Raw genomic sequence first — 121,896 nt, forward strand, 5'->3', positions numbered from 1 at the left:
ATCTTTTTGTGTCTTGTGAATACTAAAAAAAAAAATCAGGTTTCATACCTATAAGGGGAATTCAACCCAATTTAAAATACGTGGTCAAGTTTAATAGTGTATTTAGAAACACAGACTTCTATACTGTCTCAAGATATTGGAAAATTAGTGCTGTTTCATATGGTGTTGTATAAAATATGCTTTCCCAAAATCAATGAATCCTGTATTTTGTTCAGGACAGGAGCCTCAGAATCATATGGCTCAATTATAGAATCGCTGCATAGCCTGTTTTCTTTGTGTTTGGTAAAACGTGGCAGACATCCCTTGCCGTGATTACCTAAGAGTCATCCCTTCATTCCTCGAGCACAGCCTACTCCTAATGTCGAATCATTCACTTGGAACATAAGGTTTCCACAGGCAGCAGTTTTCTCTTCCTCGTTCCCTTCTTCCCGCAGTGCCTACTGATTAACTGCTTAGCAATTTTTCTCTCCCCCCAAGTGTTTTGAAACCAAGCCTGATGGGCTGTAATGCGTCCCAGATGGATTCGCATTTTCTGGCATTAAAAAGTTTTTTTTAATCGAGGCAGGTTTTTTTTTAATTACTGGCATTAAGAAAGGAAAAATAACTTACCACAATCCTTGTGGAAACCTGCAGTTATTTTACAAGTACACTATAATAAGCAAAGTGTAAAGGATTACGTTGGTGAATCGACTGCTCACATTCCCCAATTTTAAATGGGGTTGAAGTTCCCTTTACTTCCAAATAAAATGGACTTTTTTCTGCATGTAACAAAAACTGTTAAAAGATTAAGTTATTGCATTTGTAATGCTGCTTTCATTTTTTAAATTTCCTGCAGTCCCAAGTGAGTTGCAGGTTGTTGTTACAAATATGAAACAGTTGGGATGCAACATCACCAGTGCAATATTCTTTTTATTTTAACACTCTCTTTTTGTAGCGCATGGTTCTTTCTACCTGATTTAAACTCAGCCCCAAAGTTGACACATGATGTGGATCACTAACTGATAATCAATTGGAGCAAGATGTCAGCATTTTAAAAAAAATTGGCTGCTTTAAGTTACCATATTGTCAGAGTAGACTTTCACAAATGGTCATACAGTAAAAATGATGATAAACTAGGACAGCGTACAGGTGGGTGGTTACTGGACAGCACAGAATTTAAAACAGACTGTTCTTTTACTCTGGGCTATAGGATTAAATCCAACTCCGAGAGGGAGGTATCTCCTGTGTGGTAGTTGCTAAGTAATTAGGTGTTTACTGATGGTACCAGTACAGTCAATAGTAGCTAAGGTGTGGTTGGTGACCTTACGCATATCTCTCAAAGATGATAATAGTGAGTGCATATTATTAATAATGGTATATATTTGGGTTTCTCCCCTCCTATGTAGGTCATCTTTGGAAAACAATCCTGTATTTCTCAAGTAACTATGAGGAGCCAGAGGAAATCATTTTTTTTCAGTTGAGCAATGAAGGACCCCACAATAAATATTACAAGCAGCTAAAAGGGATTAGATTGAATGATAAGAACAGGAGACCATACCATCTGAAGCTCTCCAACAGGTCCACAGTTTGGCTATTTAGTTGATTAACTATTGTAGCCATGCATCTGTGACTGCAAATCAGGATGTGAAGCTGAATAAAGGGAAATGAGATCATGTTCAGCGGTAACTCTCAAAACCGTTACTATAATCTTCAGCCAACTGTATATCGTTTATTTTTTGTTTTTGTAGGGTGGGTTGAATTTATGTCTAATTTCATTTTCACGTCTCTTCCTGCCTCACTCCAGGAGAAGTACAGGCATTCTATGAAGACCTCAATGGCCGACAATACATTAATGAGGTTTTTCATGTCAATGTGGACAAGCTGTATGATCTACTCTTCACTGACTCCCAGTTTCTACGAGATTTCTTTGAGCAACGGAGGTTCACTGGTAAACTAGTTTTCATTTTACCTTCTGTAGACTGAAGCTGTGCAGTTATACCTGGAGAGCTCAGTGTTTCCAGGACAATGGTACTCTTTTGTATGATTGAGAACTGGAATATTCAGCATAAAGATGAAATGTATACGTTCAAGCTATTTAAATTCTGAAGAAAATTAAAGGAGAAAAGCATTCAAATTACTGTCCCAAAGTCTAATTAATAATGTTAACAGATATGCTTTATGGCCTCAAAAGGTTAAATACAGCTGCAGCTTAGCAGCAGAATAATGCATCGTCTACTAATTGGTATGATGCTGCTATCTCATAAGTGTCTTCCATACCCGCCAAGATACCATGAGCAATAATGTTAACAGATCTCCCATGGTATTGCTCATGGTAACTTGGAGGGTATGGAAGACACTTATGAGATAGCAGCATCATACCAATTAGTAGACGATGCATTATTCTGCTGCTAAGCTGCAGCTGTATTTAACCTTTTGAGGCCACAGAGCGTTGCTGTTGTAATAGCAACATCCTGAAGTCGATTTGAGGTTTAAGTGCTGTTGGTAAAGGAAGCTGGCAGATTGGCAGGTACTTGTAAATTCCCAACTCCAGAACAGAAGATACCAACATGAAACAACTGCCTTTATTTTTCTCTCTCATATTTTTGACACTTTTAAAAGTGCTGCATCTGAAGTATGACAGATGCAAAAAAAATGTGTATATTTAAAAAAAAATAATAATAATTCCTTGGTGTTTTAAGGAAAAAGAATCCAATGTTGTACTCCAGCAGGGGCCCACCATTTTAGGTCCTTTTGCCTCCAGGCTGCTGTGGTGACATCACTGATGTGGAGGAGCTGTACACTTCCTGGATCATCTGTATTCATTTTTTTTAAAAGGAATATTTAATCCCAAAACAATCAACAGAAATACAGTCAAACATTACTGGAACATATTTATGCACAGAGTTCTTAGAGTAGTAACGCCATGAAAACATATTTGTCAACCTGTCTATAGTTTGCAAACAGATGAGGCAGTGACAGATTGTATCAAAACGTGTTGTCATATCACTTTCTTATGATGTCAGCATGACAAAAATAACACGTAGCTCTTTTCCCAGACATTAAAATGTTTACTTTTGGTAACTTGAATTCTGACATTTGAAGTGTGACAGAGACAATTTTTTTTTGCACATTCTACTCAGTTGCCCGTGGTGTTGTACAAGACCAAGTGTCGCCTTCAGGTGAAGCAGGATTAGAGAACAGGGAATAATTTGACCACAGCTTGTAAGCGTAATTCAGAACCTATTCTAAAAAAGAAAGAAAAGACTTGCATTTCTATAGCACCTTTCACGACCACCGGACGTCTCAAAGCGCTTTACAGCCAATGAAGTACTTTTGAAGTGGAGTCACTGCTGTAATGTGGGAAATGCAGCAGCCAATTTGTGCTCAGCAAGGTCCCACAAACAGCAATGTGATGATGACCAGATCATCTGTTTTTGTTATGTTGATTTGAAGGATAAATAATTGGCCAGGACACTGGGGATAACTCCCCCGCTCTTCTTCGAAACAGTGTCATGGGATCTTCTACGTCCACCTGAGAGGGCAGACGGGGCCTCGGTTTAACATCTCATCCGAAAGACGGCACCTCTGACAGTGCAGCACTCCCTCAGCACTGCACTGGAGTGTCAGCCTAGCTTTATGTGCTCAAGTCCCTGGAGTGGAACTTGAACCCACAGCCTTCTGACTCAGAGGCGAGTGTGCTACCCACTGAGCCACAGCTGACACAAAAGTCATCCATTCCATCCTTATTTATATATGGTTTTAGATTATTCATAATTAAATCACAACACTTATGGCAATTTGGGAAGCAGAGAAGTAGAGCTGGTTGGAAGATGGGATCCTTTCTGCAGTACAGGCTGAGGAGCTGGAGATGCAAAACTGAAGCACTACAATGCCACTACTGGTGGGAGGGTGTAATTACAGTGTGGTAAATTTACGTAGGCAGTTTCCAATGTAAGTGTCAAGGTAGGAATTAAAAATTGGCACAAAAGTGTGACAAAAACGTGACGGGAAGTGAGGCTTTGTGGACAGGAATTGCAAACAGCTATAAGATTTTTAACATATGATAGATGATACATTCACAAATGTTTCAAGAGGAACAAAAAAACAGATTCCTTGCTTTATCAAACACCTACTATTTCAGATTAGTTCACCTCCAGGCTGCTTTCGTGACATCACTGATGGAAAATACACAAATTCTATCTGTGCATGATGAAATTGAATACTCATGTTAGTCACAATGAAACCTGCTGCTGCATACCTTGCATTCCAGATTAAGGCTTTAGAAAGATGAAGGATGGCCTGTAATGCTGATCTTTTTTTCTTTCCAGACATGGTTAGTCATCCTTGGAAGAAGGAGGTTAACGGCAATCAGACCCGAGTGATGCTGTACACTATTGCTCTCTCAAACCCACTTGCGCCAAAAACTGCCACAGTCACCGAGACCCAGGTGAGACTCGCCCATTAATGTTAGCATTAGCTGTGGTCTTGCTCACGTCCTTAACACTCTCCAGACTTGGCCTTTGATTCCTGAACCAGTGTCGCTGGAGCAAATACATCCTGTCATCTCGGTACAATTTCTCCAGGCATATTTATGCTCCTAACAGCTGCCAGGACTAATTTCATGAGACTGCAGATGACTTTATCTCAACCAAGATATTAAAAAGATATTTGCTGTTGACAACAAGTTGTTACAGTGAGTATTTTAGAGCACTGTAAGATAATACCCTCCTAACTGCTGTCAGCTAGCTTGGAGCCAGTAATTTCCACCTTAGCCAAGCTAAGTAGCTCACTATTTTGGAACAATATTGTTTAATATTAATTGCAGAGGACTGTTCTTGGGGTAAGCAGTTACCGTTTGCAGTGCGTATCACCAGAGTACCCTACCGTTGGAATGAATGCGATTTGTGCCCATTGAAGTTTTTTTTCATCGCAGACTTTGTACAAAGCCAGCCAGGAGAGTGAGTGTTATGTGATCGATGCAGAGGTGATCACACATGACGTTCCATATCATGATTACTTCTACACAATCAACAGATACAGCCTCACACGGGTGGCAAAAAACAAAAGCAGGCTGAGGTAAAGAAGCTGCTCCTCTTGATTTAGTTATTTTTGTACAGAAATGTATTGAGTTTCACCCAATGGCGACTTTCAAGTGCAGCAAGTGTCACAAAAGGGTCTGTGATTCGTCACAATTTTGCTTTTTTTCCCCCCCTCAAGCGAGCATCATTTAACACCACCCTTTGCCAAAGGAGGTGATCATGCAGCCACTAATTTTAGATCAGTGGAATCTGAATGGAGTCGGAATGGATCCTCAGCTGTGTGGTGTTATGTTTTTAGACTTTTCGATTGTGGTCTCATGCTCCGTGCCAAAGACCACCCCTGTGGATGAGCCATTGGTCCCTAAGAACCAACATGCACCTTTATACGCCCAATATTTGATAACATAGCAAGCCCAGGGGTCAAACAGAAACTCTTGCCCCTGTATTTATCTTACTGGAAATATCATGAGTCCTCTCATGGTCTCCTAGATTTTGGAAAGCAATAGAAGTAACACTCTTATCATAGTATAAACTACCGAAAAGGTTTACTAATAATTACTGATAGCCAGTAGCAAAGACAGTAAAGAAGGTTGCAGTATTCCCTAGAACATGTCTATTCCTCCTTGAGTACAGAAAATAGTAAACATTTACTGAAATCCTTTACTAATATTCTTATTAATTCTGGACCTGAGATAGCATCCCTTAACAATAACCTTGCACGATATTCTTTGCCTTTTCCCCCCATGGAGCAGTCCGCTACTTGTTCACACAAGGGGTAATGGAAATATGGAATTCTTCCCCCCCCCCCCCCCCCCCCCCCCCCAAAATAGCTGTTGAAAACTTCAAAACTGAGATTGATAGATTTTTGTTAGTCAAGGGGATTAACGGTTTCAGAGCCAAGGCAGGTAGATGGAGTTAAAATACAGATCAGCCATGATCTCACGGAATGGCGGAACAGGCTCGAGGGGCTGAATGGCCTCCTCTTGTTCCTTTGTTCCTACTTCCTTCTGATGGCCATAGGAAAAAAACACTCCCGGAGATACACCCTTTGACGTTTGACAAGTAAGAAAGGAGATCAGAATGTATCTATCAGAACCAAAGTGGCCAACCATTCAATTCAATTCAATTCAAATCGCTTTATTGGCATGACAAGTTACATCTTATGTTGCCAAAGCATCGAAAAACATTCATGTTTGTACACAAAAATACGGATCTATCCATACAGTGTATAAACAGATATATCCCTGAGTGTATAAATATACTTTCATATAACTTATATATACTCTTTTCTTATATTTAGTGGTTGTCCCTCTGTTTATGGCAACCATTCATCATCAATATACATAAAGGCATAGGGAAGGTGCAGTTCCAGTGACTGCCTCTTGGAGTATCAATAGTGTCTATCCAATAAATGTCAGACCCACTTGTCACCTGACAACAAATTCCTTTCATCTTAATGGACCATTCGCAGAACAAAGCAAGCCATTGTGCCAAATTATTTTACTCAATGAGTGTTACAAGCAAAATGTATTTGCATGGGAATAATGCCCTGTCTTATCAATTGAATATGTAAGCCATGGATTTTTATCTGCAGTGCCAGTGACTAAAATTAGAAGTGTGACCTAAACTCCCTGTTCGTCACAGGTGGACCTCTGGTTCGACATTATTGCGCTCCTGCATTAAAGCATGTGTTAAATAAAGAGTAATGGTTGACCTCCTAAGGAATCTGGCCACCCTGAATTGAGTTGGGTGTCCTCAGCTCTCCAGACGGAGGAGCAATCTGCATTAGAACAGAGATGTCCTTGTAGGTCAGACTGCAAGGTGAATGTTGCTCCTTGCTGCATGGTGGCGAGTACACAGTGGTTTAGGGAAAAAATTGGCAGGTCAGAACTAGATGAATCTCAAAGTTATTTTGTATTCAGAGTGACTTTGAGGCTCATCCTAATATCTCTTTCTACCCTCCCAAACTATGCATCTTGTTGCCCAGGAGGAAGGCTGCACTTGCAGTAGTCATATACCTACTGAGGGTAAGATCCCATTCAATCGTACTGATCTATGGTAAATTTAGCAGGTAAATCATTTATATTACATATTTGCCATGGCATTGGAGATTGCACATGTAAGTGAAGAAAGGTAAGGTTTTGAAAGATAATCAAACTGTAAAAGTATTCTTTAATGAATTAACAGTTAACTTCTCCTATCCAGGATATCAACAGAACTAAAGTATAGGAAACAGCCGTGGGGGTTGGTGAAATCGTTTATTGAGAAGAATTTCTGGAATGGTTTAGATGACTACTTTAGACATTTAGGTGAGGAACATTTAATTTTCTCCCCTCCTCTCATTGCTGAAGTACAGTTTCATGGTTTCTGCCAGACATATGGGGCAGGATTTTCATTGGGCCGTGGAGGCGGGATTGGAGGCGTGTGGGGGGTTAAAATCCTGAAATCGGGGGGCACGAACCCATCCCGCCCCCAATCCGCCTCCATGCCAGTTTCAAAGGAGGCGGGTACCCGCCCCGCACTGGGACCCGCCTCCCCGAGGTGGGAAGGGGATTAGTGCCAATTAACTGCGTTAACAGGTAGTTAACAGGCAGTTTTTAGCCTAATCCCTATTTTCATTGGTGAAATGTGGGATTCCCGACGGCTCCAAACCACGCCAAGTTAGCGAGGCGGGCCGTCAGGATGAAGGGCTTGGCGGGGTCGAGATGTCTGGTGTTCAGGTGAGTGATGGGTGCATGAGTGCAGAGGTAAGTGTGTTTGGTGTGTGTAAAGTGTTTAAAGAAGTTTTACTTACATGTACTTACCTTTACAGTCTTCGTTCCTTCAGGTCTCGGGAGTCCCTCATCTCACCAGCACAGAAAGCAGAATGGCTGCCAGCTGTCAAAAATTGCAGTATTCAGCTTTCTGTTCCGGATCTCTAAATCATCCTGAGAGGAAGGAATTAATCTGGAGTACAGATTGTCCGTGTTTGACAGCTTCAAACAGCTGTCAAACGCTGATATTTCATCTGTCAAAAGGTCTTGACAGATGAAATGTCAATCTGTGACGTTACCTGTTGCCGGGTGGCCCTTAATTGGCCTGCTGAGCCCGCTGGGCGGGCTCAACAAGGTCAATCAAGTCAAAATCGCATGGGTTGGCTAGAACTTGATGGAGGCGGGACTACAACCCAGAAAGTTGTAGTCCCGCCTCCTACCCACCTCAATGAAAATCCAGCCCCGGTACCTCATCTAAGTGGCCATTTTTCATTCATGAGCCTTAACGGTGAATGTTGGTAAACTATTTTACCCATGCGGCCCACAGCTCGATCCTGTGCGTAGTCAACATCCACCAGTGCAGTTTCCTGTAAAGGTCACTGGATATTGATCAGGAGCCGGAACATTAGTAGATTTACCCCCTCACTAGTGCAGGGTGCTAAAGCCAAGGCTACCACGATTAAGATCAGCAAAGACTGAGGAGCAAAGCTTTGTTCTTGGTAATGAACTTTATTCTGAGCAAGTGTGAACAATTTAGGCCCGTATCTCTTTTTCTTAGAACAACTGAAGGTTACAAAACACACTGGATGTGTGACCGACTAGTTCTAACATTTTTTTGAGCAGTGCAATGGTGAATGCTAATTGTTTCCCAAATCTACTGTGATAATTGCTGAGATCACAACAGGCCAGGACAGTTAGTTGTATTGAGAGGGCAGTGAGAAAGCACCCAAACCTCCCCATGATCTAATAATCATAATCTAACTTTATTTTTGAACTTCTGCACATCGTGGACACACTTGCAGAGTTAATCAAGGGGTAGTGAATAAATCGGTTCAATTCTGCACAACATGATATTTAATCAGGTAAGACTCTTGTTTTCTTTGATTTGCAACAGCTTGAAAGCATTCTCATTTTCCGCAGATATTGAGCTCGCAAAAGTAGAGAAACAATATGCTGCTGAACTGCACAGGCAATCTCCAAAAGAAAAACCCAACAAAGCGTCCACAATTCGGCGGAGAAAACGGCCTCACATTCACGTGCGAAGCCAACACCTCGACGAAACAGTCAGCCCTGTTACTACACCGACTGACGAAGAGTTGGTCCAGAGGATTAAACATGTGGCAGGTAAAATTGAAAATGGAGAAAGAATGCCAGTGGTGGGAACATTCCTCGAGTGCCCTTTAGTTTCTTTGTCACTTTGAGCTTCAGCACACAAACTCTGAGATCCAAAGGGAATCACGTTCTTCCTGCTGATCATTCCAGATAAACACATCCCTGAATGAGAGTGCACAGGGCAATCAATGATGGTTTCTAGCCAAATGCATTCTCAATTGTGTTTTATAGGCCTAGAAATTCAGTTGGTAGCGCCAGCCGCTAGCGCCTTAAGAGGGCGATAAGTGGGGCGCGAAGCGGCTAGCGCCCGGGCGCGGCATGATCTGCGCCTCTCGCGAACTTGAGTGAAGACTTAGCAGCGGCGCAAAACCGCAACGCCCGCTCAGCTGCGCGCGCAGATCCTGACGTCATTTCATGGTGCAACGCCTTTGGTGCGCCCCGAACCAGAACTTCAGTGGCGCCCCCCTTCTTTCCGCCTGGCGCTCGCAGCGACTGGTTGAGTGGAACGGTTCCCAGTCGCTGTGGGGCTGGGGGGGGTGCTATTTAAAGGGGACTCTTCCTGCATTCTTTGTGGCAGCCATTTTGTTCCACTCCTGTGAGAGAGAGATAGTTTTGGAAAGAGACAAAGGGAGAGAGCTTTCTGCTTTGACTCAGCGCTCGCACAGGTACTTCTGGCTTCAGCCCAGAGCTTTGCAGTTGCATTGATTTTTCAGTGCCATAGCCTTGAGTGGCCACATATAATGGGGGCTGCAATGGGTGGAAACGTTGGGTTTCTGCATTGCATTGAAAGGGCTTAGAGATGCCGAGAGTGCCAATCATGGCCAGATGGAGAAGGACCAACAGGCGTCGGCACAGGAGGCCTTACCCTCCCAGGGTATACTGCCAGCACTTCTCCTACCTCAACATGTCTGAGGAGCAGTGCATTCGGAGGCTTCGATTCAGAAGGGAGGTGGTCACTGAGATCTGCCACCTGCTTCAGAGAGATCTGCAGCCTCAGCTGAGGAGCAGGACGTCTCTGTTGGCAGTGAAGGTGACAGTGGCTCTCAACTTCTGTGCCACCGGCTCCTTCCAATCCGCTACTGGGGACATTGCCAATGTCTCCCAGTTTGCGGTGCATTGCTGCATCCGCCAGGTCATGAATGCCCTCTTCAGAAGGAGACGTCAGTACATTTCCTTCCCCATGACCCTGGACAAGCAGCAAGAGTGTGCAATGGGATTTGAGAGAATAGCCGGCTTCCCCATGGTCCAGGGCGCCATTGACTGCACGCATGTGGCTTTGCGGGCGCCTCTAGAGAATGCCGAGGATTACCGCAACCGGAAGGGGTACCATTCGCTGAACGTGCAGTTGGTGTGTGACCACAGGCAGCTCACACTAGCTGTCAATGCCTGCTTTCCAGGCAGCAGCTGTCTTGTTTTGCACACCTTGTACAGAAATAATAAATTGCAGGACAACGGAGTATTACAGTTTTAACTCTTTTTTTATGAAGCATCAGGTCTGTTTTTTTTTTTATTCATTGATGGGATGTGGTCGTCGCTGGCTGGCTAGGCCAGCATTTAGTGCTCATCCCTAATTGCCCTTGAGAAGATGGTGGTGAGCCACCTTCTTGATCCGCTGCAGTCCATATGGTGTAGGTACACCCACAATGCTGTTAGGAAGGGAGTTCCAGGACTTTGGCCCAGCGACAGTGAAGGAACGGCGATACAGGTCCAAGTCAGGATGGTGTGTGGCTTGGAGGGGAACTTGTAGGTGGTGATGTTCCCATGCGTCTGCTGCCCTTGTCCTTCTAAGTGGTAGAGGTCGCGGGTTTGGAAGGTGCTGTTGAAGGAGCTTTGGCGAGTTGCTGCAGTGCATCTTGTAGATGGTACACACTGCAGCCACAGTGCGCCGGTGGTGGAGGGAGTGAATGTTGAAGGTGGTGGATGGAGTGCCAATCAAGCGGGCTGCTTTATCCTGAATGGTGTCGAGCTTCTTGAGTGTTGTTGGAGCTGCACTCATCCAGGCAAGTGGAGAGTATTCCATTACACTCCTGACTTGTGCCTCGTAGATGGTGGAAAGGCTTTGGGGAGTCAGGAGGTGAGACACTCGCCGCAGAATTCCTAGCCTCTGGCCTGCTCTTGTAGCCACAGTATTTATATGGCTGGTCCAGTTCAGTTTCTGATCAATGGTAGTTGTTGATAGTGGGGGATTCAGCGATGGTAATGCCATTGAATGTCAAGGGGAGATGGTTAGAGTCTCGCTTGTTGGAGATGGTCATTGCCTGGCACTTGTGTGGTGCGAATGTTACTTGCCACTTGTCAGCCCAAGTCTGAATGTTGTCCAGGTCTTGCTGCATATGGACACGGACTGCGTCAGTATCTGACGAGTCTGGAATGGTGCTGAACAGTGTGCAATCATCAGCGAACATCCCCACTTCTGACCTTATGATGGAGGGAAGGTCATTGATGAAACAGCTGAAGATGGTTGGGCCTAGGACACTGCCCTGAGGAACTCCTGCAATGATGTCATGTGATTGAGATGAATGAACTCCAACAACCACAGCCAACTTCCTTTGTGCTAGGTATGATTCCAACCAATGGAGAGTTTTCCCCTTGATTCCCATTGACTTCAGCTTTGCTAGGGCTCCTTGATGCCACACTCGATCAAATGCTGCCTTGATGTCAAGGGCAGTCACTCTCACCTCGCCTTTTGAGTTCAGCTCTTTTGTCCATGTTTGGACCAAGGCTGTAATGAGGTCAGGAGCTGAGTGGCCCTGGCGGAACCCAAACTGGGCGTCAGTTAGCAGGTTATGGCTGAGTAGGTGCCGCTTGATAGCACTGTCGCCGACACCTTCCATCACTTTGCTGATGATTGAGAGTAGACTGATGGGACGGTAATTGGCCGGGTCGGATTTGTCCTGCTTTTTGTAGACAGGACATACTTGGGCAATTTTCCACATTGCCGGGTAGATGCCAGTGTTGTAGCTGTACTGGAACAGCTTGGCTAGGCGCGCAGCTAGTCTGTGATTTCAATCACACAGCACAGTGGGGACAAGATGGAGTTAGGACCCCTTGGCTGGGTCTTCCAAACAATAGCAGTCCTTACAGATGCCTGCAGGCCAATGACAACTCAGCATGTGATCACATGTGAATATAATAGGTATTCCATACAGATGCCTGCGGGCCAATGATAATTCAATATGCAAATGTTACAGCAGCCACGACGCCTTCATCCTGCGCCAGACTTCTGTGGCAGACATTTTCGAAGCCCTGGCTCACCCAGGAGGCTGGCTTTTCGGGGACAAGGGCTATCCTTTGTGCACCTAGCTGATGACCCCGCTCCATGCGCCCACCACCCCTGCTGTAGAACGATATAATGACAGCCATCAAGCGACCAGGAACATCATTGAGCACACAATCGGCGTGCTGAAGCAACGGTTCTGCTGTCTGGACCATTCCGGGGGAGCCCTACAGTACTCGCCTGAGCGAGTCTCCCATTTCGTTGTAGTGTGCTGCATGCTGCACAACCTGGCTATCCTCAGGACTCAGCCACTGCCAGCAGACATTGGAGGACCACCAGAGGAGGAGGAGCACCAAGACGGGAGGGAAGCACAAAGTGCAAGGGCCGTCCGTCAGCGGCTTATTGCAAGTCGGTTCTAGGCCCCCTCTCGGAATGGCTTGTGCCATTGAAAGAACATGAATGGAGCCGCTCCGCAAACCCTGAGGCGGTCAAGGCAACAAATAGTTCAAAGTGCAAACATGCACAATCTGAATAAAGACAATTTTTTATTTAACAAACTCTGTGCCCTTCCCGCATGACAAACATTTACAGAGAAACCCCCCAAAAAACAGTCAGACACAAAACTGGCTCTCACAACCTGGAGACAATGAACAAAACAGTTAAACAAAAATGCCCATGATCCTCGGCCTTCATAAAAAACAAACACAACATCCTCGGCCTTCAGAGAAAAAAACACAACATTTTGCCACACCTCCTACTCTTTGGCCTGCGAGGGTGATCTGCCTCGCTTGCGAGATTTGCCTCTTCCCGCCCTGCAGCTCCTCAATGGGACCCCAGTGGCTTGCAGCAAGGCTGGGGGAAGGCTGCTGAGGGTCAGATAGTGAGTTGGCAGATGCCCGTGGGGGATAGCCTGGACCAGCTCTGGGCCTGGAGGGCCCGGCTGCTGACTGCTCCAACTCTGCTTGGGCGGCAGCAGTCTGTCCTACGGGTGGTGGCAGCTGCAGTGGAGGAGTGACAGTGTTGGCAGCTGCCAACCTGACAGAGCACAGGCACTCCCTGGTCGGACGAGACACTGGCACTCGCACGGGCCAGCACTGAAGCATGCGCAGCAATCTGCTGAAGCACAGACTGCTGGGCTGGTGCGGCGAGGGCCCCGGTGATTCCTGGCCGATCCAGCGAGGGTGGCAGCAGTTAGTGCTCGTGTGGCCCTGATCTGTGTCTGCATCAGACCAGCCAGTGACTGCATGGCATGACTAAGCACTTGGCTGGAAGCCGCATGTGATGCAGCGACGTCCTGCTGACTCCTGGCCTGTGATGCAGCGACGTCCTGCTTACTCCTGACCTGTGATGCAGCGACGTCCTGCTGACTCCTGGCCTGTGATGCAGCGACGTCCTGCTTACTCCTGGCCTGTGATGCAGCGATGTCCTGCTGACTCCTGGCCTGTGATGCAGCGACGTCCTGCTGACTCCTGGCCTGTGATGCAGCGACGTCCTGCTTACTCCTGGCCTGTGATGCAGCGACGTCCTGCTGACTCCTGGCCTGTGATGCAGCGACGTCCTGCTGACTCCTGGCCTGTGCTGCCCCAAATTCCTGCAGACTCCTGGCCTGTGCTGCCCCGAATTCCTGCACACTCCTTGCCAGTGACTCTATGGAGTCAGGCATCCTTGCCACTGCAGCCATGAGCTCAGTGTGCCTGCGCTCAGCCTGGGCGCCCATTTCACCAAGGAGCTGCACCTCCTCTGCGCTCACTGTAGCAGGACTGGAGGCCGTACTCACCCTCCGGGGAGAAGGCCGCCGAGCTTCCCTACCCCTCCCGCGTTGCTGCAGCCCGCTGGGCCCCGGAGCTTCACCCTCCTCAGACCCTTCCCCCCCCTGCTCCCCTCCAGGGAAGATGTGTCCCCATCATGGCCATGGGCTGCCTCGGCTGAGGGTGGCACTGATGGTCCGGCTTCCTCTTCCTCCTCCTCGCCTTCCGATTCACTCTCAGTGCCAGCTTGAGGGCCCGCCTCCTCACCTGGCGAATCAGCATCTGAAAGCAGGGAGGCACAAGAGTTGCTTTAGTGTGAGGACAGGGCAGCAGCGAGGGAGGCATGAATGCTGCTATGCACTGCATTGGTTCGAGAGTGGCAAAGGATGCTGGTGTGAGGCACAAGTGGAAAGAGAGAGGTCAAAAAGGTGATGACCTTACCATTGCTGTCCAGAACGGGGTCGGCATCTCCAGTGGCGACGGGGCCAATCAGGCGGCCTGCCATAATCCGCTCCACTCGCTGCTCCAGGTCGCTGAGGTCTTGTAAGCTCAGGACGGCCTCCCCCGGTCCATTGCTGCTGCCTCCTATTGTGGGCCAGCTTGCCCTGCAAGAGAAAGGACGGGCTCTGAGTACAGTGTGAAGCCCTGATCTTGGCTGCACTGCCTCCCATGGTGGAATAGCCCTGACCGTGTCAAGCCCTGATGTTGCCTGCACTGTCTCCCATGGTGGAATAACGCTGACATTGTGAAGCCCTGATCTTGCCTGCACTGCCTCCCATGGTGGAATAGCCCTGACTGTGTCAAGCCCTGATGTTGCCTGCACTGCCTCCCATGGTGGAATAACCCTGACATTGTGAAGCCCTGATCTTGCCTGCACTGCCTCCCATGGTGGAATAGCCCTGACAGTGGCAAGCCCTGATCTCGCCTGCACTGCCTCCCATGGTGGAATAGCCCTGACAGTGTCAAGCCCTGATCTCGCCTGCACTGCCTCCCATGGTGGAATAGCCCTGACAGTGTCAAGCCCTGATCTCGCCTGCACTGCCTCCCATGGTGGAATAGCCCTGACAGTGTCAAGCCCTGATCTCGCCTGCACTGCCTCCCATGGTGGAATAGCCCTGATAGTGGCAAGCCCTGATCTTGCCTGCACTGCCTCCCATGGTGGAATAGCCCTGACAGTGTGTCAAGTGGTGAATGTGCATGTGATTTTCATGAGAGTCCCATAGGTGTTGGATGAGGGCTGGGCATTGGGGCTTTCAGGACCCTTTGGCCATAAAGTGAGGTGCACATGCAGGGATGAAGAGGATACTGGAAAGGGTGCTCACCCTGACAACCCGAGTGAGGTCGTTGAACTTCTTCCTGCACTGCGTTGGTGTCCTAGGGACCATGCTGCTGGAGGTCACTCTGTGTGCCACCTCCCTCCAAGCTTTTCTATATTCACTGGGCAGCAGCCTCCTGCCACTGTCAGGAAAGAGGATAGGTCGCCTGCGCTCCACTGCGCCAACCAGAACCTTCAGGGCACCCTCACTGAAGCGCTGCGCTCGCTCCCTGGCCTTCTCCATGGTCGTGGGCGTACCGTTGTCGAAGCAGGTTTGTCCAGGCCTAGAATCAGGGCTCCAGTGTGCAGGGCGTGGCTGCAAACTAAATCAACCCTCCCCCTTTAAGAGCTGACTGGCGCCAGCGTGTCTGCCTGCAATCGATAACTCGCCGCACCTGCGCTGCGCCCGCCCTCGGTGGTAGCGCCTCAGCTCGCCGGTTTAGCGCCTTATGATAGTCGTGCACCGCCTGCTTTAGCGCAGCATCAACCTCTTGGGGTGATGCAACTCAATTTCGGCGAAGGTGGCGCTAAGTTGCGCCGGGCGCTAAATTTAGCGAATGCTCGGTTGTAGCGCCCCAAACGTGGCGATACTGAATTTCTAGGCCTATTTGTTTTATCAGCTGGAATGAACACACAGTAGGTGTGTAAACTTTTTGAGAAGCAACAAGTTGCACATTTTTATCCCAAAACCATTCACCGGACTTGTGGGTTGAAGGACTCGGGTGCCGCTGCTGTAAAATCCTTCTCAGCATTGGTGTCATATTTGACCCTGAAATGAGCTTCTGACTACATATCCGCGCCATAACTAAGACCGCCTATTTCCACCTCCGTAACATCGCCCATCTCTACCCCTGCTTAGCTCATCCGCTGCTGAAACCCTCATCCATGCCTTTGTTACCTCTAGACTCGACTATTCCAACGCACTCCTGACCGACCTTCCACGTTCTACCCTACGTAAACTTGAGGTCATCCAAAACTCGGCTGCCCGTGTCCTAACTTGCACCAAGTCCTGTTCACCCATCACCTCTGTGCTCACTGACCTACATTGACTCCCGGTTAAGCAACGCCTCGATTTCAAAATTCTCATCCTTGTTTTCAAATCCCTCCATGGCCTCACCCTTCCCTATCTCTGTAATCTCCTCCAGCCCCACAACCCCCCGAGATATCTGCGCTCCTCTAATTCTGGCCTTTTGAGCATCCCTGATTTTAATCGCTCCACCATTGGCGGCCGTGCCTTCAGCTGCCTAGGCCCTAATCTCTGGAATTCCCTCCCAAAACCTCTCCGCCTCTCTACCTCTCTTTCCTCCTTTAAGACGCTCCTTAAAACCTACCGCTTTGATCAATCTGTTCCAGTTTCTCCTTAAGTGGCTCGATGTCAAATTTTGTTTTATAACACTCCTGTGAAGTGCCTTGGGACTACGTTAAAGGCGCTATATAAATACACGTTACTGTTGGTTGCCCACTCGGTAATAATTTCAACATTCTCCTGTTTCTGTCTACATGTATCGCTCACTCACCTTCTGCCTGGTACAGCCCTCCACTCCTACTGGATCACAGACGTGTTAAACCACCTCCCATCCCAACTCCATGCAAGGCCCCCCCCAAAATTTTTACCTTAAAAATAAAAGCATGCTTTATGTATAAGTTGGGATGGATGTGAATTATGGGCATACACTAGTGATGTGGCTAAAATAATTTACATGTGAGTTATGCAACCTATGACAGTTCATGATTTATTTCCATAAGTAACTCGTTCTTACTATGTATTGCCCATGTGTTTCGTAAAGGGATTTCCACATCACAGAATTGTCAGTAGACCTTTCATTTATTTACAAACTGCTTTATAGGTCACCTAGTGATGACATTACGTCAAAACCCATTGGGCCAAAACTTGCTGGAGTTGGACAGACTTTTTCCTGCACCCTTGAACTCAAAAAAATTTTTTGCACCGTAACTTGCTGGAAGTGCGAGCTGATAACAGCGCAGCGAGGGCAACTGGGACCTTAGTGAATGACAGGACCACCAGTGTCTCTCCTTAACCAATCAGATTTAAGGATTGAGAAAGAAACAACCGAGAAGGAGGGTGAATTAGAGCCAAATCAGGTGCAGAAAGATAAATAGAGGGAAAGAAAGATTGGATTAAGGGAGAGAGAAAAAAGAGACAAAGGAAAATAAGAAGAAAAAATTAAAAATTTGAAATTTTCAAAATCTTTTCACAACTTGCAGGAATGAGACTCAACAGTTTAAATTGTTCCTTTTCTGGGCTAGAGAGGTTGATTTGCATTGCATTAACAATTGTCATTGAAAGGGTACTTAAGCTGTTAATTATGAGCTCTAACTTTATGCGGCAGGTTTAACGGGCAATTAATATGCAAATCCCGCAGGTTCTTCACAATAACGGAGGCTAAGGGCCGGCTGCCGTTTGTATGAGGCAAATGGCAGAGCGACATAAGCTGACCAGCAAGCTCTGGAGATTCGCAATTCACGGCGTGTCTCTTTATCCCCTGAACTTGCTGGCCGATTTGTGCATTAATAACAGCGTGCGTCGTTAACACGCCGTTATTGTTCCAGGATGATCTGGCCCATTGCCTTAACTCTGTGCTTTTGGTCCAATAAGCTTTTATTTCTGCACTCAGTTGCCTACCAAATTATTACATTACGTGGGGAGAAATGTAATCAGGTTACTCGGAGGTGTACCAGTTCCTAATGTTCAAACACTGTCTGATACGACTATCGGAGACATCACCATGGCTCAAAAAAAACTTTCTGTCTTCTGTTTTCCCACAGGTTCCACTCAGACAAAACACATCCCAGATGAAATTCCAGGAGGAATTCAGCTTTACAGTGTTTCCAAGTTGTTGCTCATTATAAGCTTTGTGTAAGTAACAATTTACAAGGTCCTGTCTCTGACAATTTCATTGCACGAGATTCTGAGAGACATGGGGACGTACGGCAGGCAAGTCTTTGTAAGCTCGTAAAATCAGTTGTGAATTTGCCCAGGGAATTTTTAGTTAAATGGCAAAAAATAATTTTGAATTAAACTTTTACTGGAGTCCCCTGTTCTATGCCTATGGCACCAAATAGCAGAGCACTTGGAAAACAGTGACAGGATCGGACAAAGTCAACATGGATTTACAAAAGGTAAATCATGCCTGACTAATCTACTGGAATTTTTTGAGGATGTAACTGGTAAAATAGATGAGGGAGAACCAGTGGATGTGGTGTATTTGGACTTTCAGAAGGCTTTCGATAAGGTCCCGCATAAGAGATTAGCGTGTAAAGTTAAGGCACATGGGATTGGGGGCAAGGTATTGACTTGGATAGAGAACTGGTTGGCAGACAGAAAGCAAAGAGTTGGAATAAACGGGTCTTTTTCCGAGTGGCAGGCAGTGACTAGTGGGGTACCGCAGGGATCGGTCCCAGGAACCCAGCTATTCACAATATATATTAATGATCTAGACGAGGGAAGTAGATGTAATATCTCCAAGTTTGCAGACGACACAAAGCTGGGTGGGCGTGTGTGCTGTGAGGAGGATGCCGAGAAACTCCAGTATGATTTGGACAGGTTGGGCGATTGGGCAGAAGCATGGCAGATGCAATATAACGTGGATAAATGCGAGGTTATCCACTTTGGTGTAAAAACAGGAAGGCAGATTATTATCTGAATGGCAATAGATTGGGAGAAGGGGAAGTGCAACGAGACCTGGGTGTCCTTGTGCACCAGTCGCTGAAGGTAAGCATGCAGGTGCAGCAGGCGGTTAAGAAGGCAAATGGTATGTTGGCCTTTGTAGCGAGAGGGTTCGAGTACAGGAACAAGGATGTCTTGCTGCAGTTGTACAGGGCCTTGGTGAGACCACACCTTGAGTATTTTGTGCAGTTTTGGTCACCTTATCTGAGGAAGGATGTTCTTGCCATGGAGGGAGTGCAGCGAAGATTCACCAGGCTGATACCTGGGATGGCAGGAATGACGTATGAGGAGAGATTGGGTCGATAGGGCTGATACTCGTTGGAGTTTAGAAGAATGAGAGGGGATCTCATTGAAACTTATAAAATTCTAACAGGACTAGACAGACTAGATGCAGGAAGGATGTTCCCGATGGTTGGGGAGTCCAGAACCAGGGGTCACAGTCTAAGGATAATGGGTAAGCCATTTAGGACAGAGATGAGGAGGAATTTCTTCACCCAGAGAGTGGTGAACCTGTGGAATTCTCTACCACAGAAGGCAGTGGAGGCCAATTCATTAAATATATTCAAGAAGGAGTTGGATATATTTCCGAAGGCTAAAGGGTTCAAGGAATATGGGGAGAAAGCAGGGACAGGGTACTGAATTTGGATGATCAGCCATGATCTCGTTGAATGGCGGAGCAGGCTCGAGGGGCCGAATGGCCTACTCCTGCTCCTATCTTCTTTGTATCTATGTACCAACGATGTACACACCTAATAAAATGTCACATACATGGTTCCCTTGAGTTGTAATGGTAGTAACGTCTGTCCCAATCCCATGCTGCATTTGCAGATGAGCTGTTTTGCCAGAAAAAACATTGGATTAAGTGTTTGGGGGGTTTTTTGGTTCCTAAACTGCCAGTGTTCAAAAATTCTAAAGGGTTTTGATAAAGTAAATAGGGGGACAATTATTTGCAGTGGTCAGTGAGCAAGTAACTCAAAGGCAAAATCTATCATCAACTAAGGAATGACGAGAGAGGTTAGGAGACTTCTTTTACGTCGCGGGCTGTTAGGATGGAATGCTATCCTGGAAACAATGCCAGAATCCATAATAACATTAAAAAAGGACGTGCATAAATATTTGAAAAGAAACAAAAGGGTATGGGGAAAGGGCAAGGGAACGGGACCAAAGTTCCCTGCAAGCTGCCTGGCCGTGCAGCGCTCCAGGGAACCCCCACAGCCGGCTTGCCAGCTTTTCAATACAAAAACTGCGCATGCCCGGTGTTTTGAATGGCCCCTTAAAGGGGCCGTGCAGCACCAAATAAAATTAGAGGGCCCACTGACTTAGACTAAATGGATAGATCGTTCCGAGAGCCAGTGAAGATAAAATACGCAGAATGGTCTCCTTCTGTGCTATAAATTCTGTAAGTAGATAAACCAGGGTAATAGACCCAGAGCATCGGGGAATTGGGATCCCCCATTTCATTTGCTGCTTCCTAAACACCAGGGCTGGAATTTTCCGGGGTGGTAGCTGGCGCGATCGGAGGCGGGTCGGGTGGAAAAGTTGTTATTTTTGGGAGCGGGTCAGGAACCCGCTGTCATCTCGCTCCCATTCGCCTTTCCCCCCGGCGCATCTGTCATTGCGGCGGGCGACCCAATTGAGATGATTAACAGCTGGTTGTCAGACCCTTAACAGGCTTTTTTTTTTTTACTTAATTTTTTAATTTCCCTGCATGGCCACGGGAACCATGCTACTCGGGAAGCACATCTGTCTACCCGAGGCGGGAGTTCCGTGGCCATTGCTCCAGCTGATTACTTGACAGCATCAAATGTACAGTAAAAGATCCCACCTGACAGATGATCACTTTCCTCAGGCAGAAGCTGTTGTTCAGTCCATTTCCAGCACAGATTCTACAGGCTGCAAGTCTTTCCAGCAAAATCTCCATCCAGTCTCACCTCATTGGAAGAGCTCTCTCACCATTGACAGATCGCTTCAGTCATCTGTACTTCACCTGCCATCTATTCCATCAACATGGGTGCCGTTTATACTGTCTCACCTTGGTCCTCCGAATCGGACCACGATCAGCCCCAACACCAGCAGCACCAACAACAACAAAACCAACCTTCTCCGCAATCACCTGATGCTGCACAGGACACAGGGCATCAGCACCCGACCACATTGCTGCCCGGGAGGCCAGGGTTGGCCTCACCACGGCCAGATTTACTTCACTTGATGCTGTACACCCTGGCTGCCACATGATTATGCGCCAGGTTGGCACCACCCCACACCAACACCATAAAGCATCCCTACAATGTCCAAGCCATTCCTTTCATACTCCATCACCATTGCGGGGGGTACCGTTATGTCTCACCATTCACTGCAACTCACTAAGCCACTTCCAAAGGTGAACACAAATCTGTCCAAGACTGGAAAGTGTTGAAAATAAAGATTTTTATCTTTGACACCACATTAACAGAAACTTTGCATAAACATTAGATAAAACACCCAAGTGGCTACCCTTGTGTGTTAGTTGGTATGATTGGACTAATGAGGGTGAGTGTGAGGGGTGGCTAGTGAGATGGGGATGTGATAATGTAGATAGAGAGGGATGGGTGGAGGTGCAAGGTAAGTTGGTGTGAGTAAAGATGTGCAGGAGTAGGGTAGGGAAGGCAGAGTGATGGGGGTGTGATGAGTGGCACAGCAGGATGCAGTTGAGTGTGGCTTTGTACTAACGTTTCCTGATCTATTGAGAGCCTTGAAACTTTTGTGGCACTGCACCCAGGTCCTCCTGACCACATCCCTGTTTGTGCCCTCCTCTGCAATCTGCAACCAGGCTATCTTTGTCTCCTGGGGAGGTCTCTTCCACCATCAGAAGGGAAGAAGACCTCCCTGTGTGCTCCGACTCCCTCCATAAGTATACGGAGGGAGTCATCAGAGAACCTGGGTGCAGCCCTCTGCCTCTGTGCAGTCATTGTCAGTGTTTGCAGTGCTCCAATGCTGTGGTGCATTGACAGCACTATGTTAGATTAAACATCGAATCTAATGTGGCCACGGCCCCTTAAAAGATCCCGGCTGAAAATGCGTCATGAATGACGTCACCAGACCCGCACCATTTAATTGGGCTGAGTAACGCGCCGAGCGGGCTTAATAGGCCCTATTAAGGTAAGTTAGTTTTCAGCAGCAGGATGGAACCAGCAGCGGGGTCGCGACCCGCCACAGACACCGCCCGCACCCCCGCCGAGATAGGCAAAATTCCGGCCCAAGGATTAACTGTATAATGTTAAGAAGAACAATTGGATTTTCAGTGAGTGAGAGAGTCCACTTATGTGCTCAGTGCAAAAGTTGAGAATGAAATTGTTCTGCATGGTGGGGAAGCCATTACAGTTTACCTTCCCTCCCAGAGGTATCTAGGCAAAAGGAAACTGAGCTTCAAAAACTGCCAGGCAGCTTAGAAAAGATATGTTAGCTTCCAGTTTCCTTTTCTTTAACTCCACAGAACGAGAGGGCATCAACCCAGGGTTCTTTATTGTGTTTACGTGGAGTGTGTTTCTCTCTAGTTTCTATTTGACTGAAAGTTTAAGTAAACTCATCTCCCGGGTGATTTGTGGCAGGGACCTGTTATCTAATCTTGAAGATTAGAAAATTCCTAATTTGGAATTGGTTTCCCCATGATTAACAGCAGCGTCGGGAGCGGCTCGAAAATAGAATGAAGATTAGCTCCATTAGGGAATGTAGGCACTGTATAAACATCATACTTAAGCTTATTATAGTATATAACTGTGTTGTGTCAACATACAAAATTCTTACAGGGCTTGCAGGGTAGATGCAGGGAGGATGTTTCCCCTGGCTGGGGAGTCTAGATCCAGGGGTCACAGTCTCAGTATATGGGGTCGGCCATTTAGGACTGAGATGAGAAGAAATTTCTTCACCCAGGGGGCTGTGGAGGCTCAGTCGTTGAGTATATTCAAGACAGAGATCGCTAGATTTTTGAATATTAAGGGTATCAAGGGATATGGGGATAGTGCAGGAAAGTGGAGTTGAGGTAGAAGATCGGCCCTGATCCTATTGAATGGCGGAGCAGACTCGAAGGGCCAAATGGCCGACTCCTGCTCCTATTTCTTATGGAAACCTGCCATAGCTTTCTGTTGATAAAAAGTGATAAATACTGCAAAAAATATTGGCCCAGAATTTTCCGGGAAACGAACGGTGCATTTAATGTGCACACTGTTATTAGTGTGTAAATAATCCAGCAATTTGTGGCGAGGAAGTGATGCGCTGTGAGTTGCGTATCGCCACAAGCTGCTGGATGAGTTCCGCCACCACACCGTTAGCCTCACGAAAACCGGAGCTCACCGTCAACCTCGCCACGGGTTTCAAGAAATTGCTGCATTTCCGTTGTTAAAACGAATTAAACTCACCGCAGCAAATTAGGGCTGGCACTTAACGACATAAGGACCCCTTTTAATGACAAGATTTACATTCCTGCAATGCCACTCCACCTCTTTGGCCCAGAAAGGGAACAGTTGAAGCTGTGGCGTCTCATTCCTCCAGCAAATTCTGGGCCATTGTATTTTATTTAAAGTACAAGGATAATTTTTATGGGTAATTCCACAGTTCCGCACTCCCAGTGTGCAGCCAGCCTAACATGCAGCACAGTTCAGAGAATGGGGTAGAAAGATATAGCCCCATCTCCAGTGCATGCTTCCCCCGTGAGTGCCGGCCACACTGGGATTGTGGAATGACCCCTTAGCATCAAATAATTGAGTTCTATTCTTTCAGAATAAACTCTTGATTTGTGCATGACCTGTTGTTATTTATCTCAGAGGGTTAAATCTGCTCCAAACACTTCAACTGCTGGATTAATACAGTCAGGTTAAGATTCTCTCATGTATTTTCTACTGTATAAAGATGTTTAGAAGCTGCAGGGCTTTAGCCATTTGCAGGCCAGAGCGCAGTATCTGTAGCTGAAATGACTGTACATAAATTTGTTTCTAGTCAAGTTTCCTTATTTAAACTAGGTTCACTTTGATTTAACATGCTATCTAACTGGTTCTACTGTTTATAAGCCTGACCATGCCGATTGGTACATTCCAAGTAAATGATGTAGATGAGCCTCTCCATTTGAGACAGCAAGCTTCAGTAATTGCTTTAACCTCACTGTGCAGGACCTTCTGAGAAGCGTTCTTTCTGATCACTATTTTCCTCTTCTGTTTACTGCTCCCTTTAGGATCTGTTTAAGGTACAACTATAGTTCTTTTGCAGTCTCTTAAAGTTCTGCTTTCTGTAAAATACTTGCATTACATAAGGGACTAACTGGTTTGGATAACAGCATTTACGGCTCACTAGAATTAATATCAGCTTAAAAAATGACAAACTAAATATCCAATTTAAAGGACAGGTTAAAGGGGTTTTAAAGTAAGTTGAGTTGCTGGACAGCCTCCGCTCCAAGTATATCGTTGGGGAATCTCAAACTGCAGTAGACGTTACCCAGTTTTTGTTCTAATAAAAAAGTAAACTTTTACATTTTGCCTTTTTTTTATTAAAACAAAGATTAAAACCGATAAATTTGTAGCGCTGATGGCTGATTTGCACTCCCTACATGCGTCTTATTCTTAGTGGTGACGGTAACTATTTTGTTCTCTCCGCAGCCTGGTGTTACTAGTATTTCTGAATATGATGCTATTTTACAAGCTATGGATGTTGGAGTATACAACGCAGAGTCTCACTACCTGGCACGGGATCAGGCTCCAGGAGAGGTATTTTATACTCCGGTTTTGCTTGGTGACAAAAGTCAATCTAAAGGAGATTTAACCAAATAAATGACTTCAGTAGGCACTGGACTGTAACTCTACTTCCCTTCTCCTCCCTGGGTATTTATATCTTGTGACTATGATGTATGCAAGGACTGTCTTTGCATTTTCACTTCCCACAATTGGATTTTGAAGCAAACAACGTCAAGAAATAAACCAGTAGAGCAGCCAACTGGGCCACTTTATATTTTCAAGACTGTGAGATCGATAGGTTTTTGTTAGGTAAGGGTATCATAGGATATGGAGCGAAGGCGGGCGAATGGAGTTGAGGTACAGGTCAGCCATGATCTAAGGGAATGGTGGAACAGGCTCGAGGGGCTGAATGGCCTACCCCTGTTCCTGTATTTCTGTTGGAATTCAAAATGATTCTCTACTATTACAAAATAAAGGTTATATCATCTGGGCTGTTGCCCAAGTCCAGCGATCCACGTAATTGGGTCAGCCACTCGATTTTTTTGCATTCGTGGTTAGTAATGTTATGGGAACCACTTAGTTTCATCATAACACACCGCCAGCAGCTCTTATGCCATACACAGATTTATGCATGCAGTCAATATTTTTTAATGCAGACAAAACTGTATCCGAAAAATTTTCAAGTCAATAAAGCTGTCATAATTCAAGATGGTCGACCGGTCAGGGGACAGAGGGACCCAGGATATTGTGAATATTCACTCTGGTTTTTAAATAGTACTGTACCAGTTTACTTTGAACTGCAGCTTCCGTGTGAAACGGCTGAACTACATTACTTACATAAAGTTACCTGCAAGACTCCTTCCCCACATATTACCAGTGCAGTACTCAAACCGCCAATCAAAGAAGCACAAACCAATCACAAAGTCTGTCCTCACTATGTGTAATTAATAATGGTAGACTGCACAGGTATTTTTAAATAATCATCACTTAAATGTGACCATTTGCATAGCACCAATGGCGTTGGCCAGTGGGCAGTGGCTATGTAAGTGCAGGATAGTTCTACCGAATTTCAATGCTCTGACCTGGAAACGAAATGCTTTCCGTGAGTGCTGTTGCCTGGACAAACTGAGCACCGCTGGTTTATGAAGGAAGTCAGCACTTACCAAAACTTAAATAAAACCAGAAAATGCTGGAAATACTCAGCAGGTCAGGCAGCATCTGTAGAGAGAGCGAAACAGAGTTAACGTTTCAGGTCGATGACCCTTCGTCAGAACTGGAAAAAGTTGTATTAATCAAACTGCTCATAATTATGTCAAGGAATATTTTATAATGTAAGGGGGAAAAAATGACCAGTGACATCCTAAAACGCTGCCCCATCACGCCGGTTCATGGATAATTTTACGTTTGTTCCCAGATCAGAGCCTCGGAGTATAAGATTTCCTGATTAGAGACTGAGCAATGCATTTTTTTGGATTGTTGCATAATATAGTCACGGATGAATCCGTGTTGATGGTATATGACTCCAAATAAACATCCCACCGCTCCATAAGCACATTGCATTGATGCACCAAGCTTAGCCACTTTGGTCTGTTTTTCACTGCCGTGCATTTTTTTTGATTAAAACACATTGGGGTAGAGCTTCCAGTTTGGGCGCAATTGGCAATCCGAGTACCAATTGCGCTCAAAATTTCGCAAGTTTTCCAAAGTGAAATTTTGGTTCAAGTTTCTGGTGAAACTTATTTGCATAACCACAAATGTATGATCATCCATGAACCAGTGCGATCGGGCAGCGTTTTACAACGTAATTGGTCATTTTTTCCCCCTTGCATTATAAAATGTTCCTTGACATAATTATGAGCAGTTTGATTAATACAACTGAAAATGTCTTTATCAATATATAAGCATACTAGCTGGGGTGAGCCCGGCGTTGCCGAGGCTTTTTCGAGGGCATGTTGTTGTTGGAAGAGAGAGAGAGAGCGACTGGGGAGGGGTGGGGGGGCGGCAGAGAGAGACTCGGGGGGGGGGGGGAAACAGAGAGAGACGGGGGGGGGGAAACAGAGAGAGACGGGGGGGGAAACAGAGAGAGACGGGGGGGGAACAGAGAGAGACGGGGGGGGAACAGAGAGAGACGGGGGGGGAGGGGGGAACAGAGAGAGCCGGGGGGGGGGGGAACAGAGAGAGACTGGGGGGGGGGGTGGAACAGAGAAGCTCTCCACCCCCCCCCCCCCCCCGCGATTTCCCGAGGCTCTCCCCCCCCCCCCTCCCCCGGCGATTTCCGAGGCTCTCCCCCCCGCCCCCCCCCCCCCGCGATTTCCCAAGGCTCTCCCGCCCCCCGCGATTTCCCGAGGCTCTCCCCACCCCGTGATTTCCCGAGGCTCTCCCCACCCCCACGATTTCCCGAGGCTCCCCCCCCCCCGCGATTTCCCGAGGCTCTCCCCCCCCCCCCCCCCCCCCCCCCCCGCGATTTCCCGAGGCTCGCCCCCCCCCCCCCCCCCCGCGATCTCCCGAGGCTGTGTGCTGGCGTCACGGGGGCCGTGCGCATGCGTGCCAGCGTCAAGGCGGCTGCGCAACTGGCGGCCTCTTCATTTTTTTTAAACTCATGTCATGGGGTGGCGGGCCGTGCGCATGCGTGGTTTCAAGACCGCCGGCGTGCCACGTTGCCGGGGTAACGGGGGCCGTGCGAATGTGTGCTGTCGTCAAGGCGGCCGCGCAACTGGCGGCCTCTTCTTTTTTTTAAACTCATCTTTCACCGATTAAATAAAGAGAGAGCAGCAAAAGAGGAGGAGGGAGTAGGAGTCGTTCGGTAGGCCCATGCAAGAAGGACGGTTGATGTGAATAGGAGGCAGGGCTCGGCTGCCGGTTAACTAAGTGGCCCCTCGGGTCGGACGCAGGCCTGGTCTCGAACGAGGAGCCAACTGCCCCGCCCACCGCGTGCGCATTTGCTAAACACAATTTAAAACACAAATAAATTGTTATTTAATTCCCTAACACATCATTAAAATATTTACCTTAGTTCCCTAACACACAGAAAGTGTGGGGGGAAAAAATCGTGGAAAATCAAGATGGCGGCCACTCACCTCGGTTCAGAAGGATAAGGCCCGCACACACACGCACCGATTGGTCGACCGGTCAGGTCACCGAAGCGTAGGATTGGTCAATCGTCGAGTCACTCGACACTCAACTGTAGGACGGCACGCGCCAGGAACCCGCCGTCCGATTGGTCGACCTTGATGTCACACGGTCGCTAATGAGATGCTAATGAGCGGAACGCTAAACGTTTTTGGGATACCGCGGGCGGGATTTTTGTCCGGCCGAAACGTAAATACGCCTATGACCGGTCCGGAATCGCAAGCTTTCTTTTGAGTCGACGCGCGCGTCGGTACGCTCTGTAACTTTCAAACGTATAGAGAACGGACAGACAGACATCGGGACAGACAGAAGAGCCACTTTATATATATATATAGACTAGCTGGGGAGCCCCGCGTTGCGAGGGCAATTTTGGGGCGCTTGGTCTCCCTGCCCCTGTGTGTCCCCCCTCTCCCTGTCATGTCCTCTCCCCGTCCCCTCCCTCCCCTCGCCCACCCCCACCGCTCCCCCACTCCCCTCTGTCCCTCTCTCCGGCCCCTCCCCCTGCCTAGCGCCTGAGGTCCGGAGCTGATGATTTGCTTCAATTTATTTTCAAACTTGGGCACCGCAGAAAGAAAAGCTGCCATTTCAGTTCAGTGTTGAAGGTTGTAAGTCTTAATGCTGCCGTAGAGTGCCTGAGCATTCCAGATTTATCACTGTGGTGTAGCTTGTAGCTCCAAAGTCTGATTACATGTGGAATGATTTCTGACCAGGCTTGTGTGAATGGGTTTATCCAGCTGGTCTCCCTGCCCCTGTGTGTCCCCCCTCTCCCTGTCCTATCCCTCCCTCCCTGTCCTATCCCTCCCTCCCCTCCCCTGTCTCCCTCCCTCCCCTCCCCCACTCCCCTCTGTCCCTCTCTCCGGCCCCTCCCCCTGCCTAGCGCCTGAGGTCCGGAGCTGAGGTCCCCCGCGTATCGCGCGGCTGATGGACGGCCGCTGTGGGCGGGCGGGCGGCGTGAGCCCCCCGCGATTTCCCGAGGCTCTCCCCCCCCCCCCCCCCCCCCCGCCCCGCGATTTCCCGAGGCTCTGCCCCCCCACCGCGATTTCCTGAGGCTCTCCCCCCCCCCCCCCCCCCCCCACCTATTAAATTGTTATTTAATTCCCTAACACATCATTAAAATATTTACCTTAGTTCCCTAACACACAGAAAGTGTGGGGGAAAAAATTGTGAAAAATCAAGATGGCGGCCACTCACCTCGGTTCAGAAGGATAAGGCCCGCCCACACACGTCAGGTCACCGAAGCGTAGGATTGGTCAATCGTCGAGTCACTCGACACTCAACTGTAGGAAGGAACCCGCCGTCCGATTGGTGGACCTCGACGTCACACGGTCGCTAATGAGATGCTAATGAGCGGAACGCTGAACGTTTTTGGGATACCGCGGGCGGGATTTTTGTGCGGCCGAAACGTAAATACGCCTATGACCGGTCCGGAATCGCAAGCTTTCTTTTGAGGCGACGCGCGCGTCGGTACGCTCTGTAACTTTCAAACGTATAGAGAACGGACAGACAGACATCGGGACAGACAGAAGAGCCGCTTTATATATATAGATTAAATAAGAATTGTCTAGTCCGCCACCTGGGAGTAACCTGATTTTAAATAACTGAAAATGATTTTTAAAAAAGCTATACAGAACCATTTACATGTTCCATTGGTGTACACTAGTCAGTTTCTTAGTAAACTAAATATTTTTTAATATTTAAGATCTTTTAAAAAGTGCCAATTAGTGTCCTTAGTGTCAGCTGTGGCTCAGTGGGTAGCACCCTCGCCTCTGAGCCAGAAGGTTGTGGGTTCAAGTCCCACTCCAGGGACTTGAGCACAAAAATCTAGGCTGACACTCCAGTGCAGTGCTGAGGGAGTGCTGCACTGTCAGAGGTGCCGTCTTTTGGATGAGACGTTAAACCGAGGCCCCGTCTGCTCTCTTGGGTGGATGTAAAAGATTCCCATGGCACTATTTTGAAGAAGAGCAGGGGAGTTATCCCCGGTGTCCTGGACAATATTTATCCCTCAACCAACATCACTAAAACAGATTATCTGGTCATTATCACATTGCTGTTTGTGGGAGCTTGCTGTGCGCAAATTGGCTGACTCGTTTCCCACATTACAACAGTGACTCCACTTCAAAAATTGCTTCATTGGCTGTGAAGTGCTTTGGGATGTCTGGTGGTCGTGAAAGGCGCTATATAAATGCAAGTCTTTCTTCTTTGCCTAAAAAAAAATCAGCTTAATTTTATGAGCCTCCTCGAAGGGCCGCAAGCAGACACAGTTAACATAAACTCGCCATGGTGATGAATTCGATCGGGGGGGGGGCGTGGCCAGTTTTGTGGGCGGGGCCGGCTTTCAGCGCGATGTTTTTTAAACCAGCGCAAAAGATCGCAGAACCTCGGTTTGCGCCGGACGTAACTTGCGCTTGAAATTCTGCGATCTTTTTGAACTGGTTTGGCTGATTTGGGGCGGATTGCGCTGGATATACCAGCGCGACCTAGCCCGCAGCCTTTTTTTCTAACTTGTTTCTTCTCTTCCGTGCAGCAAACTTCCCCAGTCACAGGTGGAGTGGGCCCAGCTATTAGAGTCCCAACAGCGTTACCATGATGCTGAACTACAGAAATGGAGAGAGATTTTAAAATCATCAGTAGTGCTTCTAGATCAGGTGACCGTTATTTCTTATTGACTGGTGCAGATCGGCAGTGCAGTTCCTGCAGTGGGCCAGCACCCACTGGTGATTTGAAGACTGATTTCAGCGTACACCCCACCCCTCAGTGCTTTTTTTAAAAAGTTGGTAGAATTGATTACAAATATTTGCCTTTTTGTGGCATGTTGCAGTGGATTATTTAACCCTACCCCAATCAACATTTTGTATCGCACAGTCATCATGGAGGGCTGAGTGGCCTAGTGGGTTAGTACACTGACTTTTCACCTCGAGACTGGATTCAAAGCAAGTCTATATTGATGAGATGAAAGTCATGTATTGGATTTTTTTAAAAATCATGTGTAAAATGAGTTTGGGGAATCTTAATTCACTTTTCAGTGGGCAGTGACTCACAAAACTGTCCCTAAATTGGCATGAATTGCCAGTAAATTGCCAATCTTACTTCGAAGGGCCACAGGCGGCTAGCAAATGGAAAATGACACACTGGTGCAACGGGGTGCTGCTCTGCGATTAGGGATGAAATAAATTCTTGGGGTATAGTTGAGAGAGCTTTACTCTGCATCTCAGCAGACTATACATGACCTACAGGACAAGTGCTTGCTTCTAACACTGGGGCCTAGGTTTTCCAACGTGCCCTCCCTCCCCTCCCCCCACTTTGATTGAGGTGCATCTCCTGCAGAATGGGACATCCGCCTGCCCCCCCCCCCCCCAAGATGGCCCCCAACTCCAACCATATTTCCACCCCAGGGTCATTTATATTTGAGAGTCAGACTCTCCGGCATTTGCACCACTCTGCAGATGAAAGCTTGCTGCAGCGGGTCTCGAAAGGGCTTGCCTGAGCAGCAGGGAGAGGCAGCTCTCTGCCTATTAAATTCCACCCCCCTCCCATTACCCGAAAATGTTTCATTTAGATGATGGTGCCTGCGCATGGCCACGATCTGAGAGCTTTCACGGACCTTTCTCCTCATGCCATGTGACTCTCCCCTGCCCCCACTGACCTCTGAACACTAACAGGAGGCCCCTGCATCCAGCATTCCAAAGGGTGAAATGGTGGGGAAACAGGAAAACACAAGAGAAGGCCGTGTTTCCCTCATTTGAATGTTCATCCACCCATATATGGGTGCATGCAATTTACCCCAACAAGCCTAGTCACCAGAAAACAGCAGGGAGATGGGGATGCAGTGGAGCATGGCCTTAAGTAGCTTTCCACCTCCTCCCACAACAGAACCATTGATAAATCAGCTCAGGATGGGGTGACTGAAACGAGAACGTGTTCCATTACAACAGTGACTACACTCCAAAAGTACTTCATTGACTGTGAAGCGCTTTGAGACGTCCGGTGGTCGTGAAAGGCGCTACATTAATGCAAATTATAAAATTCTGACAGGACTGGACAGACTAGATGCAGGTAGGATGTTCCCGATGGTCGGGGAGTCCAGAACCAGGGGTCACAGTTTAAGGATAAGGGGTAGGCCATTTAGGACAGAAATGAGGAGGAATTTCTTCATCCAGAGAGTGGTGAACCTGTGGAATTCTCTACCACAGAAGGCAGTAGAGGCCAATACATTAAATATATTCAAGAAGGAGTTGGATATATTTCTTAAGGCTAAAGGGATCAAGGGATATGGGGAGAAAGCCGGGACCGGGTACTGAATTTGGATGATCAGCCATGATCGCATTGAATGGCGGAGCAGGCTCGAGGGGCCGAATGGCCTACTCCTGCTCCTATCTTCTTTGTTTCTATGTAAGTATTTCTTTTATTTCCCAGCACCTAACATCCTTTATGTTGCAAACACAAAATTCACCAAATTGAGGGGAATTTGTTTTTTTCAAACTGAAGATCCCACTGGTGCGTGATCACATTCTGCATCTTAACCGGGTGACTGCGCACGTGCGCGGAGTGTGAAAGATAAGCAGCCGTGAATCCTGAAAATGTTTGTACCCACATCAATCTGGCCTTCACAAAAATAGCTGCTGAAGCTGACTAGAGGATACACGGGTCTGTGAATCCCAATCTGCTGCTAACCGCCTGCTTGACAGAGATTACCAGTTCCAAATTTCAGCTCCGCCTGCTGCCAGGAAGATTAACCCTTGCAGAGCCTGTAGTGTTTTTTGCCCTAAGCTGACAGAGCAAGAGCGAGGAAAGCTATTGTGAACTTGTCTGTTATTACATTTTAACATTGCTGCCTCCTTCGAATCAGAATTTTTCCGAGTTTCCACCCAAACGCCAGGTCGGTGGGAGAATCCGTGGAGAAGTTAAACATAAAACTCCTACTGGTGGAAGAGATCTTTGAAGAATACTGCCTCAGTGAACCTCTTTTTGATTGTTGCAATAAGTTGAGATAGTGGCTTCAAAAGTCATTGTACTGCATGTGCAGGGAAACACCCTAATGAAGATCAATTTGCTTCCTCCGTAAAAAATTTAGCAAACAGTTCTTCGTGAAGACTATGCCCCTCTAATTTTTTTCCCGATTGACTAACGGGAGCAGCTCCTGCTGCGATGCTGCCCTTTAATATTTACCACAGCTGTTAAAGGGCTTTATTACGTTGACAGGTATGGAATCTGGGCTGTTGCTTCATCCTGAAGACCTGGCCTTCAGTCGGGCTGGATCCAAGCCTCCTCTGCGTTTGATGCTGAAGGTTGAGTGTCTCAGACAGGCTTTGGAATTTCATTTCTTTTTTTTTTTACAATTCATCCTACAGATGAGAGACTCGTTAGTAACTCTACAAAAAGGCATCGGTTTGCGTGAGTACAGCTCTGAAACAGACAAGCGTGATCGGTTTCATTGATGGGCATTACCAAGGCCGAAGAGGGAATAGTGTGCAATATAGTTATATATAAATTATATATATATATAAAAAAAATAAAAAGACACTGGAACCACAGGCTGAGTTGGACCTCCAGGATTGCTGCCCCAGTCAGCGGAATCACAATTGACAAAACCAAGATCCTGTACCGATTACAAACTGTGGCAGAACCAAGTTCTGACAGCACTGAAGCATCATGGGAAGACAACAGCCACACTAATCTGCCTACACACTCCTGTTGTAAATCCTAGAATGTTGTACTGTAAGCTTTAACATGTAACAAAAGCATGTAATAATCTGTAGGCTGTCTCTGTTGTGGAAGACATGTAACTGAAGTCCCGTATGCTCTGTGTCAAAATAAGGTATTCATCAAACACAGATAGGAGCAGGGTGAGGATCTTGAAACTATTACAAGTCTCTTTGCCTGCAAAAACACCACTTATACATCTGGTTAATATTAACAAAATTAATCAAATGTATTGATTCTGGCTCGGAGTGAATGGATAAAGAAACTGTGAATATCTGTATTGATAAAACTTGAAGATGTTCTAAGTTACAAGTGAAAAGTAACTGGAATCCTGATGTGACTGACTTAGATATTTATTATTGTAAATACAGACTAAACAATCTATCATAGGCAGGTCCGAGAATATATAGGGCAAAAGCGTGTCTCTGTTCTGTTACTCTCATTGCAGCATGTCGAAGAGTTGCAGATTGCTCGCAGAGCGCATGTGTGGAACCTGGCTGTGAAACATTCCGTGTTTTAATGTTGAAATGGTGACAAGCTTGTTGGGGAATAAGAGTTTCATCATCAGTACCGTTCATGTGCTGAGGCGTCTACAGGGAAGTGTGAGGCAGCTGAGAAGTGTGTTGTCACGTTTAACTGTGGGTGCAGAAGAATGGCATGTCAGTCTGTTCAGTTTTTAGTTCTACAGTTGTACAGTAGAAAATTAAAAAACTACAGATTAGTGCAGTTTTTTATAATATATATAATATATTGACCCTGACTGATTTAATGAGATGTAAATTTCCCAACAGAAGTCAACAAGCCACAGTTTAATGAAAATAAAGAATTAAGGATTTGTCTTAAAGTTCCCTGTGGGATTTGATCCACAGACCCGGCAGGATCCTATTGGATTCAGTGGGATTTTTAATTTGAGTGTCCTGTCATTTGATGAAGTCTTTTACTAGAGAACAGAGAAACTACGCTGTATGCTTGCTAATACAGCACATGGAAGAGACAAGGACATGATGTTTCGTGACCAAAATTCAATGTGTTGGCTCATTAGAGGAAAAATCCATGCGATAATCAGAGCATGGTGCAGGAACACACATGCTGCATGGTGGAATAGGGGTAGAGAGCTGATAAAACCAAGTGGCAGCAGTCAAGCACTTTAATCCCCCCCAGGCCCCAGAGTCATCACTGACCTTGTGCATGTTGACACTTTAAACATTGGAAGGTAATTTGCATTAGTATGTGCAAAAACAAAACCAAGTCAAAGTGGATTCTTAAAACAATATGCCCCATAAAAATACAATCTTCACACGTGGGACCTAGGAAATCGGTGCGTGCCTGTGAGCTGTTTGGGATTGAATAAATGATCTGCTATTAACATAGTCCAAAAAAGAAGAGATATTTAAATAGTTTATTTATAATTATATTATGGTGCAGCGGCTTGTCTGTGAGCTGACCGAGTTGGAAGGTATGGTGTGACAGGTGCTGAATTGGATATGCTGCTTCATTTTGTTCAAAGATTGACCAGTATTGCGACCATTTGTTTCACGGGGCAACCCTGAGCTTGATGTGTTTGAAGTAGGGTTGGGACAAATTGTTTTTTGGGGGGATGGGGGGGCAGGGGGATTCTGGCATTTTGGAAACTCAAAATATGTCATCAGGTTTCTGATGTTTCTCAACGTGGAATTTGTGGTGAGTTGGTTTGCACATTGCACAGGCTGCTGCATTCCCCCCCCCCCCACCCCCAGAATTGTGGATTGTATTCGTGCTATTTTATTAGTCTTGTGAAAACTGAAATTTCAAAGGCTTGCAATGAATTCTGGAGGGAGAACAATGTGCTTTGGAGCTTTTAAGGAAATTGAACTCCAGTAACTAACCCTGTAAGTGCACCTTACCTGAGGGTGTTTCTGTGCGGACGTTTATTTGGTGTATTATGCAGCTGCCAATACCTTTTCGATGCAGTCGGATACAATAAGATTTGATATCAAATATAAGGTGCTTTTAATATGACTGATAGACTTTTTTTTAAATTGCTTTCTAAAAAAGAACAAACCTTTCTATTCAGAAGTTTGTGTTGTCAATCAGAAATTATTTAGCAATATTTAATCAATTAAAGTGAGGTGTGTGTGTGTGTGTGTGTGTGTGTGTGAGTGATCAGTCAGTTATGTGCATTGTAAATTGTGTGGGCACACATGCCCAGGTACATACCAATGCACTACTTTCACCTCGCGACAGAATATTTCAGTGCAATGTATTGTCTGAAGGACAGGGCCCATGTGTGACCCACGACCCGTGATCCACTTAAATCGTTGGGGGTATAGAAAAAGGCAAAGTCCGATTCCAACATAGACTTTGGATGTTTTTTGGTAAACGCTGACGAATACATTTTGAACTGAATCATGGCATCATATTATTCTGCAAACAGGTCACTCTCGTACAATACTACATTCACTTTGCTTGTTTGCCGCGCATCACATCCACACTCAGCATGACTGGTAGAATCAAGAGGCAGATACTTTGCAGTAATGCTGCTGATCGGATTCGATAGGTTGTGTTTTTGTTGTCGACCACGCCATGTAGCATCACGTTGATGAGTACGGGCTTTCCTTTTTATGCTAAAGTTGTAACTTAATTTTTTTTTTAATTCTGAAGTCATTGCTACATTTTGTGTTGCCTTTAATATTTAAGTTCTTATTTTCAATTCATGGAACAGAATTCAAAAATAGTCAGAAAATAGATTTACACTAGAAATTTTTGGGGGGATATCTTGACACTGTCCAGCTGCTTACACTCATTGTCCTATTTTTTTTGTGTCTGTGCTCGGTATTGTATAGGATTGCCAGCATATTAAGAATTGAAACTGTTTTGTTTCTAAACTAGCTGATTTATGTGGCTAGTTTTGTTTTTAGAGTTTACATTATGTGTAACACCAAAAAAAATCAGTCGAGCAGGATTTGAGAAAAGTGGCAGGATCAGGAAATAGTTATGCAGGTCTGCGAGTAAGTTTACAAGCCCAGGGTGAGTGAGCAAGTGTGTGTGTGTGTGTGTGTGTGTGTGTGTGTGTGTGTGTGCGCGTGTATGTGTCGGAAAGGAAAGGGATAAGTTGCATAAAATACACAGAATTTAAATTGCTGTACAGCCCACTGGTCAATAACCCATGAATCAAATTTGAGTTTCACACAGGACACTGTAGAACAATATATTCCCATCAAAACTGAGCAATTGGCTTGCTTAAAATATAGATGGGCCAGTACCCCTCTCGCTGGGTTACCCTTCCCGAAATATCCCACAGCTATCCTATTCGAAAAATTGTGAAAAGTCCTATTTGGATCGTCCAAGGTTTTAGGAAAAATTCTATGGGAGGAATAGTAAATCCTACTGGATTTTTGGCAAGGGTAGAGTTGTGTATTGAATTACATCATGGAATTTACCTGCTTATCCGTTTGTTTCATTTCTTACTTTAATCTGTATAACGAGTGATACTTTGAAGTGAAGGATGATTTGGTTGAAGTTTCATAATTCCTTTTTTTTAAGGTAGCACAATGTGTTTTTACCATAATATAATTATCATATTGTAATGGAGGTGGTAAAGTGACCCCTGTGCCTGAAAATAACTTGTGACCAAAAGAATTCTAAAAGTATAGAGCAAAGGTAAAAGAGATTTGGTCCAATGACTTATAGTAAACTTTTTTGAAATCAGTTATTTCTAATCATTTTGTATTCGTATGGCACTTTTGAAATGTCAATGTATTGATACTTCTTAGAGCTAAAATGCATTTGCAGAAATGTTATCCTCTATTGCAGAAGATACAACTAATGTGTATGAGTGTTCAAGACCCACTTGGACACGCATTACCTCTCTTGTTCGCATTTATACTCAAGTTCTTGGGTCCTGCACTTTGTCCACCTTTTGTCTCTTGGTTTTGGCGTTTTACGGTTAAACATGATTGAAGACACACCTATCAGTCATTCCCAAATTCAGTGTAATCTGGAATCTCAAATCAGATTACAGGTGAAGGAAGCACCTTTCCTGATAGCAGATGGAGCTGTGCTGTATGTGGCCCTTTATGCTGTATTAGCTCACACATACGGGCCTAGAAATTTGGCTGCATGGTCCCCTAAGCCTCCAATATGGGGGGTCAGGAAGCACACGCTCATTACGAGCTGCAAGTGCACCGCCGGCCATATTGGTGAAGACCAAAAATCATATGTATATGCAAATAAGGGGCCTAACCCTTGATCGAGGCCCCCACTGCAAGATTGGTTTGCCTTGAGACACCCAGTGCTGGCGCCGGTTACACTCAGGAAAACCAGCTTCTACATGCAGCATACCAGGCGGTCTGAAAGGGAGCACCTGATAGGCCACAGCCAACAAGTTAGGGTTTTAAAATATACTTACCTGGATGTGGAACCGGGAAGAGTAGGAATGCTGCTTCTGACCCCGCATTCAAAGAACGTTGCCGGCCACTGCTTCCACCACCCCCCCGCTCCCCCCCCCCCCCCTGCCCTCGTCACCGCTACTTCCCTCCCGACCACCCCTTCCTTCCCAACTTGATCGCCCCCTCTACTTGGTCCCCCTCCCCCTGTTGTCACAGCGGCCCAATCAATCTCGCTTCACTGACGAGCTGAGGACGAATGTCGGATGCACCTCGGACCTCACCATTCAGGCACAGGGAACTAGCCCTGCGCGCCCCCCCCCCCAACCCGTGTGCCCAAATATGGGTGCACCCGAATCTCTAGGCCATGAACCTTAGTTTTTGCACCATTCCTTGCTGCATACATTGTGATGGTTGTTTTTGTTGCACACCTATTATTAAACCTATAACCCTTTTGCTGTCAGTGCACAGTCGTCATCCTCCTCTCCATTGTTTATTACTCAAGGTAAAAGCTGTATTGTTGTATTTTCTTTTCCTTGAACTCAAAGTTAAATATAGTATTATTTCAGAAGAAAATAGACAGCCCATAAAATGTCTTGCCGAGTCAGTTACCTTTTCAGAATCAAACCACGCCAATATCAAAATGTTGAATTCTCTTTACTGCCCTGCTGTGTGGTACTAATAGTAGATTTGTCATTCAAAACACATTAAAGGAATTTGAAGGAAGAGTTTTATGGGCTGTACATTTTCAGGACTGTGGTAAGAATTTTTTATTAAACTGATTGCTGTCGTGTCACAAGACATTGAACAATGATCATTGTACTGTATGCAGGATTTGAAAATGTGAATATGACGAGAATATAGTTTAAAAGGGACAGTGTCTGCCTCATGTGGGTCATTCAACCTGTCTTGTTTCTCTTTAAATAATGCAAAGAATCACAAAAGTAGTCATGAGTCATGATTGATTGTTGCAGTGGGATTTTTAAACTGACACGGCGCAGGGAGAATTGAACAAATTAATGTGTTTAATGCAACAGTTGGAGTCCAATACTCGGAAACTAATTATTGTTGATTCTGCAATGTTATCAGTTGAAGAATGTGCAAAAGGTTTTCATGTGTACAAGAATACAGTGGAAGCTCTTACTGGAAATGCCCTGATAGTGCAAACTGATCCCTTTATCCCATTGTTCCAATTAAGTAAAAGTCTGTAGAACATATGGGGAATGAATTGGTGCATGAGGAAAAGTTCCCTTTTAAAATGAACCTTCCCATTGAACAAGGTTGTCCGTTAACTGGCTGATGCTGTACTATAATGTAATTTAGTTCAAATAAACACGGTGCCCACTCCAGGCAGATATTTCTTTTTTAAATAAGATGCATGCGTATCTGATGCTACCTAATGCTAGCCTGCAGGCTATGCAACCATCACCAGATGAAATGAGGTAAAATTGGATTGTGCGGTTTGACTATGCCATGGCATTATGTAACAAAGTATCACGATGTGCATTCAAAAATAAGGTACATTTTTTTAGAACTGTTTTGATCTCCATATATGAAACCTAACTGTAAACTTTGCGCTGTGCGCAGGTTTAGTTTTAATAACCTTGCCTACTAGAGTTTAGGTTACTATGGCAACCCACCTGTAAGTTAATGTAAAGTAGAAACAAGGTATGAATAAAAAGTGTTGAAAAAAATTGCCTAATACTTTTGTCACTTCTCTTTCCTGGGTGATGTTGAAAAATTACTTTTGGTCATCAAAGTCTTTCTTCTTACCTGTAAATACGGGTCTTAGAAAATGAGTGTTAGAGATTTTCATGTCCACACACTTGGCCCATTCTCAATCCTTCTGTTTGTCTCGATTTCTTTTCCTGTTTATGCTCAGTAAGGGGAGGGCCAAAATGATGGTGCTTTTACTGACTGATAAATTGTTCTCCAGCCTTATTTTCAGGATATCAATTCCATTAAGTATTGTTTCACATTCCTTGAATATGTGATCTTGGAAATTAGCCAGATAAGTAAAAATGGTTGTTACTGACTTTACGGGAACCATTTTTGACTCTATCATATTTAAAATTAGTATTTACATCTTGTTACTATTTACTTACCAAATTGTAGGTATGAACAGAAAATATAATAAGGAAACACAGGAATTGAATGATCACAATCCTAGCACTAACCATAACTCACTCCAGACTGTGAGTTATCCGGTTATTCTAATTGTGGGATAAGTTGCAGCCCATAGGTCCTTATCCTGAAATCTCTGCTTTTCCTTATATTAGGTTCCCCAATCCATTCACCACTTTGCAGCTACTGTGGTATTAGACCAATACCTGGAAAGTACACTTTGCAGTAAGCAACACCTGAGTTATACAGGCTGAATCATACTTTGCATTATCAACAGAGAGTTCTGCGCACACATGGTTACACACATGCAGATAGCTCCCGAATGATAAATTGTGGGTGTTTTGCCAGCCTGGGTAGCAACATCTGTGCTATCAACACATTTAGAAAGAGAAGTCTGCTTCAGTCTATAAAGTACGCAGGTGGTGCAAGCATTTTAGAAATTAGCATTTTTTAAATTCAGCTTGACACCACATTGAAGTTATATGCCATCAGGATGACCTCTGCTTCCCCATAGGGTTTTGAATCACACTGGTGAGGTTCAGGACCTGATTCCATTCTTAAATCATTGCTTCTGAGTTGCTGCAAATCAGAAATCAGCACTGCAGAAATTACGGTATAACTCCACCCTCCAAGGGAAGGTGGTCACATGCACACAAGTCTGAACCAAAGTTGCCCTGTAAGCAGCTTTAAGAGAAGTACTTCTAATCAGAACCTTTCCCAAATGATCTGGGAATTTATATTATGGGGAGTTGCAGGCATAACTGCATATCCCACCAGTCCATGGCACAGTCAAGGACTATGTCGGTAGATATTGGTATAAGAGCACCGGAAATTCAAAGCTCACAATTATGTGGAACCGGCTGGATGGACTACCCCAGTAGGTCTTTTCCTCTCCCTCATTTTTTGTATGTTCATAAGCGATCTCTTCAAATGCCTGCACATTGACACCTTCTTAACACACAAGGGAAGCATCTCAAATGTATGTTGTAACGGTCAGCTCACGACGTAAAACATTTAGTTACGATCTGGAATACACTTCCTGAAAGGGCAGTGGAAGCAGATTCAATAATAACTTTCAAAAGGGAATTAGATAAATACTTGAAGGGGAAAGATTTGCAGGTCTCTGGGGTAAGGGCAGGTGAGTGGAACTAATTTGATAGCATTGAAAGAGCCGGGACAGGCACGATGGACCGAATGGCCTCCTTCTGTGCTGTATCATTCTATGATTTCTTATAATGAAATTCCCTGTCCAGAGAAAGAAAGAATTTTTAAAAATATTTGATGGTTTCTCAGTATGTCTCTTCACGTGGCAAGAAATCTCTGGTGCTTAATAGTCACCACAGTTCAGCCACACTTTTATCCAGTGACTCATTTTAAAACATTATTTTGATTTGAAACCTGCTCTTAGCCGTTCTTGAAACAAATAAGCACCATATATTAGGGATGGAAAATTGTGAGCTGCGTGCGTGGCAGTTCAGGAGAAACCTCTTCACTCAGAGAGTGGCTAGAAGGTGGAACTCGCTACCACAGGGAGTGGTTGAGGCAAATAACATCGATGCATTTAAGGGGCAGCTAGATAAACACACGAGGGAGAAAGGAATAGAGGTTTATTAGATGAAGAGTGGGTGGGAGGAGGCTAGCGTGGAGCATATAAACACCAGCATAGACCAGTTGGGCCGAATGGCCTGTTTCTGTGCTGTAAGTTCTATGTAATTAATGGAGACTTTTCCTACCTGTCATCATTTTCACTGTCCTATTGCAGGAAACTCTCGATTTACCGGCACCTAAATAACCAGAAATCTCTGTTAACCGGCAAAATTCAGGAGTAGGTTCAGGTAAGTTTTACTTCATATTAGTGGCCGTTCCTGGATCTGTGGCCGTGTAACCGGGGTTCCTGCACCTGTTGCTATGCAACAGGGATGCCCGGATCTGTGGCCGTGTATGGAGCTCTCATACCTTTTACTATACCTCTCTGTAATCCATCCTTTTTGATAAACCGGCACCACGCCGGTCCCATCGGTGCTGGATAAAAAAGAGTTTCCTGCATTGTGTCATTGCTGGAAATTATTTTCCACAACAGGTAGGAGATGCCGCTGAGAAGAATTAAAAACAATTCACGGCAACATAGCAGAATCGCTCTTCGATCTGCAATGCAGGACAGTTCACATCTCGCCAACATCATCAACAACAGACGGTATCTGTAACTGGACCTGCAGCACCGATGGTAAGTTGCTTTTCTTCTGTGATTAGTTATTTTTCTTATTAGAAGTCTATTGTTTGATCTCTAGTGGTCTTGTGGTAGAGTACATGTCAGATGATATTGGTCAGTGCAGTGGCTGTGCGATCTATGGTCTGGAGGAAGAATTGTGCATAATCACTGCCAGTCTAGTGCACCAGCTGTTGAAAGGATACCCATGGCATTAGACTGGGTAAAGACCTCAATTCGAGATCTTTCAAATACATTAAAAAAAACTCACATATTGCTTTGATATCTGAAATGTTTACCTATGTTTTCCTTTGCAGAGGCTGATTGATCTGCTGTGCTTTCCCAGCATTTTCTGTTTTTATTTCAAATTTCCGAGCATTTGCAGTAGTCATGTAATGGAAATATTCAGCTTTTATTTTGAAATTAAAGCCTCTGGTGCTAAACTTAAATCTGCATTAAGCTGCCACCTCCACAATAATAGAGTCGGACACAGCAGAGGACAGTAGAAGCTTCAGAGAGCACGTTTAGTTTAGACTCGTTGATCGTTCATGGTGCTGGACACAGGAAGTCGAGACCAAATGTGGTCTTCAAGTAAAATGGGGTTAGCGAGCAGGGAATAATTCAAATGGGCCACGGTAAGTATCTTTGTTTACATTTTAAAGAATTCATCGTCTTTTTATAATATTTCACTATAAGATCCTTTGTTCACATTAGCAGTGGAAACTGCTACGTAAACTTGTCAAGCTGTAACTGCACCCTCCCATTAGAGGTGGTGCAGCAGGGCCCACACTGGTGGGAGAGTATGATTACAGGGTGATGCGTTTACATAGGCAGTTTTCACTAAGTGTGGACAGAGGAATTTATTCATGGAAAAAGCTGATGCAAGGTGAACATGTAAGATCCCATGGCACTATTTTGAAGAAGAGCAGGGGAATTCTCCTGGTGTCCTGGCCAATATTTATCCCACAACCATCACTAAAAAAACAGATTATCTGGTCATTATCACATTGCTGTTTGTAGGAGCTTGCTGTGCGCAAATTGATTGCCGCGTTTCCTACATTACAACAGTGACTTCACTTCAAAAATACTTCATTGGCTGTAAAGCTCTTTGGAATGTCCTGAGGTCATGAAAGGCGCTATATAAATGCAAGTTCTTTTTTTATTGAAACATATAAGATACTGAGGGGGCTCGACAAGGTAGATGCAGAGAGGATGTTTCCCCTTGTGGGGAAATCTAGAACTCGGGGGCATAGTTTCAGAATAAAGGGTCGCCCTTTTAGAACTGAGATGAGGAGGAATTTCTTCTCAGAGGGTCGTAAATCTGTGGAATTCTCTGCCCCAGAGAGCCGTGGAGGCTGGGTCATTGAATATATTTAAGGTGGAGATAGACAGATTTTTGCAAGATAAGGGGGTGAAGGGTTATGGGGAGCGGGCGGGGAAGTGGTTTTGAGCCCAAGATCAGCCATGATCTTATTGAATGGCGGAGCAGGCTCGAGGGGCCAAGTGGCCTATTCCTGCTCCTATTTCTTATGTTTATTCATTACTTCCCAAAGAGACACTTAAATAGTCCAGTACGATAGAGTTTTGCACCCAACAGTATGGCAAACAGGCTAAAGTCCAGCTGTTGTGGATACCAATATACCCGAGGAGCTTTAGATCCGGCAGCTCCTCTTATTGCCATGGTGATGAACTTTTGGAGTAGCTATGAGGGCAGTCCTGTTTAGCGTGCTCTATCTCTTTCCCTCCCTTCCACATCTTTCTCCACTAGATCAAATGTTTTCATTCGGCATTGAAAGACTGTGATGGTTTGCAGCCTGATAGCTAATTTAAAAATGGGAGTGTAATCAAGTGTTGAGGTAATATTTCTCAATAACTTAGAATGTATGACATAGCACAGGGGTTCACGACCTTTTTGCTTCTGAAGCCCCCCTCCCGTGTTATAAAAATTCCTTGGACCCCCTGTAACACAAGTATTTTTTATCTCTATATAAATTAGTTATACAATTAAACATATATATTTATTATTTTTGTTTTACTTACTTAATGGGAAACTTGTTGCTGGTACTGAGCAGCAATTCTGTCAGGATGTGGAGATCTGAACTCCTAGATATACAATAGAAGGACTCCCTCTGCTCCAGTTACCAGCACCATGACCAATTTTTTAGGTAAATCTCAGGCAAAAAAGGGAACTTGTTTCACGGAGGGAAGACTCTGGGGGGAAAAGCAAACTGTGAGCGATTAACCGGGAGGGATGATGTGCCTCAATAATCCCGAGACTCGATGTTAGCGAAACAAAACAAGGCTTTTATTAACTTAGAAGATAACACGCAGTGGAGAGAGGTATCTTCCATATGGAGCTCTGCAGTACTGGATATGAGGCCAGACTGAGCTGGCTTACATAGAGGCCAGGTATGGGCGGAGCCCTACACACAACACATTCCATACATTCCAATATACAATACTGAGGAGAAACCTGAAACCAACCACAGTCACAGGCAATACAATGGTGAGGGGAAACCTGAAACCAACCACAGTCACAGGCAGTGATGAATGGAATATTTCATCACATTCACCCCTTCTATAGATTTAGTCTGTTCGGGGGTTTGGTAATCCTCTGCGACCGACGTGGCTGTTGTGGTGTCGCGGGTGTCGGCTGGGTGTCCCCGGTGGCCTCCTGGGTCTCTGCCGGGGGTGCCGCCAGGGTTGTTGAAGGGGTAGTTGGTGGGGGTGCCGTTGGTCGATGTTCTTCTGGGGGTGATGAAAGAGTAGTGGGTGGGTAAGAGTTGCTGTGGTCGTTGTTGCTGCTATTGCCGTGGTTGTTGTCGTTACCGGCTGGGGCGACGTCTTTTATTGACACGGTGTCCTCCCTTCCGTCGGCGTGCCGGACATACGCGTATTGGGGGTTGGCGTGGAGCAGGTGCACTGGCTCCACGAGAGGGTCCGTCTTATGGCCCCTCACATGCCTTCGCACGAATACCGGACCTGGGGTGGAGAGCCATGACGGCATGGATACGCCTGAGGTGGATTTCCGGGGAAAGCTAAACATTTGTTCATGAGGCGTGGCATTAGTGGCAGTACACAATAGCGACCGTATCGAATGGAGCACATCTGAGAGGACTTCCTGCCAGCGGGAGATAGGGAGGCCCTTGGTCCTTAGAGCTAGAGTGACTGCTTTCCATACTGTCCCGTTCTCTCGCTCCACTTGACCGTTACCCCGGGGGTTGTAGCTGGTGGTACGGCTCGTGGCGATACCCCTGGACAGCATGTACTGGCGTAGCTCTTCACTCATGAAGGACGCCCCCCTATCCGTGTGGATGTAGCTCGGCATACCAAACAGGCAGAACAGGCTGTTGAGGCATTTAATGACCGTGGCGCTGGTCATGTCTGGGCAGGGGAAGGCGAATGGGAACCGGGAGTATTCGTCCACAATGTTCAGGAAGTAAACATTGCGGTCGACGGACGGGAGGGGGCCCTTGAAATCTAAGCTGAGCCGCTCAAAGGGCCGTGTAGCTTTGATTAAGTGGGCTCTATCAGGGTGGTAGAACCGAGGCTTGCACTCAGCGCAAGTGCGGCAGTTCCTAGTCAGAGACCGAACTTCCTCAATCGAGTAGGGTAAGTTGCGGGACTTTATGAAGTGGAACAGCCGCGTGACCCCTGGGTGGCAGAGGTCGTTGTGGAGGGTCTGTAGCCGATCCCCGGTGGCGCTGGCACACATCCCTCGTGAGAGGGCATCTGGGGATTCGTTAAGGGCCCCTGGCCGGTAAATGATGTCATACTCGAAGGTGGAGAGCTCGATCCGCCACCTAAGAATCTTATCATTTTTGATCTTCCCCCTCTGTTTATTATTGAACATAAACGCTACCGACCGCTGGTCGGTAAGTAGGGTGAAGCGTTTGCCGGCTAGGTAGTGGCGCCAGTGGCGCACTGCCTCCACGATGGCTTGGGCCTCCTTTTCCATGGAGGAGTGTCTGATCTCGGGCCCTTGGAGGGTCCTCGAGAAGAAAGCTACGGGCCGCCCCGCCTGGTTGAGGGTGGCCGCCAAGGCAAAGTCAGACACATCACTTTCCACTTGAAATGGAGTGTTCTCGTCCACTGCCTGTAGCGTGGCCCGCTCAATATCCTGCTTAATGCTTTTGAAGGCGGCGTGGGCCTCAGCAGAGAGCGGAAAAGAGGATGCTTTCAAGAGGGGGCGGGCTTTGTCGGAGTAGTTGGGGACCCATTGGGAATAATAAGAAAATAACCCCAGGCACCTTTTCAGGGCTTTGGGAGTGTTGGGCAGGGGCAGCTCCCGTAGGGAGCGCAATCGGTCGGGGTCTGGTCCGATTTCCCCATTCTCCACCACGCTGCCTAGTATGCAGAGGCGCGTGGTGTTGAAAACGCACTTGTCCTCGTTGTAGGTGAGGTTGAGTTTTTGTGCGGTTTTCAGGAACCTCTCGAGGTTCGAGTCGTGATCCTGCTGGTTGTGACCGCAGATGGTGACGTTGTCGAGGTAGGGGAAGGTTGCCTGCAAGTGGTGGTCATCGACCATACGATCCATCTCCCTCTGGAAGACCGAGACCCCATTCGTCACCCCAAAGGGGACTCTGAGGAATTGGTAGAGGCGTCCGTTCGCCTCGAAGGCGGTGTACGGGCGGTCCTCTGGTCTGATAGGGAGCTGGTGGTACGCTGACTTGAGGTCGATGGTGGAGAACACCCGGTATTGGGCGATTTGGTTCACCATTTCTGATATGCGGGGTAGCGGGTAGGCGTCTAGTTGGGTGTACCTGTTGATCGTTTGGCTATAGTCGATCACCATCCGTTTCTTCTCGCTACCCCTTACCACCACCACTTGGGCGCGCCACGGGCTATTGCTACATTCAATAATGCGCTCTTTCAGGAGCCTGTCTACCTCGGTCGCGATAAACCGCCTGTCCTCCCAGCTGTACCTCCTGCTTTTGGTCGCTATTGGCCGGCAGTTAGGGGTAAGGTTCGCGAATAGCGAAGGCGGCTTTACCTTCAGGGTAGCCAGGCCGCACACTGTGAGGGGCGGCTGGGACCCACCGTACTTGAGCGTGATGCTTTGGTGGTTGCACTGGAAATCCAGGCCCAAGATCACGCTCGCGCATAGATTCTTCATGATTAATACTTTAAAATTATCGTATACCGTCCCGTTAACGGACAATTGTAGCGTGCAGTAACCCAGAATGGTCGATGTCTGGGTTTTATCAGCCATAGAGATGGTACCCCGAGTAGGGACCACCGTTAAGGAGAGTTGTTGTGCCAGTTCAGGGTGGATAAAACTCTCCGTGCTTCCACTGTCAATTAAACATTTAACCCGGCACCCGTTTACCTCGATGTCCACCATTGATTTGGATAGCGGGTGGGGCCTGGCCTGGTCCACTGTGACCGATGCCACTGTAGGGCCCTGATCGAGACAAGATGGCGTCCACGCTGTCTGCTCACAAGATGGCGGACCCCACGAGGTCGGGCAAGATGGCGTCCAAGATGGCCGCTCCCACGGCGCACACGCGGCGGTGGCGGGTTTTGGTTTTCCGGCGGGGTTCCCTCTGCACACCTTCCCGAAGTGCCCCTTCTTACCGCACTTAAAGCAGGTGGTGCCTTTCGCCGGGCACAGGTTTCTGGTGTGCTTTGGCTGCCCGCAGAAGTAGCAGTTGGGTCCCCGACGCGTCGCGGCTGTCGTAGGGCTTCTGGGGGGAGAGCGGGGCCCCGACGGTGTCGGGCTGCCGGGCGGGGAAGATGCCTTCCAAGATGGCGGCGCCCTTGGTGCACACGTGGCGGCGTGGACGGCGCGGGCTGAAGAGTAGGCGTCCGAGTTTCTCTGGGCCACATCCAGGGATCGCGCGGTGTCCGCAGCCTGTTTCAGGTCCAATCCCGTTTTTTCCAGCAGTCTTTGCCGGATGTAAGTGGAGCTGAGGCCTGTGATAAAGGCATCGCGAACAAGCTCGTCGGTGTACACTGCGGCTTTTACATCTCGGCACTTGCAGTCTTTGCCAAGCATTTTCAGGGTGCCTAGGAACTCCTCCACCGATTCCCCAGGTCGCTGTGCGCGAGTGGCGAGCAGATGCCTAGCATACACCTCATTCGTAGGCTGCTGGTAATGCGCCTTTAAGATGTCGCAGGCGGCCAGGTACGTGTCGGCATCTTGGATGAGGGGGTAAACCCGGTGGCTTACCCAATTCCGCAGAATTCCGAGTTTCATACTCGCAGCGTCCGTAACATCTTTGACGGCTGCGGAATTGTCCAGGAAGAATTCCATACACATAAACCAGTGTCCGAAGCGTGCTGATCCAAATCCAAACGTTCAGGTTTCAGGAGTTGATCCATCGTGTTGAAAAATAAGTTAATAAAATTGATGTGCCTCAATAATCCCGAGACTCGATGTTAGCGAAACAAAACAAGGCTTTTATTAACTTAGAAGATAACACGCAGTGGAGAGAGGTATCTTCCATCTGGAGCTCTGCAGTACTGGATATGAGGCCAGACTGAGCTGGCTTACATAGAGGCCAGGTATGGGCGGAGCCCTACACACAACACATTCCATACATTCCAATATACAATACTGAGGAGAAACCTGAAACCAACCACAGTCACAGGCAATACAATGGTGAGGGGAAACCTGAAACCAACCACAGTCACAGGCAGTGATGAATGGAATATTTCATCACAAGGGAGAATCAATCCCAAGGTGAGGATACCTCTGCTGAGCCACCTGGCGTAAAGCTGTGTGTTTCCCATGTCGTAATTGGTGGTGAGTGAGCCTGGTAAATGGCACTGGATTTAAACATCGAGAACCCTGCCATCGGCCCTGTGTAACCTCACCTGCAAGGCAGTTGCCGCATCTTATGGCTAAAGAGGAAACTCTGAGACTTGGGAGGACAGCCGCTGGAGGCACTACCTGGAGACTGAACCAGCGAGAACCATCCCAGTTCTCTGTACTGGGAAACGGCCCCAATACGCTGGGTAAACTCCAGTGGGACACTTGGACACATTTGGGGGTCTGTGACCCTTGGTTCTGTCAACATGCACCTAAACTCTCTGCCGTCAGGTCAATAGAGTCCGTCTGTCAGGAATAGAGTTTGGAATCCACATCTGGACCCTGAATTTGGGAACTCTGTTGAAGTGAATAAACCAGAGACTGCAGTTCCAGGGGGGAGCCACTGGGTGGCAGCACCATTCTGGGCCCGATCACTGATATTAAGCACTAGTTTTAGCTCGTTTAAGCCCTTGTTTAGCGGACCCCTTGAAACTTTCTCTCAGACCCCCGGTTGAGAAGCCAGGATATAAGAGACAAATATATTTATTTGATACAGATTCTTTTGTTTTATGCTATACAGAGTGGTGCCTGCTGAAATGGTCCTGCTTATATATATGGCTGAGATAGGTTCTAATGTGATGTCACTTATAATTGCACTTTCAAACTTCCAACTGCCTAAACTTTGGCCTTCCATTTGGCACAATGGCCCCAATTTTAACTCCAGGTAGATTCCCTTACAGTCGGGTCTCAATGATGTAATCGGGCCGCAAAATGCATATGTAAAGAAGGACCCTGTTGACTCCAGGCAGGTGTCCTTGCTGCCTGCTCAGGAGAGCAGGTTAAAATTGCAGATGTTGCCATCATGGCGGCTTTCGGACAGCTAAGAACCAGGGCGATTTTAACTGCCCACCCGCCAGTTTTCTGCTGAGCAAGTAGATTAAAATTGCCCCCAATACTTCTGCAGCTGTCGATCTGCTCACGCACTCCCTCACCTCCACCCCCTCTCTTCACTGATCTTCATTGGCTCCCTGCCCCCCAGTGTCGCTAATTTAAAATTCTCATCCCTGTTGCTGGAAGCTTTCTGGCTGAATTCACTCTGAATTTGAAATGTCAGTTATACAATGCAATCGCTGGACCAGATTAAATAATAAAAGCATTTACAAGAGAACTTTCTGTCAGATAATGAATTACATAGAATATACAGCACAGGAACAGGCCATTTGGCCCAACCAGTCTCTGCTGGTGTTTATACTCCACACCAGTCTCCTCCCATTCCATCTGCCTCACCTCAGCCTTTCAGCATATCTTTCTATTCCCTTTTCTCTCGTGTACTCGCCTAGTTTCCCTTTGAAAGGATCTAAGCCATTTACCTCAACCACTTCCTGTGGTAGCGAGTTCCATATTATAATCACTCTCTGAGTAAAGAGATTTCTCCTAATTTCTCTATTGAATTTATTAGTAACTATTTTGTATTTATGGCCTCTAGAATCTTAACTTTGTACGTTTTGAAAGATGGAAAGGATATTAAATTTCCAAAAGTTTAAGATTGCTGACGAGACATATTTGGTCAGTTAATCAGTCTCTTTGTGGGCTAATTCATTACTGATCTTACTCAGCAAAACAAACCACTGAACTAGGATGCCGATTTTACAGAACCTGTTTATAAGACTCATATTGCAATGGGTTGATTATATCTAGTGTGCAGTGTATTAAAACATGACGAGCAGGGGACTGCAGGCTTTGAGATTAAACTATCAGATCTCCTGTGGTGTTGGTGGCCGGAATTTTCTGGTGGTCAGCAGGCGGGATCGGTGGCGGGTCGGGTGGGAACGTTTTTTTTTGACAGTGGGGCAGGACCCTGTTGTCAACCCGCCGCCACGCGCCTTTCCCAATGTCAGGTCTGTCAGCGCTGAGCAGACCCGACAGGCAGCAGTGGGGGACCCAATTAATCTCATTAACATCTAGTTGACAGATCATTAATAGGCTTTTTTAATTTACCTTTTCACTTTAACTTCATGGCCACGGGAACCACGCTGTCCGGGGATCACGGCTGTCAACCTGAGGCGGGAATTCAGCGGTCATTGCTCCAGATGATTACTTGACAGCTTCAAATGTACAGTAAAGCACCCACCTGACAGATCATCACTTCCCTCAGCCACAAGCTGTATCTCAGTCCATTTCCAGCACAGATTCTGCAGGCTTTCCACTTTATGCCAGTCTCCATCCGGTATCACCTCATTGGGAGAACTCTCTCACCATTGACAGAATGCTCCTGTCATCTCTATTTCACCTACCATCTATTCAATCAACATGGGTGCCCTTTATACTGTCTCACCTTGGTCCTCAGAATCCGACCACGATCAGCCCCAACACCAGCAGCACCAATGGTACTTGGGGGGGGCGGTTACCATTATGTCTCACCATTCACTGCAAATCACTAAGCAACTTCCAAAGGTGAACACAAATCTGTCCAAGACCGGAAAGTGTTGAAAATAAAAATGTCAATGTTTGACAGCACATTAATAGGAACTTTACATAAACATTGGATAAAATACCCAAGAGCCTACCCTTGTGTGTTGTTAGTTAGTACGATTGCACTAGGATGAGGGTGAGTGTGAGGGGTGGCTAGTGAGATGGGGAAGTGATAATGTAGAGAGGGATGGGTGGAGATGCAAGGTAAGTTGGTGTAAGGATATGCAGGGGTAGGGTAGGGAAGGCAGAGTGATGGGGATGTGATGAGAGGCACAGCAGGATGAGGTTAAGTGTGGCTTTGTACTAAAGTTTCGTGATCTAATGAGATCATTGAAAGGTTTGCGCCACTGCACACAGGTCCTCCTGACCACATCCCTGCTTGTGCCTTCTTCCTGTGCAATGTGCAACCAGGCTGTCTTGGTCTCTTACGGAGGTCTCTTCCGCCTGTCGGAAGGGAAGAGGACCTCCCTCCATAAGCATATGGAGGGAGTTATGGGAGAGCTTGGGTGCAGCCCTCTGCCTCTGTGCAGTGCTTGTCAGTGTTTGCAGCAACTCAATGCTGTAGAACACTGACAGCACAAATGTCAAAATAAAGTTGGCCATGGTCCCTTTAAGGAAACCGGCTGATGTCGCGTCATAAAATGACGTCACCAGACCCGCTTCCCTTAATTGGACCGGCAAACATGCTGGACGGGCTTAACAAGCCCCATCAGGGGAAAATAATTTTGGACAGCAGGGTTGGGACCCACCACCGACGTCGCCCTGCCCGGACCCGCTGAGGTGAGAAAAATCCCGGCCAGTGAGTCAGAGGACAGGAAAAGGTGCATGTGTCCACTTAAGGATTTGGAAAGAGATTTTTAAGATTTGCACAGAGACAGTGAACTAAGTATTTCTGATTGGTTCCTAGAAAATAAAAGGTCACATTTGCCTCATTTGTTTCGGCTAGAGGTTTTTAAAATAAGGCCAAAAATGATCAAACTTAAGAAAACATTAAAATAATTTGCATCTATCCCTCCTTACAAAATACTTCTGTAACAGTACTTCGTGTTACTAAAAGACTCTACTCAACTAAACATGTTTAAATTTATGACTTTTAATCAAAGCTCCCTTCAAACTTGAATAATTATACGATTCCAGGGTTTGCAGCTTATTATTCATTGTCTTTTATGCTGTGCTTTCAGTTCTCTCAAATAAAGATGGATAAAAGAAATGCAGCTGCTTTAACCATATATTACAAAATGCAAAAAAAACACACTAAACAATGGCAGAATTGCAACAGAGTTTTATTTGTCACATGCTGTACTTTCTGAATAAACAACTCCATCAACTTTTATTAACTCGCGTTGTTTGGTTCAGCAAAGTTATTTCAGAAAATGTTGAATAGTTCATGTTTTAGTTTGTCCGGATGTTTTATACTCTATAAAACAAACTCAGGTCAGAGGGTCAGCTTGGCTCAATTGGTAGAACTCTTGCCTGTTGAGTGAAAAGGTCATTGATTCAAACCCCAATATATTATAAATATATAAGCTGACATTCCAATGCAGTCATGAGGGAGTGCTACACTGTTGGAGGTGAAGTCTTTTGGATGAGATGTTAAGTTCATAAGAAATAGGAGCAGGAGTAGGCTATGTGGCCCTTCGAGCCTGCTCCGCCATTCAATAAGATCATGACTGATCTTCGACTTCAACTCCACTTTCCTGCACTATCCCCATATCACTTGATTTTCTTCGTGTCCAAAAAATCTATCAATCTCAGTCTTGAATATACTCAACAACTGAGCCTCCACAGCCCTCTGGAGTAGAGAATTCCAAAGATTCACATGCCTTCGAGTGAAGAAATGTCTCCTTGTCTCAGTCCTAAATGGCCAAGCTCTTATTCTGAGACTATGATCCCTAGTTCTGGACTCTCCAGTCAGGAGAAACAACCTCTGAGCATCTACCCTGTCAAGCCATCGAAGAATTTTATATGTTTCAATGAGATCACATCTCATTCTTCTAAACTCCAGAGAATATAGGCCCATTCTACTCAATCTCTCCTCACAGGACAACCCTCTCATCCCAGGAATCAATCTAGTGAACCTTTGTTGCTCTGCCTCCGAGGCAAGTGTATCTTTCCTTAGGTAAGCAGAACAAAACTGTGCACAGTACTCCAGGTGTGGTCTCACCAGGGCCCTATATAATTGCAACAAGACTTCCTTACTCTTAGCCTTTCTTGCTAGGGGGTTGGAGTATAACATACCATTTGCCTTCCTAATTGCTTGCTGTACCTGCATGTTAACTTTCTGTGATTTGTGTACAAGGACACCCAAATCCCCCTGAATACCAACATTTACCAGTCTCTCACCTTTATAAAAAAATTAATTCTACTTGTGGACAATTTCACATTTCCCCACATTATACTCCATCTGCCACCTTCTTGCCCACTCACTTAAGCCCATGTTAAACCCATTCTGCCTGTTAAGGTGGACATAAAAGATCCCGTGACATCACTGGAAGAAGATTGAGGAATTCTGTCAGTGCCTTGACTAGCGTTCCTTCCTCAGCTGACAGCACCAGAAGCAGATTGGGAGCCGTGCCTTCAGCCATCTAAACCCTTCTACTGCTCCACCTCCCTCCCTTCCTCCTAAGACCTTCTTTAAAGCCCACCTCTTTGACCTAGCTTTAGTTATCCCTCCTAATATCTCCTCCTTTGGCTCAGCATCCATTTTTTAGGTTACAGCTCTGTGAAGTGCCATGTTTTTTCCTACATTAATATATGCTATATAAATGCAAGTTGTTATAAGTTCTTTCCCTGCTGCTAAAAATTATTTTCCTGGGATTTTTAGTCCTCAATCCACAATCATTTTCCATGAATAGCCAGGAGGGAAGGAGAGCTGAGACTTAAAAAGAGCAAGTTTTAGCATGCTCTGTGAATGGCCAGGTTGCTGTCGATTGTAAATCCAAATTCTGAGAGCTGTAGGCACAGATTCATGCTGTGAGCTGCAGTCTGTTAGCTTGTTGAATCTCTTCATCTGGACGACTCGATAGCACTGGGAAGCTCGGACTCCCAAGGCCTAAGCTTCTCAGAGAGGTTCATCGCAATGTAATTTTGGAGATATTTTAAATGCATTGTAGTCATAGGGTTAGAAATTCGCCCGGGCAGGCAGTGGGTGCACCAGATAAGAGTCCCGAGGCCAGCCCGAAATTGGGCCTCCCCGGGCAGCTCGCGCAATGCAAGTGCCGAATGTCGGGCCGTTTGCCTCGCCAGCAGCGGCCCAAAGGTGGGAGATTGGGGGTTGGAGCGGGAGGGGACGGCCGCAGCTATTGTGGAGTCAGTGTGCACTCCTGCTCCTCCTGGCCCCTCTGCGAGGCTTTTTAAAAAAAACAAAAAACATTTAAATGTTTTTTTAAAACGTACTTTTCGTTGGGGGCCACTGAAGAACTCGAAGCAGGCACGGCCCAGCACTTGCTCCTTCTCAACTAATCTTACAGAAGCCATGGTGTGGAGATGCCGGAGTTGGACTGGGGTGGACAAATGTAAGAAGTCACACAACACCAGGTTATAGTCCAACAGCTTTATTTGAAATCACAAGCTTTCAGAGCGCTGCTCCTTCGTCAGGTGAAGTGGAGAGATGCATAAAAGCACAGCTTATATAGTCAGAGAATAATGTCAGATGTTTAGAGGTAACCTTTCCAACTGCCATTTATCACACCTCGGCAGAGATGTGATAAATCTTACAGATAAATCTTAGAAATAAATCTTACAGAAGGTCCTGTCCAGCCTGCTACATGTGGCTTTCTGCTGCATATTCAAGTTAATTTTCAGACCTTCAGCTGACTAAAGGTTACACAAAGAACGCTTGTTTTAACCAAAGCCCTTCTTGCTGGGATCAGTGTGGGCCTGTGCTCCTTTATGCAACACAATCGTGGTTTAAAGCCGTAAAGACATTTATTTCACTGAAAAACACAATATAAATATACATTGCACAACACATCTCATGAATCAGTATTAACTGTGACCGTACAGAGAATCTGCAAAACAATAATCACTATAATAATCACAGGACAGTGTAAAAAAGTTAAAATGCATTCTTTGAATCCATAATGACCCATCTCTCATGGGTTATATTTAATCAATAAATTGTCCAATCTCCTTGTCAGTTATTTATATTAATGTTTACACAGATATTTGTATTTCAGTTAAATATTTTTGCCCTAAAAAAAATGGGATATTTTACTAAACATCCAGCCCTCTATTAAGCCTGCTTCGAATCATTTCTGTTCAACTACGTTTGGCTCAAAAGTGCCTAAGGTGATGACTAAAGGCACCATTTCCCAATGGGCGTTTGATCTACTTATACTGACATCAATGGCTATTGGACTGAGGCACAGCAGTGGGGTTTTATATATATATATATATATATACAGACAGACACCATTAAAAATTCAATTAAAAAAAAAAAGTCATTTGTGAGAAGGGATTGGTCCCAGGTTGTATCTATTACTCCGTGCAACTGTTCCTTTCAGGCGCAATCCACATAAGCCCAGATTGGTTGTGTAGACCAGTGAAAGGCCAATTCTAAACATGTTCCTGCGTCATTGGTGCTCTAGTGAGCCATTCCATTATTGTTGCAGGTGAATGCAAGTTTGCTACCAGTGGGGGCAGAAAATGAAACAGTGAGACTTTTATCAGTACGCAACGCAGACTCTCAGTATCACTTCAGAACAATCACATTTGGATAGTCTACAACAAATTAAGAATTAAAAAAGGTAGACAGTAAGTCATTTCAGATATTACATTCGTTCTTGCATTGCAATTTAATTTGACATAATAAAGTACTATTCAGTAGCTGGAGTCCTACAGTCAGTCTATTTTTTGGATTCCAGAAGTTGGATAATTTTTCTTGGCGGGGTATTCTTTTAAAGATCTTCCATATTCAGAAGCCAATTTATAGGCAGGATAAAATCCAGGTTGACTGAATTCGATTGGAATTGATGCCATCGACCTGGATTTTACAATGTAAACTCCGCCTCATTATAACAGTCCTCAGGAGCCAGGCAACTTGTGTTTTATGCAAGAAAAGATGCATATTGTAGTGAATATCTCAGAACACCTCATAAAAATGGAGCCTGAAAAAGTCAGGGGTCAGTATCATCAAAACACAGATATTACAAGAATTGAAACGCTTATAATGAGTCAGGCTTGTGTCACTAAAGCAGCTCATATGTTGTACTTTATCAACCTTTAGGCTGATGCAGGGGCTGGCAAGTACTATGGGATTTAAATCAGTTGCTTATCAGAGTAATTTCCTCACAAGTTAATATTTCTCTAAATAATCTGAATCTAAAATCCACAAACTATTTTCTATTGGTACTACTTCTAGTCAATCTCGTCAAATGATTCTTTTTAGCTGTGAACTGGTGATACTATTTTTGTTGCTGTTGCACAGATCATTTGACCAGGTTTGCAGCTCTAAATAAACACCATCACTCTCACACTACCGTACAAAACTTCTGCTATTTCTACAATATATCAAAGTACACAGTAAATCAAGACTTACAATGACAAGGAGCAGTTTGCATCTTAAAATCCTTACCCAGTTTAAATAATCCTCAACTCGATGCAATCGGCACAAGCCCTGACTAGCGCGACTGAAAATCCTTACTAATGTCTCATTGTGAGTTATTGACAAGTACAGGAAACTCTCGTTTAAACGGCACCTAAATATCCAGAATTCTCTATTAACCGGCAAAATTCTCACTCCGAAAACAACACCTCAATAACCGGCAATGTTGCCGAGTCCGAGTCTCCCACGATGGCCGAGTTAGTCAGTGGGGGTAGTTCTCCAAACTGCCACTACTCGGCTTCTTGGCATTGTCGGAAGTCGGAACACCTCAATAACAGGAGTCTGACTCTCCCGCTCTGCCGGTAGTCTCTTCTGATCCGCCATTTTACAGGGGTACTGTGTGTCTCCCACGCTGCTGGTAGTCATTGCATTGCATCACCCTCAACTGGCAGTACTGTGCTTAATCAAGCATCTTCCACCATCCATTTAACACAACATTCTGTAGGTGAGTACCCAATTACTGTATACTGCACATTTCCTGATTATAAAAAAAAAAAATTTTTGTTAAAAATAGCCTCGGTAGATAGCCCTCTCTGCCATCCGGAATTTTTGATCAACCGGCAACACGCCGGTCCCCTCGGTGCCGGATACCAAAGAGTTTCCTGTAAAAACCATATTTAGGGAAAATTCATGCCAGGTCAGAAAAGCAGTCAGTTCAGTAATAAATCAACTATGTGATTGTTATAATTCTTAATCCTTCAATCGTTTTGGCTGAAGGTTCCTCATGCATCATCTGGCATGGATTTGGCTATCAATATCTGCCTACTTAGCAGTGGAGGTGATGAAAATGGAATAAAATTGCCTCCACCAATCACACATTATATGTACAAATAAATACCTGGGTGGTGATTTCAAGACAATAATCTCATCTCTGATGATTATAAACTGCTCCAGCTCCACTTTCATGGCTTACAGTATCAACGTGGTGACATTACTGCTTTCTAATCACTCCACTTAAAATGGAATCTCCATTTAAAATGGGGTCGGGTGGTGGAAACTCATTACCAGGAATTTTCTCGGGGGCTTCTCCCACTCCGCACTGTAACTTGGGTCTTCAGGAGACGGCCCGGGGAATTTCACCCCCAGCTGCCCTTGGATCCGCAGCCATGGAGTGTAGTTAAATAGATCATCCATTGATTGAATTAGAGAGTGAGCCATTAAATGATGAGTGTGTGCCACAGAACACAAATTGCTTGTCTGTGGCACTATCATCAATTAGCTCATTCCTGTACACACTCGGGATTTTTACAAAAAAATTGCCACATTGATATTTTTAGATCAAATTAATTTAGATTCAAGTATTCATTCACAGTGCCACTTACATTGGCGGATTTTTTTAGTGTTATGCTATAATCCCCATAGAGGTATTTTATGATATGGTCTTGTATGAATCATCTGGCTGAACACACCAATTTTGAAAAGAAGTTCCAGCAGCAGCTCTTGGGAAATGTGCAGCATAAGGTCTTGCAAACTACAGTCACAACACTACCAGATCCCGTGTAAATGCAATCACAGGCAGGCATAATACACAATGTACAGAAATGGTCTATTTCACTCGCTGGGCTCAATGGGGGATTTTTTCGTCCTGCTATTACTTTTCAGCATCGCCTAGAAAAAAAATTCTGACTTTCACTGAAACTTCATGGAGAACAAGACAAAGTCCTCAATTAAAATGTTTTTTTAGATATTTGACCGTAAATAATTTCCAGACAGAAAAGCCTCAATGAATTAAATAGTTTATCAGCTCATGGACTAGAAGTTAGTGCTTGCGAATCAGAGTTAGAAACAATTTAAGTCGTGTTGAACAAAATCAACTGAAAATGAAATTGCTGGTACAGACTTTAATTAAATGAATGCCTTGCTCGTCAAAGTGAGGGGTGGGAGTGCTGGAGAATGAGATGCTCTTCCCACTTTTTTTTGCATGGTTGGCCTCAAGAACCCTTGGCCAATCTACCGACCATTTTAATTCCCTGTGCGTAAATGACGGACAGTGATAGTGATCTGCTTGCAGTTAAAATCAGTTTGTGGATTTCTGGTGATGTCATCAGAGATGCAGAACATTCTGTGCTGGGGGCTGATCCTTGTAATCCTTCTGATCTGCAACATGCTTTAATTTGACATGGCTCCTCTGTTCTTACATGTTTTTATTGGAGGGCACTATCTGGGGAATGGTTTATATCTCAATAAAGTAGACAACCCTACAGTCTGATTAAATGTACACAAGGGTGTCGCACTACATCGGAGGATCAGTGTACAATGCAATGGCAGGAGCAGGTTTAATCTGTTTTTTTGCAACCAAGTGGTTTCCCTGGTCTCAACCATATTTTCCAGGAGTAAAGTGCAAATCCCAAGGGGAGTTAATTGGCAAATTTCCAGACAGAAAAGCCTCAACGAATTAAATAGTTTATCAGCTCATGGACTAGAAGTTAGTGCTTGCAAATCAGAGTTAGAAACAATTTAAGTCGTGTGGAACAAAATCAACTGAAAATGAAATTGCTGGTACAGATTTTAATTGAATGAATGCCTTGCTCATCAAAGTGAGGGGTGGGAGTGGTGGAGAATAGTTCACTTTCCAGGACTTTCGCAAATCAAGATACAACAGACTGTTTCACAATTGAATTTACTACCAAAAATGGATGGTAAGCTGAGATAAGTCAGCTTGGTGACGGGATCTGTTTCAGCCACAACTATAATTAAATACATAAATAAAACGGAATGGTTGGTGTTCTAACACCCTGTGGGTTAGCAGTCATGGACTTGACACCAATGGATGAACCTTTTCCATTTAGTGTTGTGGGCTTTTAAGGTACTCCTAGATCTGTGCCTCAAAAAAGGTGCAGTATAGCTGGGATATTCCTCCAACTACACATCTCCCATCAGTGTATCTTCTTCATTGGAGAACTCCCAGCACATCCTTTGGAGCGCTTGCTGTTTAAACAACTGGGTCATAGTCCTTGAAAAGATCCCCGACTAGTGTCACCCTGGATTCATTCCCTCAATATTATTTATTGAGATTACCAATAACAATTTTCCTTGGTTTGTGCTTGTGGGAATCAAATCAAATCAAATCAACTTTTATTGTCATTTGTGCTTGTGGGAATCGCTTGATTTCTCCCGTGTACAGCCAACGGCATATCCTAGATATCTAGCATCCAGCTGGCCCTGCCAAAATGGACTTCATGGAACCAGAAGCTGTAGCTGACAGTGAGGGGTGGGCAATGATGCCCTTAAAAAGGGCATTCCAGTAATACTAGTTTTCAGTCCAGGATGTGGGGCAGCCGCCAGCTGTTTAGGCAGCGAGAGAGACCTAGAATTAGAATGCTGTTAAGTTTCCCTTGTGAAGTTCTTACAAGGATGCACGCTCTCAGCTTTATCAAACTATTAACTCCCACTGGGGTAATCATTGCAAAGAATATATGTATTGAATAGACCACAGAAATGGTGATTTCAATGACAGTTATTCACACAAGCGACCCGAGATCTGTACAGTTCTCCTGAGTGGAATTGCTTTATTCCTTTTGGTCAACAGTCAAACAACACTTGGTCGTTGCCATGGCATCCTTTCAATAGTGCTGGCTCAGTGGAAATGTAATCACCAGAGAATCTACATATGGGACTGAGTGCAAAATAAAGTTGATCTGAGTTAAAAGCTGTTGAGAAGAATGCTATAAATATTTATGCTTACCTCAATCTCTGGGGACAAGTTTGGTTATATGTGTGTAAGTGGCAGAGCAACAATATAAATGCAATTTGAAAAACATTTCTTAGAGTTCGTTTCAAATTAACTTAACGGTATCTTACTGTAGGCCAGCTCACGAGAATAGGCACAAGAAGCTTTCAAAGGTTGACTACAATGTTAAATAGAATATTGTTCTTGTCAGAATTAATGCCAAGGTTTCCACAAAATTAAGTTCTACAACAAGTTTTGTTACTTGCAAAAAAAAAAGCAGAAATCACAGCAAGTATCAATGTTCACACTTCAGATTCACGTCGTATGAGGAGAGATTGGGTCGACTAGGCCTGCAATCACTCGAGTTTAGAAGAATGAGAGGGGATCTCATTGCAATGTATAAAATTCTGACGGGGCTAGAGAGACTGGATGCAGGGAGGATGTTTCCCCTGGCTGGGGGGAGGTATAAAACGAGGGGTCACAGTCTCAGGACACTGGGTAGGACATTTAGGACTGAGATGAGGAGAAATTTCTTAATTCAGAGGGTGGTGAACCTGTGGAATTCTCTACCACAGAAGGCTGTGGCGGTCAAGTCACTGAATATATTTAAGAAGGCGGTAGATAGATTTCTAGACACAAAAGGCATCAAGGGGCATAGGGAGAGAGCAGGAATGTGGTACTGAGATAGAGGATCAGCCATGATCATATTGAATGGCAGAGCAGGCTCGAAGGGCCGAATGGCCTACTCCTGCTCCTATTTTTCTATGTTTCTATTGAGTAGCAATGGGCCGGCATATGGACAACTCTCTATAGATACCGTGAGAAGCACATCTTCGGCAAGAGCAACCACAATGCACACTTCAGCAGTGTCGGAAAGGAATACCTGGTCAGTTTTCCCTTCCCTCCTCTTTGCATTTATGTCTTAAGTTTGATCAACTCTCCTCCGGGAGAAGCCTGATTATTATTTGAGTCATGACTATAATTCAAACCCAGCTCCAATGTAATCATCTACGCCATTTTGCACAACTTTCAAAGATATAAATGATTATTTGGCCTGGAATTTACAGTGCTTCTGATTCCGTACGCTGTTGGAAGCCTTTAGAATGGCTCCGCAAATTCCGGGTTTCTGAATGCGTGAAAACATGGAACTTGTGATCTGTCAAGTTTCGCTTGGACAGATCCACCGTATCCGCTGTAAATTCACTTTCGCTGGCGCAGAACTACTGCCTAGCGAATACCCATGAAACCCTTACACCCGGTAAAAGCAGGCGTAAGGATTAAAATAAATGTTAACATTTTAAATGATTTAAACATTCACTTATATTCAAAATTATTTCAGGTAAATTTTGTCCCGTTTGAAATTTATTTTTCAAAAAATTAAATTTTTATTTTAAAAGTTTAATTAAAGTATTTTAATTAATTTTGAACCTGTGATCATTTATTTTTATTTAAGTGGTGTGAAATTTTATTCATTAGGTGATTTCTATTATGTTTATGCTGATTCTGTACGTAAATGGAATCCCTATAAGCATCATAGGAATCCCCCTTTCTGATTGGTTGACCGGGCCCACGTGATCCCAGGGGCGCTTGCATTAACTGCATTTGCCCCTGGGGATCCATACGCCTGCAGGCTCGGTGCCGGAACAATCCGAAGCTCCGGAAACACCAGGTCAGTACGGAGTTTTCTTTCGGTTCGGAGCCATATGCGGGCGGCAAGCCTCCGACTGCAATTTCCAGGCCATTATCTCTTCTAACACACAATATCTGTCTAAACCAATACATTAATCTTCTGTCTTCCTATCTTCCTGTTGTCTGCTTTAATATTGACATTGCAAAATGCAGTCTTTGTAAAAGGTAGGTGTATAGCTGTAAAACTAAAATATTAAAATAAACCTTAACATTAGATTTCAGTAAAGAAGAAGCACTCTGATTTTCTGCATTGTAAAAGCCGCAATAAATTTGCAGCTGAATCTAGTCTCAGTTTAATTTAATTTTATTATCCAACTGAAGAGGAGTAGACCCTTAGTGAGTGTACAACTAAAAGAAAATCTCAAACTGCTACTAATAGTAAACAAGAATGCACATCACTGGAATCTAATGAGCTACAAGATACTGAAAATTAAATATTTTAATTACTTTGTTTTCGTCTCCCCCATGCTACATGCCACTGTTTGTCTGACATGGATGCCATATGATCCCCTACAGGTTTCCACTTAGTTTACATTCAGGTCAGATACTTGGAGGTGTATAGGAATGAACTTGGTTGACTTATTCACTGATATTGCCTTCCCTTGCTATATAGATGCTTTTACCCTCAGGGTAAGTATCTCTTCCAACAGCACAGTTAAGTTCAGGAATGTAAGTAGGGAAAAAGAGAAATAAACACTATCCAATCATTCCATGTCCCAGCACTTTTGAGCACTTAGCAATCCCACAAAGAGATGTTGGAATTGGAAATTAAAACATCTCTCTAGGGTATTCTGAGGTTGGGTTAAGGCACCCTTTTGAGACAGAGTAGAAGGATCTTTTTTGTGCTTGCAGTCATGCAATACCTTGTTTTTATTCATTCACATGATGTGGGTATCACTGACAAGGCCAGCATTTATTGCCCATCCCGAGTTGCCCTTGAGAAGGTGGTGGTGAGCCGCCGCCTTGAACCGCTGCAGTCCGTGTGGTGAAAGTACTCCCACAGTGCTGTTAGGGGAGGGAGTTCCAGGTTTTTGACCCAGTGACGATGAAGGAATGGCAATATTTGTCCAAGTCAGGATGGTGTGTGACTTGGAAGGTAATTTGGAGGTGTTGGTGTTCCCATACGCCTGCTGCCCTTGTCCTTCTAGGTGGTAGAGGTTGCTGGTTTGGGACCTTGGTGCTAATATTTAGTGCCCAATGTTCCATCCCCCAGCACTGACATTCCTTACCCTAATGAATACAAAATTCCCCAAAATTAAATTTGCTCTATGTTACATAATTTTTCAGTTGACTACTTCTATTTCCCTTCAAATTGATCAAACCTTGAGTAGAATATTTTCCTCCTTATGCATCATGAGGGGACAATTCTAACCTCTTTGCAGTCTAATTCTGCGAGCTGATCTAATGAACTTTTCAAATAATAGTCAAGATTGATCTAAATAATACAGAAGAACGCAGTGAAAATGATTAGAGGAAGAACAAGAAGAGTATCGTTTGAGGGAGTGAGAGAATGTAAAAAGGACTAGTCCATGGTTTTCATATTCCTTTTTCACACCCCCATCATTATATTTCAAATGCCCGTTAAACTTGGCAAGGCATGGCTGAATCTCAAGTGTTATCATATTTAAAGTGGTACTTCACTGCGAAAACCAAACATTGAAGATTGAGACAAATAATGACCTGTTCAGCACCTGCCTTGATAGCAATCATTATATCAATTTGCAGTTGAATAGGTGCACCATAAAATTTTCAAGAAAAAAACTACTAAATGACATCTTTGTTTTTACTTAAACAACATGCTGACATAAAATGCTGAGGGTTGCTGAGAAAATGTTCTTGTAGGAGCAGACAATCTTTTCATTAGAACAGATTAAAGAAAGACTCTGCTCCTACAACAACATTTTGTTTATAAAAATTCCATCAGATTTAAGCAGAATCAGACAACTGTTGTTGTCAGTACTATTTGGACACTTAATTACTGGATGCTTTATTTTCATACCATTTTGAAGTGAGCAAATTTCAAAAGAACATTTCTTCTGCCAGCCTGCTTAAAAAAAAGTCTTAATTTACTATCCTTGTTATTGATGGCTGAATAAAATTCAATGCTTCGGATTAGCAATAATTAACACTAATTACTGCCATTAGTCATTCATTTTGGGTACAGACATTTGGGTTGATCAGATTAAGCAATTTTGGGCTGCCTTCATCATTCATGTGTAACTTCTTGGCTGTGAAGTACTTTGGGATATTCTGAGGTGCTGTAAAAATGCAAGGTATTTTTTCATCATCTTTAACAATACTTACTAGCAAGACTTTGCTTTGGGTAAGTTTAGCCTAGGAGTTTAATAGTTGACTATCAAATTCCAAATAACATTTCTAGTCGTTGCCCAAAACCTGTGATTGCGTTTTACTGATATTTATGAGCATTTTCTTATTTTGCAATTTAAAAAAATGACTGGAGTCAACACAATAAGAATTTTTAAAACTCCAGGGGAAAAAAAAGGATACAGCTGGTAAAAAAATATCCCTACTTATTTTTTGATATTAGGAAGAGGGAAAGCATTCAGGTTGAATGAACACTTTTGGGCCTTGCAGCTGTGACTGTTGTTTGCGAGGGGTACGTGCCAGTAATGGTGGGGAAGCATCAGCCAGGGTTCTTACAAAACCAGGAAGAGTCTGAAATAGATTAAAGAAAGACCGTCTGCTCCTACGACAACATTTCTCAGCAACCCTCAGCATTTTATGTCAGCATGTTGTTTAATAACCATCATTTTAAACGAATGTTGGTCATTTCCAATTATAAAAATTCCATCAGATTTAAGCAGAATCAGACAACTGCTATCTACATGGAGTCGGAACATTACCGTCGCCATCACATGTTCGGACAATACACTTTACATTGACTCTAAATTCCTTTAAGGATATGAAAAGGTGTGCTCTTCCCAAAATAGCTGTAATTCCAGGTAAACAGCTCTTTTACTCAAAGTGTTCTGTATAATTTGTTCCAATGTGTTGTATTTCTATGCCTGTACAAACCTTTGAAAGTTGGGCCACACTTCGTAGACTGCATCCACCTCTGATGACTAGATCTCCAAATGCACACTGGTGCATTGAGACGGTATAAAGGGAGATAACAAGGATGGGTTTAGCACTTCGGATATCATTTTATGAGAAAAGCTTCAGGGCGTTTAGATTACTTCCATTAGGGAAAAAAAAAGACAATGAATGGGAGGCTTGAGTGGTTACTATCATTAAAGTACTAGATACGTTGGAAGCTGAAAGCTCTGTAAATTGAATTCAAGAACAAAGAGCTAATCGGCCTAATTTCATAATTAATGGCCCAGAAATTCAGGTCCCAACGCGTGAGTACGCACGGGATACTCACCCGTAGGCCCAACGAAAGTGCCGGTTTCGTGCATGCACTGCACATGCGCAGGAAACTGGCACTTCCGTTCTCCTGAAAGAAGGGGTTGACAGGTGGAACGCGTGCGCAGGAGAGGCAGCGTGTGCGCATCGAACTTTCGTTTTTTTTTGCAGGTTTCTCCGGGAGGGTAAGTCTCCAACAGTTACACTTTTAAAAAGCAGGCGCAGGTGAATTAATTAAAATTAAAACATTTTTTTCCACAGGTTTATTATTTTTAAATACTTTAAAGAAAGGTCAGTTTATTTTTAGACCCGTTAGAAAATGTAATTAATTTTTTCAAAAATTTAAATTATTGTTTAAAGTAGTTATTTCATGTAATTTATAGTTATTTTAAAAATGTGATTTAAAAAAAAATTATTTGAAGTTTTAGTGATGTTTTGGGGCTTATAGTATTTATAGGTTTGACAGCTCTTCCTGTCAAACTTATGAATGAAGCATTCCCTGCTACCATTGGCTCTCCATGGCCCACGTGATCCCAGGGGACACATCAAACTAACTGCGCCCCTGGGATACGCAAGCACTGCGCACCGGCAGTTGGAGGAGGCCCAGGATCGGAATCCCACATGGGCCCACAGCTCAACAGCCGGCGCGCAAGGTAAGTGCAGGTCGGAGGCTTGCACCCGCGAGAAGCCCCGACCCCAATTTCTGGGCCAATAAATGTAGTGAGTGCTGGAAGAGCTGAATTGGTCCAATAAGAGCAAGTTTCTTGATTCACAACAGAATGAAGGGGTATCAGTCTCGTGGACTGGTGCAGAGCAGTTACTTAATATGGAATGAGCTGAATGAGCTAAATCTCGCTCCTATGCCCCTTACTTTCTTCTGTTGCTTACTGGAGGGTTGCTGTGTAAGTCGGTTTTAATTCCCTCACTAATCTCCTGGATACTTAATTACACATGTATGTATAAGATAACTTTAAAAAAAAAGTTATATTTAAGGAAATTGTCTGTCCCAGCCCATAGAATAGAAACGATCATGCAACGATCACATTTGGCAATGTGATTTCTATTGTGCATTTTGAAACATGATGCACACAAATAACACTTGATTAGCAATGTATCCAAACACCGTATACGACACTACTGACAGTAACTGATTATTATAAAGCTTTTAAGCAAATATCTCCTTTTAACACTTTGCTACAAAAAGTAGTATTGAAGGCTGTGCATTAGTTGTCAATAATAGATATCAAAACCTGGCCTTAAACTATTCACCAGGAATGTAACCACCTTGCTCCTTCAGCGCTAGTGTAATATTTGAAATATTCCAGTTCGTTAAGCAGACAGTCTCTCTTTAAAGGCAGCCTAACTGCACGAGATTCGGTGCAGCAAATGAGGCAAAGAATTCAAGTTTCACCTCTCACGGCAACATTAAATTTATTTGTCAATAGCCATAATGTGAACTGAGAGTTCTCAGAAAACGGCAGGGAGTTGGTTAGCCATGATGCACATTAATGATTCAAATCCGTTTACTCAGAAAAGCAAATAGACTGTCAGTTAGCCTGCACGCCATTTGCACACTTATTCGCGCGTATGCTACCAACTGGGAATGAAATCTGCACGAATAGCACATTTGGCAAAACAATTGAATTTGGAGGTCGGTTAAATCAAGATTCAAAAAGACATACCAAGAACCCTTTGGTAAAACGTGCTACAAATGTGAGAGTTGCGATTCCTGTTGATAACTTGCCTATAGGTTGTTAATTGTGATGAGAATAATGAATGCTGCATGGAATCCAAGCCAAAGGAGTCTTACACTGTTGCTTTTCTCTGGTTTTCAACATTTCAGTCCATCGCAATGCTCGTGGCTGATCTTCCTGGGGGTTGCAGAACCTAAACAAAAGAAAGTCAGTCAACGACATATACGAATATACGTTCTATCCATATTCCACGGCAAAGCGTATTATACAGGAAACTTTGTGTTATCCGGAGGCTAACTGTCCGGAATGCTCGAGCCACCGGCAAAAATCAGGTGCCGTTTTCGTTAGGTTTTTTTTCTTCTCGTTGCTTTTTTCCTCAACAGTCAAGCTCTGCAAGGTCTGCTGAAGCTGTTGCTAAGCTACAGAGACGCTTGGACTGTTTAGAAACTGTTGCTAAGCAACAGGGTTTGTTGACAGATACGGAGCTCAGAAGCTTCCGTTTCTTTCAACATTAACACTGGTGTGTCCGGCAGTTTTGAGGGAATGGCAACAGCTCGGTCCCGTCGGTGCCGGATAGCACAAAGTTTCCTGTAATTCCATGGGAATAGACCACTAGGTCAATTGAATTTTACCTTTAGGGTGTGAAAATGGTTACATTTATGGTTGATCTCTGTTTATTACTTGATTGCAATTAAATGTTTCCTTAGAAACACAATTAACTGAAGAAATAAAAAGAATAACTGCAATTGCTGAAACTCTTATAAACTAAAAACCGATGAGAATGGAATCATAGAAATTTGGTCCATCATGTCTGTAGCAGTGCTACATCCTCAACTGCAACTATCTACTCTAATCCTATCGCCTCTGACCTCTCCTGGTTGAAATACAAAGCAGGTCAGTCAGCACCTGAAAGGAGAAAGACCGGTTAATGTTTCCATTCATCTAGACCCTGGGGCAAAGATCGCATCTCATAAAAGGTAAGTGATTTAACAGTTAACATTAGCACGGTTGATGTGGTCTCCTGGACTGGTTCTGATCACCTGACGGAGTCGGAGAGGAATTTTCCAGATTTTTCCCCCCCCTTTTTGACCCCGGGTTTCTTTTTCTAATTTTTTTTTTGGCCTCTCCTAGAATATTGCATGGCTGCTGCAGGGTAGGGAGTGTTAAATCAGGATGCTGCAGGCATGTGGGGCAGGCTCGATGGACCAGCTGGTCTTTTCCTGCCCGTCATTTTTGTATGTTTGTAACACAACCATTTCCCAAAATACAGGGTTGGCTTGGCCTTTTTGAGATGAGGGTCTCTAATTCTTTCTGCTTGATGTACGCTCTACTATTGTCTCGCTTCTCACTTATGTACACTAATTATGACTCTTTTATGTATGACTTTCTCTTAGTTTCCTACCACATTAAAGGTTGGGAGACTTGTCAATAAAAATATAACTAGTCTGAACCAAAGGAGGCAACTTTTCCACAGTGTTCACATCATATTTCATTTTTTCTACGTGTAAGTGAAGCGTGTCTGTATTTGGTACAAGTTGGCTAATTGGTGACACACCAATTGAATTCAAAAGCAGAGAATCTAGCATTAGTCCTATGGAAGAAAAATATAGGCCCGGATTTTGCTGCAATAATAAGTGAGGCTAACAGCGCTCGCCGTTATTACAGGGTAAATCTGACAGCTACTTAAATGCAGAAATCCAGAAGTTGCTGTCAGGGATACCCTGCTCCTCCACAGGGTGCCCTGTTGCAATCCTCGCCGATAGACTCGGTATTGAAATCACTGTAATGGCATGAACTTAGGGTAATTACCCACTAGTCTCACACTAAAAATGGCTGGAAATGTTAGGGCTAGTATATTCAGGAGTAAGTGAGTTTTTAACAGCATAATAAGTGATCATTGCTGCTGAACAATGTCTCCTGCCTTCAAAAGTTAATTTTAAAAGTGTGGAGTCTCATTACCTCAGAAGAAATTCAATGTTGCAGATTTTCTTTTTTTTTTAGTTTTTCCTGTTTTTCTCTTTTATCTCTCCCTTAACCACATCTGCATGTCCCAATCTTTATTTCACTTCCTGTACAATGATTTAAATGTAATTTATATTTCCTGTTTTTTACTTCCTGGTTTGCCGTTTGCACGTCACAGTGAGGATAATTCAACCTGATTGATTGAAGAGCCTCCCTGCTGCTTTACCTGCTCACAGACACCACAGATCCCCTGTAGAGGGTGCCGCACAGGATCAGATGCGGGATTAGTAGAAATCTATGCTGACAAGCCCGCAAAAAGTCTCTGGGCAACTAAACGCAAGGTGAACAGCGAAAGCCGTCCCTTCGCCGCTGAGAGCAAAACCCGGGCCAATGTTTCTTTTGCAATCGATTACTCTAACTATTCTGTGAAATAGTACAGAAAGGTTCATGAATTTACTCTGATTTATCAATAAAATATTCAAATAACTGATTTTTTGTAGCTTTGATAATACTGGTCCATGGATACAAACTGAAGCAGCAGTTTATTGGGGCGTTGTCTGCAAATTGCCAGTAAAAACCTGCAAACTGAAAACTGTGTTGAAAGGGTATATGCACGGGCAAACCAACAGTAAACATGCCTGGTACAGCACAGACTTCCGCAGGGCACCTTAGAAATGTTTTTGTCTATTTTTAAACCAGCTGATGCCGATGCAATTGATGTTATTGTGCCACTACACACACATTGGTTTACAGACCTGATGCATGACTTGTAAGACCCTCTGTGAACAGCAGTGGTGCATTAACATCATCATTGTAGGCAAGACAACATGCACAAAAGAACAATTAAATAACACTGTGGTGGCTTTGAATGAACAGATTTTTTTTTAAATTTGTTTCTATGGGATGTGGGCATCACTGGCAAGGCCAGCATTTATTGCCCATCCCTAATTGTCCTTGAGAAGATGGTGGTGAGCTTTCTTCTTGAACCGCTGCAGTCCGTGTGGTGAAGGTGCTCCCACAGTGCTGTTAGGGAGGGAGTTCCAGGATTTTGACCCAGCGACAATGAAGGATCAACAATGTATTTCTAAGTCAGGATGGTGTGTGACTTGGAGGGGAACTTGGAGGTGGTGGTGTTCCCATGCGCCTGCTGCCCTTGTCCTTCTAGGTGGCAGAGGTCGCGGGTTTGGGAGGTGCTGTCGATGAACCCTTGGTTTCTTAAAATGTGACATTTTCCCCAACACCTTCAGTGAGAGATCATTTTATCTCGGAGAAAGATAACTTTTACTAGAATGTGTTCATGAAGTTTTTTGGGTTTTGAAAATCAGACTCGAGCTTCAGCGAGCACATAAGAAAATGTGGAACAAGAAAAGGGCACTTGGCTCTTTGAGCTCACTTCTTCCAACAGATGTATACAATTTGCACTTGTCGACTCTTCCCAGCCTCATCTGAGGCATGTAAAACTTCCAAGAGAAGTTCTGGGATTTCCTTCTTCCACTCCTCCCCTCTCCAAGGTAATCGAGCAGAAGCCTCAGATAACATTGATGTGCATTAATCGGCCTTCACCAGTTACATTCCACAGACGACATTCCAAACAGGAGTGCATCATAATGCTCAATAGAATATTTGGTCTCTTATTTAGTCTACATGCTTATTTTCGTAACCTTTATTGCTCTGGGCATTACTTTGAAATTAACTAACACAGCAGGACCTACTTTTGACAGGAGCTAATTCCAAGTATGTACTGCTCAGTTGGAAAATAAAACTGCGATTTTTCCTACATTTAATTGAAATTAATTTGCTACTGTGTGACATACGGGAATGGTAGCATAGTGGTTATGTCACTGGACTAATAATCCAGAGGCCTGGACTATTGATCTGGAGACGCGAGTTCAAATCCCACCACGGCAGCTGGGGAATTTAAATTCAGTTAATTAAATAAATCTGGAATAAAAAAAAACTAGTATCAGTGACCATGAAACTACCGGATTGTTGTAAAAACCCATTTGGTTCACTAATGTCCTTTAGGGAAGGAAATCTGCTGTCCTTACCTGGTCTGGCCTATATGTGGTTGACTCTTAACTGCCCTCTGAAATGGTCTAACAAGCCACTCCGTTGTACCAAACCGCTACAAAAAGAACAGCGAGGGCAACTAGGGATGGGTAATAAATGGTGACACCCACATGAACAAATAAATTAAAAAAGACATGTATAATAACACAGCCCAGCAATGTGTGAATGGGACTATTTTCAATGTAGTCTGTTTCAACAAACAGCTGTTCCCACTGTGTATCTGAATCAGCTTTCTGCAGAAATTAAGTATGATCGCCAGGTTAAGTAAGTAATGCACTTAGAACTAGATACTTTTTAGCACTCCCCTCAACATACACTATGATAAAACCTTTAACTGGTCATTCTCCAGGTTTCTCACTTTCGAGCGTAAAATTCCTGAATTTTTAAAAAAAAACTTATTCCAGCCTTTTGTGTTCTTACCAAACTATCCACTGTCTGAGCTGAACAAGTTCCTATTCTTCCACAGGAATTGTTGAGTGGTTCTCTTTGTTTCCAGATGAAATCGCCAGATAGTCTGTTCTGTAATGATAATTGAATTGGAAATCAATTTGAATCCTCAGAATGTCCTGAACAGTATATACATTTCATAGAGACTGCCTTACTAACAGCTAAAGACAGACATGACCATGTGCACTATTACCCAGTAAGCTCCATGGAATACCCATCCTCATCTCTTTATATGGTGTAATTTCAAAGGGACTGAGAATAATGAAACTAAGCATTAACGAGCAAAATACAGCATGAGGTAAATAAAAATATAAAAAATACAATTAAAAAAAAAATTACTTTAAGCACCTGACCTTTAAGACACAGGTGGGATCCTATGGCCTAGAAATTCGAGCATGCCCAAGGGGGCACTGGGATAGGCCCGAGGTGCAAGTGATATTGGGCCTCGGGGTCTCATTATCATTGAGTTGGCAAACAGGTATCAAAGGTCGGGCCGCTGCAATGACAGCAGGTAAATCCTTAAAGAGGATTGGGAAGGAGGGCCAATTGGGTTTGGCTAAGTTTGGGGCACCCTAATATTACAGCAGGCACTTTAAACAGGAGGTTAGGTTCCTTATTTGGAGATGTAAAGGCGTGGGTCCTGGATGCCGATTTTTTTTTTGTGGTGTTGTTGCCTTCACCAATATGGCAGGTGGTGCATTTCCGGCTCGATATGAACATGTGCTTCCTGCCCGCCATATTGGAGGCATAGGAGGCCGTTTAGCGCCTGAAGAAAAGAGGTGCTGCACGGTCGAATCTCTAGGCCTATGTGTCCCCGGCTGCTGGTTTTTATGCAGAATGCTGTGGGTCAAGCCTTACCCAAGGTCGTGAGATTTGTTGTGTGCTCCTTTTTTTAGGTATTATTTACATATCAAAAAATGAGCTTGCGGATGCCGATAGCGCAGCCTCACTTAAATTGTTCATCAGAAATTTGGGCATCTCACAAATTGGTCGCATGCCCAATTATTCAACCTGTGCCCATTGATTGTGGGGCCCACGCTGCTGGCATGGCCTTGAAAAAGCAGGTTCAATCGGCGAAAGTAGACTGAACGTCAATTCACGCTCTCCTTCCCTAATGGGAGCTTCTCATATACAAAATAGTTAAAAACATTGGCTGTTACTTTCTTTATTGGGAATAATTCTATTTCTGCTACAATTGGTGAATTTATATATGACACTGCGCGTCCAACACAAAAATAACCCGTAACTAACACATGGTTTAAAAAAAACTGCGACTATTCACATACCTTCAAATGAGATTGTAAAAATAGCCCCAAAACTGAGAGATTCAAAAACGTGAGAGAGGCTTGATTTAGCTGGAGATACTGTTGGGTTCTGACGTGTCTGAATTTCAATTATGCTCATCGTGTCTGAGTCCTATTGCTATTGAATAGAAATGAAATGAATAAGTGTAGACTGACTCCAGTTTGTCTACAGAAACATGGCCTATACGCGGGTGCGCTGAAGGTAATGATGGTAAAAGTTAGTAACTCCTCAGCTTCCCATCTGCATCTATTGGATATTAAATACAGCATAAAAGAATATTAAATTCCCTCAGCTGTGCCTCAATGAACACATGCCCGAACGCAAACACAAATAATGTCCTAAGGTAACTTACGCATTTTCTTGTGCAGCAGCCTCTGATTTCAGTATCTTCCTATAGCAATATATCATTTCTATAACAAGCCATAAAGTGAGGGAAACAAGGAGAAGATACATCATGATTTCTGAAATGTATGAAGTGAAATCTTCAAGAGCTAGAAAGAAATGGAAGTGAAACCAGTTAGCTTTTTGCAAAGCTTGTCCTGTTTTTGAAATCCTCTCTCCTTTATCAGGCTAGACATTCCTCAGAACCTAAGCTCTATATCTCATCTTTCTGGGGAGTCTATTTCTCACTTTGCTGGTGGGAACAAATCCTGTTTATGCTGGCAGTCTGCAATTTAGTTGGATCCTAAATGAAGACTACATAGAGATGAAACATGTGTCTTACTCCCTAAGTTTATGTCCTACTTAGTCTGAGATGTGCAAGTTACTGGGGTTATTGGGTTGGGACTTGATGTCTAAAGTACATTGGCCACTGGCAGATTCTCATAAGTTCTACTTGAAGTGCTTCAGCTAAGAGAGACTTTAATTTGATTAATTTTTTATATGGTTATTATGTAGGTTCCAGAATTCTGCGATTTCACAGCTGCAGATTGTAATATTTGCTACAGAATTGGCTTCATACCTCAATTCTGCTCTAATTTTCCCTCTTTTCTCCCCTACACATGAAAGTGGGGGTGTATCGTTCCACAGGCACTCCCAACACTTTCTATTTAACCAGCCCAATCCCATCCTCATCCTATATCTACAAGTGTTTTTTTTCCCAGTGGGTCAGTGTCACCGTATGGTGATCAGAAACAAAATCCCTGACTTTCCCCGCCGCCGCCTCCCCCCCCCGCCCCCTCCTCCTTAGTCCCAGGATTACTGGAGCAAATTGTAGACCACTAATCGCTGCCCAGCTGAAATAGTCAAAGGCCTAAGGTCAAACCTGGGACTTTTCTTGTCTACATGGCTCATCAGGTTATGAATTTACCTACTATCAGGGGAGCTAATGGGCCAAGTTTTGCTGTAGCTGGGCATCTAACGGCATTTAACGTTAGTTAGACTTGCTCCTGCGCCCTGCAGCTCAAAAATGTTTTGCCCGCAAAGTTGCTGAAAGTGGGAGCTGGTAACGGCATGGCAAGGGAAATAGGGTATCTTGGACCTGAGTGAACAGGGAAATCAACAGGGTATCTCCTTAGCCAAAGAGATTTAAGGATTGGGAAATAAACAGTGGAAGAACTGAGAAAGAGGGTTAATTAAAGGAGGTGAATTCAATGTCAAATCGGGTGCAGTAAGAGAAATAAAGAGGGAAAGAAAGATTGGATTTAGAAAAAGAGGAAAATAAAGAGACAGAAAGGAAAAGTAAGAATTTTTTTTGACATTTTTAAAATCTCCCCCAAAAATCAAAACGTGAAGGAATGAGACTCCACACTTGTAATAGTTAATGTTCCGAGCCAGAGAGGTTGTCTGGCAGTCATCAATACTTATCACGTTGTTAAAAGGGTACTTACGCTTATAATTACTAGCCCTAAATATCTGCGACGGGTTTGGTTCGTATCTACCACGTAAATACAGCAACTACATGACATTCAATGCATTTCAATGGTGAGGCAGACAACAAAATGCTGTTTTCACAAAACTAACGGCGGAGCGGTGCAACTTGGACAACAACTTTTGGATATTCGCGGTTAACCGCGCATCTGCTCTTCGCCTGAAGTTGCTGTACCATTTACGCATAAAAAACGGTGAGCACCATTGGCCTCACTATTATTTTGACAGCAAAATCTGACCCAGTATATAGCCTAGTTTCTCTTAAATTCTATTGGAAATGGCTTTTCCTACCTTTCTCGCTCAGTCCCAAGTTCAGTGTCACAGCGATGTATTTTGCACTGTGTCTATTCATGACCTTGCATGTTGACAACTTCTGGCTCGACGAAAGGAGTCCAACCAGCCAAGGAAATATACGTTATGTGAATGAATACAAGTATATCTGGGATAATATAGTCTGTCCTTTGCCTCTGGTGTATTAATACCCTGAGCAGCCTATCCAGAAGCTCCTATGGGGCAATACTTCCTTGGTTGTTGCTCTGTTTTAGTTTCAATTTGTTCTTGTTCTTATTTATCCTTGTTTACTGACTTTTACAAGACTTCACTTTATCCTATTCTCTGTGTCCTCCAACTGCCCCTTTTCCGCTCCACTCCCACTCAGAGCTCACCGTCCGCGGCCTCTTTCACTGTTCCAACGAAGCTCAGCGTAAGCTCGAGGAACAGCACCTCATCTTTCGATTAGGCACTTTACAGCCTTCTGGACTCAACATAGAGTTCAACAATTTCAGACCATAACCTCTGCCCCTATTTTTTTTTCCATTCATTTTTTTTTACAATTCATCTAGAGTCATCTTTTGTTTCTTAACTTGTCCCATTACCATCTCCTTTTGCCTTGCACCAGCTCTTAATGTCTCTCAATCTCTCCTGCCTTCCATCCTATCACAGACCTTCCCTTTTGTTCTTTCCTCCCCTCCCCCCTTTCCCTGCCCCTGAACTTGCTTAAAAACCTGTTCCATCTCCAGCTTTTTCCAGTTCTGATGAAGGGTCATCAACCTGAAACGTTAACTCTGTTTCTCTCTCCACAGATGCTGCCTGGCCTGCTGAGTATTTCCAGCATTTTCTGTTTTTATTTCAGATTTCCACATCCACAGTATTTTGCTTTTGTATTGGTGTTTAATTCACTGCCACTTCTCTTCTAAGAATGCCCACCTTGAAGAAGTTCTGCTCTTCTCTCCGACGGGATTTCCGTTTGTCTCTTTTACCTTGTTCATCTTCATTGCTTTCTGTCTCCCTCCTCGTGTTTGATCAGGTATCTACCAAAACTCGCTTTCACAGCCACATATCTTTCCTCAGCAACTGTCTCCGGCTCCGACTTACTCCACGTGGATTCCAACTGAATTTTTACCCCTCATGTTTTGGATCCACCCAGGACTGCAGATATCTCCAAGATATTCAGTGTTCCTTGAACCACTGCTCTCCCCATATCCTGAGATCACGCTGAATGTCATGTGCCGCCACATGAACAGTCTCGACCTCTCTCTTCAACAGCACCGATGCACTCTTTCTCAAAGCTGTCCTGGTCCGCAGTTCCATTTCATCCTTCGCCTCATCCGATGCTTTAACAAAAAACTTTTTTTCTTCCTTTCAGGTGTCAAGGATCGCAAGCTTCAACAACTCTTGGACACCAACACCCTTCCAGAACTTTCTTCTCCTTCACTTTCCTCTGACCCCATCCCTTCTTCCAATCTCACCCCCTGCCGTGTTTTCACTATCCCCTCTGACCTTCCCCTCTCTGACCCCGAACGATCAGTCCTTAGCAAAGGCCTGAGCTTCATCCCCTTACACCCCCATCTCAATGAATTTCGAGCTCAGCACCATGCTGAGCTCTTTTTCCGCCGCCTTCATCTCCGTGCCCACTTCTTTGGCCAGGAGTCTTCCCCCACACGGCTGACCCTTTTCCCGCTTTCAGAATTCTCGTTCCACCTGGATCCCTCCCTCTGGCCTCTTAACCTCTCTACATCTTTTCATTGCAAACTGCCGGCATGACATTGGTCGTCTCAATTTCTCTGCTCCCCTCACTCACTCCAACCTACCTCCCTCTGAACTTGCAGCACTACATTCTCTCGGATCCAACCCCAACATTGTCATTATTAAGCCTGCTGACAAGGGTGGTGCTGTTGTTTGGTGAACTGACCTCTACCTAGTGGAGACTGAATGCCAACTCTCCGACACCTCCTAACTCTGCCTGGACCATGACCCCACTACCGAACATCAAGCCACCGTTTCCAAGACCGTCACTGACCTCATCTCCTCTGGAGATCGTCCATCCACGGCCACCAACCTCATAGTTCCCCAAACCCGCACAGCCCGCTTCTACCTCCTTCCCAAGATCCACAAACAGGACTGCCCTGGTAGACCCATCGTTTCAGCCTGTTCTTGCCCCATGGAACTTATCTCTTCCTATCTTGACTCTTTTTTTCTCCCCTTGTCCAGTCTCTTCCCACCTACGTCCGCGACTCTTCCGACACTCTCCGTCACTTTAACAGTTTCCTGGGCCCAACCGTCTCCTTTTCACTATGGACGTCCAATCCCTCTACACCGCCATCCCACACCAGGATGGCCTGAGGGCACTCCACTTCTTCATTGAACAGAGGCCCAACCAGTCCCCATCCACCACCACCCTCCTCTGCCTGGCTGAACTTGTTCTCACATTGAACAACTTCTCCTTTGACTCCACTCACTTCCTCCAAATTAAAGGTGTTGCTATGGGAACCTGCATGGGTCCCAGCTATGCCTGCCTCTTCGTGGGATATGTGGAACATTCTTTGTTCCAGTCCTACTCAGGTCCCCCTCCCTCACCTCTTTTTCTGGTACATTGATGACTGTATTGGTGCTGTTTCCTGCTCTCACCCTGAACTAGAAAATTTCATTCACTTTGCTTCCAATTTCCACCCTTCCCTCACCTTCACATGGTCCATCTCCGACTCTTCCCTTCCCTTCCTCGACTTCTGTCTCCATCTCTGGGGATAGGCTCTTGACAAACATTCACTACAAGCACACTGACTCTCACAGCTACCTGGACTACACTTCCTCCCACCCCGCTTCCTGTAAGGACTCTATTCCATTCTCCCAGTTTCTCCGGCTCCGCTGCATCTGCTCTGACGATGCCACCTTCCATACCAGTGCTTCTGACATGGCTTCCTTTTTCCTCAACCAAGGAATTCCTCTCTACTGTGGTTGACACGGCCCTTGACCATGTCCGTTTTATTTCCCACACTTCTGCTCTCACCCCTTCCCCTCCCATCCGGAACCATGTTAGGGTTCCCCTTGTCCTCACCTTTCACCCCACCAGCCTCCACATTCAACGGATCATCCTCCACCACCTCCAGCGTGATCCCACCACCAAACATATCTTCCCCTCACCTTCCCCTTTCAGCATTCCGAAGGGACCGCTCCCTCCGCAACACCCTGGTCCACTCTATCACCCCCAACACCCCTTCCCCTTTGCCCAGCACCTTCCCATGCAAGCGCAGGAGATGCAACACATGTCCTTTTACCTCCACCCTTCCCACTGTCCTGGGCCCCAAACACTCCTTCCAGGTGAAACAGCGATTTACTTGTACTTCTTGCAATTTAGTATACTGTATTTGCCTCCCAGGATGTGGTCTCTATATTGGGAAGACCAAACGCAGATTGGGTGACCGCTTTGCGGAACGCCTCCGTTCAGTCCGTAAGGGTGACCCCAAGCTTCCGGTCACCTGTCACTTTAAATTCTCCACTCCACTCCCACTCAGACCTCACCGTCCTCGGCCTCTTGCATTGTTCCAATGAAGCTCAACATACGCTCGAGGAGCAGCATCTCATCTTTCGATTAGGCACTTTGCAGCCTTCTGGACTCAACATAGAGTTTAACAATTTCAGACCATAACCTCTACCCCTATTTTTTTTTTCCATTCATTTTTTTTACACTTCATCTAGAGCCATCTTTTGTTTCTCAACTTGTCCCATTTTCCTTTGCCTTGCACCATCTCTTAATGTCTCTTAACCTCTCCTGCCTTCCATCCTATCACAGACCTTCCCTTTTGTCCTTTCCTCCCCTCCCCGCCTTTCCCTGCCCCGCACTTGCTTAAAAACCTGTTCCATCTCTAACTTTTTCCAGTTCTGACGAAGGATCATCGACCTGAAACGTTAACTCTGTTTCTCTCTCCACAGATGCTGCCTGACCTGCTGAGTATTTCCAGCATTTTCTTTTTTTTATTTCAGATTTCCAGCATCCGCAGTATTTTGCTTTTGCCCTTTTTCTGCACAGTTTCTCCTTTATTAGAATTCCAAAGAGATAAGAATTTAAAGTATTTTTACTCTCCACATTTCCTAACCTGTTTGCTAGGTATATCTCACGCGGTCTTGATGACTCTGGTATGCGCATACGGGTTAGCGTACAAAGTTAAAATGAATATTTAGCAATGATGATTCACCATTCAAATTATAACAGATCAATATAACAGTAAACTACTACTGTTTACTTTAGTTAGAATTTGATGAAAGAATTTCAATGTTATTCACAATAATGGCCCAGATATTCCGATCCCTACAGGTGTGTACACACTGTGTACTCGCCCGTAGGGACATCGGAAATGCCGGTTTTAGGCATGCACTGCGCGTGTGCTGGAAACCGGCATTTCCGATCTGTCAAGAAAGCTCTTGACAGATCCTCCGGCTGCCCTGGAGAAGCGCCTCTGTGGGCGGAGAGTTCTGCTTTTTGGAGACCCTCCGCCCGCAGAAAACCCTTACAATTCTTGCGCACTGGCACCTTTTCTAGGATAAGAGTTGAAAAAAAAATTTTTTGTCAGATTTATCATTTTAAAATACTTTTTAAAAAAAGGTGTTTATTTTTAGCCCTGTAAAATACTTTATTTTTTTCAAAAATTTAAATTTTTGATTAAAATAGTTAATTTATTGTAATTTCAAGTCATTTTAAAAATGTGATTTAAAAAAAAATGTATTTAAAGTTTTACTATTTTTTCATTGATCTCCATTCATATATTTGACAGCTCTTCCTGTCAAGTGTATGAAGGGAGATTCTCTTCTGTGATTGGCTCCCCATGGCCCACGTGATCCCAGGGACGCTGCGAACTACCTGCACCTCTGGGATACGTGGGCCCTGCACACTTGCAGTTTGGAGAGGCCCAGCATCGGAACTGTGTGCCTCCCGGGAGCCCTCGGGGCAAGGGCGCAGATTTTTCCAGATCGCAGTCCTCCGCCCGCGGGAGGCCTGCGATCGGAATATCTGGGCCAATGTAGATAATCCACTTAATTGAATGATATCTTTGCTATACCCAAATGAAAGATAGAATGTATTCTTTATCCTGTTGCATATTTGTTGGTGATACATTGCCCTTTCTATTCTAATCTGAAAAAACTAGTAGGGTTACCACATTTTTAGTTACAGTACTTTCTTGCTTTTTATTATCTCCCCTCATCTCCTGAAACCGCAGTTCTTGCTGAAACACCATTCAATGGGCATTGTAGCCCTCTGCTGTCTGGTGGAAGTGGCAGGAGTTTATCCCACCGTGGACCACATCGCAACAGGAGTCACTGGCTAGCAATCAAAAGTAAGAACCTGGATTCTTTTTTTGTCCTTCCTAGCCCAGAGGCACTGAGCCCCATTGTAGCACCCAGTTGCCAGCCGAGCTGAGATCAGCTAGGTCAGCACAGGCCAGGAATCGAACCTGGGGCCTTCCAGTCTGTATGGCTGAGCGCAGCACCATGCAGTGCCTGTACCTGCTAAGGGGGTACTAAAAAAAAAAAAAAATTAAAATCCTGATACCGTTTAAAGGTTAAACAGTATTAACCATCAGTGCTGTGAATTAAATTCTGCCAATCTCAGCGCACAGAACTTGATCTCACCGTCTTCATGCACTGTTAGCTGCACCTCTTTCACAGATGTCATAGAAGGTCTGTGTATCTCATAATTAAACTGGCGTTTGATCGTGCATCGGTACAGACCGCTGTCGTTAAGTGTAACATTCACTATGGTTATGGATACATCTTGTAGATCTTTACTTCCATTCCACAGAATTCTGCCCTGATAAGGTCCTTTTAGCGCTCGTGGCTCTCCGTTGTACTCATAAATCTGTCACAAAAACACAGATTTCATCAGGCGATGAATTGCTAAAACGCCAACGTTATATTTCAGAGTTCCCCCCCCCCCCCCCCCGCCTCAGTTTTATCCCCTCTTACCCTGGAGGCGCCGACTCTTGCTGAGATGCAGTTACACAGATCCTTTCACTGCCTCACCCAAGACGGTGAGTCTGGGCAGACTGTCTGGCCATTCAGACGGGCGTCGCAGCCAAGGGCTGATCCTGTCTTCACCCAACATCCACAGACACACACACACACTCACTCATACACACACACACACACACACACTCACTCACAGACACATGCTCCTTCCACCAGGGACTACCCTTTGGGGGAAATCTAGCTGATTGTTTTCACTCCATAGCCCAGGGCGTTGAGGTTAATTCTAGCACCTCAACTATCGCCCCAATGAGATTAGCCGAGTGGGCACAAACCTGCCATCAAATCTGGGGCCTTCCTGCTCCGTATGGCTCAATTCCACACTTAAGTACGGCATTCAACATCGGAGCCACTGGGGAGCTCTGGAGAGTTTTAACCAAAGGGATTGCATGAGGAGTGAAAACTCATGAAACAGCACAAATACTGACTTGCTAAATAAAATATCTATATGCTACCAGAAGAGCTGGTTCATGATGTTTTAAAAGGAAGTGCTTTAAAACAAAATTGTTTTTTTGATTTTTTTTCTTTAATGTTCAAGAAGGTGTAGGATCTCAATGCTTGCAGATGGAATACTTTTTTTTCTACTTTTGACAGTCAGTATGAGGTCTCCCAGATCCAGATACATCATGCCCAGGTGCAGAATAACCCCCTCCGCTCCATTCTTCCTACCGAGCTACAGAAGAACAGCCCCTTCTGCACAATTTTCCACACCAACCATCCTTGTGGTCACTTTCAATGAGATTGCCAATTGAATGCTAATTTGTGCCCTGTTATCGACAGCTTTGCTTGGAATTGGAGTGACATTATCCAAAATTATTTAGTGTAGGAGTCTTACAACTGAGAGCAAAACTTTCATCGAATTAGTTTGGCTGTGTTGACAAAAAGTATCACTAAGAATGTAATTAAAAACTAATTCAGGACATAATATATATTTTTGTTATTTTTGGTCCACATATAAGGACTGCAGCTCTCAGGCATAAAGACAATGTGTAATTGTTTATGTCAGCAGTGCATAATTTTGGCTTTAAAAGTATGACTGTCTCCTCAATATACTGAGGACAGAACAGATGGTGTAGACAGCGGCAATATGGTGTGAAGCCCTGAAGTCACAGCAGGGACTTGGAAATGAACCTACCAATGAGCCACACCTGTCCAGGTGTTTTGTCCAGCTGGTCTGTTAAAACCATTGGCACCCAGCTCTAGTTAAAAGTAAAACGATGCATTGAGAATCAAATAAAATGACCTAGTGAGTTAGATCTGGCTCCAGGATCATGTGTTGTAGAATACGGGTCTGTCTGCATTGTAATACAACTATCATTCTTTCTGTCTTAGTGGTTAGCAATCGGCAGTGGTTCTGATTCATTTACCAACCTTATGCCTGATCAAGGCTCATTAATTTAAATGGAAGAATGTATGGTGTGCCCTCAATATTGCAGTTTTAGCTGATGTATTGAGTTTACTGCAATCTTTTTTAAGAGAAACTTTTCCAATGCTCAGCAGAAGCTATGCGAGCAGGATCTTTACATTGGGACATTGTACAACCTTTATCTATGAAAATTGACCTATATATTTAACAGGCATCTCTGTTACTTAGTACATAATCTATTTACATCTGTATTTTTATTTTAAAGTAGACACATACTGATATCTCTTGCCCATCATTGGTGACGTAGCTCCATTCAACCATGGTGTCTGTATTCACTTCTTCCCTCCTCATGCAGGAAATGCAAGTGAGTTTCATGTTGGTTCCATGTAGGGCTTCAGTATCTGAAGGAACCTCAACACAGACTAGCCAGCAACAGCGCACTGTAAGAGACAGAAGCACAAATCAGTCTAAATTCACCTCAAGATAGCATCCCCTCCGTACTGAGTATAAGCTGCGGCAGAGCAACCCTGACTGCACAGCATAAGTTAGATGCATGATAAAATTCTGCCTACTTTGCACCAATGGCGTTCCTCAGACTCAACCTCAATAGAGTGACCCCATTGCACCAATCTGACATTTCTTTTTTCCACACCTTCAATCCTCGTGGCCTTTATGATAAGATGGTTAATTTGGGGAGAATTATGAGCAGGTTTGTACTACACACTCGCGTGACTCCAATTGGAAAGCAAGTTACACATGAATGCATTTCTAAAATGATTATTTTTAGAGGAAAAATGAGAAAGAAATGGCTATTTTTTTAGTTAAGAATTATTCAGCCTAATGGATGAGGAGAACTTAATCTCGTCACTAGGTGTAGGGACATTGTAAATGTGTACTTTTTAAATGTATTTATACACTGACCAGATACAGGAAACTTTTTTTTATCCGGCACCGACGGGACCGACGTGGTGCCGGTTCATCAAAAATTCCGGATAACCGAAAGCTATAGTAAAAGATACGGAGAGCTGAGAGCTCCATATAAAGCAACAAACCCTGCTGCTTAGCAACAGGTTCAGAACAATGGCCACAAGTTCCAAGCGTCTCTGTAGCTTAGCAACAGCTGCAGCCACACCCTTGCACAGCAACAGATCGAGGAAGGCAAGTAGAATATGAAGTAAAACTTACCTGAACCTACTCCTGAATTTTGCCGGTTAACTGAGATTTCTGGTTATTTAGGTGCCGGTAAATCAAAAGTTTCCTGTAAGTTGTTCCCTCGAAGTATTCATTTAAATATCTTTTTTTCAGAAGCATTTGGCAGGTTTCTTTTTCAAAGACTTGGCTTTGATTTTTGCCTGACTTTTGGCTTAAATGGAAAGTAATGTAAGAACATCCATGCATTATTACAACCAATCTTTTTGGGTTCTGAGCTGCTGTCTCTTTTAACTTAATAAAACAAGCAGCTGATGCAGTCAGTCTTAATGTCAGCCAAAAAATGCCAATTCATACTTTAACTTGGTTCATGTATGTTCCAGAAGATTTAATATAATCAGCTCATGGAAACAAAGTTGTCATTGGGCATTTAGCCTGTGGCAGGACAGCAAATATCATTGTACAATCCTGTACCTGGAAATGTAATTTTTGTTAAATTCTCACTTCCCTTATAACTGCTGTGAAACTATTACCTTACTTGATCCATGTGTCAAAGCATACACATTCCCTTTATACAGGTTTATTGTCCTATGCTTCATTCCTTTTCATCCCCGTGTTCCTCAGAGTACATTCCAGCTTTAGATGTACTACATTATTCTTTGTTATGTGGGTCAAAGGCACCTTTACTTAGAATATGTATTTCTTTATTTTCCGTGTATATGATACACTAATGAACTGCAGATCTAAATAATAATCAAATTATTTTTGTCCATTTTAAATGCTCAAAAAAGGTGTAAATTCTTTTAAAATTAATTTTAAATGTTGAACATTTCAACCTAAGTAGTTTCAGTATATGATTCCTGTTACCGCTCTATATCCATCTCAGTACTTAAAGACTTCTTCAGCTGGTGAAATGCACTGACCAGATCCATTTTTCCCTTGCAGCATCCATTTGAGCATCTTTATTTCTTCATTTGTCAGTTTGTTTTCCCGAAGACTTGGCATTGATTTTTCCTGACTTTTAGTTCAATTGGAAAGTAATGCAAGAACAGCCATGCATTATTAACTCCAATTATATTTTTTAACAAACATATTTAAGAACACAAGATCGACAAGAATAAGAAAAGTCTATTGACTCATTTTAGCTCACTCAGCTATAAAGACTCTAAACTCCCCCAAGGGGAATCAAAATGTTAAATTATTCCAGTGTTTGCCTCCACTATCCTACCCAGAAGTCTAGATCAACTAAACCAATCATCATTTTTAACATATTTTTCTTTTGTGTTATAATTTGTTTTGCTTATCTTGGGTCTCACCACACCCTGTTCTCCAGGGTTATGGACAGATAGGTTCCTCCAACCAGATCTCTGCCAATGCCACTTTTCAATCACCGTGACATAAAGCATGTGAATGGCCTGAGGAGACTGGCCCTCTTATCTGCCCCCCTCCTCAATGGGAAAATACTTAGGGGGTGGGTTGGGGTGAGATGGGAAGTTAAAGTGTTAAAAATCTGAATCCTGACTCCTACCCACTCATTTCCGGTTTTAACAGAGGCGGGATGGGTTGGGCAGCCAACCCGCTCCCAGGAGGCGGGTCGCCCATTTAAATATTATAATGAGGCTGACGTGCCTCAGATGTAACCACCATTTTAAATTTAACAGTGGCTGGTCAGGTTTTGCAGGTCTCGTGAAACCCGCCAGCTAATGGAGGGCGAGGACCGCTGGATCCAGGAGTTAAATGCCTTTACACTTACCTCCTGGATCCAGTGTCCCTGCCTAACCCACCCCCCGTGTGATCGGAGATCCCCCCACGAGGCCTCAGATTCTCCCCCCCCCGCCCCCCCAAGGCCTCCGATCGTCTTCTCGGTCTCCCTTCCCCCCTCCCCCCCCTCCCCCACCCACGATTTCCACCCCCACCCCACCGATGATCTTTAGGCCGCCCGATGTTTTCTGCCTCCACCCGCCCCCCCCCCCCCCCAAAAATAATCCTCGAAGCTCCTCCGGCCTCCTGATGTTGCCCCCCCCCCCCCCCCCCCCGATCAGCCCCTGCCACCCCCACCCCTCCCCAATCAGCCTCTGGCCCCCCACTCGATCCCTCCCTCCCTCCTCTCTGCTGCCCAGTGCTACAGGCCTCCCCGTCCACAGCCAGTCAGCCCCTCCCTCTGGCTGGCTGCGGGTGGGAAACAGAGGTTCCAAATGCAAATCTGGCCCTGCCGTTAAATTCGGCGAGCCTGCAAGAAACCCGGCCTCCCAGGTTTCCCAACTGCTTTTGAGACCCCCTGCTCCCAACCCGTCAAAGGATTAAAATTCAGGTCTTAGAGTCTGTTCTAGACCTATCCCAGATGGGCCAGCCAAAATCATGTGTGGGTAACCTATATTGTCCAACTTTGGGTGCAGCATGTTGATACACTCGTGCCCTGTGCCATACCTAATTTATAGATTTCTAAAGATAAATATTTTAAATTAAAATCTGACAACAGAACGTTTTATAATTTACCACCTTCTTTAAATTAACTAAGAACTCTCTCATCTTATTTGTCTTTAATTTTAGTATAAAAAGTCAAAGACCTCTGTAGCCTTCAGGGGGTTAAACAACACTGGAGTGGAATTCATAAGTAAAATAACACATCACTGTAAATTTTGGTCTCAACAGTTCATTACTTGCGCCTACGCAGTTCATCCATTGATGCCCGCCAATTCTCCCTGATCATAAAGGCTTATTTCCACTCCTTGATCTTTCGCTTTAGTCTCTTAACCTTCCTTTTTTCTAATCAGAATGGATTTAAATTCCACAGCCTCTTCATATAACTGAATGACCTAAAACCTGCAACCGTTGATGTCATCCTTTCCTGAATCCTTTCCACTGCCTCTAATCCTTCTCTTAAGTATGTTGTCCAGATTGTGTACAATGCTCCATGTATAGTCTCACTAAGGCCTCTTATACTTTGTTTCTTTTATTCAGGTTACACAAACTTGGGCATTGACGCTCACAGAAATAAATCCATCACAGAGGCCGAGGAGATTTAAGCGAACAGGGCATCTTGAAAGGTCGTCAAACAAATGACCCCGCAATTTTTGCCTAGTCGCTGTTTAACAGACGAAATAAAGAGCATGTGGTAGATCTGATCTTGCAAGGCTCAACCAAAACCTGCAAAGAAAATCTTCAGGAAGGAGAGACTATTTACCTGTCAAAAGAATATTGGTGTCCCAACATTACAATTAGTGTAATGGATATTCTGAAGGAATAATGCTCTGTAACAGGTTGATAGGAGGTGTGTGAGAGTCGACCACAGTGGTCCCCTCCTTCTCTCTCAAATGAGGCTTCATTTTCACTGCATGGTGGCTTGACTGAAGCCAGAAGCTCACTGTATGGAACACAACGACATGAGCCCGTGCCCTGGTGCTCTGCATGACAATGTTGCTAGTGGGTACTACAGTGAAGAGCATGATTATGGAGAGGGCTGACAAGATAATTAGTTTTACAGTGCCCGTTGTCCCAGGCAACAAGATAAGTCAACTGAGAAAGCACCTAAAGTTGCGTTAAACAAAAATCAACATAGGCTTGATCTGTTTGGTTCAATGATATAAACAGGTCAAAGGTCTTGACACTTGAAGAGCTGAAAAATAGTGTTTGGGGTAAATTTTCAGCTAATCAGACACCAAATTCTACCCATGTGATTCCCCATCAGATCTGTGAAGGCACAAGAGTTTGCGAACAGCAAATATTTAAAAGTGAAATAAATAAGGAAAAATAATGCCATTTATAATACGAGAAACTGTATCAGATAAAAGCTGAATAGATGAAAGAAAAAAACAGGAAAATATGGAGAGAATCGGGGAATAAAGAAATGAGAAGCTGAGCAAGAATATTTTCTAAAAATGTTTATTATAGTCATCAATACATGAATATTGCAGTACTAAACATATTCTTGATGTCTGGGTAGCCATATCACTTTACTAATTTGGCAGTATCTCAGTGTGGGAGAAATAAATTACTTGCTCAGGAAGAACAAAATTGCTAGGGTTCCTATAAAAGTGCGGTTTGCACTCAGCGCAGACTTGGCAGTTCCTGGTCATGGTCCTGACCTCCTCAATGGAGTAAGGCAGGTTGCGGGCCTTGATGAAGTGGAAGAACCTGGTGACCCCCGGGTGGCAGAGGTCATTGTGGAGGGCCCGCAGTCTATCGATCTGCGCGCTGGCGCAGGTGCCACGCGATAGAGCATCCGGGGGTTCATTGAGCTTCCCGGGCCGGTACAAGATCTCGTAATTGTAGGTGGAAAGTTCGATTCTCCACCTCAAGATCTTGTCATTTTTGATTTTGCCCCTCTGCTTGTTGTTAAACATGAAAGCAACTGAACGCTGGTCAGTGAGCAGGGTAAATCGTTTTCCGGCCAGGTAGTGCCTCCAATGACGCACAGCCTCCACAATAGCCTGGGCCTCCTTCTCAACAGCGGAGTGTCTGGTCTCCGGGCCCTGGAGGGTTCGTGAAAAGAAGGCCACGGGTCTCCCCGCCTGATTGAGGGTAGCGGCCAGGGCAAAGTCGGACGCGTCGCTTTCCACCTGGAAGGGGATGGATTCGTCCGCTGCGTGCATGGTGGCTTTGGCAATGTCTTCCTTGATACGGTGGAAGGCTAAGCGGGCCTCTGCCGTCACGGGAAAAGAGGTGGACTTGATCAGCGGACGGGCCTTGTCCGCATAGTTGGGGACCCACTGGGCGTAATAAGAGAAAAACCCTAGGCACCTCTTCAGGACCTTGAGGCAGTGGGAGTTCCATAAGGGGACGCATCCGGTCAGGGTCGGGGCCGATGACTCCGTGTTCCACAACACAGCCAAGGATGGCGAGGCGGGTTGTGCGGAATATGCACTTCTCCTTGTTATACGTCAGGTTGAGGAGTTTGGCGGTGCAGAGGAATTTTTCGAGGTTTGCGTCATGGTCCTGCAAGTCATGGCCGCAGATGGTCACATTGTCCAGATATGGGAAAGTGGCCTGCAACGCATTTTGATCGACCATCCGGTCCATCTCCCTTTGGAAGACGGAGACCCCGTTGGTGACGCCCAAGGGAACCCTAAGGAAATGATAGAGGCGGCCGTTTGCCTCAAAGGCAGTATACTGGCGGTCCTCAGGGCGGATAGGGAGCTGGTGGTACGCTGATTTCAGGTCAATGGTCGAGAAGACGCGGTACTGCGCGATCTGGTTGACCATATCAGCTATGCGGGGGAGTGGGTAAGCGTCCAGCAGGGTGTAGTGATTTATTGTCTGGCTATAGTCGATGACCAGGCGCTGCTTCTCGCCGGTCTTAACGACCACAACCTGGGCTCACCAGGGGCTGGTGCTGCCCTCAATAATCCCTTCCTTCAGGAGTCGCTCCACTTTGGTTTTAATGAAAACCCTGTCCCCGGCACTGTATCGCCTGCTCTTTGTGGCGATGGGCTTACAGTCGGGGGTGAGGTTAGCAAACAGTGGGGGGGGGGGGTGACTCTGAGTGTGGAGAGGTTGCACCTGGTGCGCGGCGGGCAATTTGGAAGCTGCTGGCTGCGGACTGTGAGTGGGGGGAGGGGTCCACCGTACGCCATCGTAACACTTTTAAGGTGGCACTGAAAATCTAACCCCAGTAGAATGGCAGCGCAGAGGTCGGGCAGGACCAGAAGTTTAAAATTATCGTACACGGTCCCGTCTACTACGAGTGTCACCACGCAGTAGCCGCCAATGTCCGCCGACTGGGACTCGGAGGCCATAGAAATCCGCTGGTGCGCAGGCAGGACTGGGAGAGAGCAACGCCGCACCGTGTCGGGGTGGATGAAGCTCTCCGTGCTCCCAGAGTCAAAAAGGCAGATTGTTTCGTGACCATTTACCTTAATGTCCATTGTGGAACTGGCCAGCTGGTGCGGTCTTGCTTGGTCCAGTGTAACAGAGGCCAGCGTAGGGGTCGGTGTGTCGCTGCGGGTACCAGATGAGGCGGTGTTGGGGGCCTGCTGCGTCCCGGCTGTCATCCAAGATGGCGGCGTCCATGATCCCCATGTGGCTGGAGGCGTCCAAAATGGCTGCTGTTCCGGTGGTTCGCACATGGCTGGGGAGGCCCAAGATGGCGGTCCACACGCGGCGCTGCTGGGGTTCGGGGTGGCTTTGGCCCTGCAGACGCTGGCGTAGTGTCCCTTCTTCCCGCAGCCCGAGCAGATCGCATTTTTCGCCGGGCAGCGCGCTCTGGGGTGTTTGGCCTGGCCACAGAAGTAGCATTTCTGGCCTTGGGGCACTGCTGTCTGGCCTTGGGACACTGCTGCGATAGTTGGGCCGTTGCTGGGATGTGGCTGGGGTGGCGCGGCGCTATGAGACGGTCCTACCGTGTCCCAGGCTGTCGTTCCCCGCGGCGTCCACGGTGCAGAGGAGTAGGCATCCATGCCCCGGTAGGCTGCGTCCAATGATAGTGCGAGTTCAGAGGCCTTGTTGAGGTCGAGGTCACTCTGCTCCAACAGTCGCTGTCGGGTGTAATTGGACCTGTGGCCCGCTACAAAAGCGTCCCGGATAAGTTCCTCTGTGTACACGGCGGCCTTTACATCCTTACAACCACAGGCCCGGCCAAGCACAGACAGTGCCTGAAGGTATTCCTCGGTCGATTCCCCAGGTTGTTGTTTACGACTCCCCAGAAGGTGCCTGGCGTACACTTCGTTCACTGGGCGCGTGTACTGGTCCTTGAGGAGCTTGATAGCATCCGCGTACGAGGTCGCGTCTTGGATGACCGAGTACACTCGGTGGTTCACTTTGGAGGTCAGGACATCCAGTTTGTCCTCGTCCGATTTGACCGTTTCAGCGGAGGCGATCAGGAATTTTTCAAAGCACCTCAGCCAGTGAGTAAACTTGGTGGATGCGTCCGCCTCCCGATGGTCTAAGTCTAGGCATGCTGGTGTGAGGATTTTCTCCATTATAAAATCTTGTTAATAAAATTGATGCGCTATCATAACTCAAAAGACTGAGATTAAGCGAGTAATTAACGGGCTTTTATTAACAAGAGAATGAAGGTGTGCCTCGAGTGGTCGACCGGTCCAGAATACAAAGGGGCTGTGGAGCAGTCACCTTTATACCTGGATTCGTGGGAGGAGTCAGCCAAGGCATGTACAGGCATGTACACAGTGGAATACAAACAGTGGTTTACCACACTAGCACTCTTAAAAGTTCATTAAAAAGTCATAAGCCCAAGATCCTCCTGTTGATTATCAGTTCTGCAACCTCTCCCAAATGACAAGTCAGGTCTCCTCTATGTATGAGGAGGAATACCCATCAAAAGATCGGCACTTATTGTTTCCAAAATAAGCAAGACAATAACAACTATTGAGAGTGTTTTTGGCATCATAAACATTTAAAATCTCAGCTGCTGGCTGTTATTCTCGTTAGTACAGAAGATATTTTAATTCCAAGCCAATGGGAGTAACTTTGAATTCTCGTCAAGTTATCCAGAGCTGGCGCATGGAGGAGACGTTTTGTGCCAGGTGTAGAGAAATCATTATTGCATTCTTTATCAATGCTACCCTTATTGCACAGGGGAAACCTTCGACCACTGTTTTCTGATTAAAAAGCTAAAGCAGTTGAATTAAATCATAAAATAGGTCGGTATGCTGCTAGTTAGCTTACTCGACAATTTAATAAATGAATTAATTATAGACATTCAGCACTAATTTATGCAGGGAATCTATAAATAAATGCCCACGAGGATCTTAAAATTGCTTATGAGATTTATACTGATTGCTTTGGGTGCTGTAAAATCATAGAACCAGCTACAGCTCGTAGGGAGGGAAGAGGGAATGTTTAAGGTGGTGGCTGGCACCCCATCCACTACCTTAAACATTCACTCCCTCCACCACCGACGTACCGTGGCTGCAGTGTGTACCATCTACATTGCAGCAACTCACAAGGCTTCTTCGATAGCACCTCCCAAACCCGCGACCTCTGCCATCTAGAACGACGAGGGCAGCAGGTGCATGGGAACACCACCACCTCCAAGTTCCCCTCCAAGTCACACACCATCCTGATTTAGAAGTATATCGCCGATCGTTCATCGTCGCTGGGTCAAAATCCTGGAACACCCTCCCTAACAGCACTGTGGGAGTACCTTCACCACACGGACCGCAGCGGTTCAAGAAGGCGGCTCACCACCACCTTCTCAAGCGCAACTAGGGATGGGCAATAAATGCAGGCTTTGCCAGCGACGCCCACATTCCGTGAACGAATAATTAAAAAAATGCCATGAGGTATTTGGCAAAAGTGTAGTTATTCCTTTTCTGCATTCAAGTCCATGAAAATATACACAACAGCCAAGTCAATGGTAATGTGGCAAACCATTCCACTTTATTATGCTGCTCTTGTATGGAACGTCCCAAACTTGGACATAAAAGTTCCATCGGGTGCAATTTCCAACAAAAGGAAAAATGTTAACGTTGACAAATTATTTTCATTTTTCTGTGCTTGTTTGATGAGGTTTATCAATGTGGAGAAACTTGACATTCTCCACTTTGTGCATCTAATTAAATGCTGAATTATTTTCTGTTTTGTGGAATTGCACCCAGTAGAAATAGGATTGAGACTATCTAAATATAATATATGCACTCTTGACCCCCAATAGAAAGAGAGAAGACTTTGGTCCTACCACTCTGGATTAAATTTGAATCCAGGTTTCAGATGTGAAAAGGCAATTTGTAACCCGTTTAGTTCCTTCAATTGTGTTTTTTTTTAAACCAAGTATATTTACACATAAAGTAGATACAAGCTTGTTGTTTTAATCCTGGCTTCTATTTATAATTGTAATCTATATATTGATATTACACTGTATCATCCGAACCTCTAATAACCTATAGTCCAGATCCAAAATGTTTATTCAGCTGGGTACAAATTAGGTTTTTTAAAATAGTGTAAGTACCTCGTTAAGTGTAGGAAGTATGATTTGTACTGAGCTCAAGAAATATTATATTGTATAGCTGCAGTGTAAAAATAGATATGAGATGAATGCTCTCAGAAGTTTCTAGAATGCGTTAAGTGCTGAAGTTAAGGGTGGCATCCAGTAGCTCCATAGTAACGAAAGAGGGTGCTGGAGAGTAAAATAATTACAGATCATTACTTTAATGAGTGCACTAGTTCTACGAATCTGTCAGTCAACTATATGAATAATTAATATTTTTGTAGACAGAAATATTAATAAGGGAGATGAAACATCATGCTAAATTGATGGAGAAACCTTAAATGCAATATGCATAGGGGCTGAGTTCCCCAAAATGTCTGTTTTTATATGTACAAAGATTCTCTGAAATGATTATTGAAAATATACAATCTAGTGAATGTTCTGCATGGCCTGAATGTTGGCAGTTCGTTAGAAAGAGGATTTTATTTGTGCATTTTAATTGCCTCACTAGTTGATATCCATAAATCAGGCAACAGGTTCCACCTCTGACCAGCTTTCAAAAAAAAAGTTTGGATTTTTATCCAAATATCACCTCCTGTCCCTTTTTTTGTTTTATTCACTTATCTTCCAATTTCCAGTTCTGACAAAGGGTCCAGACCCCAAACCTCAAACTGTCTCTTCTCTTCACAACTGCTGAGGGACATTGTGTATTTTCAGCATTTTGAACAGTGTTCTTTTGTCTTTCCCTCTGTGCTTTCTGAACAGTTCAGAGAATGTGACTGAGGCCTGAGATGTAGGTTCAGGCCAAGATATCTATATTAACCACCAAGTTCAGTCATCTCTAGCTCCTGTAACATGAGGTAGATCTGCCACTAACTTAGGACGTGGCTGATCAGGAAATGGAAGTATTTATTTGGTCCGTGTTGCCTTGCTGAGCTGCATCATTACCTCCAGAATGCTCTCTGCGGAACTAGGCCTCATTTATATTGTCAGGATTGCTCGGAATATGGCGGTGTGTTGTGTGATAAAACTGTTTTTGTTTATTCAACTGTGTCCAGTACCCCATATATGAATATAATATTACAAAATGGGGTCAAAGATTAACCTGGAGAAATTCAGGCTTGGAGGCTGACGAGCTCACATTACACTCCTAGTTGTGTACGTACAAGTAACCCAGTCTCACAACAGCGGGGAAGTGCCAAAAAATTGGTATTGTAATTTAGACAGTTTGTTCATGATATGGAGTGTTCGTGTCAAGGTAGCAATATGTTGACCTTTTTATTTGGAAACACTTTTGAGGTTAATTGAGGAACATCAACAGCTGCAACAGCTGGTTTATTTATATTTTTCAATTCAGAAAATTGCAGTTCCGAATTATTAAAGTTAAGTTGCCGGAAAATCACTAGAATAAATGAAATGTCTCCCTTGTTAGTCGAATAATTTTTTTAAAGCGTTACAATATTTCTCACTTCCTAGTAATCATTTTTGACGTAAGAAAACGACTAGGCACTTGGTCTAAGCGTTAAACAAAGCTTTAATCAACTGTTTTACAACATGGAGGTCTAGTTGTGTCCTTCACTAGTTCCTGTTAAGAATGTCCTGCACAAGCTGGGCCCGTGCCAGAGTATTTATACTCTCCCTGGACAGCGCCACCCACAGGCCACTCAGTATTATTTCATAAGTCTTTCTTTCATGAATGACTGATTCATGTCAATTTTCAACTAGCCTTTTGCAAAATACCAACATGAATTCCGAGAGCACTACCTCCTTGTAAGACACTACAACAGCCCCTAAGCAGAGTGATCAGTGATGTGATGATGTCAGGCTGGCTGTCTGTCTGATTCTGAACAGCCAGCAACCATGGGAAAGCCAGAATGAACTGGAATACTCAGAACAGCATCCTACTTCTTAAAGAAAGGCAGCTTAAAAATTCCAAATGCTGTTTTGGAGAATGACATCCCACTCTAACTACTGACTGCAAGTGTCTGCTAATTTAAATGTGACACTTAATTATTCCACACTATTCTTTTGTTAGCATTAGATTTTACAAGTATTATTTCTATACTTATAAAATAGACATTCAGAAAGTACTTGCTTTAGCAAGGAGTGGTGAAACAACAGGTGGCAGATCAGACAGAGTGAGTGGTATTATGCCTTTTCTTTAGAATCCATAAGGTTGCCCCAGTGTTATTAAACCAAAAAACTCTAGCAAAAGCGCCTAACTGATCAAAACCCAAATCATAAAAATCACAGGAAACTTAAATTAAATAATAATGTGGCCGCCCGCGTCGACTATGCATTGAGCTGTATAGCTTCATAGGTGTTTCCTTTTTACTTAGTCACATATATGCTGAGTGGGTATAAAGTAATGTTCCTATTATATCGGACAACTGATAATTAACTACCACCATATTTTAATTATAACTCTCTTTGTCCTTTCAGCTTTAGATAGGCGGGACCTGGTTGAATAGAGCACTATTTCTTACCCATACTGTTCACATTTTGATTAAATCTGTGCATTTTTTTCCTGGGTTTCACCCGAACTACCTTTGTTCAAAATGGTTCAAAAGGATTGACTCATTTTATCATCTTTTTTGTCTTTCTAAGTTCTGATGTTTTTCTGAGCAATGAGTGCTGAAGGGGGGAGGGTAAGAAAGGGAGAGGGGGTATCCCAGATCCCAGCACAGGGAGGATGCTGAATAAATGTGTGTTTTGCATTGCGAAGGGACACACCCCTGTATTAGAAACTGTCTCCTGCTATTGGCTGCACTCCCAAATAAAATGAGGGGGACCTGCGGGGAACTGAGCCCAAAAAACTGGGTCTATAAACGTGACATTGGGTTAAGGTCATCTGTTCTAGCAGAGTAAACGTGGGGACCTGTTGCTGTGTTTATGCTCTGAATGTTACAGGATAAAACTTTTAAATCTGATTTGCTGATCTGTCTAAAGCATAAAAAGCTCAAGGATGTGTTTGATGTGGTATGTGCCCTGCTCATGGTGGCATCCAGCAACCAATTCTACCTTCATCATTTTAGATGAGCTTCCGTTTTCTTCAATGGAATAATTTGTCTCTGTGTCCTCCGATGAGGACAATGGGCGGAGCCCCCCCCCCCTACAGAAACTTTGTGGAACAACTCACTGGATAAGGATGTTATTTAATGAAAACTACACAACCTGGACACACAGCAGGATCCAGCACCTGACATTAAACATTAAGAGGAGGTGGGGAAGAGGTGGAGATCATTCTCTCCAAACAGGAACAAAAATAAATCTAGTAAATGCAAAAGCAATGTTAACCCATGTCATCAACCCATGTTTTCCTTGGAACAGAGGAGGCTGAGGGGAGACCTTATTGAGGTGTATAAAATTACGAGGGGCCTAGATAGAGTGGATAGGAAGGACCTATTTCCTTTAGCAGAGGGGTCAACAACCAGGGGGCATAGATTTAAAGTAATTGGTAGGAGGTTTAGAGGAGATTTGAGAGGAAATGTCTTCACTCGGAGGGCGGTGGGGGTCTGGAACTCACTGCCTGAAAGGGTGGTAGAGGCAGAGACCCTCATCACATTTAAAAAGTACTTGGATATGTACTTGAATTGCTGTAACCTACAGGGCTAGGACCAAGAGCTGGGAAGTGGGATTAGGCTGGAGAGCTCTTTGTTGGCCGGCGCGGACACCATGGGCCGAAATGGCCTCCTTCTGTGCTGTAATGTTTCTATGATTAATTGGGGTCAATGGCTGCATCAGAAACGGAAGTTAATCCTATTCCCTTGTACTGATGGGCTCAGTGCTGCTCCCACTCCCACAGGGCCAACAGTCCTCACTTAAAGAAATACAGTGATGTGTGATAGAACATGGGCATTGAAGGCACTCACAATCATCTTTGGAATAATTGTTGAGGATCTGACCCTATGTACCATGATAGAAGGTTTATAAGGCAATTGCACATTCTAATATTTCGCAAAAAATAAGGCATTGCTTTGTCCTATTTCTAATAATTTTTTATTTTACTAGTTTTCCACTAGGACGCGATTAACCTCTACTGTTCTTCATTGAAAAGTCCTATTAATTCCTTCTATCTCATTTTAACGATTGCTGTTGGTTGGCCAGGTGTCCTGTTTATCAGGAAATCAAATACAAATGACTAGTAAGATTTAAAAAAAATCAATCTATATTTTAAAAAAAAGTTAACTTACCTAACAGAATAAGCAGCAATGGGACAGAATAAAGAAACGTGTTCCACGGACTCATGGTCAGGGAGAGTCAGACACAAGTGGGTACAGCTTAAACACCTGGTAGCAGTACAACTTTGTAGCCGTTTACTGGGAACTCTACTTCGCCTGTCGAGCCACAGTTCACAGACTGATTCTCGCAAAGCGATGTCGGTTAAGGCAGTCGACTGGACTTCAATGCAATTGCTCCCTATGGCGTTTTAAAGCCAGTCTCCAACAGGTTTCCATCCACCGATTCCTGTGTGTTGTTGCGGGCTCCGAGTCGATGAGATTTCACTTGGGATTTCAGCACTCCAGACAGCGCCAAGTGAAGCACATTGCGAGGAACAAGAGGCGCCTCAAATTCTCCCCTCACTTGATCAACACCGGCACAGCCCAGCAATCGATGCAAACCAACCCGTCGAAACTCACAAAAAGGTCCAAACCTAATTGTTCATTGCATCTTCACATAATGCTCAGGTCGGAACAAAAAACATCATTTTTGTTGTTGTTGCAAGAAGTATCAATCTGCTGGGCAAACTGATCGCCACAATATTTCTTGCTGAATTTGAAGGGGTAGTTCGTTCGTTGTTGCTCTGCCGGGCTCCTGGTGGAGAAAGCCAGTTGGGTTTTGTGCCTTTCTATCTGTCTCGGTTCCTCTATTAATATTCCCACGCTTACTCCACCCCGCTCCTAGAATGGGCAGCAGCACAGACACGCATGCGTTGGCAGCCAACATTGTGGCCAGTGTTTGTGGCACCTGTCTGTGCTGCTGGTTGCCGCCACGTTTGCAGACAGATGAAATAAACACCGACTTTAACGAGCAACAATATAAGCTGTACGATAGGGTAAAGCATATATTTAAGTCAGACCACATTTTTTTTTAAAGTGTGCTAGTTAGAAGGTTCGGTAATAGTAGTGGTTGGAGAGGGCTGGACATCTTGCCGGAGTTATGTCCTGTTGGTTAGTCCTGGTGTGTTTATCAATGTTCTTTTTCCGCTCCATTGCCATATGTGAGTAAAGCTCCACTCCACCCTACCCTAGAGTCAGTGGAGCTCTCCTCTCCGGGGATAGAGGCAAGAAAAACAACGCCAAGTAGGTATCGGATGTTTGTTCGTGGAAACCACTGTCCTTACTGACAAAAAAACAACTGCCTGCCGCCTTCAGGCTGGCATCTGCTTGTAAAATGGCAGTGGCTGTAAGCAGAGGTCCAACAGAACCGAGGTTAGCAGTCACTCTCGCTTTTAACTGTTCCCTGAAAATCATTATCTGATTTAATCTTACCTTCATTGTTAAGGAGATTTTTAAACTGATTTGCTCAGGTGTTTGAATAGAATTTACCACTAAAAAAAAGACTTGCATTTATATAGCGCCTTTCACGACCACTGGACGTCTCAAAGCGCTTTACAGCCAATGAAGTACTTTTGAAGTGGAGTCACTGTTGTAATGCGGGAAATGCGGCAGCCAATTTGCACACAGCAAGCTCCCACAAACAGCAATGTGATAATGACCAGATAATCTGTTTTTGTTATGGTAGTTGAGGGAGAAATAATGGCCAGGACACCGGGGAAAACTCCCTTACTCTTCTTCAAAATAGTGCCATGGGATCTTTTACATCCAACTCAGAGAGCAGACAGAGCCTCGGTTTAACATCTCATCCGACAGACGGCACCTCTAACAGTACAGCACTCCCTCAGTACTGCACTGGAATGACAGCCTAGCTTTCTTTATGTGCACAAGTCCCTGGAGTGGGACTTGAACCCACAACCTTCTGACTCAAGCGAGTGTGCTACCCACTGAGCCACAGCTGACACAACTAGTTGAATGTAGCTTTGATGGGGCGTTGCTATGTGCTGGGTTGCTTTCAAAACATTTTGTTTCTTTACAAAAAAATCAGAAATGGGGTATTAATGCAATTAGGTATAAGTGACAATGGGGCAGTAATTCCTCCCCAAACGCGTGAGTACGGAAGGGGTACTCGCGCGTCTGGCCGGAGGAAATGCCGGTTTTCAGCATGCACAGCGCATGCGCTGAAAACCGGCATTTCCTCTCCTCTAACCCAAGAGGTGAAGAGGCTAGCGCGTGCGCTGTAGGGGGCAGCGCGTGCGTCTTGGATTTCCTCTGTTTTGGGGGATTTGCGCATGTGTAAAGGCCTCCGGTCTTTACGCTTGTAAAAAGCACACGTAAGTATTTATTTTTACAGGTAAGTGGTGTTTTATTGCAGTTTCGAATTTTTTTTCCACAGGTTTATTATTTTAAAGAATCTACAATAAGGTAAGTTTAGTTTTAGACCCTTTTTATTAAAAATTTATTTTTTTCAAAAAAAAAAATTGTTTAAATTATTTTTTTAAACTTATTTATACTTAATTTAATGATTGGGATGTTTTTTAAATTTTTATTTAAAGTTTAAATAGTGTTTTGGGCCCCCGTAGTTTTCATGAGTTTGAAAGTTCTTACTCTCAAACTCATGAATGAACCTTCCCCTCCCGATTGGTTGTACAGTGCTCACCTGATCCCAGCCGGCACATCGCACTAACTACGCCACTGGATCAGGTAAGCACTGCGCGCCGACATCTGAACCGGGCCTGTGACAGGAAATGCAAGCAGGCCCGGGCTTCAGATGTCAGCGCGCAGGGTGAGTGCAGATCGGGGGCTTGCACGCGCGGCAAGCCCCCGACACCAAGTTCTGGGCCATTATTTCTCACTATATCCATGGCAGTCATTTTTTAATTGGATACCAAACTAACTTTGTAAAAGATCATGCTGCATCCGTTATCTATACAGTTACCTCAGCAGCTAAACCTAATCTGCCATAGGGCCTAGAGGGAATCAGGACTATTAATGTAATATTTGGTATGCTATTGGTATTAAGGCTTGCCCTTCATCAGTCCTTCAGTAAGGTATTTAAACCATGTTCTGTTGAGCTCTGCAATTCTACTTCCAATCTTCTACTGAAATCCATTGTATCATTCCAGCAGACACAGCTAATGGTTCCACATTTTACAGCTGTGACTCTTGGCAAAGGAAGTTTGTTGTTGACGTCGGAGGGCATCAATAGGGACAAGATAACATTGGATTGTGTGTCAGAAAGTACCTCAGTGGAAGCTTCAAATAAGATGAGCCCATGGAGGTTAGTCTATAGCAATTTGGTTTTACTTTTAGTGAAATGTGGCTACAATTATGCTCAATTATATTTTTATACTTTTTAGAGGTTTTTTTGTCACATTTTCTTTCCTTTCCCCCCCCCCCCTGTTGATGGTGTTGACTCCTGACAAGGTGTGGCTGCACAGTCACTCGCTAACTGCCAAAATCTTAACCAAGTGCGAATTTTTCTTGAGTGAGGCTAGGCAGCGAATGCCTGCGAGCTATTGGACAGTGCGGCCGTGCCCAACCCTGTCCTCACCTCCCATCCATATCTGTCCACTTTCCAGCAATCGTTACTTAAGATGAAAACCCTGACTGATTTCCCATTCGATAGCGCAGGGGCACTCCGGCTCATCGTAACATCTCTACTGGCACTCTGCTTCTTCTTCTTATCATGTCCACGGACAGTCTATACATAGCCCAGCCAGAACTGGACACATTTTTGCGCCTTGTTGTTGGATTCAGCAAGATCTGCAACAGTGCAGGGTTCCTCTAACGATGGGCATTGCAGGAGATGTTGCATAGTCTGTGCCTCAGTTCCACATTCACAAGTTGTCAGGCTGGTTGAACATCCCCATTTGCTTAGTGACACCTTTGAGCAACCTACACCGGTCCTAAGTCTGTTAAGGCATTTCCAGGTTGCCCAGTTGCAATTAGCTCCTGGGGGAAGGCTTTCATCAAGTAAAATTTCCATCGCTGGGGGTTGTTCAAGACTGGCGAGCTGGTCTTTCCACAAGGCGATGCGGGCTTCAGATGAGGTTGATTGTAATGGAACAACACTGTTCATGAAGCTCTTTCTTGACTTTAGGTGGCTGGGTGTAGGTGTATGACAATGCAGAGGGTGTCTCTCATCTGATGTTTGACGGAGTCGCTCTTTCTTGCTGACTACCGTTCTTCTTATATCAGGGGGAGCAATACCCGCCAGGATATATAGGCTGTTGGTGTTTGTTGGTTTTAAGCAACCTGTGATAAATCGGCAGCTTGCATTCAGAGCGGCATCCATCTTCTTGGCACGAGTAGACCTTTCCCATGCAGGGCAGGCGTATTCGGCAGTGGAATAGCAAAGAGCAAGTGCACTGGTTCGCAATGTTTTCGGGCTTGTTCCCCATCTTGTGTTAGTGAGCTTATTCAGGATGTTGTTTCGTACGCTCACTTTTGCCTTTGTCTTCTCGATGTGGTTCTTGAAGGTGAGGCATCGGTCAAGGGTGACTCCTAAGTAGATAGGGTGCTCGCAATGCGTCAGTGTTGCTCCACACCAGGTTACTTTCAGCTGGCGTTTGGCTTCACGGTTTCTGAGGTGGAATGCACAAACTTGCGTCTTTGATGGGTTTGCGCGAAGGTGTTTTTCTTCATAGTAGGATTTTAGTCCCTCCAAGGCCTCAGAAAGCGTTTTCTCCACGGTGTTAAAAGCGTTTTCTCCACAGTGACACATAAGTCATCATATATAAAACGGCGTGTGACACCGTCTATAGGTTGGTCATTCGTGTAGATGTTGTACAGCAGCGGTGCAAGCACGCTTCCCTGAGGAAGACCATTCTTCTGAATACGCCACCTGCTGCGCTTCCCACCTAGTTCAACATAGAACCGGCGATTCTGAAGCATGCTTTCTAACAGCTCTGTTAAGTGAATCTCTTTTGTCATCTCTAGAATCTTGCAGAGGAGACGTCTGTGGTTCACTGTAACGTCTGCTGCTGACAGGTCTACAAAAACAGCACCTGTTACCATCCCTTGCTCAAAACCATCTTCGATGTGTTGTGTGAGGTTGAGCAGTTGGCTTGTTGTTGATTTGCCGGGGCGGAAACCTGCTTGCTCTGGAATGACCTTCTCATCTACAGTTGGTGCTATCCTATTGAGTATCAGGCGTTCAAACAGCTTATAGGTGTGGCAAAGCAGTGAAATTGGCTGAAAACTCTTAGGATCTGAGGGATCTTTTCCAGGCTTTAATAGTGCTATTACATGTGCCTTCTGCCAGATGTTAGGTAGCTTGTGTGTTGCCAGACAGTGGTTGAACAATTGTAGGAGCCATTTCTTTGCTTTCTGTTCAAAATGCTTTGGATGAAAGCAGCTAACTTAGCACAGAATTGAACCTGGTGTGTGTGGCTCAGTTAAACTCTGCCTTTTCCAGCTGTACAACTGAGGGTGCTATATCTGTTCTCTTTGATTTCTATAGGCAATATATTAAGTATATTGGTTAGATTGTAGTTCCAGCATATCCAAAGCAAAGCCAGGTTACTGAATTTAACTCCTTTTGTCTCTTAATCTCTCCTGCCTTCCACCCTATCACAGACCTTCCCTTTAGTTCTTTCCTCCCCTCCCCCTTTCCCTGCCCCTACATTTGCTTAAAAACCTGTTCCATCTCCAGCTTTTTCCAGTTCTGACGAAGGGTCATCGACCTGAAACGTTAACTCTGTTTCTCTCTCCACAGATGCTGCCTGACCTGCTGAGTGTTTGCAGCATTTTCTGTTTTTATTAAAACCAGGTTACTCTTCCTTAATAGACAGGAGTGATTGTTCTTTTTTTTCATTGTAATAAATCCAGCCAGACGACTTAAACCAGTTTCAATCATTTTGATAGGAGATGAGCTTTACTCTTTTGTTTTTTACATCTTTGCCTCTCCACAGCTACAAAGCCTAGTCCTATGACAAGCAGACAATTTTTCAAAGTTTTGATTGGGTGCCACCTCTGACTGGCTAGAATACCTCAACAGCGCAATGAAGTCCCTAATATTAAACAGTTCTCACTTTGAGGTGTTCTGCTTAATGACAGACGTTGTACTTACTAAGTAGACTCCCTGTTACTGCCTGGTCATTTAGTAAATCAGTTAACACTATATTCAGACTGTCACAGTATGAGCTTGATGCTAGTGCCTTCTCTCTGATAGTTGTGAGTGATGTGTCTGACAGTCTTGTCCTATTGATAGGAAACATGAACATACAGTACAGAAGTGACAAGTCCATAATCAATTCATAAATCATTGCTCCAAGAATTTTCTGTGGCTGAAATCTTAAATACCATTTAGAAATAACTCCATATTAATACTGATCACCCCTTGCGGTGTCTAATGCTCAGAATGCAACAACAACAACAACTTGTATTATATAGCACCTTTAATGTAGTAAAATGTCCCAAGGCGCTGCACAGAAGTATTAAAAGACAAAAACTTTGACACGAGCCACATAAGGAGAAATTAGGCCAGGTGACCAAAAGCTTGGTCAAAGAGGTAGGTTTTAATGAGCGTCTTAAAGGAGGAAAGAGAGGTAGCGAGGCGGAGAGGTTTAGGCAGGGAATTCCAGAGCTTAGGGCCCAGGCAACAGAAGGCACGGCCACCAAAGGTTGAGCGATTATAATCAAGGATGCTCAAGAGGGCAGAATTAGAGAAGCGCAGATATCTCGGGGGGTTGTGGGGCTGAAGGAGATGACAGAGATAGGGAGGGGCGAGGCCATGGAGGGATTTGAAAACAAGGATAAGAATTTTGAAATTGAGGCGTTGCTTAACCAGGAGCCAATGTAGGTCAGCGAGCACAGGGGTGATGAGCGAACGGGACTTGGTTCGAGTTAGTACACGGACAGTCGAGTTTTGGATGACCTCGGGTTTATGTAGGGTAGAATGTGGGAGGCCAGCCAGGAGTGCGTTGGAATAGTCAAGTCTAGAGGTAACAAAGGCATGGATGAGGGTTTCAGCAGCGGATGAGCTGAGACAAGGGCAGAGATGGGCGATGTTACGGAGGTAGAAGTAGGCGGTCTTTGTTATGCTGCGGATATGTGGTCGGAAGCTCATTTCAGGGTCAAATATGATACCAAGGTTGTGAACAGTGTGGACAGATGTTAGGGAGAGGGATGGAGTCAGTGGCTAGGGAATGGAGTTTGTGGCGGGGACCAAAAACAATGGTCCGTATTTTCTGATGCCTACGGGTGTGTATGAGCTGTGTACACACCCGTAGGGACTTCGCAAGTGTCGGTTTCAGGCATGCGAAGCGCGTGCGCTGAAAACCGGCACTTCCCATCTGTCAAGAATCCTCTTGACAGATCGGACGCCTGCCCTGGAGAAGGCCCTCTGTGGGTGGAGAGTTCCGCTTTCTACAGAACCTCCGTCCGCTGAAAACCCTTAGAAATCTTATGCCTGGTAAAAGCAAGAGTAAGGCTTGCTTTTATCAGCATATAAGAGTTTAAAAAATAATTTTTTTCATTCATTTATAATTTTAAAATACTTTTTAAAAAAGGTAAGTTTATTTTTAGCCCTGTAAAAAAACTTCAATTATTTTTTTCAAAAAATTAAATTTTTGTTCAAAATATTTAATTTAATGTAATTTTAACTCATTTTAAAAACATGATGGTTTTTTTTAAAATTTATTTAATGTTTTGATGTCTTTTTTCAGTGATTTCCATTCATACTTTTGATAGGTCTACCTGTCAAAAGTATGAAGAGGGATTCCCTTCTCTCATTGGCTCGACTGGCCCACGTGATCCCAGGGACGCTTGCGAACCGCCTGCGCCCCTGGGATACCTGGGTCTCTGCGCGCCCGCACCAGGAGAGACCCAGGAGCAGAAGAGTCTGGACTTCGGGAGCCCTCCGATAAGGGTGTAGATTTTTTCCTGATCGGAGGCATCTGTACGCAGGAAGCCTCCTATCGGAAATTACGGGCCAATGGCTTCGGTCTTCCCAATATTTAATTGGAGAAAGTTTCTACTCATCCAGAACTGGATGTCGGACAAACAGTCTGACAATTTAGAGACCGTGGAGGAGTTGAGGGAAGTGGTAATGAGGTAGAACTGGGTGTCATCAGCGTACATATGGAAACTGACGCTGTGTTTTTGGATGATGTCACCAAGAGGCAACATGTGGATGAGGAATAGGAGGGGGCCAAGAATAGATCCTTGAGGGACACCAGACGTAATGATACGGGAAGAGAAGCCGTTGCAGGCGATTCTCTGGCTAGATTAGATAGATAAGAATGGAACCAGGCGAGTGCAGTCCCACTCAGCTGGACAATGGTGGAGAGGCGTTGGAGAAGGGTGGAGTGGTCAACTGTGTCAAAGGCTGCAGACAAGTCAAGAAGGACGAGGAGGAATAGTTTAACTTTGTCACAGTCACAAAGGATGTCATTTGTGACTTTGATGAAAGCCGTTTTGGTACTGTGGCAAGGGCAGAAACCTGATTGGAGGGATTCAAACAGGGAATATTGGGCACGGATTTGGGAGGCAACAACACATTCAAGGACTTTGGAGAGGAAAGGGAGATTGGAGATGGGGCGGTAGTTTGCAAGAACGGAGGGATCAAGGGTTGTTTTTTTGAGGAGAGGGATGACGACGGCAGATTTGAAGGAGAGTGGGACAGTACCTGAACAGAGAGAACTGTTAACAATGTCAGGTAACATGGGAGCCAGAAAAGGAAGTTGGGTGGTCAGCAGTTTGGTGGGAATAGGGTCGAGGGAGCAGGAAGTGGGTCTCATGGACAAGATGAGCGCGGACAGGTCATAAGGGGAGATCGGAGAGAAACTGGAGAAAGATGTGAGTTCAGGGCTAGGGCAGGGGGGAACCTTAGAGGAAGTTTGGCCCGGTGGGCATGGGGAAGGAAGGGAAATTGCACAGGCAGCTGAATGGATGATCTCAATCTTAAAGACAAAGAAGTCCATGAGCTCCTCACACTTGTTGGAGGTGAGGGTGGGGGAGACAGGGGAGAGGTACACTCTGTTAAATAGCAGAATCTGTGCATCAAAGCATTTTATGGTTCGTAAAATACATATCCATCATGTTGGATTCAAGCTTAGACTCCTGCTTTCTTTGATTTGTTATTAGGATGTGGTTGAATCTGATAAGACTGTATTGATTGCCCATCCCTAGTTGTCCTCGAAAGGTACTGGTGGGTCTTCTCCTTGAACTACTGCACTCTTGTGTTAATGGTGTTAGGTAAGGAATTTCAGGTACTGACCCAGCAACTATAAAGAAACAGTGATATATGTCCAAGTCAGGATGGTGTGTGATTTAGAGAGGAACTTGAGGTGTTGGTCTTCTCATCACATTGCCCCCCTTGTCCTTAGTGGTAGAGGTCACAGGGTTGGGGCAGATACTGTTGAATTAATCTTGATGAGTTGCTACCATAGATCCTGTAGATCATACATACTGCAGCTACAGTGTGCTGATGATGGAGGGGGTGGATGTTGAGTCCAGTGTCAGGGGCGCCGATCAAACAGACTATCCTGTCCTGGATGATGAGTGACATGAATTAACTGAGCGGCCTGTGGGTGGTGCTGTCCAGGGAGAGTATAAATACTCAGGCACGGGGCCAGCTTGCGCAGGACCTTCTTAACAGGAACTAGTGAAGGACACAACTAGGCCTCCATGTTGTAAAACAGTTGATTAAAGCTTTGTTTAACACTTAGACCGAGTGCCTAGTAGTTTTCTTCTGTCAATGAGCTTCTTGAGTGTTGTTGCGGCTGCATCCCTCCAGGTGAATGGTGAGTATTACATCACACTCCTCACTTGAGCCATGTAGATGATAGAGAAAGGCTTTGAGTCATCATAAAAATGAATTGTTTTATCACCCTGTCTTTCTCTTTTATGATCATTTAGAATGCTGCGTTTATTGCTCAATCAATACTGTTTTTGTTTAATTTTTCTTGTCAATTTTTGCCACCAATTTTTTACTCTCTGCTTCTTTCCTGAAGACATTGACTTCTTATAGGAGTGCTGGGTCGGCAAGAAAAGGAGCAGAAAATAGCCAGGTGCTGTTGGGAAAACGTTTTATTCTGGATTTCCAGAGTTCAATACTGGATGAACTGGATAGGAGAAAGATAAATAGCATAACGTTTTATGGAGCAAGTTAGAAATTATCCTGACAACAAATGAAGCGAAAGTCATTCGGGATTTCGCTGATGAAAAACAGAATCGAGCAACAGTGGAACAAAGTGTCACTTCTTATGAATCTACAGAACAACCTAGCACTGCACTCTAAAATGATAATTGACTAATATAAATAAAACACGGTGACTCATAAGGCAGGCCATAAAAACTGATCACAATATTATGAACAATTTACCACTGGATTGCAGTAGTAATAGCGCAGCAAAAGTTGAAGAGGTCCCTTTGGATTGCAATGGTCCTACCATTGTGCCAGGTTTCTGGAATTTACAGTTCTACAAGGATTGACCAGACTCGCCACCTCATGGCCAGACTGAGTTCAGTGAAGGTTACTTTCTTCTAGAACTATTGTCTAACATAGCTATGCTTCATTACTTTTTAGCCCAGGTAGGGAGGGCCAATAAATATCGCCTTGCCAGCATCGCCCACAGACCAAGAACGAATATATAAAAGAGAGTGCACAAGGTAATATATTGGTGAACTGTATTATTGTCATTGTGTCTGTAGCTGCCATGACTTGTGACAACCTATATCACTAATTATTAGTAACTTTGAATTACTGGGAAGAATGGGTGGAGTGGCCCATTGTTGCTGACTGTCAGTCTCTTGGTTACACTTAATGATTCCCTGATAACACTGATAGCTGGTGACATCATGATGAGCAGGCATCTTTTAATTTAATTCCCTACATGCAGATCGTGAGGGTAGACATTTGCACTGATGCATTTTAAAGAAATTATATTAAAAGGCAGAGAGTGAGAATCAGTACTATTCAACAAAAAGCACTGTTCTTCCGACAAGGAAAGAGCCGGGAAAAAATAATGAGATTTCTTTTGGATAAAATTATTATATAACATATAATGATTATATATATATCTCACACACATATACATGCACCACAAAACAAAAAACATATGTCACAAAGTGGTTTTCTTTACAAAAGAACCAATGCTATGTATTGATTTCTTTGTGGGTTCAATGACGAGACATTTATGAAAGAGAATGGGCTAGAAATTCAGTAGGCTTTGCGCCCAGTTTTCGCCCAAAGAGGGCTTTTGCGCCACTTGCTGAGCTTTCGCCGATATTCAGCGCTGCAGTAATGGCGGCGTTAGCCAGTAGCGCTGTGCCGCCACCGATGACGTCATCGGTGTGCGCAGTGCCCCGCTACCGGCCCGACCGCCATATTTAGTTGCGGCCGCCTCTTCCGCAGCGGCCGCAAACAGCGATCAGAAAACGGGGCCGTCCTGTAGCCTTAGTGGGGCGCTTTAAGGTGGAGGTGCGGCCGGCCGCTTTTTCGGCGGCCGCCTGCCCGCACCTCCTTCCCCAGCCTCCTCCACCCCCGCCCCCCCCCGCGGCATTGCCGGCTGCTTTCCGCGAACCCGGCACTTCTCCGTGGTGCCGGGCTCATTTGCCGGCACTATCCAGCGGCGATCTCCCCGTTGCAGGCACCTCCCCCTTAAGAGAAGGAGGAGGCCTGCAGTACCGCAGCCTGCTGCTCCGCAGCGGGTGGTGCAGCGGCGCCTAGAGCGCTGAAATTCAGTTTCAGCGCCCCAAGCGGGGGCAGGCACACCCTGGAATAGCGCCCGGTTCCGACTTGGGGCGCAAAAACTGAATATCTGACGGGCGCAACTGGCTCCACGCTCAGCGCTAACTTTTGGGCGCACGCCAGCTGGCGGGCCCAAAGTGAATTTCTAGGCCAATGTCTTTTAATCTAAAGTCTGTTCAACTCTTTATACAGCATTTACAGGAGACATCATGCTAGTGATGCATCTAGAACGAAACTGAAACTAAACTAAACTGCCTTGCTTGTCTCTGTCACATGCCCTCTGCTGATCAGACACAAGCAATCAATACATGCAAACATGCTGGTAAGGCATCATAATCAAACAGGCAAATACCATCTCTATTTGCTGATATCATTACATCTCCTTTTCTTAAAACAAAAGTATTTTACTTTTAACTAACAACATGTTTTCTTTGTATTAATCTGCATTTTAACTGTAACACTTAATGAACTTACATTATCATTATCATGATCAAGGTTTTTTAACCTTGCTTTGTGTGTTCACATGAAATATGTCAATACACTAGAACTTGAAGAAAGAATAAGATAACATTACTTCCTTCTATAACAATAGTCCTTAAATTTGCTCAATGAGTCTCTCAGGAGGCTTCACGTGTCTTGAGGATTTTCTGATTGTCCTTGAATCTGAGTTGTTGCCTCAGATGATTGGTTCTCAGCTGTGTGATCAGGTTGTTCAACAGTATCAGTCTTTTGACCTGCTGTGGCTGGTCCCATGAGAAGATCCCGACAATTTCTTCTCAGAACAGCACCCTCATCTGTCTGAATGGTGTATGATCTTGGTTGAACTTCACTCGGGACAGTTCCCTTCTGAGTCCATGTGTTTGTTTTGTCTTTGAACCTTACTTGGTCACCAGTGTGGAGTTCAGGTAGGTTTTGTGTTCCTCTGTCATAGTAGTACTTTTGCTTTTCTTTCTGTTGCTCTTTGAACTTCCTCACTTTCTCCCCCTCTTTTGTTTTCAGGAGGTTCTCCGGGATGGGTAGGTTTGACCTTAGCCGACGTCCCATCAGGAGTTGGGCTGGTGACATACCACACTCGAGCGGCATTGTGCGGTATACAAGCATGCTCTGGTAGAAGTCAGTTCCACCGTCTTTTGCCTTGTACATCAGTCTTTTCACTGTCTGGACCGATTTTTCCACTAGTCCATTGGACTGTGGAAAGTGAGGACTTGACGTTGTGTGGACAAAGTCCCACTCTTTGGCAAAGTGTCGGAAACTTGCATTGTAAAACTGGGGTCCGTTGTCTGTGAAGACCTCGCTTGCCACGCCATGTCTGGAGAATATGGCTTTCATACATGTTATCACAGCATCTGCAGTGGTGGTGTACAGTCTACAAACCTCTGGATACAGGGAGTAATAGTCTGTGACTACAAGATAGTCCTTCCCTTGACATACGAATAGGTCAGCGCCTACCTTCTGGTAAAGTCTGTCTGGCGCTGGGTGTGGCTTTAGTGGTTCTACCGGATTGCTTGCTCGATATTTCAGGCATATTGTGCAGTTTGACACCTCATTTGTCACATCTTGGTTGATTCGTGGCCAGTACATCACCTCTCGTGCTCTTTTCTTACACTTTTCGATTCCCAGATGTCCTCCATGGATCTTTTTTAACATCTCTTTTCTCAGACTCTTTGGGATAACTATTTTACTTCCTTTGTAGATGATGTCTTCGACCACTGATAGTTCCGCCCTGCAGTTCCAGTACTCTGCCATGTCAGGTGAGCAGTCTTGCTTCATGTTGGGCCATCCATCCAAGATGCTTTTCCTCAGTCGTCTCATTGTTTCATCTTTGTTTGTCTCAGTCTTTATGAGCTCCATTTTTGCATCTGCTATGGGCAGTGCACTTGTGATCATGTCCACGTAGGCGTTCACTTTTTCATCCATTGTGGTGTTTGCGGGCTCACTTGGGTCTACAGCTCTGGACAACATGTCTGCTGTATACATCAGCTTACCCGGTGTGTACGCAACATTCAGTGTATAGCGTTGCAGCCTGATCATCATTCTTTGTATTCTAAGCGGACAGCTATTTAGTGGCTTTTGGAACAATGCAATCAAGGGCTTATGGTCAGTCTCTACACTGATTGCTTGTCCTGCCACAAACTGGTGAAATCTTTCACAGGCGTATGTGATGCTGAGCAGCTCCTTTTCTATTTGAGCATATCGCGTCTCCGCGTCTGTCATTGAGCGCGATGCATATGCAATAGGTTGCCAGTAGTCATATTGTTGCAGAAGAACGGCACCGAGCCCACTCTGTGATGCATCTGATGATATCTTGATGGGTCTCGCTGGGTCATAAAACCTCAGAACTGGTTCCTCTGTGAGCAGTTTCTTTAGATCGCTCCATGACTTCTCATGCTCATGATTCCATTCCCATTCTATGTTCTTTTCAGTTAGTCTTCTCAGTGGCGCCATCTTTTCTGAGAGGTTGGATATGAATTTCCCCATGTAGTTGATCATTCCATTAAACCTCTGCACGTCCTTTTTGCATTGTGGCTTTGGCATATTCTCAATGGCGGACACCTTTCTGGGATCTGGTCTGATGCCCTCACTGCTAAGGATATCTCCCACGAATGTCAGTTCTGTCACCCCGAGCTGGCATTTCTCTCTATTCAGCTTCAGGCATGATGTCTTTTAATCTAAAGTCTGTTCAACTCTTTATACAGCATTTACAGGAGACATCATGCTAGTGATGCATCTAGAACGAAACTGAAACTAAACTAAACTGCCTTGCTTGTCTCTGTCACATGCCCTCTGCTGATCAGGCACAAGCAATCAATACATGCAAACATGCTGGTAAGGCATCATAATCAAACAGGCAAATACCATCTCTATTTGCTGATATCATTACATGCTAGACCTTTTAGACTGACGGTAATCTTGGTATTTGCTTTGGACTGAACAAAAAGGTGGCACTCTGGGCACGTATGGACGATGAGGGAGGGGTAAAACTATTCTTAGTCTGGTGCCAGCAGACAATCTCCAGTACTATTACTGCCAATTAACATTTTCCAACTAGAATATGAAACAGCATTAATGAGTTGCCGCTTCTTAACTAAATGAGTTAATTTAGCCAATTATCAAGGGCCGGCTCTCATTTAATTTAGTCAAATTTGCCATTTTCCAATTTTTAAACAATCCTTGCTCGGAGTGCTATTAGTTTAATTCCAAATAAGTTTTAAGACTGATCATAGTTTTAGTTTGATATGTTTTCTATTTAAAATAATTGACATAAATACAAAATTATTCAGGAACTTGTGCATTATATTTAAAGTTGATAACATCCAAATATCTTGCATTTTTGTCTATTATACATTGTATAACTGTGTTAATTAATAGTTATGTAAGATAAATCTCTAATCTCAATTTATTTCCACGTTTCACATAACACAGGGTAAGGTGCTTTTTACATGAATATATTGATGAAATCGGGCCACAAGCGGTGAAAGAGTCACACGTGACAGGAAATGTCAGAAGTTGTAAGTGGTGTATGGATCGTGGAGTGGACTGGCTCACAGTCCCAGATAAACCACTATTGGATGAGCATGTAGTAGTAACCATCTCGTAGTGATCTTTTCTATTATCAGATGCTTCTGGGTCATTGAAACCAATTGAACTATTTTGAAATCGCTGTCACTAAAACCTTTGTCACCGAAGGAAACGGGAAACTCAAAATGACAGATTTATATGATGCCAAAAAATAAGCTACACAATTGTCCATATTTGCTAATAGGTACTAGATACGGTAGGAAATCGGCTGTTAAGAATGAGATGTGAGACAAGTTTGCACAGAATGTGGTTCCCAACCTTTTGTTATGTTACAAGGGGTTATTTGAACTTGGCGTAGGATCCAAAATATATCCTGCGACTTATTGCTGTCTCGTGCAACCTTCCTTGTTGCGACAATGTAAGTACCAACCTGCCTTGCTCTAATTTATTATAAGAATTATTTGCCACAAGTGCAAGGAATGTTCTGTCAGTACTGCTGCACAATTGATAACTTTGTCAGGTAACAATTCCAAGTACGATTATGATAGTAACATTTTTTTGGTAACAAAAATTGAACCGAGTGGTTGGATCACTTTGCAACATGTAGTTGCATGCTCTCCAGATTCCAGTGGAACTTACGGATGATCACACAGCAATAAATCTGTATCACTGAGCAAATTCTAAAAATGGTACATTTCAGTAGATCTTTATATAAACACGATCGTTTGTGAAGTTCTAAGATATGATACTTTGTTACAGAAAATCATTGTGTAACATTGAGTACTTTCCCCTTTCTGCACTATTCTCTCAGTTGAATCTTTCTGCTTACTCTTTCCCGTTAATCTACAAAGTTATTCCCCAAGTGGAATATGGTTCTATTCTCTTCCAGTTAATCTGGCTATTTTTGTGTAGTAAAAATACAGGACTATACATTTTTGAGATTGATGTTCAGTACCATGTACTTTAATTATTCATATAATAAATAGAAATGACAATATAGCTAGTTATATTTTTATTCATTTTGCCTGTGCAGGTGCAGAAAATGAATTATTGGCTGCATCTTATGTTTGAAGTGCTATAAATAGAGCAGCTGATAAAACACTGTACAATGTACTGATATCTGGTATGAACATCATTTGTATTACACATGTCTGGGGAGAATAGAAACTGCTTAATTTCTTCCTAACAAAGGTAACAACTCAAGTGCAAAATATGCACATTCCACACCTCAAAAATCGATTGCTTACAATTATAGCATTTATATTATCACCATGATATGTGCTTGGCCTAGGTTGGCTAGAGTAGATACAAATGATACTTACATAGGATATACGGCGCAGAAACAGGCCATTTGGCCCAATCAGTCCATGCCAGCGTTTCTGCTCGACTCGAGCCTCCTCCCGTCCTTCCTCATCTAACTCTATCAGCATAACCCTCTATTCCCTTCTTCCTCATAGGCTTATCTAGCTTCCCCTTAAATACATCTATAAATACAAGTAGACACAAATGGTTAAGTTGCTTTATTTCACAGTCAGCATTGAATATACTGTACAGAGTAATAGTCAATGCAAATCCCATTTACTGAGCTCAATCTCATCTCTTTGCTCAAAAACATGGGAAGAAATTACAAAGCACAGGAAAGAAAAGACTTACATTTATATACTTAGTCAGATACAAATAAGCAATAAAAAGGTATACTTAACCTTACTATCTAACTGGAAGCCTTCCTCTCCTTTTTAAACAAATTTCTCACACCCATTTATTTGGGTCACCGACATATTCAATTGTGTATAAATTGCTATACCTTACTTACAAAGAGAACTGTACACAGAATGCTTAAAGTATGTGGTGCTGTTCTGTTGAACGCAGTTTGTAACACTACACATGGGATGGATATTGTGAGCTTCCTCGAGTTCATTCTTTCTTTGTAGTTCTTCACAGTGACCAGGGTTGAGTGAAATCTGTCTGAAATGTTTCGGGAAGCTGTGCAAAATCTACTGAGGAAATTTGAGATTGATTCCAAGCATTTTAAATTACACAGTCTATAAAAAGTGATCATGAACTGTTGTCCGTAGACTTCCTCTTCAAAACTGAAGTCATTGGGGGTAAAAGCAAAATCCCCCGTGGCTGGAGTCATACCTGACGCAAAGGCATATGATTGTGGTTGTCAGAGGCCAGACATCACTGCAGGAATTCCGCAATGAAGTATCCTCATCCCAACCATCTTCAACTGCTTCAACACTAAGGGCTGGATTTTGTCAGCCCCGAGGAGGCGGGTATGGAGGCGGGACTGCCGGTAAAGTTGCAGAATTTGGGGGCGGGTGGCAAACCCGCTCCTCCAACCCGCCTCTGTGCCCTCTTGCCAGGAGGCGGGAAGCCGTCCTGCCGGCCCGGGTCCCATCTCCTTGGAGGCGGGAAGAGATTAAAGGCTATTAACTGCCTGTTAACGGGGTCAGAGGGGCCTGAAAGTACGATGTAGAGGTGAGTGATGGGTGCAGGTGTGGAGTGGTATGTAAGGTGAGTGTAATGTGTTAGAAAATGTTCACTTACCTTTGTTTCTGCCTACAGTCTTCAGCCGCTGTGGAGCCGGAGTCCTGACATCTCCATTGTAGATATCACAGACTGACTGTTGGATCTTCCGAACCAACAGCCAGGTGATTTCTGCAAAGTTGAAAGGTTTGAGGAGTCCTGAACACAAGGACTCATCAAACTACACAGAATGTCAGTGTTTGACAGCTTCACAGAGCTGTCAAACGCTGACATTTCTTCTTTCAAAAAATCTTGACAGATGACATGTCATACGTTGACGTGCTCTGTCACTGACTTCCCTCTAATTGGCCTGCTGAGCCCACTGGGCGGGCTTAACCAGGTCAATCAGGGGAAAATCCCGTTGGTTGGCCAGAAGCTGATGGAGGCGGGATTGAAAGCCGGCAAGCAGCAGTCCCGCCTCCAAAAGCTTCTCACTGACAAAATCCAGCCCTAACCTTCCCTTCTGCTATAAGGTCAAGAGAGGGGCTGTTTGTTTTGATTCCATAGTGTTCAGCTTCATTTGCCACTCCTTCAGTAATGAAGCAGTCAATTCCAGCTTACAACAGGACTTGGATAACATCCAGGCTTGAGTTGATAGGTGGTGCAACTGTTACATTCCACTTAATGACCATCTCAAACAAAGAAATCCCAGTTATCTCTCCTTGACCTTCAATGGTGCTACCATCATCAAGTCCCCCACCATCAATATCCTGTGAATCATCATTGACCAGAAGCTGAACTGGACCAGCAACATTGGCTACAAAAGCAGGACAGAGGCTGGGCACTATGCAACAAATGGCTCACCACTGACCCTTCCAAGTCTCTCCACTATCTACAAGCCTTGGGTCGTAAGGAGTGTAATATCATATTCACCAGTCACCTGGATGGGTGTGGCTGGAACAACATTCAAGAGCCTTGACACCACTCCAGGACAGAGCAGTTCACTTAATCGGTGATCCTGCCACTGGACTCAGTATTCACCTTTCCATCACCTGTGCACTGTGGCAAAAGTATGTACAATGGATGCAATGCAGTAACTCACCAAGGTTTATCAACAGCATCTTCTTCACTTGTGACCTGTCACCAAGAACGACAAGAGCAGCAATGATGTGAGAACGCCATCACTTCCAAGTTTCCCTCCAAATCACGCACCATCCTGACCGTGGATCACCAATCCTTTATTGCCTCTGGGTCAGAATCCTGGAATTCCCTACTTAAGACCATTGTGGGACCGCTATCATCACAAGGACTGTAGTGGTTCAGGAGAAGGCCCACCACCACCTTTCTCAGGGCAGCTATGGATGGGCAGTAAATGTGGTCTTGCCAGCATATCCCAAGAACAAATAAAAATTGTATTGAGGTTGTCTTAGATAATGTAACTTTTACTACTGCTGACTGAGGCCTCTGTCTGTTTTGTACTTAATGTGGATCTAATACAGCCACTTGATAAACTTTCGTTTTGCTAGGAGAGGGCAAACATTAAAAATGTCCAACTCACTTCTCTACAGCTGGCCACCGACCTAGCTAAACCAAATAAAGGCCAGATGAACGAGTTATTTTCATACCGCTAAGCACATTTTTTTAAAGTCTGAACATTCTGCTGAAGTGGACATTTTATGTTGGACCCAAGATCCCGCTGCCTTTTTTTAGCAGCTAAGGAATCGCAGAAAACGACACACACTGGAGTCGAATGAATAATGAGACAAGGATGCCCGATATCCATCTTGTGACATCAGTATAGCATTCCATCAACAGCAGAAGAAGCCGAATAACATGTTGAGAGTACTGCAAAATTGAAGATTTTAAAACTTTTCAGCCTCATTTTAGTGGTGTCCACTACTTATCATGATTTAAAGTTTAATTTAGTTGGGGATTAACTCAACAAATATCAAGAGAAATATTGTGCAGTTCTGCATTTATAACTCTTGGATGTCAGCATGAGAGTCATTCTTACAGCTCTTAACATAATTTAAGCAGCAGAAAGCGTTGCATTAGCAATGTGAATACACAGGTTCTCTTAATTACTAATGCTCCTGACACAGTCACTCAACTGTGTGACTAATTGGGGAGCGCAGTGGCTACCTTGCACCTGTTCCCTTCTTGTTTATTGCTTATCACACGAGTCACAAATAGCTTTTACTCCCTCTCATTTGTGGCACTCAGACATCATGTGGTAGGGCTGACAGTGTTGTTTGGAGCTCCGGGACCTAGAATCAAATTCAGTCTGGAACGCGGGTAGCAGCTGTTGCAAGTTACACTGGAATGGGAGCTTGAAGCCTCGGTGTAGTTGCTTGCAGGACAGAGTGTTTCCACTTGTGGGGGAAGAGCAAAACTAGAGGCCGCCAATATGATAGTCACCAAGAAATCAAATAGGGAATTCAGAAGGAACTTCTTTACCCAGAGAGTGGTGAGAATGTGGAACTCGCTGACATGAATCAGTCATTCATGAAAGAAAGACTTATGAAATAATACTGAGCGGCCTACGGGTGGCGCTGTCCAGGGAGAGTATAAATACTCGGGCACGGGCCCAGCTTGTGCAGGACATTCTTAACAGGAACTAGTGAAGGACACAACTAGACCTCTATGTTGTAAAACAGTTGATTAAAGCTTCGTTTAACGCTTAGACCAAGTGCCTGGTAGTTTTCTTATATCTCTTGCTACCACAGGGAGCGATTGAAGCGAATAGTATAGATGCATTTAAGGGGAAGCTACATGAGCATATGAGGGAGAAGAGAATCTAGGGTTCTGCTGATAAGAGTTAGATGAGGAAAGATGGGAGGAGGCTCGTGTGGAGCATAAACGCCGGCATGGACTGGTTGGGCCGAATGGCCTGTATCTGTGCCGTATATCTTATGTAATCCTATGTCCTATGTAATTTAGTTCTAACTGGGCTTGATTTCCTGCAATGTCCTGGCAACTGTCAGACAATTCCACTCCTGGTTATTTCATTTTCCTTAGCTGGTAGGTAATATCCTATATTTTGTTCATATTGCATTCCATCAGCGGGCTTTACACATGGTCATGGCTTATTTTATTTTCAGCTGTCTAGCCATCAGAGGAAGTGGTCAAGTAGAGGCTAGGCGATTCTGCACAGGGAGCGGAAGATATCCAGAGAGTGAGTCATTGAGGGCTTCTCATGCACAGCTGCAGGCTCAAGGGGCATTGGCACAGGTCTGGCAGCAAGCTGCCTGCCTGCCTACCCTTTGGGCTGCATAATGGTATATTGAGAGGAGGGGAACTAAAATGGATGCAGAATATAAATACAGGTAAAATAATGAAAAAAATACTGATGTCATTCTGCTCGATGCTGTCAATGCAACATATTAAAAATTCTATTGCCCAAAATGATCATCCTTCACCTAGATCAGCACAGATGTAAAGGGAACATAACACTTTTTTTTAGATACTTAATTGGAAGCGATAATTCTATCCTAAGATCTGTACCTCCAATGGCATGGCAAAAATCTTGGCTGACACTCCAGTTCAGTACTGAGGGAGTGCTGCACTGTCGGAGGTGCCATCTTTCGGAGACATTAAACCGAGGCCCCGTCTGCTCTCTCAGATGGGCGTAAAAGATCCTATGACACTATCAGGGGAATTATCCCCGATACCATATCAAATATTTATCCCTCAATCAACATCACTAAAAAACAGGTTATCTGGTCATTATCACATTGGTATTTATGGGAGATTGCTGTGTGCAAATTGGCTGCCACGATTCCTACATAACAACAGTAAAAGTACTTAATTGGCTGTAAAGCACTTTGGGATGTCCGGTGGTCATGAAATGCGCTATGGAAAGTCTTTTTTCTTTATGATAGTATATTACTGTCGTGATGTTGAAGCTACAGTCAGGTCAGGTGAGGCTCATGTTCAACTCTTCCCATTACCAATACAACACTGAATCATTGCTTTACACACAGAAGGCTGCTTACAAATTAATCAGAGGACTTTGAAGTCACTATTTTTGGGATCTCCGGTCTCTAAGTAAACGTATAACATGAACTAATAAGTCTGTACCTCGTTCATGAAGTTTCTCCTGTTCCATTTTTCTTTTGTCTACAATTGCCAGGGTGCGCTCTGGTGGCCTGTCCAAGTGCCGTTATTTACTTGCCATTTTTGATGGTGAGTTTCAGCAGTATATTCATGGTGGATCCTGTCCACACCCACACACGCTTGCAACTGGGATTCTGGATGGTGATCAGGAATGCGAACAGTGGCCACTTGCTCCCTCCTAATCCAGAAGCACCTCTAACTGAGTTCCGCTAACTGATCCTTAGTCCTCTCTCTCTCTTTCTCCAGTCTCATTTCCAGATGAAGAATCAGAATTTAGAAAACATTCTTGTTTGGCGCAGAAAGTCTCCCAGTTATTGATTATTTCATGCAGAGAAAAATTCCAGAATTTTAAACAGTCTACAGATCAAATACTCAAAGCCATTGCACTGTAAACCTCACTGTGCTCGGCAGCTGAGGTGATTATCTATTTACTGGTGGATTCACACTCCACAAGTTTAACATTGGTGTGAAGCCTAAACTACTTCACATTGATACTTAGGGCTGGATTTTATCATCAACGAGGTCAATCAGGGAAAATAGCGTGGGTTGGCCAGAAGTTGATGGAGGCGGGAGACTGAAACCCGACAAGTGGGAATCCCGCCTCCAAAAGCTCCCCATTGGCAAAATCCAGCCCATGCTTGGACTGTAAATGAGATCTAAAGGTCTGAACTTCCTCTTAAATGATGTGGCATAAGATTGTCTCCTCCGGGGAGGCCTGAATCCAAATTCAGTCTGCATTTACACTATAAGTGTAGCATTGGTGCAAAGCAAAATGGATGCTGCAGTTGTAGTGTAAATGCACCCTGAAATTAACAGCAAGGGGTATGTCCTGCTCCTGAACTGGTGCTTAATGTACAGCACTACCAAGATCAGTGTGGATGTCACTGTGATTTCTCATCAGCTGATTGTAACAGACAAGCCATTCAATGAAGACCTCAATGCCTGCATTGTATGTGATGAGTTTAGTGTGGTAGCTGTATTGTAGGGATACTCTAGGACAAGGCTGATTAACAGTTTATTGTTGAGTTGCCGCCTTAAAATTAGGGTCCTGTAGAATTTAAAAAGAAAACACGTTTGCTGTGACCTGACGAAAGGTTAGTGTCCTGACGAAAGGTTAGTGTCCTGACGAAGGGTCATCAACCTGAAACGTTAACTCTGTTTCTCTCTCCACAGATGCTGCCTGACCTGCTGAGTATTTCCAGCATTTTCTGATTTTATTTGCTGTGACCTCCTTGTTGGTTCACAATTGCAAACCAGTTTCCTTGGAATAGAAAAGAATAGGAGAGAGCTTTCATTTATCCAGTTTTCTATCACATCCTCAGGTGTCCCAAAGTGCTACATATCCAATTAATTGCTTCTGAAGTATAGTGACTGACGTAAGAAAACTACTAGGCACTTGGTCTGAGTATTAAACAATGCTTTAATCAACTGTTTTTCAACATGGAGATCTAGTTGTGTCCTTCACTAGTTCCTGTTAAAGAATGTCCTGAGCAAGCTGGGCCCATGCCCGAGTATTTATACTTTCCCTGGACAGCGCCACCAGCAGGCCGCCCAGTATTATTACATAAGTCATTTTCACATGAATGACAAGATTCATGTCAGTCACTATTGTTATTTTAGGCAAACATGGCAGCCAATCGGTGCACAGCAAGAGCTCACAAACAGAAATTTAGAGGAATGACCAGTTAAATCTGCTTTTAATGTTGCTAGGTGAAGAGAGGAATGTTTGCTACAATGCTGGGAGAATTCCCTACTCTTCAAATAGTGCCATGGGATCTTTCACTTTCACCTGAACTACCTGATGAAGCAGAAGAGGCCTTGGCTTAACATCGCATCTGAAAGATGGTGCCTCCAACAAGCTGCTCTCCCTCAGCATTGCACTGAAGTGCCAGCTGTGATTATGTGCTCAACGCATGTGAGAAACCCAAACCGAAATGTGTATTTCCATGGGAACAACAACCTTTCAAGCATCGAGGTCAGTAGATGCTAAATCAATCCTAGAGACTAGGAATTTGTTTTGTCAGTAAACTCACTTTTTAAATTACGTACGTTTTGTGCTGCAAAATTACATTTGATCTGTAAGAACTTTTTTGAGCTAACTTGTCCTAAGTTATGAGCCTGTGACCTCTTATTCTATATTCTAACAAACAATGATTTAAGAGTTTCATAAGTGACAGCCAGACATGGGAGTCTATCCCACCTCTGCCATCTTTGTGCATCGAAATATAGAACCTGAAGAGAGTTCTTTTAAGATCTGAAGGACAACAATAGTAGAACTGAATTCATAATGTGCTCCTGGGAATGGTAATCCCGCTTAATTGAGGCCATTTAGAAGTTGCATTATTTCTATTGTATGAGCTGCTGATTAAAAAGATATTTTGAACCGTATATTAAATGCTTTAAAGTATGCTTGGATTGTGCTCTATATGAAAATATGTATAATTTACAAGTGGAGCATTTTTTGTTTGCGATGTCTTTATGGTTACTCCAACAAAGAAGCTAATGCAATACGGTATCTATTCTTAATAACTCTTGATAACCATTGCAAGCAGGTGCCTTCCATAAGGCTGGCTTTGATCCCTGGTGTATTCAATGCTGTTGGCTTTTGTGTCTCTGCCTGTAACGTCTTCATTTGGCTGGGCTGGCACGTGCTCACAGAGACAGCTCATCAGCTTGGCCAGATTTATCTCTCATTCACACACAGCTGCCGTTGGAGATAAAATACAGCAGAGTAATTGATGGGCAAACTGCTTTCTGGAAGAAATAATCACCGCGGATCCATTTCCTCTTTCAGCAGACAGAATGTTCGCGAACACTGCAAATGGTAAAAATTGGGGAACTGGAAGGGAATGAACTGTTAGAGAGTTGTCTTCACAGCTTTCAAAATGCACATATTTTGTACCAGATGATGAAAACTGAATTGGGCGGGGGGGGGGCGGGGTACCGAGAATTATCACCTCTTTCCCATTAAAGCATTAGGGAACTGGGTGATGCAATGGACACAGGCCTTTCCCCTCTGGGGCCTGGATTCAAATGTAGTGCAGACACATGGGCTGAAAGTCTTCTCCAGCCTGCTGTCTGGAAGCGTCCTGTGTAAAATGAGTTTGGGCAGTATCAAGTCAGTTCCGAAGGAAAATTTAAAAA

At 44.5% G+C, this 121,896-nt stretch overlaps 2 protein-coding genes across 25 annotated transcripts in view; one reads left to right on the forward strand and one right to left on the reverse strand.

Moving 5' to 3' along the window:
• The window catches only part of gramd1ba (GRAM domain containing 1Ba), a 458,121-nt gene extending 418,263 nt beyond the window's left edge, over positions 1-39,858 (forward strand). For 9 of the 23 annotated variants that reach the window (XM_085968027.1, XM_085968021.1, XM_085968022.1 and 6 more), the window contains 9 exons: positions 1,784-1,927; positions 4,308-4,426; positions 4,913-5,055; positions 7,224-7,327; positions 8,912-9,115; positions 18,171-18,261; positions 24,696-24,803; positions 30,424-30,544; positions 33,248-39,851. In XM_085968027.1, the coding sequence (XP_085824153.1) occupies positions 1,784-1,927; positions 4,308-4,426; positions 4,913-5,055; positions 7,224-7,327; positions 8,912-9,115; positions 18,171-18,261; positions 24,696-24,803; positions 30,424-30,544; positions 33,248-33,334 (1,121 nt within the window). In that variant the 3' untranslated portion in view covers positions 33,335-39,851. Of the gene's footprint in view, positions 1-1,783; positions 1,928-4,307; positions 4,427-4,912; positions 5,056-7,223; positions 7,328-8,911; positions 9,116-18,170; positions 18,262-24,695; positions 24,804-30,423; positions 30,545-33,247 lie in introns of all 23 variants that reach the window. The other 14 variants (XM_085968003.1, XM_085968011.1, XM_085968005.1 and 11 more) reach the window with 6 other exon arrangements.
• Positions 39,859-55,057: 15,199 nt separating this feature from the next.
• On the reverse strand, positions 55,058-97,985 carry scn3b (sodium channel, voltage-gated, type III, beta). 2 transcript variants are annotated; one of them, XM_085968029.1, is made up of 6 exons: positions 97,086-97,985; positions 83,136-83,299; positions 81,101-81,326; positions 73,680-73,737; positions 71,996-72,094; positions 55,058-67,736 (listed from the first exon to the last, which is right to left on the reverse strand). In XM_085968029.1, the coding sequence occupies exons 1-5, from the start codon at positions 97,138-97,140 to the stop codon at positions 72,028-72,030; spliced, it is 570 nt and encodes a 189-aa protein (XP_085824155.1). In that variant the 5' UTR covers positions 97,141-97,985; the 3' UTR covers positions 55,058-67,736; positions 71,996-72,027. The 2 variants fall into 2 exon arrangements, with proteins under 2 accessions (XP_085824155.1, XP_085824154.1); XM_085968028.1 differs by having other exon boundaries at positions 73,680-73,818; positions 97,086-97,981.
• Between the last annotated feature and the right edge of the window lie 23,911 nt (positions 97,986-121,896).

The sequence above is a fragment of the Somniosus microcephalus genome, chromosome 26 (genome assembly GCF_052327205.1).
Source record: "Somniosus microcephalus isolate GS21.2 chromosome 26, FLI_Smic_1.0, whole genome shotgun sequence".
Lineage (NCBI taxonomy): Eukaryota > Metazoa > Chordata > Chondrichthyes > Squaliformes > Somniosidae > Somniosus > Somniosus microcephalus.

What these genes read in the sequence shown, in the direction of transcription:
- scn3b (XM_085968028.1), bottom strand. Translation starts at nt 97,140, where the DNA reads ATGAGTCCGTGGAACACGTTTCTTTATTCTGTCCCATTGCTGCTTATT. An exon ending in ATTGCTGCTTATTCTGTTAG is followed by an intron (nt 83,300 to 97,085) that starts GTAAGTTAACTT and finishes TGTCTCTTACAG; the next exon opens with TGCGCTGTTGCTGGCTAGTC. An exon ending in ATGATGGGCAAGAGATATCA is followed by an intron (nt 81,327 to 83,135) that starts GTATGTGTCTAC and finishes TTTTTGTGACAG; the next exon opens with ATTTATGAGTACAACGGAGA.